Source organism: Pongo pygmaeus, chromosome 5 (assembly GCF_028885625.2).
Source record: "Pongo pygmaeus isolate AG05252 chromosome 5, NHGRI_mPonPyg2-v2.0_pri, whole genome shotgun sequence".
NCBI lineage: Eukaryota > Metazoa > Chordata > Mammalia > Primates > Hominidae > Pongo > Pongo pygmaeus.
Window position 1 is genome coordinate 149,870,475 of NC_072378.2, and position 126,609 is coordinate 149,997,083.

A 126,609-nucleotide genomic window follows, 5' to 3' on the forward strand; every position below is an offset into this window, starting at 1 on the left:
AGTGGTCTGTAGTTTTGTTTGTTTGTTATGTTCTTTCCTGGCTTTGTTATCAGGGTGATATTGGCTTCATAGAATGAGTTAGGGAGGGTTTCCTCCTTGATCTTTCGGAATTGTTTCTGTAGGATTGGTAGAAATTCTTCTTGGAATGTCTAGTAGGATTCGGCTGTGATTCCACTGGGTCCTGGGCTTTTTAATGTTGGGAGAATTTTTATTACTCATTCAATCTCACTGCTTGTTATTGGTCTGTTCAAGATTTCTATTTCTTCCTGATTCAAGCTGGGTGGGGGTGGGATCTGGGGTTAATTTTATCTTGTTTTGCTGAGGTCAGTGGGAAGAGGCAGCTCAGAAGCTGAAAAGCAGCCTGGAATCCCGGTCCACCAACCCCTTGCTTTTCCCCCATCTAGCCCAGCCTCAGTTCATTCTGCCAGCAAAAGAAAGAGACCAAAGCACTACCGGCAGACCTTCACAGGTTTGTGTGTGGGTCTGAGGCCTGCGCCAACTAAGCACATATTTTGAACATCCCCCTTTTCAACAATGAAAAATTATTTCTCATGTCGTTTCTGCTAATTAACAAGATTCTAGCATCTATTTCTGTAACAATTATTAGGCTCCTAAGGTCCCTCCTCTGGAGAGAGAAACCCCAATTAGGGGCCTTCAAATGCTAACCAACCAATCTTTCATGCAGATTAGAGATACTTTGTTTTTTTTTTTTTTTTTGAGACGGAGTTTTGCTCCTGTTGCCCAGGCTGGAGTGCAACGGCACAATCTTGGCTCACTGCAACCTCCACCTCCCAGATTCAAGAGATTATCCTGCCTCAGCCTCCCAAGTAGCTGGGATTACAGGCATGTGCCACCACACCTGGCTAATTTTGCATTTTTAGTAGAGACAGGGTTTCTCCATGTTGGTCAGGCTGGTCTCGAACTCCTGACCTTAGGTGATCTGTCCGCCTCTGCCTCCCAAAGTGTTGGGATTACCGACGTGAGCCACCACACCCGGCTCCTAGAGTTACTTATAAATGCATTCATACTACTCTTTACACCGAATTCTTTTTAGCCTAAGTAACCATAAAGATAATACAAAACCGACCTTTGGCAAGTTGCTTCCAGCACCTCAGTTTTCTCTTCTATGAGATGGAATTAATGGCGCGCATCCCAAAGGCTGTTGTGAGCATCCCGGGGTGATTCAGAAACAGGGTAGAAGAAATGTGCACAATGAACCCAAGCTTTGTTTTGAACCAGAAGATGAGCTCTGTGACAGCAGGATTTTCCCCAGGTCCTAGAACGGAGGGCACATAGCAGAGGCCTCAAATAGCGTGCTGGATAAATGAATGAATGAATGAGCCAGGATATTTTTTCAGAAATCCCTAAACTGACAGAAAGGCCCCGGGGCCACAAGCTCCCCCTGTGCCTTGAGAAAGTGACTCGGCCTCCGGGACAGGCGTCCCCTCAGGACCTCTGAGTTTCCTCCAGACTCTATCCCGCCATGAACAGACAAAGCCACACACAAAAGTACACAGCCCTCACCTACAAGCCCAAAGAACGAGGCCCAGGATTGCTCAGGGTCGCTAACCTGCCCCACGAGCCCTCCTTCCTTGCACACCAGCCCAGCTGCCCACGGGTGCTGCAGGCCCCAGCTGCACTCACAGACTCTGGAAGGAGGCTGACTCATCAGAATTAATAATAGTAATTCATCCGCTCTTCCTCAGCCCCTCAGCTGTGAAGGGCCAGGAGCCCAAAAGGAGGTGGGAAGAGGCCAGGCGGCGGGTGGCAGGGCAGAGTGAGACATGCAGCTCTGGGGACTCTCTCGGGGGATTCTCAACGAGGATTGTGGGCCAAGGAATATGAATGACACGGCCCAGGGCATCTAAAGGATAACTGCCATTCTGTGTGAAGTATGAGGCTGAGCCCCTCCCAGGGTTGAACCCTGATGGCAGGGTCCATGTGGTCAGGTCTTACAGCGGAAGAAATGGGAAACCTCTTGCCACTGAGGTGCCTAAATCACTCTGGGTAAATAAGCAAAGGAAAACCTCCCCACGACCCCAGGCAGAGCTGTGACAACAAATCAAAGGTCAGCAACGCCATAAATCTACTGTCTTTGCCACAAACAGATCATGAAGAGCTATTTTGAAAATGACTGGGCCAGAAAAATTCCCTGGAGCCGAATCAACTCAAAGAGTTCAAACAGAGAACAGGAAAATCTTCCTCCTTCTCTCCCAAGAGACCAGACCATGAGGCCCCCAGAGCTAAGCACCCACAGTGAGGGCTGCCTCCTTGCACTGGTGAGAGCACAGTCCCTAATGCCAGACCCAGGACAGTGTTCATGGCCTTGGGTGCTGCAGACTGACAGGTCTTCCCCCAACAGCCACTGCAGCCTGCAGGTGGGCAGCTTCTGAGAGGAGCCTCCCAAGATCCTTCACTCCCCGCCCCAGGAGCCAGGGCCCGCACAGGATTTTCTAGCAGCGCAATCAGGTGCGCTGCTCACCTGGACTGTGCACATGGGTTCAGGTCCGACAGCCCCGGGGCTAGCCAGGAACCTGGCCCACGAGGATTTTCTTTCCATGAAATATGCACACATGCATGTATGTGTGGAAAACGGCCTGAAAGAATCCACACTGGTATTATCAGATGTCACTGCAAGATCCCAGAATTTTACAATGGCTACATTCTGTACAATAATTTTTTACAAAGATGACTGAATTTTCTGAATAATGAATGTGTATGTTATACTTTTAAATACAGCATTGTTTGGCAAAATTTTTTTTCATGTTACCAAAGCTATTAAATACAGAGATTTAGAAAAATAGAAACCAAAATGGGGAGAGGATCACCTGCAGCCATAATCCCACTATCAAGATATATTCTGATGATCTTTTAGTGAATTCCCGTGGTATTTTCCTATAATAAGCATTTTTGATAATAAAGAAAAAAAGATTATATGGCACATTCTTTTCTTTTCTTTTCTTTTTGAAACGGAGTTTCCCTCTTGTTGTCCAGGCTGGAGTGCAGTGGCAGGATCTCAGCTCACTGCAACCTCTGCCTCCCAGGTTCAAGCGATTCTCCTGCCTCAGCCTTCTGAGTAGCTGGGATCACAGGCATGCGCCACCACACCAGCTAATGTTTGTATTTTTAGTAGAGACAGGGTTTCTCCATGTTGGTCAGGCTGGTCTCAAACTCCCAACCTCAGGTGATCTGCCCGCCTCAGCCTCCCAAAGTGCTGAGATTACAAGCATGAGCCACTGTGCCCGGCCAGGACATTCTTTTTTATAACCTACTTCTTTGCTTCACAATACATGCTCCACACTTTCTAGCTCATGAGCATCCTTCCGCCATATCATTTTAATGCCCTATGGTATTCCATTAAGTGGATGTATGATGCTTCATTTAACTCATTCTTTCCTTCAGGATTTTCAATCAGCAAGTATTTCTCTCTAGGCCTCCACAGGCAAGTTGTCATGAGTTCTATTCTCCAAATATGTCGACCATGTGCAGACAGTGGGATCATGCTTTCTTGTCCCTAGGTGTTGCCATGTGACTTGTTTGGGCCAACGAAACAGAAGCAGCAATGACATCTGGGCAGAAGCTTCAGGATCCAGTGCACATTTCTGAACATTCTCTTTTCTGGAGGTAACTAACTGCTTCCACCCAGGTCTCTGCATGCAAGCCCCAGCCAACCTACAGTGGGCATCCAGCACAAACCAATAACCAACTCAATGGTCTTACCCACCGGGATTCAGGCCTGCATTGTTTCTGAGCTTGTCCTGACTGACTGGCCTCAGGGCTGATGCAGGAACAAGGTTCAGACAGAATCCCAACCCTCCAAGTGTGTGTGGCCCCGTTGGGGAAGTCCAGCCTACATGTAAGGGAAGAGTTCAATAATGCACAACAAGTAACCGTTCCAAGCAAAACTGTTGCCAGGGTGCCGCGGAGCACAGTGGACCAGTTCTGCCCTGAAAGTACAGCTTTGAAGCAGTCTGAGAATAACAGGGGCTCCTGGCGCTGGAATGGCCTGGGCAGATGCCCTGGAGGAAGGTGGAAGGGGAGGGCTCTAAAGGATGGGCAGATGTGAGGGGCGTGGGAGTAACAGATGGAGAAGGGTGGGAGAGCAAAGGGTTCATGATGGAGCAAAACACAGAGCCCTGAGGACTGCAGGGGGGTGATTGCTGTGAAGTCGGAGCTCTGAAGAACTGAGAGCTGGAGACAGCCTCTGAGAGACAGCAAGGAGCCAGACAGGGAAATCACTCCAGTCAGGGGAGGAACCTCAACCCCCTCCTGTGCTTCCCAGGCTTCTTTTTGGAGGAAATGTTTCTGTAACTGCCTCATTCAGGAATGCCTTCTGTGAACCTAACTTTGGAGGCTTAATCTGGCTTGGTGTCATCACACATATGTTATATTCAGGAGTAAGACTGACTGCAGATAAAGTCAAAACCATTGTGATTTGCTAATTCTATTTGAGTAATCACGCTCAACAGCCAGCCACAGGTCCTGGCCACACTTCAGCCTCATCAGCTAGTGCCACTCAGCCAGCGTCAGTCAGCCAGTGTCAGCCAGTGTCAGCGAGTGTTAGCCAGTGTGTCAGTCAGCCAGTGTCAGCCAGTGTTAGCCAGTGTGTCAGCCAGTGTCAGTCACCCAGTGTCAGTCAGCCAGTGTGTCAGCCACTGTCAGCCAATGTCAGCCAGTGTGTCAGCCAGCCAGTGTCAGTCAGCCAGTGTGTCAGCCAGTGTCCATCAGCCAGTGTCAGTCAGCCAATGTGAGTTGGCCAATCATTGTGTCTGTCAGCTAGTTTGTCAATCAGTGTTCATCCATTAGTCTGTCAGTGTCAGTCTGTCAATCAGTGTCAGTCAGCCACTGTCAGTCAGTTGGTCAGTCAGACAGTGTCAACGAATCAGTGTCAGCCAGCCAGCCCATCACTGTCAGTCAGTCCATGTCAGCCAGCCAGTTAATAAGCACAGCGTTCAGGTGGCTTCTGAGCACTGGGCCTGTTTGCCCTTCTGTTTATTTACCCAGTACCTTTCCTGTTTCTAGGCATTGGGATAGGTGCATCATCTGTCCGTGAGGACAGAGAGCTGTCCCCAAGAACTCAGGACAAATTAATTACCCAGCTGGGTCAGGGCCCCAGCCCCCATTTTCAGCCCAGCCACCGGCTGCTAGGCTGAGCTGCTGTGATTCCAGGAGCTTCTTGAGCTTAGAGGGCATCTGTTCAGCAGTGAGTCAAAGGAACAAGGTCACCTTCTGACTCTGCAGAGCCTCTTCCTCCCCGACAGAGGTTTTTGGTGGTGTGCCACAGCAGGGCCTCTGGCCACAGTCCCAGCATTGGTGAGATTAACATGATGATACCTCTGGCTCTGTGGCAGCGGCCGTTCCACCTTCCTCCCACAGGAGAGACCGTGTTGTCTATGGATGGGCGGACACAAGGGTTTTCCTAACACTGCTGCTGATTTCTCAAATAGGACCAGGGTAGAGGATGGAGGAGGGCAGGGTCATCCCGAGCCTTGGTGCAGTGCCCAGGTTTGCACATTGCTGTGGGCATGTTTGTTGTCTGCTTAAACAGTGTCCCCCTTCTTTGAGGGCACTGCTCATCTCCCTCTCCCCAGCCCCCACCAACCATGTAGGTTCAGCTATGAGGTGACAAGCCAGAGGTGGGCCTGAGATCCAGGCTGGACCAACTGTAATACTTCCTTATCCCACAGTGATTGGTCCAGGGGTGGGCACGTGACCCGAGCCAGGCCAATCAGAATCCTTCCCCAGGATCTTTCTGAGGCTGTCTCCTTGAGTCCTTTAGTTGGAAAGATGCGTGCTTAAGCCGGCCACGAGAACGGCTCTCATTGTGCAGGAAAAACCTTGGAAGGAGAGAATAAACAGAAGGAAACAGGTGCGGAAGGAAACAGACAAGAGTCCTGACAGGGTTTTGAGGCCCTAATTCCAGTCAGCTCCGCAGCTGCCTTCTACCCCTGGCCTCCTGCCATTTGGTTTTGTGAATCACACTTGTAGCCAAGAACCTTGGCTAATACAAACTAGTATAATTCTAGAGCTACCTCGACTGATGTCTCTCGCTCATTTGGAAGTGGATAATCCAGAGTGTGATTTGCCCAAGTCCCTTGACTTCTCCCCTTTAGCTCCTTCCAGGGAAAGCCAAAGGAGCCCCCACTTAGTCCTCAGGTGGCTGCAGCGAGCAAACCCTCAGGTAGAGGCTGGGGACCAGCACCTGCTCCGATGCCATGGCCTTTTCTAGCTATGAAGCACATGCATCTTGGCCTCTGACTTCTTTCAGTCAATGTTTTGTTCTGAACATACTCTCAGCACTGAGAATGTTCTCTTGCTTGTGTTTTGGGTAACTCCATGCGGGGCTAGATTCCTGGGCATGTGACCTGTGCCATCGCACAGGGCCCTACGCTTCGAAGGAACCCATGTTTGGTTTCATGCTCTGCCGACATCTTGAAATTGTTACACATTTTGAACAGGGAACCTTGCAGTTTGATTTTGCATAGAGTCCCACAGACTATGCCACTGGTCCCGGCTCTGTGCAATCCCTCCTGGTAGGATCTGTGATTCCAAGGAATTGCTCCAGTTCCCAGAACCCCTCTCCCCATCACTCCTATCTTGTGTCTTCTTTACCTTAATGCCTCCTTCCCCCCATCCCTGACTTCTATGGTCTTCTCCCCACTCCACCCCATAGGTGGACCTTTTCCCAGAAGCCCACAGCCTCTGTGGCCTCATCTGAGCTCTGTCCCTGCCAGCCGCAGCTGGGGCATGGCTCCTCAGCTAAGCTCAATGTCAAACCAAAGCTGGATCCATTTTATTTGGAAGAATGCCAATTAGAGTGGCTTGCCTTGCTTCTACTCCTCAACCCCCCATATTCTGCAGTTCTGCCCCAAGCCCCCTTCCAGAGGCCTCTGGGAAGGCTGCCTCGGGGAAACTCAGGACGGCAACGGCCTCTGGTTTGATCAGTCGAGGAGAGCTCTGCTGCAGTTTTAAACAAGAAGAGCGGCTTCTATGAGACGGCTTCATAGTTCTGTAATGAGGATTTTAGAAATCTAGGAAATGCGCAAGCAGCCTGTGTCCTTGGGACCTGCTGCACATCCAGCAAAGGGAGGTCCTTGCCATGGCCTCACTGCTTCTCCTGGAAAAGGTGGATTTGAGCCCCTCACATCCCCCTGGGTGGAACAACACGGAACCACGGCTGCTGAGACTGGCCACAACCTCAGTCTTCTTCACACCTACCTTTTTTTTTTTTTTTTTTTTTTTTGAGATAGAGTATCGCTCTGTCACCCAGGCTGGAGTGCAGAGTGCAATGGCACAATCTCAGCTCACTAAACCTCTGCCTCCTGGGTTCAAGTGATTCTCCTGCCTCAGCCTCCCGAGCAACTGGGATTACAGGCGTGCCCCACCACGCCCAGCTAATTTTTGTATTTTTAGTAGAGACAGGGTCTCACCAGGTTGACCAGGCTGGTCTCGAACTCCTGAATTCATGAAGCCCGCCAAAGTGCTGGGATTACAGACACGAGCCATCGTGCCCAGTCTATACCCACAATTTTTAACAGAACAGACCAATCTGGGGGAAAGCCAGTAGGAGAAACTAATAGACAATTTGACAATAAAGAATCCAGGTGTGGTAAAAATGATTTATTTTTGAAGCATGGTAACAGCTATGCAACTAGGAGCATTTCATTTACCTGTCCCATCTATGTTTTTGTGTCACAAAGACATATACTAAGACTTTGGAAAAACTCCAAAGGGGATTACACTTGAAATGTGCTGTGTTTTCACTTTTTTTTTTTTTACTTGTCTTATTCACAGTGAATCAAATAAAATAGCTTTACAGCTTACTAAAACTCAAACTTGTTCTCAAAGGAAGCAGTTTAAACATTTTCAACTGAAAAATCAGCAACACAATGATTCTACATCAGGAAACCCAACCAGGAAGACAAAAAGCAACTCTAATAGAAAGCATGTCTTGTCAAAAGGTTAAAAATAAAAATAAAGGCCCGGGGCCGGGTGCGGTGGCTCATGCCTGTAATCCCAGCACTTTGGGAGGCCAAGGCGGGCGGATCACAAGGTCAGGAGATCGAGACCATCCTGGCTAACACGGTGAAACCCCGTCTCTACTAAAAATACAAAAAATTAGCCAGGCGTGGTGGTGGGCACCTGTAGTCCCAGCTACTTGGGAGGCTGAGGCAGGAGAATGGCGTGAACCCGGGAGGCGGCAGAGCATGTAGTGAGCCAAGATCGCGCCACTGCACTCTAGCCTGGGCAACAGAGCAAGACTCTGTTTCAAAAATAATAATAATAAAAATTAAAATTAAAAAAAATAAAGGCCCATTGAAGTGGCTCATGCCTGTAATTCCAACGCTTTGGGTCTCTACAAAAAAACAGAAAAAATTAGCTGGATGTGGTGGCGCAACTGTAGTCCCAGCTACTCAGAAGGCTAAGGCACAAGGATTGCTTGAGCCTGGGAAGTCAAAGCTACAGTGAGCCCTGATTGCACTACTGCACTGCAGCCTGGGTGACAGATGACAGAGCGGAACCCTGCCCCTTCCCCCCCCCCAAAAAAAACCCACACATATCATGAGGAAAATCCAACTTATTTACAAAGAGTGGGCCATCTTCAGACCTGAGATCCCAATATGTTACGGTAAAATTGTGAGTGCACCATCCTTTTTGGAAAAAGGGGGTGAGGGACAGATCTGGCTCAATCCATGCATGCTAAGAATCTGGTTTTAAAAGATCAAAGAAGTCTCAGAGAAAAACCTAACATCACTGTATGCCCCAGGGGTGTCATTTACCATGAGTGAAAGGGCTGGGAACGCACTCTCCCTGAGGTGCCCCCCAGGCCTGCCAACATCTCATGAAATCTGGTAATAAACTGGCAAGAGTTCCCTCTGCACCAGCAGGCTGCAGGAAGTTTGTGGGGCTGGGGGCTGGTCTTCTCTGGTCTTCCCCTGGGAAGTGCCTCCTGCTTTCCCCAAACTGCCAAGCTACCAAGCCCTCTAGTGAACAAATGAGCCATAGTCTGGAGGGCTGGCATGGTAACCAGAATGGGTGGATGCTGCCAGGAGAGGCCAGGGCCCCCTGAGGATTCGGGGGTCAGCACTCTGGCAGCACCATCTCACTTCGTAGCCATTGCGAATGAGTAGGCCCTTTCTCCTCAAACCCAGAGCAGTAGCTGGCTGGAAGAAATGGCACCAGGAAGATGGCAACAAACTCTGACTGAGCTCATGTCAGCTTTCTGCTGACCCACCTATAGATTTCAGAGCAAAAGTCCTGACTCACCCAGCCCCAGTTTAACTGTGAAGTGTGGCTGTCATGCTTACAGTCCCAATTACTCAGGAGGCTGAGGCAGGAGGATCACTCGAGTCCAGGAGTTTGAGGCTGCAGTGAGCTAAGATCACACTACTATACTCCAGACAGAGTGACACAGTGAGACTCTGTCTTTTTTATTTTTTTAAGACGGAGTCTTGCTCTGCCGCCCAGGCTGGAGTGCAGTGGCATGATCTCAACTCACTGCAACCTCCACCTCCTGGGTTCAAGCGATTCTCCTGCCTCAGCCTCCTAAGTAGCTGGGACTACAGGTGTGTGTCACCATGCCTGGCTAAATTTTTGTATTTTTAGTAGAGACAGGGTTTCACCATGTTGGCCAGGCTGGTCTCAAACTCCTGACCTCAAGTGATCTGCCCGCCTCAGCCTCCCAAAGTGCTGGAATTACAGGCATGAGCCACTGTGCCGGGCCGAGACTCTGTCTGTTTAAAAAAAGAAGAAGAAGAAGTAAAAGAAGGCAGCTCAGCTGGTACAGTAGAAAGCCTATTCTGGAAACTGCCATGATGGATGGCTAAAAAAAAATTGGAGATACTTAACCCTGAGCCAAACGGTATGTGTCTGTGTGGTGTGTGTGAGTATGTACATGTATGAGAGACTGCATGTGTGTGTGTGTGTACATTTGTGTGGTGGGGGTATGTGTGTGAAGGCAGGTGAAGGCCCCAGAAGGCAGCCCTGGGACAAAGTGCTCCTGCCACTTGTCCCCAGCATGGCACAGCCACACAATTCAGAGCACAGCACAGCCCACATCTGGAGGCTGGGCTCCCCTTGCGGGTGGGGTTAGCAATAGCTAACATGAAAATTTCCAGATAGCAAACTTCCCCTGGCCACCTGACTACATATTTCAAACATTACCTGATACAATGAAATTCAAGACCATTCAGTCTTTTTTAAACTTCTGACTACGACCCACATTGAGGTTAGTTACATGGCTGCCAAGGGGGGAGGGACACAGGATAGGTAACAAGAGTTCAGACTCAGCCTGATTGTACAGGGTGCACTCTGACCCGTCCCAGTCCGCTGTGTTTGTGGTGGTGACCCACTAAATTGATTTTGTGAACCACTTGTGGATTCTACTGCAGCTTGGACCTGCAGTCTCCGTGCACATGGAAAATCATTCCCTCCACGGAAGTGGGTGGACCTCCCCGCAGCAGGCCCCGGCCTCAGCGAGGATCACCAAGTGCCACCAGGCCCCCACAGCCCCGCTCAGGAGGAGGAAGCAGGCTTCCCTGATCATCTTTAAAGAAAAGGGGGCGCCACGATGGGCCCACTCAGGTCCAGGTCGGCAACCACAGGTCCAACCGTCCAAGACGCAAGGCGAGGCTGGGCCATTCCCTGTAAGGGCGTGGTGGTCCCTTAGGGCTTGCCCAGGGGCGCCCCCGCGCTCTGGGATCTCTGCACCAGGAGGATGAGCCTGGCGAGGTCGGAGAGCTCCGGGAACGCGGCCATCACGCGGTCCACCTGGTCGCGCGGGAAGACGCTGTAGAGAGCGATGCGAGCCCGGGCGCGCGCGTCCCCCTCGTCGTCCTCGGCCGCGTACCCTGAAAGTCCCCCAGAGGCGCCGTCGCCCCAGGCCGGCTCCGCCCAGGCTGAGCGCCCAGGGAAGCTGTCGGAGCGGGGTGGACGGGCCCACGGGTCGTCGGGCGGCCTGCGCGGGGAAAGCAAGTCGCCGAGCAGGTCCCTAGGGCGGTGTTCGCCCCGCGGCTGGAGCTGCAGACCGGGCGGAGGCGGGAGGTCGCCCGGGGAGAACTGGCTTTCCGGGCTAGGGAGGCTGAGCGGGCGTGGCACCCGGCCGCCCGCGGACACCCAGTCGGGCCTGCTCAGTCGGGGCGTGAGGCTGCAGGCGGGGCCCGGGAGAGGCGGCCCGAGGGGCCCCGTGTCGTCGCTGAAGGCCAGCCGAGAGAAGCTCCCTCGCAGGGCGGCCAGGTCCGGGGACCCCCGCGCCGGCGGGAGGCTGTGCGCAACTGGCTCCCGGGGGGCCGCCCGGGCTCCTGCGGAGCCGCCCGGGGCTCTCGGTGGCCGCTGCTCCTCGGCGCCCGCGCCAGGCCAGGCCCCTGTCTTGGCGCGGAGCTCGTCGGCCACCGCCAGCTGCGCGTGGTGCGGCCTCTCCGGGTGGTAGAACTTGCACTTGACGCCGTAGGTGCATTTCTTGCCTGAAAGGGGCGGGAGCAGAGAGGGCGCGGTGTGAGGCCGGTGGCGCGGAGGGTCGGTGGTACCTGGTGCATCCGGGGAGTGCCGGCCCGCGGCCTCTCGGTGGAGATTCCTCCAAGCAGGCTCCCAGGCCGCCGCGGACTCCGCAGACTCAGCTCCCTGGAAACGCCTCAGGATCTGGGCGCGGGGCCGAGGTGGGGAGAAGTGCCCGGGAGGCGCCGGCGGCCTGGGTGAGGGGGCGCTGGGCACACTCATCCCAGGGTATGCAGAGGAGTGTCGGTCCCAGGTCCCTTTGACCAGGGACTAAGACCAAATCTCTGGATTCAAAGACTTTCAGCCTCCAATTCCCCAGGGACCCTGTGGATAGGGCCAGGCTTAGGGAGAGGGCGGTAGGGAGTGGGTGCTCGGGGCATAGGACTGCGCCTGCAGTGCCGCCTCAGTTCCCACTGTTCTCCCTTTTCGCTGTGCTAACGCTTGCCCTCACCCTGCACGCTGTTCTAACAGAGTCGTGAACAAATGGTCAAGTGTTACCATCCAAACCCAGGGCTTCTGAGAGTGCAAGAGGGAAGGAGGAGTCAGCCTGAATGTATGTATGGCCACCTAATTCTAACAAGAAATGATTGACTGTCACCCAAGTCTTTACTGAACTTGGAAACATCAAATAACTTGGCGAAGCAAGTCAGTGAAAGAGCTGGCTAGAAGGCTGGCATCCCCCAGGGTGCTGGGATAAAATTCTTAACTCTTCATGGAGAGCAGTGACCAAAGTCCATAAGGTGGAGGGTTGGAGAAGAGGGTAGGGTGAGGACAGAAGCTGCCAGGGGCTAGGTGAAGGGACTGAGACCCACAGCTGGGTTTGTGTCCAGCCTCCCGGCTTCTCAGACACAGCCTTGCTGTGTGCGTGACCCGTGCATCCGACCCTGGCATGGGACCCTGGCTCCCATGAAATCACCGGCCAGGATGTCAGTTCTACAATAACCCTGTCAGGAAAGTTAACTCTCCAGGTGGCACAGCTGGAGGGCAGAATTTGGGCAGGAGCCCAGGCTGCTGAGCACCAGGCCAGTGCTTTTTGACTGTGATCCTGTACTGCCCCCACACAAGGCCCTGAATAGGGCCTGCGAAGCACTGGGCACTACCCACCATAGGGACAATGCTGCCAGGATGGCTCTGGGGGCTTCGGCTTCCTGCTCAGGAAGTTGCTCAGGGAGGGTCCATGGCGGCCCAGGGGGTCATCAGGAGGCATAAACCTGGAAAATAAGCACAGGGGCAACTGCAAGACCACCTGGGATTTGCCACCAGCACCTGTACAAAGGGAGCAGGCCCAAGTTCCCCGAGAGCACCAGGAAGCATTCGGCCCCAGGCCCACCATCACCCAGCGGGATGTCACAGCATCTTAAAGCAAAACCTTCCCTTCACACTGAACCCCATGCAGAGCACACAGCACAGCTCTGGCCCTCTTTGGGTGTGTCTCCTGCTGTGGTTCAAGCCAGCAGTGTCAGAATCACCTAGCAACTTAAAAGTGCAGTCATCTGAGTGCAGTGGTTCACATGGGTAACCCCAACACTTTGGGAAGCTGAGGCAGAAAGATCCCTTGAGCTCAGGAGTTCAAGACCAGCCTGGGCAACATAGTGAAACCTTGTCTCTACAGAAAGCAAAAAAAAAAAAAAAAGAAAATTAGCCAGATGTGGTGGTGAATGTCTTTAGTTCCAGCTACTCGGGTGGCTGAGGTGGGAGGATGGCTGAGCCTGGGAGATGGAGGCTGCAGTGAGTCATGATTGTGCCACTGCACTCCAGCCCCGGTGACAGAGTGAGATCGTTGCTCAAAAAAAAAAAAAAAAAAAAAAAAAAAAATTGCAGCCTCCGAGCTTCACAAGACCTGCTTCATCAGAATCTGAAGTTGTTCAGGAATCTGCATTTTAAGAACTTCCCCTTTGGGAGGCCGAGGTGGGCAGATTGCCTGAGCTCAGGTGTTCAAAACCAGCCTGGGCAACACGGTGAAACTTCATCTCTACTAAAAAATACACAAAAATTAGCTGGGCATGGTGGCGGGCACCTGTAGTCCCAGCTACTGGGGAGGCTGAGGCAGGAGAATTGCTTGAACCTGGGAGGCGGAGGTTGCAGTGAGCCGAGATCGCGCTACTGCACTCCAGCCTGGATGACAGAGCAAGACTCCTTCTCCAAAAAAAAAGAACTTCCCAGGTGATTTTTATCCAGGAAAATGAAAATATAATTGCTCTAAGGGCTCCTCTGGCTTCCCACTGTCCTCAACAAAAGGTTAGAAACCTCTACGAGGTTAACAGCTCCAGAAAAGCCAGAAGTGGTGTCATACGCCTGTAGTTCCAGCTACTAGAAAAGCTGAGGAGGGAGGATCCCTGGAGCCCAGGAGTCCAGCCTGGGCAACAGAGCTAGACTCTATCTCTAAATAAACAAACAAACAAACAAAAACAGTTCCAGAAGGTTTCAGAGTTGTATGAGCTCCTTGAGGCTTAGGTCCCATTTCTCCTGTGTTTCACCCCGTGCCAAACACAGCTCTGGGCTGTGAACCTCCAGGCAAAGAGGTTCAATAGGAACAGGGAGTTTGAATCAGTGAGGAAGTGGATCCCAGGTGCTGCCTGCACGTACAGAGCCACCTCGCAGACTTAACCTTCTCCTCTGCGCACCGTGGGGGCACAGGGTCTGGTCTCAGTTTCCATGGCTGCCCTGCCCCCGACTTGCCCTTCTCTCCTCCCTGGCATGGAGCCCTAATGAGGAAGGGAATGCATGCTCAGAGTTCAACAGGGAAAACCCAATTCCTCAGAAGGAAAATGCCCCTCGCTGAGTGAGGTCCACTTTTTTTTTTTTTTTTTTTTTTAATTTTAGAGGTCCACTTTTTATATAAATACTTTTGTTCCCAAGGCCACTTCCAGGTCATACAAAGGTTCTGTAGAGAGGTTGGGATTCTAAATCAAGGAGATGTTTTATGGGTTGCTGTCCCCCTAACAGTCCAGAGTCATGCTGAAGTCCCAATCTGCAGAGAGCTGGGTGATCCCCGGCACTGTGTGGCCCCCACAGCTCAGCTCCCAGCTGCACAGCCGGCTTCTCAGAGTTGGGCCTTGACCAAGAATCTGGGGAACCGCCCACTGTGGTTATTAAAAGTTCCCAAAGACTTCCTCTCCTGCTCTCTCAGGAGCAGGAGCTGTGCCAAGAGGGCCCTGTGGACATGCCCGGGGCACCAGGGCAGGCGCCCTCGCTCACAAGCGGGCGGCAGGCCCTGCCTCCTGGCAGGCCCTTAACGAAGGCCGGTGCATCGAAAGGACTTGGCTCCGGCCCCAGGCTGTCGTCAGACCAGAGATGGCCATGTCCCTGAGAGCTCAGTGAGGATTTCTGGAGCCCAGAGTTACCAGACTAGCCAGATTTCTCCAGGCCACAGATGGACAGTGAGAGCCGCTGGCCTTTTGTAGCTGGAAATGACAATGAGGGCTCCTGCAGGGCGCTGCTGCCATGCCTCTGGCCCTCCACCTCCACGGCTGCCGGAGCAGTTGGCCATGGGGACCACAGTACCCCCTGGTGCACCATGTCCTGGGAATAGCTGCTACCACTTCTGGGGCACAATTCTCTCTAGTCCTCACAATGATCTCAGAGGTAACATTATTAATCCCTTTTCAAGGTGAAGAACATTCAGCTCAGAGAGTCTGAGTGGTTCCCCCTTGACTCCCAGCCAGTAAGTGGCAGGGCCTCAGATGGAAACCTCACCTGCCCTCTCCAAAGCCCCAGCTCTTTCTCAAACACCACACTGTGTCCCTGGGTCCAGAGTCAGCAGCTGCTCAGCCGTGTGCAAGCAGCCTAAGCCCAGACCTCTCTCCCCATCGACCCTTCCCCAGCCACAGCCATTCACCCAGTCATTCCTTTACAACTAGTTACTGCACCCCTGTGGGCAAGGCATGCTGGAGACACCGCACGTAAGACAGATACAGTCCCGGCCCTCACAGAGCTGAGGAGTTTGTCTAAAACCACGTTCCAAAAAGTCAGTCAGAGAGCCCAGAATGAGGGCCAAGCTAACACTGCCTGGAACAGAAATGGACATGGGAGCAACAGCCCAGCTGGCTGTGCTCTGTCACACACTGCTCTGGTCTCCAGACCCTCATCCACCTTGCCAGTGTCTGCCCTCACCACTTGCTGAGCGGTTTGTGCCTGTAGCCCTGGTGTCCCTCTCTGCCCCTAGCCATAGCCGGTTGGTCTGGGATGAACTGACCCAAGGGGCCTATTTCAGGGCTACATGAACCAGCCAGGTTCTCTTGAACATTTCAACCCAGAGTCAGGGCCAAGCAGGGGGAGATCTTTATAGCCCAAAAGAAAAGATTCTGGGCTGGGCTCAGTGGCTCACACCTAAAATCTCAACACTTTGGGAGGCTGAGGCAGGAGGATCGCTTGAGCCCAGGTGTTCAAGGCTACAGTGAGCTGTGATCATGCCACTGCACTCCAACCTGGGCAATGGAGCAAGACCCTGTCTAAGAAAAAAAAAATCTATTGCCCACTCCCACATGTAATTCAAAACTTTTGTTTAAAAAAAAAAAAAGACAGCCAGGCACGGTGGCTCACGCCTGTAATCCCAGCACTTTGGGAGGCCGAGGTGGACAGATCACAAGGTCAGGAAATTGAGACCATCTGGCTAACATGGTGAAACCCCATCTCTACTAAAAATACAAAAAATTAGCCAGGCGTGGTGGTGCGTGCCTGTACTCCCAGCTACTCGGGAGGCTGAGGCAGGAGAATCGCTTGAACCCGAGAGGCAGAGTTTGCAGTGAGCCAAGATTGAGCCACTGCAGTCCAGCCTGAGTGACAGAGCAAGACTCCATCTCAAAAAATAAAATAAAATAAGACAAAAACCTGAAATAAGTGAAAGGCAATACAACAAAGTACAGATCTTTTCCATGATGACTATTTCAATATTCTGAAGTATGCAGTTCTGTTTTTTTAAGTTAGTGGTGCCCTAAACACATGCTTGCATGCTTGGGCCACTTCTTGGGCTTCTCTGTGGTGTGTCAGATGTGGCCCCGGGAACAGCAAGGTCAGAGCAAAGCAGCCCACCTATTGGGGACGTGCCCGCCGAGAATGCGGACCTGAGGGAGCTCTGTCTGAGGGGCTGGGTGACCGGGTGACCCCAAGCCCCGCCACCTGGAAGCAGGCGTGGCCACTGCTCCGCCCCCGCCCCCCTCCCCCCAACCCGCCGCCCCCCAGGGTGTCAGGACCCCAGCCGGACATACCGGTCGTTGACGAAGGAGAACATGAGCAGCCTCTGCTCGATGAACCACTTCCACTCGGGGTTCTCGCTCTGCAGGTCCCGGTAGTTGTCGTTGGAGACGATGACGCCGTCCTGCTCGTAGGCCACCTTCACGATGTAGCGGTCGTCGTAGCAGACCAGGCGCTTGCCGTGCACCTTGCGGGACGGCGTGTACACCAGCACCGCCTGCCGCTCCAGCTCCGCCAGCACGTGCTGCTCTGAGGGCGGGCGGCGGAGACGCGGGTGAGGGCCCAAGGGCACCGCCCCTGAGAACCACCCCCAACGCAAGGCCACCCGCCTCCCCACCCGCTTCCAGGGCAGGTCAGATGAGGTTTTGAGGGGAGCGGGGAAAAAACACCAGTTTTTCCCGCCATAGCGTTCGCTCCTTTCACTCAATTTCACTGAATTTGCCTGAAGCCCAAGGTCAAGCGGGCAGGCGCGTGGCTTCCGTCCTGCCCACATCATGACAGGAGTCCAGAAAGCGATACTCTACAAGGGAGAGTCACTTCAGAAGGAAGGGTTCAGCCACAGCCCTTGTCCTTTTGAGCGTTCCATGCCACAATGTCCCTACCGCAGCAGGCACAGGGGCCCCCTGGAGAAAGACATTCCTGTATTAACCCGGACTTTAGTGATGCCTTCAGCATGACGGGGAGCCTTGCATCCACCTGGAAAGCCCTGCATGGGCCCCTAGCTGGGAGCCAGAGGTCCATCTTCTCCCACCATCCAGGAACCTGCCTGGGATAACTTTTGGATGGAGCACCCCATCACTGACAGATACAGGGACTCAAGAACATCATAGAAAGCACCCAGGACTAAGAATCCAGCCTGGAGTCTGGGCTGGGCTCCAGTTCCTGGGTACTTCACGCGGGTTGAATGTTCATCCAGTTTTATATTTATAAAATGAAGATAGCAACGCCTCCTCTTCCTGTCTCAGAGTGTCTGTGAGTGGACTGAGCTCAAGTGAGTGCGAGTTCTTGCAAAAACTAGTCAAGAGGTAAACATGTACCAGATGGTACAAACATTACAAGGCCTTTCTTATCAGAGGCTAAAATCTGCATTCCAGGAGGGTCAGCTGTTTAATATGAATTTTGCCTTTGGAGACATGCAGGAAAAAAAAAATCCGTTTGACACGTAATAATTACTCAGGGCCCTCAAGTTTAAGTCCTTTCCCATACGACACTGTTGGCTGATTTTTAAAAGGTGCATAATGCAGCTATGGTACAAAGAACAAAAATAAAGACACCATATATCTAGCACCTCCTTTGAGAAATAGGGGGTGGCTCATGTTTGGAAGTCCCCTCTGTCCCCTCAGTCTGCAATCCTCTCCATTCCCCTTAAGGCCATAGGACAACCCTAGTTTTAGAACTCCGTGTTTATAATTTCCTTGCTGTTATTTTTAAAAATGCAGATTATGAGAATCATTTTCTTTCTTTCTTTCTTTTTTTTTTTTTTTTTTTTTGAGATAAGATCTCACCGTGTCACCCAGGCTGGAGTGCAGTAGCACAATCATGGCTCACTGCTGCGTCTGCCCTCCAGGCTCAGGTGATCCTCTTACCTCAGCCTTCCGTGTAGCTAGGACTACAGGCGTGCACCACCACGCTCAGCTAATTTTTTTATTTTTTGTAAAGATGGGAATCCACCATGTTGCCCAAGCTGGTCTCAAACTTCTAGACTCAAGCAGCCACCTGCCTCAACCTCCCAAAGTGCTGGGATTACAGGCGTGAGTCACCATGCCCCACTGAGGATCATTTTCAGTGTGGTTACACATTAGACTTGACACAAATGGAATCATACTATACATATACTTAAGCAGCTTGTCTTTTTCGTTCATCATTGTTTGTGAGGTTTGGTTGTGTCATATGTTCATCACTATTAGTCTTGCATCTAAGTCCCTGGCACAGAAGAGGCAAGGGTCTCTTCAGGGTATATCTCCAAGAGTTAATATGGCTGAGCTGTATGGAAGGCACTTTACAAGGTAATGCCAAATTGTTTTCCAGAGTGGTGATGCCAAGTTACATACCCAACACAGCACATAAGACAACCTTGCCGATACTTGGCATTTTCAGGCTTTTGGATGTTTGCCAATCTGGTGGGCACAAAATGGCCTCCTATTGTGGTTTTATTTTGCATTTCTCTGGTTGGTAATGAGATTGAGCATCTTTTCATATGTTTGTGTGTTTATATGGCCATATACGTTTTCTTTTCTATAAACAGCTTATTCATGCTTTAGCCCATCTTTCTATTGATTCATTGTCTTTGTCTCATTGATTTGGAGAAGTTCTCTCAAGATCTAGGCAATAATCCTTCATCAGTAATGTGTGATGTATAACCCACCCCCACACCCTCACCCCAGTTTGAGGCTTGTCTTTTCACTTTTTTGTTTTTGTGGTATCTGTTAATGAATAAAAGCTTTTGTTTTAGTATAGTCAAATGTATTCATCTTTCCTCATAAGTTTGCACTTGTTGTGGCTTATTTAAAATTTCCTTCCCTATCGCAAAGTAATTTCCCTACTTTTTCCCACATTATATTTAAGTATTACACTACTGTTGAAATTCACCATTCTTCCCATTCAGACCATAAAGAATAATTCAGGACAACCAGTTCATGACAGGGAACTGAACACAAGTATTTACATTCCCTCCTTCTCATAGTTCCAACGTAATGAAAGGTGGGGGAAGATCTATAATCATGTTAAAAGTAGGTTTGGGGACAGCAGCAAACCCAGGATTTTGACATACTTTAGGAAGACAGAAAGCAGAGAGGATCGTATTGATTGTGCAGCATGGAGGGAACCACAGCCCAGAATGTGCGCAGAAGGCTGGAGTGGAGGTGGGAGCCATTGCCCTGCAGTCTTGGAGCACTCCTGGTGGTGGAGATGGAGTGGAAGTCGGGCAAAAATGGGATGACTAACAGGTGAGCTGAGCTACTCCCTGGCAGCTGCTCCAGGAGCATGGACCTCCACTCATTTCCCATCCCTATCCCTATAAAGAAAGTGAAGCTACAACTAGGAAGGAGGAAGCCTCCCATTGTGGCTGTTGACCTCCTAGAATAAAACCATCATCATTCTGCCATTGGAATAAGTGGTGGGCAGAGGCACCAGGCTGCCTGCCTGCTCCATGCCAGGTATACTAAAGTGAAAACTGTCAGTCAACACAAATGGTCCGCACTGCCATTCAGGGAGAAGTTCTCATACTAGGAGAGAAAACCCATGGCAACTGCACAGATATACAGTCATGCACTGCATAACAATGTTTCAGACCACGTGTGTGACAGTGGTCCCATCAGACTATAACAGAGTTGAAAAATTCTTATCATCGTAGCCATCCTGACCTTGCAGTGTGACACGTGACTCACGTGTCTGAGGTGATGCTGGTGGAAACACTCTTCTGTGCTGCCAGTTGTGTAAAAGTCTAGCACATACAATTATGTACAGCACATAACACTTGATCATAATAATAAAGAGCTTTGCAGCTGATCTCTTCGCACAGGTGAGCATCCCTAATCCAAAAATCCGACCAACATGATGTGCAAAGCAAATACTCATTGGAGCATTTCGGATTTGGGATTTTGGGATTAGGAATGCTCAGCCAGTAAGCATAATGAAAATATTCAGAAATTCAAAACACTTCTGTCCCAAGTATTTCAGATAAGGGATACTCAACCTGTATAAGAAGCCAAACAACAAACAAGATGCTGTTTGTTTAAACCACAGTGTTCTGACCGTGCCTGGTGGCTTATGCCAGTAATCCTAGCACTTTGGGAGGCCGAGGCAGAGGGATGGCTTGGGTCCAGAAGTTAAAGACCAGCCTGAGTAACATGGCGAAACCCCGTCTCTACAAAAAACAAAAACTAGCTAGGGCAGGGTGCGGTGATTCACATATGTAATCCCAGCACTTTGGGAGGCAGAGGCGGGTGGATTACCTGAGGTCAGGAGTTCAAGACCAGCCAACGTGATGAAACCCCATCTCTAATAAAAATACAAAAATTAGCTGGGCGTGGTGGCATGTGCCTGTAGTCCCAGCTACTCAGGAGGCTGAAGCAGGAGAATCGCTTGAACCTGAGAGGCAGAGGTTGCAGTGAGCCGAGATTGTGCCATTGTGCTATGGCCTGGGCAACAAGAGTGAAACTCCGTGTCAAAAAAAAAGAAAGAAAGAAAGAAAGAAACTAGCTGGGTGTGGTGATGTGCACCTATAGTCCCAGCTACTGAAGAGGCTAAGGTAGGAGGATCTCCTGAGCCAGGGGAGAGCAAGTCTGCAATGAGGCATAGTGAGACTCCATCTCAAAACTAAATAAATAAATAATAAAACCGCAGTATTCTAATATTTGTAGCTTAAAATATTCCTAGCTGATTGAAGAATTAAAAATGAAGAGGCCAGGTGAAGTGGCTCTCGCCTGTAATCCCAGCACTTGGGGAGTTCGAGGTGGGTGGATCATGAAGTCAAGAGATTGGGACCATCCTGGCGAACATGCTGAAACTCCATCTCTACTAAAAATATAAAAATTAGTTGGGTGTGGTGGCACATGCGTGTAATCTCAGCTACTCGGGAGGCTGAGGCAGGAGAATCACTTGAACCCGGCAGGAGGAGGTTGCAGTGAGCCAAGATTGCGCCACTGCACTCCAGCTTGGAGACAGAGAAAGATTCGGTCTCAAAAAAAAAAAAAAAGAAGAAGAAGAAGAATTCCCTGGGTCTCAGTTTTCTTCTTCTTTTTAAATAAAGAGATTAGATGACGTATTTGGTAAATAAATATTACCTGACCAAATAAATGTCTGTTTCAAATCCTATAAACTATTAGAAGTGGAATACAGATCCAGTGTCTCTTCAGGTGTTAAAAGTTGTCAGGCACAATTATTTTGATAACTTAACACACCAAAAGAGTAGTTTGTTCATTCATCTACTCAACAACTGCTTATTGAACGCCTAATTTTGAACTACTTGTTGAATACCAGGTGTTATGCTAGGTGCTGGGTGCTAGGGCTATGGCATTGAACAGTCATAATCAGTGCCTTCATGGAGCTTATAGCACAGTGAGGAAGACAAACATCATTAAACAAACAATTAAGTAGATATTTGACTATCGATGTTAGAAGTGCACCAGGGAAACATGTCTAGTACCTCTTGAGCATACATCTGCTCCAGCATACCTCTGATAGGGGTGTCAGCTCTTGGTGGGTCCTTCCTCCAGGATGGAACAAAAACTTTGATGTAGGTGTGTCCTCTGTCCCTGAACCAGTCCACAGCCAGCTTGATTCCCCGGCAAGAGAAGATTTCTTTATTTCCATGGCTACAATGGGAAAACAAAGAAATCTGTAGAGACCCAGCAAGTATTCCTAAGAGTGATTCCCCTGTAAATATCCTGGATCACAGTCTCATAATCAAGAGGGAACCAAGAAAATCTACATTTTAGGCCAGGAGTGGTGGTTCACACCTGTAATCCCAACACTTTGGGAGGCCAGGGTGGGCAGATCACTTGAGATCAGGAGTTTGAGACCAGCCTGGCCAACATGGTGAAACCCCATCTCTACGAAAAATACAAAAATTACCCAGGTGTAGTGGTGCATACCTGCAATCTCAGCTACTCTGGAGGCTGGGGCAGGAAAATCACTTGAACCCGGAAGATGGAGGATTCAGTGAGCTGCAATCCCACCACTGCACTCCAGCCTGGGCAACAGAGGGAGACTGTCTCAACAACCACAACAAAAAAAAAACACACAAGAAAATATCTACACTTTAAAGATAGTTCATTCTTTCATTCACAAATAATAACCATTAACAAGAACCACATAGCTTGTGATAGGTATGTAGAGGGTCTTGGGCTCTGTTATAGCTAATATCGAGTGTCAACTTGATTGGATTGAAGAATGCAAAGTATTGTTCCTGGGTGTGTCTGTGAGGGTGTTGCCAAAAGAGATTAATATTTGAGTCAGTGAACTGGGAGAGGCAGACCCACCCTCAATCTGGGTGGGCACCATCTGATCAGCTGCCAGCACGGCTAGAACAAAGCAGGCAGAAGAAAGTAGAATGAGCGGACTTGCCGAGTCTTCTGGCCTTCATTTTTCGCCCGTGCTGGATGCTTCCTGCCCTCGAACATCAGACTCCAAGTTCTTCAGCTTTTGGACTGTTGGATTTACACCAGGAGTTTGCCAGGGGCTCTCAGGCCTTTGGCCACAGACTGAAGGCTGCACTGTCGGCTTCCCTACTTTTGAGGTTTTGGGCCTTGGACTGGCTTCCTTGCTCCTCAGTTTGCAGATGGCCTATTATGGGACTTCAGCTTGTGATCGTGTGAGTCACTACTCCTTAATAAACTCCCCTTCATATATACATCTAGCCTATTAGTTCTTCCTTCCAGAGAATCCTGACTAATATGGCTCCAAGGAGAATACATTCTGAGGACTAACAGACAAGACCCTCTCTTTAACTGAAGCTAAGAAAGATCAACATAAGACAGATAGGAGTAGCCATCTACAGAATCACTCTCACCCTGAGAGATGGTTGTAAATGTGTTATTGGGTTTCCCAAGTCCAAGCAAGGAGGCCAATGCCCCTCAAATTCCATAGAAGACTTCAATGGAGGCAATAAGGAGAGAGTGGTGTGAGATCAGGCAGGGCCTTGCAGACATTATGGAAGATTCCTTTCTTCCTCCTAAGAGGAATTAAAAAGCCATGGAAGGATTTCAAGATTGGAAGTAGATGATGTGATGTGATGTGATGATTCAAAAAGCTCAATCTGAGGCCGGGCGCGGTGGCTCACGCCTGTAATCCCAGCACTTTGTGAGGCCGAGGTGGGTGGATCATGAGGTCAGGAGATCAAGACCAGCCTGGTCAACATGGTGAAACCCTGTCTCTACTAAAAATACAAAAATTAGCCAGGCGTGGTGGCGCATGCTTATAACCCCAGCTACTCAGGGAGCTGAGGCAGGAGAATTGCTTGAACCCAGGAGGCAGAGGTTGTAGTGAGCCGAGATCATGCCACTGCACTCCAGCCTAGGCGACAGAGCAAAAATTGACGGTGACTTGGACTAAGCTGGTGGTGGTGGATGAAGGAGAAGAGTAGGTGAACTTGAGAGATATTTATTTAGAAGGTCAAATCTCCAGAACTCAATGACTGATTGGATATGGGAGTGATAGAGAAGAAGGCATCAAAGATGAATCAAGATCTCTGGCTTGTGTAACAGGATGGCGGGCTATTCACTGACACCAGGAATTCTGGAAGGGAACAGGGTTAGAGGGAAAGATCACGAGTTTTATTTTAGACACATATTGAGCTGTTAACATTTCCACTTAGAGGAAATGTTAAGTAAACAGCTAGGGTTCAGTGGAGATGTCTGAGTGATTGAAGTTGTAGGCCATCTCTGTGTAAGCAATAGCTGAGGCGACAGCATGGACAGAATTTCCTGCTCTCCTGGAGAGAAAGTGAGCGGCCTGGGCTGGACCTGGAGGAACTCTGCAACTTTGCAGCTGGTTATAGGTAGAGGGGGGCAATATCATATGGGACTCAGGAGGGACAGATCTGAGAAGGAGGCAGAAAACCAGAGGATGTGCATCAGGAAAGCCGAGGGAAAAGGGGTCGCCAAACGCTGCTCCAAGTGACTGGTGAAACCTGAAGACGTCCCTCAGACTCAGTCAGTGGGGTCAGTGGGGTTTCGCTGGAGGGAGACAAGTGGATAGATTTGAAATATTGAGAAGGCAAAATCAACTGGACTTAGCCATGGGTGAGACAGAGCCTGGCCTCAAATTAAATCACTCCACCTCCTCTTCCGCCTTCAGATCCCAGCTTCATCCTCACTTCCTCAGGAAAGCATCCCCTACTCCCTAGACTCCAGCAGATCCCTCTCACAAGCTCTCACGGCACCCTCCTGCTCCTTCCTGGCGCTGGGGAACGCTGGCACCCATCCAGGGGATTGCCTGGGTCTCCCTTCTTTAAACCATGGGCTCCTCTTGCTCACCACGGAACTCTCAGTGTCCAGCACTGTGCCTAATAATTGTAATGACTCACTTTAAAAGCTGTTGAATAAACGAATGGCTGAGAAGAAACTCAGCTGAGAAGCAGCTAGAGGAGAAGCCGAAGCAAAGGGAAGAGCTCACCAGAAAGATCCAAACACAGGCGTAACTGACATGGTCTAGGGACCAGAAAGACAGGAGTGGGGCTGGAGCATGAGGAATGAGCCCGGGCAACAGGTGTAAAGGGAGGGGCAAGGATAAGTTCTTAGAGAGCCAAGGGCCACCATACCACTCATGCCTTCTCCCAAGAAGCCTGGCAGCCAACCCATATGCAGACAAGGATGACATTTTGAATTTGCATTGCTGTGCTCTCTCTCGTATGTGAACTTTCCTGCTATTTTCTCAAGGGAGATTAGGATAGTCACAAGTTTATAAAAGAAAAAGGACACGGTGGCTCATGCCTGTAATCCCAGCACTTTGGGAGGCTGAGGCGGGCGGATCACCTGAGGTCAGGAGTTCAAGACCAGCCTGACCAAAATGGTGAAACCCCGTCTTTACTAAAAATACAAAAATTAGCTGGGTGTGGTGGCACGCACCTGTAATCCCAGCTACTGGAGAGGCTGAGGCTGGAGAATTGCATAAGCCTGGGAGGCAGAGGTTGCAGTGAGCTGAGATTGAGCCACTGCACTCCAGCCTGGGTGACAGTGCAAGACTCCGTCTCAAAAAAAAAAAAAAAAAATGAAGAAGATAAATATCCCTTTCACTATTGAGGCTGAACTCTGAGGCTTGTACAGTGAGGAGAAAATATCAACGGGGATATCTGTGGACAAAAGGAAGAGGAAGTCCGGGTGTGGTGGCTCACGCCTGTAATCCCAGCACTTTCGGAGGCCAAGGAGGCAGGATCACGAGGTCAGGAGATCGAGACCATCCTGGCTAACACGGTGAAACCCTGTCTCTACTAAAAATACAAAAAAATTAGCTGGGTGTGATGGCATGCACATGTAGTTCCAGCTACTCGGGAGGCAGAGACAGGAGAATCGCTTGAACCTGGAAGGCGGAGGTCGCAGTGAGCTGAGATCACACCACTGCACTCCAGCCTGGGCGACAGAGTGAGACTCCATCTCAAAAAAAAAAAAAAAGGGAAGAGGAAGCAGATCGCTGGTCCTTCCCAGTCCAGCAGAAGCTGAAAAAGAGAGGAGATGGAAGGAGGAGGAAGTCCTCACCCTGCCCCCCCATTCCGGCTCCACCCAGCCCAACCATAGGGGAGGGGGAGATGGAGAAAAATCGAGACTGTGTGAACAAGAGGCTGAACCAAAGGCTGAACCTTTGTTTTTCAGCACAACCTGGGCAGGTTGCAAGCCCCTCAGAGAAACTGGGTTTCTACAAGGCTGCCTTAGAGGAACATGACTTGGAGGAGAGGTGAGTCTGAAGCCACACCCCATCCCTCGTGTGACCCCAGGCCTGGTGGACTGTCTGGGGATGGACAAGCTGGCGCCAGTGAGCAGACAGCACTTTAAGCCAGCATGGCTCCCAGAAGGCCACTTCCATGTTTCCTGTTTAGAGGCCAGGCCAGCCCAGCCACTGTGCAGCAGAACCCAGTGAGGGCCCCAGACCCCTTTTCCAGCCAATACCAGGTCTCAAAGGCCCCAGAGGCCATCTGAGACGGGAGGGGGCAGAGAGGAACCACTGATCCTGAGTCGCCCAGGAGACAGAAGAAACGGAGGCTCCACCTGATGTACACTGGCAAACGTAAGGTATACCCTCCCCTACCTAAAAAAGAGGGTAAGAGATTGTGCCTGTCATAGAAAATGAGGTCCGTTTTCTGTGTCCCTGAAGCAGTAAAGTGAACAATTGATGACACCCTCCCTCATGTCACCCCCGAGACACATACATCTCTTCAATGTAGTCAAGTCCACCCTCAGTTAATTCTCAAGGGAAAATAGCACCACCACAATTATTTTAAAACTTGTTTCTTGGCCGGGTGCTGTGGCTCACGCCTGTAATCCCAGCACTTTGGGAGGCTGAGGCGGGCGTCACGAGGTCAGGATTCGAGACCAGCCTAACCAACATGGTGAAACCCCCTCTTTACTAAAAATACAAAAATTAGCCAGGCATGGTGGCGCATGCCTGTAATCCCAGTTACTCAGGAGGCTGAGGCAGGAAAATCACTTGAACCCGGGAGGCAGAAGTTTCAGTGAGCCGAGATCAAGCCACTGCATTCTAGCTTGGGTGACAGAGCAAAACTCCATCTCAAAAAAAAAAAAAAAAAAGCTGTTTCTTAATTGCTGCTCTCTTTTCAGGGTCTTCTTCCATATTTGCGTTTAACCATTCACAAGCCATCTGTGACACCTTTGGTGGGTGTAGGAGGCAGTGTTCAGTGGTGAGAGAGAGGAAGGGAACCTGGACTCTGGCAGAGCTCTCAGTCGCCCTGGGAGCCCACTCCCCAGCACACAGACAGGAATGCACACACCAAAGGCATCCACTCATCTGCACGTTCCTTCAGAGACTCAGCACAATTCCTGAATATCTACTACAAGGCTCTGCACTGCATGCTAAGAAAAGACATCACCCTTGCTTCTTGGAGCTCTTTTTTTTATTTAAGAAATGGAGTCTCATTCTGTTACCCAGGCCGGAGTGCAATGGTACAATCATGGCTCACTGTAGCCTCGACCTCTCAGGCTCAAGCAGTCCTCCCACCTCAGCCTCCCAAGTCGCTGGGACTACAGGTGTGCACTGCCACACCTGGCTAATTTTAAAAATTTGTGTAGAGATGAGATCTGGCTATGTTGTCCAGGCTGGTCTTGAACTCCTGGCCCCAGGTGATCCTCCCATGTTGGCCTCCCAAAGTGCTGAGATTACAGGCATGAGCCACTGCGCCTGGCCTTGGAGCTCATTTTTAAGATCTGCAGAAAGTTCTGTCTTCCAGGGCACTTTGCACATTTTGCCTCATTTAATCATTACAACAAGCCCTTGAGGAAGTGACCCTGTCCCCATTTTACCCTTGAGGAAACTGAAGCAAAACAACATGTCCAACTCTCTGATCTAGGGGCAGCCCTCAAAGCCTGACCCCTTTGGCTGCAAACTCTTCCTCCCTAGTCTCCCGAAGACCATTGATTCCCCCCAACTTCATCTATACCTCAGGATCCAGATGGCAGTTCTTTTGGAGCAATAGTAACCCACAGTTTAAATGCTCATGCTTAGAAAAGGCACCTCATGCCCTTATTAACCAACACTGTGAACCAGCTCATCAGGCAGCAAGCCGAGAGCCAGGCCCTGGGAAAAGGAGACAGGAGCTGGGAGTTTTGTTTTTTGTTTTTTGTTTGTTTTTGAGACGGAGTTTTGTTCTTGTTGCCCAGACTGGAGTGCAATGGCGCAATCTCGGCTCACCGCAACCTCCACCTCCCAGGTTCAAGCGATTCTCCTGCCTCAGCTTCCCGAGTAGCTGGGATTACAGGCATGCACCACCATACCCAGCTAATTTTGTATTTTTAGTAGAGACAGGGTCTCTTCATGTTGGTCAGGCTGGTCTCAAACTCCTGACCTCGGGTGATTCGCCTGCCTCGGCCTCCCAAAGTGCTGGGATTACAGGCGTGAGCCGCTGCACCCCACCAGAGCTGGGAGTTTTGAATAACCGAAGGTACAAAGAGGAAGTGGGTTGGCACCCAAGGCAAATTTTGCCTGCCTGACAACTGTGTCTGGGGTAGCTGCAATCAGAGTGCTAGCCAGTTTCAGTAACTAGACAATCCAATTGTATACCACTGCATCTTTGACTATTGCCAAGTAGTTCCTGCAGAGGCTAGGGGCTCCCAAAGCAGTCACATGTGGAGGAAGGTTGTGGCTGTGGGCAGGAGGAAAGAGAGGAGCAATGATTCCTCAGGGGTCTGAGATGTGAAGGGAAGCTGCTGTTGCCACTCTCAATTGCAAACACTCTGACCCTTCTCACCAGGAGATCTCTCCCCAGCTCAAGGCAGAGGAAAGAGACCATGAGCAGGGGCTGCTCTGGGAGCTTTCACCTTACAAGAAATGGACGCAGACAGGCAGGAACCCAAGGCTAACGTCGGACAGAACTGATTCAGGGTCTCAGAAGCAGGTCTGATCCCCAGCCCGGTCATAAACCCCCACCATTCTCTTTCTTGCCTGCTGGGAACCCAGTGAGAGGGGCATGATGAAAACTGAGAGGTATGATTTCAAGCCTGATCTCTCTCTTCCTTGGAGGTCCCTTACTCCGGCACAAACCAGAGCCTGCAGAGTGTCCTGAGAGTGTAAAAATGTAAACAACAGCCAAAGCAAAAAGCCCTGTGCACTCCAAAATGAGGACACATTTACATGAAACCCTACTCTGGGGCAGTAAGAGGATGTGAAATTATCAGGTGGTTTCCCCCCAAGGTTGTATTTTGAATCCCGCCTTTTCTAGATTTGCCTACAGAATGTAAAACAGGCTGGGCACTTGTGAGTCTGCCCACCCTAGGCAAGAAAATGCTGCAACTGTTGGCTCGTGAGAATTCATGCTCTTCCCACACACCATGATGCCATTTTGAACATGCTTTCAATGCAAGCTGCCTTCTTCCTAAAAAGTTGCTGGACATTATTCTTAAGGCCAGGTATCTACGGACTCAGGTATTCAGCTGAATGACCCTAGCTGATGTCCCTCTCTTTCTCACGGAAACACACACACAGCCCTACCTTGAAGGTATGGAGACTGCACTCAGAAATCAGTCTTTGGGCTGCTAATCCATGAGAGCTACTATTCAAGGCACATGTGGCACCCTGAGGGCATCCTGGGCACCAGCCCTGCAGAGGGTCCCTGTGAAGGGAGTGGGGCCTCACACCTCCTGCCTGCAGCTGACAAGTCGAGGGCCTGTCAACTGCAGCCAGAGCCCACCTCTGTTCTGCCAGGCTCTGGCTGCAGGACAAGAGCCTATGGGTCAGGGTCTCCTACCCTGTGGCCCTTTGCTAGGCCAGGGGGGATTGCAGAAGGAATGCTAATGTCTGGGGGGAACGCGAGGCATTGGAGAGAGCACTGAATCCAGAGCTGGCTCTTCTTGCTCTGTGACCTCAGGTGAGTTACTCTCTCTGAACCTCTAAAGAAGAGAAATTCCTTTATGAGAAGAATGTATTGACCAGGCACAGTGGCTCACACCTATAATCCCAGCACTTTGGAGGCTGAGGTGGATCACTTGACGTCAGGAGTTCGAGACCAGCCTGGCCAACATGGCGAAACCCCAGCTCTACTAAAAAAATACAAAAATGTGCCTGGGCGTGGTGGCTCACACCTGTAATCCCAGCACTTTGGGAGGCCGAGGCAGGCAGATCACAAGGTCAGGAGTTTGAGACCAGCCTGGCCAACATGGTGAAATTTTAGTCTCTACTAAAAATACAAAAAATTAGCCAGGCATGGTGGCACACACCTGTAGTCCCAGCTACTCGGGAGGCTGTCAGGAGAATTGCTTGAACCCAGGAGGTAGAGGGTGCAGCGAGCCAAGATCTCGCCACTTCACTCCAGCCTGGGCAACACAGCGAGACTGTCTCAAAACAAACAAACAAAAAACTACAAAAATTAGCCAGGTGTAGTGTCAGACACCTGTAATCCCAGCTACTCAGGAGGCTGAGGCAGGAGAATCGATTGAACCCAGGAAGTGGAGGTTGCAGAGAGCCAAGATTGGACCATTGCACTCCAGCCTGGCAAAAGAGCAAGACTCCGTCTGAAGAAAAATAAAAATAAAAATAAAATGTATTTATTTATTTCAAGCATATGTAAAATAACCACCTTGAATCCTCACCCATTAGAGATGAAAAGGCCTTTTAAGGTTTAGTCCAACATCCTAATTGTGTAAATAGGGCTCAAGCCAGGTGACCTACCTGAGGTCACACAGCTGGATGGCTGAAAAGGGACAGCTGTACAGTCCAATCTATAGCCACTTGCCACACCTGGCTATTCACATTTAAGTTAAAATTAATTTTAAAAATAAAATGTAGAAGCCAGTTCCTTGGTTGCACTGGCCACATTTCAAGTGCTCGAACGCCACACGTGGCAAGTGGCTCTGTGGGGACAGGGCAGGGGGGGGCCTTGCCCTCACTGTGGGGAGTTGTGTTGGGCAGCCCTGGCCTAGCGGTCCTGTACTTCTGACTTCCCTGGTTTCCTTTATGGGGTACAGCAAGAGGTCCAGCAAAACTGGGGGCAGCCATAGGTCTGTTTACCAGGTCCCCATCTTCCACTCTCCCCAGATCATCACTTGGAGTTCTCATTACATTGACCCACCTCTTACAAAATGATGAATGATGCCAGTAGTCCTGCTTAGGAGAGCCCATTTCTCTAAAAAGCACTGGGCCAGTGGCCCACTCTGTCAACCTCCAGAGAGCAGCAGCCAGGCCTTCTGGGTTCAGCCAAGCACGACCAATGGCGTTGGGCTAAACATTCTGAAGCACTGGGGAAAGAAAGTCATGGAAACTTCTACCTATTGTGTCATGGTTAGGAAGCACCGGTGGAGGTCAGGGTCTGATTCAAGCCAGTGTTGACCACAGTCAAGCCTGTCAAGTCCCTTCCTGTGTAACTGAGAGGGTCAGAACAAGAACTGATGGCCCACTCTAACATTCTCTGTGCTAACAGGGGACACATGGCCTAGTGCCTCCTGAAAGGCAGAGGAAAAATAAATCCCTTGCCACAAAGCATAGAATTATCTGTAATGTCTCATTCTATGTCAGTGGGTTATCATATTTTTAGGGATGACAGACCCTTTAAGTATCTATTGAAAGCTATGACTCTTTCCCCCAGAGAAACACATATATGCACACAGACATGCCACATTGTATATATCATTTCAGGCCATTGCTGGCTTTGAAGAGAGAAGGGGCCACGACCTGAGGAACGCAGTCTCTGGAAGCTGGAAAAAATAAAAGACTCTTCTCTAGAACTTCCAGAAGGACACTTCCAGGGGACAGAGCCACAGCCAGGAACAGGCACACTGAAGAACATTCCCGCCAATAAGAGCCACACTTCTCATCCGCTCAAGGTGGAAAGAACAGGTGTCCCACTCGGTCTTTAAGACCCTCCCCACCACTGCAAGGCCAGACAGTGCATGAAGCAGTGTTGCCTGCAAAAACAGAAAATGGCAATGTCTGCAATACTACAAAACCTCAGTGAAAGGGAATTTTCAGAAACCATGTTTCGGAGGTTAATTGAATTTTAAGGTCAACAGATAACAATGAGACACCACTTTGGGTTTCAATCACCCCATTGCCTGTGAAGGGTCAGCACCCGCTTGAACCTTTCATGACTAAGGATATGGCAGACCTGGAGGGACATGAGTCCTGTTGAAAGTCCCATTGGAGGACACAACAGATGTCACTGCAGAAGTGTCAGAGGATGGGGTGGAACCTTACACCCCACTCTCCCCAGAACTTGCCTTTAAAAGGAACAAATTAAGTCCTATGATCAGGTGGCGGTTGTGCCATTTGTCTCTTTTCCCTAACTACTGGGATCCAGGGGCAGAGAGAGGGGATATGTGTGTGTGTAGACACATTGTGTGTGTGTCCGTATATGATACACACAGAGCATAGGTACATGTGTTCTGGTTAACTCAAGTGTTTTGGAGGTAGCCAGTGTGTGAGAACATTTATGCTCTGACACATTCTTCGTAGTAAGTCTGAGTAAGGGTTTCGATGTGTAACCTGCACAGACTGAGCATGAGAAAATTAATCTGATTGCAATCGTGGGAGGTGGGGGGCAGAGGTGGGGGATCAATGGATGTACCCAGGACACATTATGGTCATGTGCAAACAGAGGATGTGGCTTAAGTTTGACTCCAAGCAGCAACAGAGACTCCCATAAAAACAAAACCCTCCACCACTATCCTATTATAACAACTTCTAAAATATGCCCGGTCCCCAAAGAGATTCTCTGGGGAGCGGGCATGTTTGTTGCCCCTGAAATAGTCTTTTTATCCTACAGCCACTCTGCTGTTTTGATTTGGAATCACAGAACTCATACAACCTTAGGGCTGGGAAGGTCTTTGATTTAAGCATTCAAAGCCTTCCTTCTATGGATGTCCAGGGAGAGAGGTTCCTTGCTCAGATCATATAGAGGCCAGGCCCCTCTCACAACCCCTTCTAGTCTTTCTAGCACCCTCAGAACCTACTGGATTCTTAAAAATCCTTTTAGCTTCCCAGAGATCTTAAATTGAGCAGAATTTCATAGGTTTACCTATCTGGTGCCTATACATGACATGGGTGACAATGTGACAGAGACCCCATGGGCCAGCCCCTAAGTCCCAGGAGAAAGAGAGGGCTCCATCGCCTTCTGATGTCATCAATGCCAGGGAGACTTAGCTGGTTAAAAGTTGAAAAAAAAAAAAAAAACTCTCAGTACACACCACAAAAAGTGCAGGGACAGCCCCTGAGGCTGGATCATCTGGGTTGAACCATTGCAAACCTAGGTCCCGCAACACCAAATCCAAGTGAGCCCAAATCCCCAGGGGAAACTCTCGGAGGCTCTGTTGACACATTCGGTGCCGCAAAGAATTGCTTTTCTGGATTCCCACCTATGGTGGGAGTAACTCAGCTTTTGAAAAGGGAAGCACATATATTTACAGCTGGGAGTGAACCGTTTCCTACGGCTCTGCCCTTTGCACAGCTGTAACAAAGCCAAGCGGTAGAATAATCCACTTGTTTGGGCAATGCCCCACTTCGTCCAGCAGGGTGTTGGGGGAGGCTGCAGAGATTCCGTCACAGAGGAGCTTAGCCAAGACAGACAGATAACAACTCAGGCATGAGGCTGGCATTCCCAAAACCCACAAAGATGCCAACACACAGATGTTCACACAGCCGCATCTGCAGCTCAGGGGGCCACAAACAAATCTCTCAAACTTAAGGGAGCCGCAACTCCGCCTCCCCAGCAACCCCAGCAGAGGGCTTCCAGCGCACTTCAAAGCACACCTTCCCCTCTGATGCTCATAACCTTGAGAGAGTAGAAGAGATATTTGTGGGCCTCTTTCACAGAAGAGGAAATGAGTTCTGCAGCTTTCCCAGAGTCTCGCAGCCGGTTAGGGACAGACTCCCAACAAGAAGCCACTTCTGCCAACACTTGACCCAGGGCGCCTCCCTCATTACCACACCTTCCCCAAAAGAAGGCTCTTCCTCTGGGTTATGATAATAACAGCTACACTTGTTGAACACTTACTCTGTGTCAGGCACTATCCTAGGCATTTTGTGCACAAAAACCCTCTACGGAGATTTGATCCCAACCGTACAGATGGAGAAAATGAGGCTCAGAGGGGTTAAGTGACTTGCTTAATGCCACACAGCTACTAAGAGATGGTACAGGGATTCAAAGCCTGATCCATTGGCCCCAAAGCTTTTTGGACCAAACCACAAAGAAGAGGGACAGTTCTCAGGGCTCCTGCGAACAGGGGCCTCCCCAGCCCCAGCTACAGGATGAAGGGAAGCTACCTCATCGCCACGTTGCTGCCATCAATCACTATGGGTCGCAGAGAACTGGCCAGGGCTCCGAAGTCCTCTTCCAGGGCTGTCCCCGGGCCACGCTGGGCAGAGTCCGGGACCCCACAGGAGCCCCGAGGCACTAGCCTGGGTGCAGCTGGGTGCTCCAAGGCCCCCGGGCGGCTGCCCGTGCGGATAAGCTCCTGCAGCACATCGTTGACCAGGGCGCCCTCGCCCAGCTTGCCCAGCACCCGGAGCACGTCCTCCCGGTCGTAGCCCAGCTTCTGGAAGAATTCCATCTTGCTGGGGTGCTCCATGCTGTGCCCAGCGGCCACTGGCGCAGGTCCTGCCCCAGGCTTCCTCCTCTCAGAGCCCTGCAGGCATGAGCTAAAGAGAAAAAAAAACGCATCCATCAGGTGTTTCCTGGGCAGACTGGGGCAAGGTCAAGGTGTGCCTGCGCCGGCTCCCTCCCGGCCTAGCTGTCAGGAAATCAGGTGGAGCACAGTCCCATTGGGGACTTTCAGTTGCTCAATGTGGCTGCGGAGCTGCAGAAGCAATCACGCTGCTTTCACAGTGAGCTCACTGAGGCCTTCACCCCACACCGCCGGGCAGGGCACACACCCGACCACAAACCAGGGCTGCCGGGGCTGAGCGTGCACCTAGCACTCAGGACACGCCAAACGCAGGTTTCTTGTTTCTCAGACTCTGTGGGGGGCTGAATAGTGACCTCCCAAATTCCCATGGTAAATTCCTCACCCCAGTACCTCAGAGTGTGACTATATTTAGAGCTATGACCTCTAAAAGGAGGTCGCTAATCCAATATGACTGGTGTCCTTATAAGAAGAGGAAATTTGAACACAGAACACACAGAGGGACCACCATGTGAAGACTTGGGAAGAAGGGAGAAAGCAACCCTGCAGGCATCTTGACCTTGAACTTCCAGCCTCCAGAACTGTGAGACGATGAATTTCCCTTAAGGCCCCAGTCTGTGGTGCTTTGCTCTGGGGCACCCAGCACTCGGGACAGGCCAAACATAGGTTTCAAGCAGACTAACACAGGCCCCTGGCTTACTTAGGGCCAAATGCCCCCAAGCGAATTCTACTCCAGAAAGGCAGTGCTCCCACCCAAATTCTGCTTGGTGCCCTGCAAAGCTTTCCCTAATGATTAACTCAGACCGCAATGAACCTCTGCAATAGAAGGGCCTGCCCCAGCTGGGCGCGGTGGCTGACGCCTGTAATCCCAGCACTCTGGCAGGCTGAGGCCGGCAGATCAAGAGGTCAGGAGATAGAGACCAGCCTGGCCAACATGGTGAAACCCCATCTCTACTAAAAATACAAAAATTAGCCAGGCATGGTGGTGGGCACCTGTAATCCCAGCTACTCGGGAGGCTGAGACAGGAGAATCACTTGAACTTGGGAGGCGGAGGTTGTGGTGAGCCGACATCGTGCCATTACACTCCAGCATGGGCAACAAGAGCAAAATTCCGACTCAAAAAAAAAAAGGGCCTGCCCCAAATTTCATCCATCCCAGCCAGGCACTATGGTCTGGCCTACACCAGGGGGTAGAGGGTGGCCTGGGAAGGGGGCTGCAACCTGATAGATGGTTTCTAAAGGAAGATGACTAAACCAACAGGAACACTCTAGACAGCCTGGGTCCCTCTCTCTCTTTTCTACCCACAAAGACCAATATATTTCAAAAAAAAATTTTTTTAATACAGAAATAATAATGAAAACATATTTATTGCAAGTGAAAACTCCAAGCAACGTAGAAGCATAAAGAATAAAAAGACATGATGTCTCTTCTGCACACCCCAAACCCACTCGCTTCCCCTACTGTTTTTCTGCACCCCTCTAGTTCTTTCTCTGTACGTTTTCTTGCATGTCTAATAGATAAACACAAATATTGTTTTAGAGTTGTTTTGGTTTAGTTTTACACAAATGGTGTCATATTATACTTATTGCTCAGCAACTTGCTTTTGTTATTAAAAATGCATTTTGGAGGCCGGGCGCAGTGGCTCATGCCCGTAATTCCAGCACTTTGGGAGGCCGAGGTGGGTGGATCACAAGGTCAGGAATTCGAGACTGGCCTGGCCAACATGGCGAAATCCTGTCTCTACTAAAAATACAAAAATTAGCCAGGCATGTGGCACGCACCTGTAATCTCAGCTACTTGGGAGGCTGAGGCAGGAGAATCGCTGGAACCTGGGAGGCAAAGGCTGCAGTGAGCCAAGATCGTGCTACTGCACTCCAGCCTGGGCAACAGAGTGAGACTCCATCTCTCAAAAAAAAAATGGATTTTTGGCTGGGCGTGGTGGCTCATGTCTGTAATCCCAATACCCTGGGGGGCCGAGGCAGGTGGATCGCTTTAGCTTAGGAATTTGAGACCAACCACAGCAACATGGCAAAACCCTGACTCTACAAAAAATACAAAAATTAGCTGGACATGGTGGCGCTGGCCTGTAGTCCTAGCTACTTAGGAGGCTGAGACGGGAAAATCACTTGAGCCCAGGAGTTTGAGGCTGCAGTGAGCCAAGATCATATCACTGCACTTCAGCCCAGATGACAGAGCAAGACCTTGTCTAAAAAAATAGAACAGAATAGAATAGAATAAAAATGCAGTTTGGAAATCTTTCCATGCTAGTTTACCTGTTCTACTGCTCACTGTATCCCCAGCACTTAGGACAGTGACTCACACAGTTGAATCTCAATGTACATGTGTTGATTGGTGAATGAATGAATGAGTGAGTATGTTCTTCAGTGTTTAACCATATGTCATAGGATGAAAGTTTGTTTTCCATTTTTCACTGTTACAAATCAGGCTCAGTGAACATTCTGGCACATCCACCTTTCTACCCCACCCTCATCTCAGTATCACAGGCTCCTGACCTTCAGTCCCTCTTCTCCTATTTGACTTCTTTGCGTCAATCACATCTCTCAGCCAGGTTCCCACTTTGGCCTGGCATTCTCTGCAGGCCTGTCCCCGGAGTTCAGGAGCCAGAGCAGATCTAACAATGGCAGGGTCTGGCAGGTGAAGGGCATTTCGCAGCCAGACCCCTGGACAGAGAGGCCTCTGCTGCAGTGGCCACCTGCTCACCTCCCACTCCACCTCAGCCCACTGATGGCAGGCACCATGTGAAACAATGAAACTGACCCCAGGGGCACCAGCCCCGTCTAACTGCCAAATCCAACAACATCTTCACAGTCCTTGCCTTATGCCACCTCTCTGCCACTTTTGAAACTGGGAACCACTCCTTGACTTGTTATTTTAAATTTAAAAATTGTGGACTGCCCTTTCTTGGAACTATCTGTTCCCTTAGGCTGTATAACTTGGCCTGATTCTTCTCCTCAATTGGTCCAGCTCTTTCCCCTCTCCTTCAGTGTTGGGGTGCCACCCAGACCCTCCACCAGCACCTATATTCTGATGGGCCCCACAGCTGCATGTCTTGCTCACACCTCCCACTGAGCACCAGGCACAGTTATAAGTCTGTGAGATAAACACTGTGCTTGCTATTTAAGTGCTATGGGAACTCAGAATGCAGTCACACAACAGACATGTGCTAAGTGACTACTTCAGTGGTTCCCAAGGTGTGGTCTAGGGAAGCTTGGGGGACTCCAAGATTTTTTCAGGGCATCTTCAAGGTAAAAACTATTTTTAGGCCAGGCACGGGGCTCATGCCTGTAATCCCAGCACTTTGAGAGGCCAAGGCAGGCAGATCACGAGGTCAGGAGTTCAAGACCAGCCTGGCCAATATAGTGAAACCCCCTCTCTACTAAAAATTCAAAAATTAGCTGGGCATGGTGGTGTGCACCTGTAATCTCAGCTACTCAGGAGGCTGAGGCAGGAGAATCGCTTGAACCCGGGAGGGAGTGGTTGTGGTAAGCCGAGATCACGCCACTGCACTCCAGCCTGACTCCATCTCAGAGCAAGACTCCATCTCAAAAAAAAAAAAAAAAAAAAAACTATTTTTATAATAATGCTAAGATGTAATTTCTGTACTTTACTCTTATCCTCTCCTGAGTGTACAACAGAATATTCTAGAGTCTACATGTTGTGTGATACCGCAACAGCTTGAATGCAGAAGCAGGTATGAGAATCCAGCTGTCTTCTATTAACCCAGACACTAAAGAGATTTGCAGAAATGTGAATTAATGCCAGTCTTCTTACTAATTTTTTTTTTTGTTTTGGAAAATAAAGCTATTTTTCATGAACATATGTCATTTATGTCGGTATAATTGGTTTATTATTATGTAGAAATAGATGAATTTTTTAAGTTCTTAGTTTTCATTTCTAATAAAGTACATATCCAGCGATAGATAGAACCCACATAAACAAAGGCTCTTTAAGAACCTCAATAATTTTTAAGAGTATAAAGGGGCTCTGAAACTAAAAAGTTTATTCTTAAATCTAGAGCTGTTCCAACAGGTATTTCCACATAGCTGACTCCATGTAGGTGACCTATAGACACGCCCTCCTTCTCCCAGGGCCCCAGCACAGAACATCCAGTGTCTTTACTCCCTCAATCTGGCCCTCTCAAATCTATCTCCTACTGTCCTCTGCCCCACCCACCCCTCAGTCCTGCCATCTTCACCCCATACCTGATGACTGTAACAGCTTCCATCTGGCTTGTAGCCAGCATTGTATTTCTAAAACGAGTCGGATCATGTTCGCCACCTGCTTCGAAATCTCCTCATTGGCTACAAGAAATACACCAAATTCCTAGACAGGCTGCCGAGCTTGTCACAAAGCAGCCCTGATACTGACCACCTCACTGCCCACCCCTGGCCCAGCTGACCCCTTCTCTAGAGCCATGCTGAACATTTCCCTGCTCCCTAGGCATTCCAGAATGTCACACCAAGCATAGTGGCTTGTGCCTGTAATCCCAGCACTTTGGGAAGCCGAGGTGGGAAGATTGCCTGAGGCCAGGAGTTCAAGAATAGCCTGGAAAACATAGTGAGATCCCATCTCTACAAAAAATGTTAAAAATTATCTGGGCATGGTGGCGTGTGCCTGAAATCCCAGCCACTCAGGAGGCTGAGACAGGAGGATTACCAGACCCCAGGAGGTTGAGGCTGCAGTGAGCTGTGATCACGCCACCGACCCAAGCCTGGGTGACGGAGCAAGAGCCTATCTCTTAAAAAATAAAACTAAACTTAAAAAACAAACAAAAAAACAGAATGTTCTCAGCACTGTGTTTCTGCGTATGTTTTCCTCTCTACCTGGAAGTCTCTCTTTGTCTTGGAAGACATCAAGATGACTGTTATTCAGAGCAGTCATCCCTGAGTCTACAGACAGAATGAGCAGTTTGGCCATCTCATCTACCACAGCACTTTGCTCACACCTGTCTTATAACACTGTGAATTATCATTCTTCTGTTTCTCAAGACACTGAATTACTCAGGTATCCTGACCTATTGCCTCAGAATCACCAGCACCAGATGATGCCTAGTATATCTGAGGAGTTTAATGGATTTGTTTTTTTAATTTTTAGAAATGGGGTCTCACTATGTTGCCCAAGCTGGACTTGAACTCCTGGGCTCAAGTGATCCTCCCACCTTAGCCTACTAAGTAGCCAGGACCACAGGTGTATGCCACCATGCCCTAATAGATTTTTAAAACTAAATGTCCAAAGCTAAAGTTATCTTCCCTTCTCAAATATCTTTTTCCTTGGGCCCCCAATCTTATTGAATGGCGTCCCCCAGAGGCCCAAAGAAGAAATCTCGAAGTCCCCTTTCACTCCTCTCTTTTCCTTACCTCTACAACCCGTTGGCCAATAATTCTACTTCCCGGACATTTTCCATAACCACCATCCCCTTCACACTCACACCACCACCACCCTAGCTCATTCACTCCTTTGTGTAATAAACATTTGCCGCTCACTGACTCAACACCAGCACTGTGCTGCATCCCAGCTCTATGAAAACAAAATAACACAATCCAATGTTAACTCATTCATAATCAATTCAAGAAAATAGACAAAAACATTAACAATGAGCTGTAAACCATGAAGATAAGCACGTACTTTCAATTAGAAAAATGTGCTTTCAAATATGGTACATATACATCACGGAATACTATGCAGACATAAAAAACAAAATCATGTCCTTTGCAGCAACACGGATGGAGCTGGAGGCCATTATCCTAAGTGAATTAATGCAGAAACAGAAAACCAAATAGCACATGTTCTCACTTATAAGTGGGAGTGAAACACGGAGTACATGTGGACACAAAGAAGAGAACAATAGATACCAGAACTGACTGGGCGCAGTGGCTCATGCCTGTAATCCCAGCAGTTTGGGAAGCCGAGGCAAACCAGCCTGACCAACATGGAGAAACCCCGTCTCTACTAAAAACACAAAATTAGCCAGGCGTGGTGGCGCATGCCTTTAATCCCAGCTACTCAGGAGACTGAGGCAGGAGAATCACTTGAAACCAGGAGGCGGAGGTTGCGGTGAGCCAAGATCGTGCCATTGCACTCCAGCCTGAGCAACAAGAGCGAAACTCTGTCTCAAAAAAAACAGGTGAGGAAGGTCTTACCTTCCTTTGAGGGGCAGGGAAGGCCAAGGAACTGTTGGAGAGAGCTGAAGTGCACAGTGAAGGGAGACTGGCTCTTCCAAGTGGGAAGAAGGGCCGTGTCACACTCCACGCCATCATCACAGTCGGGCCCAACACACCCTCCAGGCTCTTGGCCACCTGCCTCCAGCCCAGCCTCACCTCCTCCCTGACTGGTGACCAGTCCTTCTCTCTCAGGACGGTTGTCCCCTCAGCTGAGGTCCACCTTCAGCCCGGACTCCATAAAGGAAGAGGACATTCACCCAGCCTGACAGGCTAGCGTCACACCAGGGCCACTCACTGAGCCCAAAAGGCTTCCAGTCAGGCTCTTCCCTCACCCGGAACATTTGCCTCACAGGCAAACCCCACTGCCACACCCCTCAGAAGCCTTCCCACCCCTGACAGCCCCAGCCACCTCCATCCCTCCCCACGCAGGCACTGTGACATTTGTTTTAATCTGGAAGAAAAAGAAAGAATGGAAGAGGGAGGAGATGTGGGAGAAAGAAAAGAGGGTGAGAACTAAGAGAGAGAAAGGAACAGGAGACAGGAACAGAAAAGTTCACGTTCCTGTGGCTCAGTCTTTTTTTTTTTTTTTTCTTAAAGAGAGAGTCTTGCTCTGTCGCCCAGGCTGGAGTGAAATGGTGCGACCTCAGCTCACTGCAACCTCCACCTCCTGATTATCAACCGATTCTCCTGCCTCAGCCTCCTGAGTAGCTGGGACTACAGGCACGTGCCACCACGCCCAACTAATTTTTGTATTTTAGTAGAGATGGGGTTTCACTGTGTGGGTCAAGCTGGTCTCGAACTCCTGACCTCAAATGATCTGCCCGCCTCAGCCTCCCAAAGTGCTGGGATTACAGACGTGAGCCATGCTCCTGGCCATGGCTCAGCCTTTGTATCCAAGGCCTTCCCCTTACCCCTGGTGGGAAGATGGGGTAGATACAAGTGTTCCCTTCCCGCGGGTGAGGAAACTGAGGCTCGGAAAGTAAAGGCTGCATGGCTAGTAAAATGGCAGAGATGATCTGCAGTGACAAAAATGATTTGTCGTTTTGAGATGTGTTCAGGACACAGGCAGCATCTTGTTAGCTGGGTCAGGTGACTTCTCTTCGGTCACCAAGGAACGGCTCTGAGGAAAGTCCAAGTTTCTTTTGTAATTTGCGCTCCATGTGATAGAAACATGAGCGTTTCCAAAATGAAAACACTGGGGGCTTTCGGCTGGGGGGGGCGCAGGGACAGCCGCCCGGGGCCGAAGTAGGGGGCAGCTCCCCTAGGGGGCCTCGGGGCACAGCCCACAGCCCATTTTCTGAGGAGACTGAAAGGGGCAAGCGTGGCCAGGAGAGCTGTTTTCACACTAAACTGAAAGAATGCATCTACTTCAGAGGCTTTTTCTCCCTTGAGACTTTAAAATCAACTTGGTTCCTTTTTAAAACTTCTAAATACGGAAGAAGCGGGGACAGGAGTGGGGTGCTGCTCTTAGGAGCCCACTGGGTCCTGGGGCCGCAGCCTTCCCCCGGGACATGATGATCTCTGAGCTGCAGCTCTGCCAGCCGCGACTCGTTTCTTCCTTCCTATTTTGAAGACCTGAAAGTCTGAACGACTTCATTTAAGTTTCCTTCCTCCGTCCTGACTGGAAGTCACACTCTGTCCGGATGATTAGCGACAACACTTAGAAAATCCTCCAAGTGGCCCCGCAAGGCCCTGGGAGGTCACAGGAGCAGCTTCCTGTTGTCAGAGCAGGCCCCCGGGGGTGGGTTCGGGGCGGCCTGGAAGAGCAGGGAGGAAGGGAGGGGGCCCCATGGCTGGAACAGATCAGATCTGTCCATTCTAGAATCAGCCAATCCAGGGGAGGGGTCCCAGGTTCTAGTTTGCAGCCTCTGACTAGAAGGGCCCTGAGGAAAAGAGAAACAAAGAGGAGAGAAGGAGTAGGGGGAGAAGTGCCAGCTCCCACGGGCACTTCCTTGTATATTATCACATCTGTGGGAACCTCAGTGTCTGGGAGCCACTTCATTACTCCCAGTGCAGGGGAGGAAACTGAGGCAAAGAGCGGCTTTGGTGACATACCCAGGACCCTACTGTCAATAAGGGAGACCAGACTCCCAAAGGTGGCGATTCGCCGAGGCCAGAAGGCACTGCCCAGGGCTGCTCAGGTGCCACCCAAAGGCCAGCGGCCACCATGAGGTGCCATGGAGCAGACCACAGCCAGCCCAGCCCCAAGACCAGCACACTCAACACCTCGCCCCTGCCCCCCAAATCTGTTCCCGGGTCACCTCTGCCAACTCCACAGAAATCCACGAAATTACGGCCTCCAGAACTCGGCCACCAGGGTGAGGAGAAAGTTGTCTTGTCCTGAGCTTCTCCACAGAGGCCAAACAGAAAGTTTCTGGTTCAGCTCAGAGCTAGAGGCCCTCAGTGGAGCTGTCAGTTAGATTTTGAGGAAGTCACAGAGAGGCAAAGACGGTAGTTTATGGGACTAGTGTTTCTCGCCTGGCCTTTACTTTTTTTTTAAGGGAATTTGTAATTTTTTTAAATTTTCTTTAAATTGTGGTAAATTATATGTAACATAAAATGTACCATTGTAACTATCTTAAGGGTACAGGTCAGTAGCATGGAGCACATTCAGACTGCTGTGCAACCATCACCAGCGTCCAGCTCCAGATCTCTTTTCAGCCTGCAAAACTGAAACTCTCAGCTCATTAAACATAACTTCCCATTTCCCGTCCCCAGCCCCTGGCACCCACCATTGTACATTCTGTCTCAATAAATATGATGATTCTAGGCAGCTCTTAGGAGTGGAACTGTACAGTATTTGTCCTTTTGTCACCGACTTATTTTGCTCAGCATTATATCTTCAATACAAACTCCCGGGCTCAAGTAGTCCTCCTACCTCAGCCTCCTGAGCAGCTGGAACTACAGGCACACACTCCCATGGTTGGCAGGGTTTTTTTTTTTTATTTTTTGTAGAGATGGGGGTCTCACTAAGTTGCCCAGGCTGGTCTCAAACTCCTGGCCTCAAGGGATCCTCCCTCCCTGGCCCCATAAAGTGCTGGGATTACAGGTGTGAGCCACCACTCCCAGCCAATTTCTCTTGTTTTTAAGGCTAAATAACATTCCTTTGTATGTATACACCACATCATGTTTATCTATTCACCCTTCAGTGGACACGTGGGTTGCCTCTGCCTCTGGGCCTCTGGGCCTCTGTGAACGATGTTGCTGTGAACATAAGTATGCTGGCCTGGCCTTTCACTTTCTCAAACTTGTCCCCTGCTCTTCTGCGTTGTGATGGTTTCTGTAAGGTGGACACACAAGCATTTAAGCCCTGATCCACATCCCGGAGCAACTCTACTGTAGTCCACACCCCAGCCTGTTCATGGGTCAGGGATGGGCACCCCACAGTTGGCATCGCCTAGCCTTAGAGAAAAGCTCATAATCTTGGGGGCCACAGCGGAGGTTTCTTACAGCTGCAGGGAATTTGTCTTCACTGCAGTCAGATTAAGATTTAGTTCAGTTTCCTCATTAGCCTTTGTGAAGCCCACAGAGGCATCCTCTATAAGAGATGCTACCAAAAGTTCCTGACTGCATTCAGCCTGGAAACTAGGCTTCCGATAGATGATAACTAGTCTAGAAGATGCTCTCACGAGCAAGGTGACAGGGCTCAAATGTGCCTGGGAGTTCTACTCTTTCTGATTTCCTAACATGTAAATATCTTCACAGGCCACAGCAGGAGGTTTTACTGAAACTGAAGAGCTCCCTCTGTTTAATCTTTCCCCAAAAAAAGCCATCTGGAAATTAAGCACAGTTTTGCTAAAATGAGCAAGGATTTCACCTAAATGAAATTAAAGAGGGTTATCTTAATTTTTTATTTAGCACTTAAAATAATTTAGAGTGTGAGAAATCAGATTGTTCAGGGTCACACTCCCCCAAGGACTGCTCTCTAACAGCCCTTCTCCTGCCCCTGCCCCGGGGTTCCAGTCTCTCTCCTACACCCCTGGAAACAAGTCTGAGTGGTGTTGGCCACACTGACTGACGGCCAGGGGACATGCACTCACCAGCAGGGTGTGTCCCTCCGGTCTTCACAATGAATGCTGGCCCGGTCGCCAGGAGCCTTCACACCAATGTTCTCCCGTCAGTGAGGCCAGGCCCCCAGGTGCCACTGGAGTCAGAGGAGGGCAGCTGGCATGCGCCAAGCAGCCACTAGGAGCCACTTCATGCCAATGCTCCACTTCCTGCACGCCACAGTCACGTTCAGCTGCAAAAGTAGTTATGCTTTGGGTTTTTTTTTTTTTTTTTTTTTTTTTTTTTAAGAAAGAAAAAAGGAAAGGAAGAAAGCAATTAAAGGGGCGGGGGGGTACTTAAAGTTTGCACCTCAGCATGAGTCACCGAATCAAAGTTCAGCAACCACATGCAAAACAAACCCTCCGTGAGGGCAGCAAGTCTCTGGGAGGGCGGCTGGGGTTGGCTGCACAGCAAAGCCAAGAGAGGCTCCATGAGAAGAACAGCATTCAGAGTCCAAGGGGGAGAACCCCTGTTCCAAATGGGAACTTGGAACAGAGGTTCTCCTGCCTCCGGCTGAGAAGATGATCGGATTCTAGCTGCTCGTGGGGAAAGTCGGTACTCACAGCTGGACACAAACATAGCTTGCAGGAGGAAGAGTGTCAGGGCAAGAGAGAGAGCAGAGATGGCTACGGAGATATGGGTGCATATGGGGACATGGCACAGGTAGGACTCTGTCCCAGCCTTCACAAAGGGGAATTCCAAGCAAGTCACGAAGTCCTTCTGACTAGGGACCAAGGCACTAGCCTGTGTCAGAGATAACATGGCCCTGTGGCTCCCTACTGCCGCCCTGCGTGGCATGGGTGGTGACTTCTCGCCCACTGTGGCAGGGGAAGTCTGACCCCACCCGACCACAGCATTCTGCAGACTGCCTGGTCTCCAGCCTCACCAGGTACAGGCAACTGACCCAGAACTCTGAAATTATTTCCTAAATTTGGTGATGCCCATCAGGGGCCAGAAGAAGAGAAAAGAACACAATCAACCCACACAGTAGCCACCTCCCAACAAACCTCCATGTCTCAGGCAGCAACTTGCTCAAGGACACACAGTCAACCAGTTGGCCAAAGTGGGTTTAGAACCCAGGTGTTGGTGCTAGGGAGGTAAGAATGGCACAAGGTAACTGGAATGTGTAGCTCTTTTTATTCATTCACCACCTGTCTCCCAAAGAAAATGTGAAGCAGTGTAGATGATTAAAACACAGAGAATGGAATAATTAAAATAAAAAATAAGGCCAGGTGCAGTGTCTCACGCCTGTAATCCCAGCACTCTGGGAGGCCAAGGCAAGAGGATTGTTTGAGCCCAGGAGTTCAAGACCAGCCTGGGCAACATGGCCAAATCCCAGCTCTACAAAAAATATAAAAATTAGCCAGGCATAGTGGCACATACCTGTGATCCCAACCACTCTGGAGGCTGAGGTGGATTGCTTGAGCCCGGGAGGTTGAGGCTGCAGTGAGCTGTGACTGCATCACTGCACTCTAGCCTGGGTGACAGAGTGAGATCCTGTCTCAAAAACAAATAAATAAATTTTTTTGAAAGTTCAATCAGAAATCCTTACAAGAAAAAAAGAATATCATACTAGAAAGCTAGATTAGAGTAGTCACTGCATTAGAACACTAATTCTAGCTTTGAAATTTTCTGGTACAATGGATTTTCAAGTAACAGCTCCCATTTTTTTCTTTTGTTGTTCTTGTTTGTTTGAGATGGAGTCTCACTCTGTCGCCCAGGCTGGAGTGCAGTGGTGCGATCTCAGCTCACTGCAACCTCCGCCTCCTGGGTTCAAGCGATTTCTCTTGTCTCAGATTACAGGTGCGCACCACCACACACAGCTAATTTTTGTATTTTTAGTAGAGATGGGGTTTGAACATGTTGGCCAGGCTGGTCTCGAACTCCTGACCTCGTGATCTGCCCACCTCAGCTTCCCAAAATGCTGGGATTACAGGCGTGAGCCACCGCGCCCGGCCGACAACTCCTATTTGTTTAGCACCAATGATATATATGGTAGTTTACATCAAAGTGTCCTAATCCCCACAACAGCTCGATGGCATTGGAATAATTATTCCCATTTCCAGATGAGGTTATTGGGGTTGAGAAAGGGCAGCCAACCTGCCCACGTTCACTCATTAAGTGGTTGAGTGAAGATGGAAGCCCAGGGCCATCAGACTCAAAAACATGCTTTACACAACCACACATTGCCTCCAAGCTCCCAAAACCATAAAAAAAGATGCAGAGTTTCCAAGAGAAATAAATACATTCCTGATGTTAAATTTTAGGAGAGATTGGCCAGGTGCGGTGGCTCACGCCTGTAACCCCAGCACTTTGAGAGGCCAAAGCAGGCGAATCACCTGAAGTCAGGAGTTTGAGACCAGCCTAGCCAACATGGTCAACATGGAGAAACCCCGTCTGTACTAAAAATACAAAAATTAGCCGGGCATGGTTGTGGGTGCCTGTAATCCTAGCTACTTGGGAGGCTGAGGCAAGAGAATCATTTGAACCCAGGAGGTGGCAGTTGCAGTGAGCCAAGATCTAACTGTTGCACTCCAGCCTGGGCAACAACAGCAAAACTCCGTCTAAAAAAAAAAAAAAAAAAAAAAAAATTAGGAGAGATCTAAATCCCTACATTGAGTAAGAAATCAGTCAATATCTTCAGCTCAAGTCCTGTAGAAGATGCCATGTTGGTCTTCAAATGCCCATTCTTCACCACACGCCCCAGTAAAAGCTGAGGGTATAACCTCATACCTCAACTCAAGGGAAGGCGTTTCTATGGGGAAATGAGCTACCGCTGTCCAAGAGCCTTGTTCTCTAATCATCTAACCAAATAAAGCAACAGAACTCAGAGACACCAGTGCAATGGCTTCCTTGGATGATCTCTTTCAAACACTAGATGACTGAGCCACATTTTTTGCAGGTATGAGATAGCAACCAATCAAAAAAGAAACTCTCTGAGGATATTGCCAAGTGCAACCCGGCTGTGCATTTAAGAAAAGATGAGCCTGGGCAATGAGGTTTAGGAATCCCGATGTGTACTCAGCCCCAGGTAAGCAGCATGCCCGCACAGGATAGGGGCCACAGTGGGCGGCACCAACTGCTTCTCAAAAGAGATTCCGGAATCGGCTCAACGCAGACAAGCAAGCATTTGGTGGAGGTCCCCAAAATTCTGTCTTAAATTTTGGAGACATTATTTAGGCCAGAAAAATGATTATTTGATTTAAGAAAAGAGCCATGCTACAGTCTTCTTACAGTATCTGATTTAGAGAAACTTCATCTTGAATCCTCCACAGCTAAAATGATTTTGCTGCCATGACTCTGAGAAGCTGGAAGAATGAAATAGTTGTTGAGGCTATTTATTGCACACTTGAGCAAAAAGTAAGGCCTTCCAGGGGTAACAACAAGTTTAGGTACAGCATCAAAAACTAGGCTCTGCCTCTGAGAGATGTAAGAGATGTAAGAGAAGGTGATGGTGGCCAGGTGCGGTGGCTCACGCCTGTAATCCCAGCACTTTGGGAGACTGAGGCAGGTGGATCATGAGGTCAGGAGTTCAAGACCAGCCTGACCAACATAGTGAAACCCCATCTCTACTAAAAATACAACAATTAGCCAGGCATGGTGGTGTGTGCCTGTAGTCCCAGCTACTCAGGAGGCTGAAGCAGGAGAATCACTTGAACCCGAGAGGCAGAGGTTGTAGTGAGCCAAGATTGTGCCACTGCACTCCAGCCTGGGCAACAGAGTGAGACTCCATCTCAAAAAAAAAAAAAGAGAGAGAAGGCCACGGCTTTCCTCTTGCTGTGTCAGTGGGGCCAATGTCCACACATCTCTGGACACTATTAGAGCACTGAGAAGACAGTAGGGCAGTGAGCCTCACACACTTTCTCCTTCTGCCCTGTTTAAAATTGGCATTGGATCTGCCCCAAAGCTATTTCTGCCCATTCTGGCCCTTGCGGTGAGACTGAGGTCTGTGCTTTCAGGAAGCAGTCCAGAGATGCTGAGACAGTGGATGGCAGACGTGTGGGTACAGACCGTCACCGCAGAGGAAGACACAGATGCCCAGAGAGATAACATTTGTCCTGGAGACTGGAAGCCCATCCATGGGTCCAAGTGGGGACCCCCTGGCTTGCCTGCCCCCTTCTATCTACAGCATCAGTGAACACCATGAATATCATGGGTTGTGTAACTTGTTTTTCCAGTGAGCTAAAAGAGAGTATATATAGCTATTTGCAGTGGTGACATGGACACGCATGCATTGGGCCCCACTAGAAACTGCTCAGCTGCTCTCCAATGACTCGTTCACCAGCAGCATGGGAGGGGTCCCCATTTCTCCATATCCTGCCAACATCTGAGATTGAGACAATCTCAGTGCTTTCTGCTAATCTGACGTGTGAGAAATGGTATATCATGGTTATTTTAACTCTCATTTCCTTGGTTACTAGTGAACTTAAGGATCTTTTTATACGTTTCTTGGCATTGCAGTTTTCCTTTTTCACCCTTCCATTGCCCATTTTCCTATTCTATAGACTTTTTTCTTTTTATTTGTATTAATGTTTATATATTTATTTTGTTTGTTTGTCTTGAGATAGGGTCTTTGTTGCTCAGGTTGGAGTGTACTGGCATAATCATAGCTCACTGCAGCCTTGAACTCCTGGGCTCAAGCCATACTCCCAGCCAAGTAGCTGAGACTACAAGGGCGTACCACCACACTCAGCTAATGTTTTAAATTTTTGCAGAACCATCGTCTTGCCCAGGCTGGTGTCAAACTCCTGGGCTCAAGTGATCCCCCTGCCTCGGCCTCCCAAAGTGCTGGGATTACAGGCATGAGCCACAATGCCCACCCCAAGTTTTATTTTTTACATTCAGGTCTTTAATCATGACCTGGAATTTATTTTGATAAATGGTATGAGAAATAATCTAAGCTCTTTTTTATTGTTTCTTTTTTCTTTTCTTGCATATCTTGGTAGGGAAAGAATCTAAGCTTATAATGGAAGGGAGTTTGGTGTCATGAACTTGAAGCCAGAGTGCTCTGCTACTTATTAACTGTGTAACTTTGAGCAAATTATCTAACCTCTGTACTTGAGTTTCCTAATATGTAAAATGGGAATAAATAATCTTATCTACCTCATAAAGATACTGTGAGAATTACAGGAATTAGTGTCTATGAAGTACTTAGAAGAGTGCCTGGTATATAGAGACCCATTTTTCTGGAAGCTATAGTTCTCTTACAAAAAGCCCCCAGGGAACTATGAGATGGCCTGTACTAACATGCTACCCATTGCTAGGAAGAGAGACTGAATGAAAAGACACGAGCACTATGGGAAACAGGTAGAGGAACCTTGGGTTGAAGGCAAAGAATGAGTGACGATTGCATGTTAAAATGAAGTACCTACTCCTGGGCTAATGATGTGGGATTATAAGTGGTCACATTTGAATGCCTGCAACATTCTATGTTTAGAAATGTGGCCTCCAAGGCTCAGCTCAGTATCTGTTCAACATCTTTGCTAACCTCTAGCCAAAGTGCTGGGTAGCTTTTCTTGAGCTCTGCAAACACCTTACACCCTATAGTGGGTTAAATCGTGCCCCCAAAAAGATATGTTCAAGTCCTAACCTCTAATTTCTGTGAATGTGACTTTATTCGGAAATAGAGTCTTTACAGATACAATTAAGTTAAGAAGTGTTCATACTGGATGAGAGTGAGCCCTAAATCCAATGAACCAATGATGGGTGTCTTTTTTTTTTTTTTAAGATGAAGTCTTTGGGGCGGTCACAGCACCATATGTTGGCCATTAATTTGGGGCGTACACACATCCTGAGGAAAGCACTTGTCCCCCAGGCTGGAATGTGATGGTGCGATCTTGGCTCACTGCAACCTCCACCTCCCGGGTTCAAGCGATTCTCCTGCCTCAGCCTCCAGAGTAGCTGGGATTACAGGCACCTGCCACCAAGCCCAGCTAATTTTTTTGTATTTTTAGTAGAGAAGGGGTTTCTCCATGTTGGCCAGGCTGGTCTCGATCTCCTGACCTCAGGTGATCCACCTGCCTCGGCCTCCCAAAGTGCCGGGATTACAGGCATGAGCCACTGTGCCCAGCCGGGGTGTCTTTTTAAAAGAAAGGACTGAGAAATTTGGAGAGAGACACAGAGGAGATGCAGGGAAGAAGGCAATGTGAAGACAGAGGCAGAGATGAGGATGATGCAGCTATAAGCCAGCGAATGCCATGAGAAGCTAGGAAGAGGCAAGGAAGGATTCTCTTCTAGAGCCTTCAGAGCAAGCATGGCTCTGATGACAGCTTGATTCAGACTTCTAGCCTGCAGAACTGTGAGATAATAGATTTTGTTTTGTTTTGTTTAAAACAGAATCTCATTCTGCCACCCAGGCTGAAGTACAGTGGTACAATTAGCTCACTGTAACCTCAAACTCCTGAGCTCAAGCAATCCTCCTGCCTCAGCCTCCTGAGTAGCTAGGACTACACGCAGGCACCACCACACCTGGCTAATTTCTTAATTTTTGTAGACATGGGGTCTTCTTTTTTTTCTATTTTTAAAAAATTTTATTTCATATAAATCTCATATGGTACAAAAGTATTACATGCTTGGGCCTGTCTTGCAAATAGGAGGTTCTTTCAGTTCTTCAGGCCAACCTTCAAAGGCAAATATTTCCTTCAAAGGCAAATAAACAAGAAACATATGTAGAACATATTTAGAAATTTTTTTACCATAATAAAAATATGTGAACATCTTATATTTAGCATAGCTTAGCAATCCAGTTTATGTCAACAAATTTAGTTCATTGCTGGGAGGCACTTGTCACAGAAGAACCTAATAGGCAGCAGGTATTTTAACCTGTGGGAACAAAATGTTTAACTTAACTTTTTTCTTGTATTTTTTGAAGAAGGTACTCTATTTGTACCTTCAAGTTTGGTTGGCCCTTTTTAGTCTTTTTGTTCAATATTTTAAACACTTCCATTTTCTTCTTTTTGTACTGCCTTTGGGCTTCTCTCTCCTGTTTTCTCCTCTCAAATTCTTGTTTCTTAGCAGCACGTTTAGCTTGTACCTGTTCATATTCTTCTTGTGCTTTTTGATTTGATGTTTTCTTTTTATTTTTCTTTGGAATTGTAAAGGAGTTTACTGTTTTACTACATTGTTCTTCTGGCTGAGGCTGGTCAAAGCTACACTGATCTTCAAATAAAGCCTGGTCAATGCTACACTGTTCTTCAAGCAAAGGCTGGTGAACTTGTTCTGACAAAGGATGGTCAACTTTTTCTGGTTGCTTCCTAAGTCTTTCCTCTATCTGAAAATAGAGATGTTTCAGATTATCTGGGTATCGATCTGTGAATTGAGATTCCAGTGACGTTTGAGCCTTCTTTTCCTTCCATAGCAATTTCTTGTAACTTTGCTGTATTCTCAGTTTTCTTCGAAAAGCAAAGCCTTGTCCCTCATGAACGCTCCCCACGAAGGCTTGCGGGCGGGTGGTTAGGCCGCCATGTCTTCTGTTTCACATTCTTATTCCTGTACCCGAACGTGGAAACCCCTTCACCACGCACCTCAAAACCACCAGGCCGCCACTTCGCTGCCCGCCTCACCGGCGCCATTGCAGCCGACTAACTGCGTCATTGACATGGGGTTTTCTTTTTTTTTTTTTTTTTGAGACGGAGTCTCCCTGTCGCCCAGGCTGGAGTGCAGTGGCGCGATCTCGACTCACTGCAAGCTCCGCCTCCCGGGTTCACGCCATTCTCCTGCCTCAGCCTCCCGAGTAGCTGGGACTACAAGTGCCCTCCACCTCGCCCGGCTAATTTTTTGTATTTTTAGTAGTGACGGGGTTTCACTGTTAGCCAGGATGGTCTCGATCTCCTGACCTCGTGATCCGCCCGCCTCGGCCTCCCAAAGTGCTGGGATTACAGGCGTGAGCCACCACGCCCGGCCAACATGGGGTTTTCTTATGTTACTCAGGCTGGTCTTGAACTCCTGGCCTCAAGCAATCCTCCCACCTTGGTCTCCCAAAGTGCTGGGATTATAGGTGTGAGCCACGATGCCCAACCTTGTTTTAAGTCACCCTGCTTGTGGTAGTTTGTTGTGACGGTCCTAGGAAACTAATACACCCTTCAAGCCCACAAACACTTTTCCTCAGAGTTCTTAGTTGTGATAACCATTTACTCACAGCTAAGCACATTCTCGCTGTCCAATGAGAAGACAGTGAAAGAGCTATGGAGTGAAGCCTTGAGCCTGGAGGATGGGTTGGCAGGCCATGGGGCAGCTGTCTGCATGTGATGCAGTGTTGCCTGTGCCTGCCCGTACTGGGGTTGTGCAGTGAGAGGGACATCTAGGACAGACCTAAACCTAAAAATTAAGCATGTATCATGGTCATGCCTGTCGTGTTATTCCCTATAAGCGTATGCCAGGGGAAAAGACCATGAGTGTGTGTTTTTTGTGTGTTCTCAGAAAGTGAGTAGTAGAAAATGATCAATACAACAATGAAACATCACTTATCACGAAGTTAAAAGTGTGCACTGCCACCTGCTGAGATTGCAGTGTTTTCGAGGCTACTTTCTTGCTCTATGTGAGGCACTCTCTCCTGCATGCCAAACATGCCATGAATCCAACAAAGAGCCTGTGCCCAAGATGCTTCCAGGTCAGCCCTCAGCTACACATCCCACAAATGCAGCAGGGGCCACGGTCGACCATGTGGGCTCCATTCTGATCCTGCTTACACCCTATCAGGTTTACTAAAACCACATCCATCCCTGGTCATGCTGAAGACACTGGTATTATTTCTGTGATGCCCAATGAGTGATTATGTAACAAAGACTGTAGGACTTTAACGTTGTTGTTGTTGCGCCTATTCTACGTTCTAGTACTGCACCAACTTGGATATCAAATGCAGAAGAGATATCAAAGCCCTCAGCGTCTGCATCATCTCCTCTGGGAAGCCTGCTTGATGTACGTCTGCATTTGGGGTGATGTGTGGAATCGATATTGAATGAAATCGTATTCAATGCCATGTGAGGACTGTGGTGCCAACCCATGGTAAAGGTCCTACATACAACGCCCAGAGTAACTTTTCTCAACTATCCCAGTGCCACTTTCTTCCTTATTTTCTGGGGCCTGGCAAAGCAAATCCAAGCTTCTCAGTTTTGCATTTGGGACTCTCCCTTTCCCAATTTCCTCTTCCCTCCTGACACTCATTGCCTTCCCAGCCTCGGCTGTAGTCAGACACCACCCTGCTCTCCCTCTGCACCTGGCTTGTTACCACCTTCATATGCCTTTGTTCCTGACTCAGGTTTCCCCAGCTCTCTCCACCAAACCAAGCAAACAAAACTTTTCTCTTTTTCAGGAGCCAGAGGTCACTGGTCTTGTTCTAGATTCACAGCAACAAAGAAGCATTACCTAACTTCTCTTTTTACACAAACTCTCTTGCTAGAATGATACTGTATTTGCAACCTTTACGTGTGTCCAGCTTCCTAGTACTCTACTCATTTAAGTAAATAACAGCAATACAACTTTTTTTTTGAGACTGAGTCTCGCTCTGTTGCCCAGGCTGGAGTGCAATGACACGATCTCAGCTCACTGCAGCCTCCGCCTCCTGGGTTCAAGTGATTCTCCTGCCTTAGCCTCCCAAATAGCTGGGATTACAGGTGTGCACCACCACACCTGGCTAATTTTTGTAGTAGAGACGGGTTTTCACCATGTTGGCCAGGCTCATCTCAAACCCCTGACCTCAAGTGATCCACTTGAGGTGGATCAGTGCCTCAGCCTCCCAGAGTGCTGAGATTACAAGCATGAGCCACCGTGCCCAGCCAATACAACTTTTTAATTGCCCATAAAAACATCACTCAAAAACCCTGCTCATCTGCCCATTCAATGAACAAGGAATAGCAGAGGAGGCGAAAACATAAAATTGTTAACTCTTGACAGTGCCCCTAGCAAAATCAAGCCTAACTAGTAGTCGAGTGTGGGTAAAATAGGGTCAGAATATAGATTTTCCCATTAGCAGAAGAGTAATTAAAATGACTTGCTTTAAAAAGAGTTCTGGGCTGGGTGTGGTGGCTCATGCCTATAATCCCAGCACTTTGGGAGGCTGAGGCTCTTAGATCACTTGAGGTCAGGAGTTCAAGACCAGCCTGGCTAACATGGTGAAACCCCATCTCTACTAAAAATAACAAAAATTAGCAGGGCATGATGGCAGGTGCCTGTAATCCAAGCTACTTGGGAGGCTGAAGCAGGAGAATCACTTGAACCTGGGAGGTGGAGGTTGTGGTGAGCCAAGATCGTACCATTGCACTCCAGCCTGGGTGACAAGAGCAAGACTCCGTCTTGAAAAAAAAAAAAAAAAAAAGGAGTTTTGAAAATGAAGGGGATCTCCACGATCTGTCATTTAATAACAGGAAGCCCAGGGTTCTCTCAAATTTCCCATCAAAACATGGTTTCATAGCAACAGCCACTGAAAGGTAAGGTTCCTGTGATTTCGATTTTACTAGCTATTATGCATTCTTTGTGACTCAGTCGAGACGGGTAAGAAATGTCAAACTTAAGATTAAATGTTTTTATGATGAATGGAAAACCAAGATGAAATATATTTTTCAGTAACTAAAAAGCAACCAATTTATTAAAAGACACTTGTAAAAGTATGATTGCTGAGTGTATTTAAAGTTTCTTTTATTTAGCCTTTAATAGTTCTGATCAAAATCTTTGAAAATTCAACTGGTAAGAAAGATTAAGCTGAAAACTTACAGTGAAGTTATAATAACTGAGAAATTTTAGGTTCCAAATAGTTTTGGGTTTGTTTTGTTTTGTTTTGTTTTTTTGTTTTTGAGATGCAGTTCCACTCGTCACCCAGGCTGGAGTGCAATGGCACGATCTCGGCTCACTGCAACCTCCGCCTCCTGGGTTCAAGCAATTCTCCTGCCTCAGCCACCCGAGTAGCTGGGATTACAGGCCCCTGCCACCACACCCAGCTAATTTTTGTGTTTTTAGTAGGGACAGGGGTTCACCATGTTGGCCAGGTTGGTTTTGAATTCCTGACCTCAGGTGATCCGCCTGCCTCAGCCTCCGAAAATGCTGGGATCACAGATAAGCCACCACACCCAGCCCCAAACAGCTTTTTAACTTAAAAAAATCTGACTACCAACAGCTCACTCAATCTTTTTTCCAGGGTAGGGGTTGCGGGGACAGGTTAGCAAAAGCCAGTAGAATATGTAAATGGAGACTGGTTTTAAGAGTTCACCTAAAACCTAGAGAAGCAAAACAGAAGAAATAGGAAACATGGCCACTTTACCGTAGATTAGTAGTAGTATCATGAAGCCAAGACTGTGCTGTATCTAATCAAGGATACGTGATGAACACTATGTTTCTGTACACACATCTTTGTTAAAACCAGTTTCTCATACCTAATTGCAGCATTTGCAATTGAGAGTTTTGCCTTGCAATGATAGGTTCAAACATTTTTACTTCTTTGGTTTTTCCCACTGGATCTACTGAATCAAGCTTCAGGTGTGAGGAGGTTATTTCCTCTCACTGCTCCATCACCTGCAACCAACATTTCTCCCTTGCGCATTCATTCTTTCAGACTACATTTTAGAATCTTCTGTATGAACAGTATGTATTTTTCTATATTCAGAGTGATAGTTTCTTACGTATTTAAAATGTTTTCTATTGATGGCTAAGAATTATGTACAATAGCAGGGAGACAAACTGCCCTTAGCCATATGGTGAACTAGATATTCTGAATTGTAACTGCCCCCTCCCACCTCCTCCATACAACATCCACATGCCGGATAAATTACAGCAATCATACTTTATTTATTTATTTAGAGATGGAGTTTCACTCTTGTTGCCCAGGCTGAAGTGCAATGGTGTGATCTCGGCTCACTGCAACCTCCACCTCCCGGGTTCAAGGAATTCTTCTGCCTCAGCCTCCCGAGTAGCTGGGATTGCAGGCATGCACCACCATGCCCAGCTAATTTTTTGTATTTTTAGTAGAGACAGGGTTTCGCCATATTGGCCAGGCTGGTCTTGAACTCCTGATCTCAGGTGACCCGCCCGCCTCGGCCTCCCAAAGTGCTGGGATTACAGGCGTGAGCCACCACACCCGGCCAGCAATCATACTTTTACATGCATTGATGAGACTGCAAGACAGGGAAATTCCTCATGACTCACAAATATATTAACAAAATGGTAAACAGGCCACTAGCCAGGATGCCTCTGCCTACACAGCTGGGGACTAAGGACTTCAGCTCACAGTGATGAGGGATATTTATAAAGACAAGGCTTTGGACCCAAAAGAGAATTGGGAAGCTGAGCCTAAGATCTTCACATGAAGCCAGGAGACTATAATAGAAGAGGTCACTTAAAGCAAGTTTGTCAGAGAAAGACTGGGCTAGGAAAAAAACCACTAAGGCTGGGCACGGTGGCTCACACCTGTAATTCCAACACTTTGGGAGGCCAAGGCAGGCGGATCACAAGGTCAGGAGTTTGAGACCAGCCTGGCCAATATGGTGAAACCCCGTCTCTAATAAAAATACAAAAATTAGCCAGGCGTGGTGGCAGGCACCTGTAGTCCCAGCTACTCAGGAGGCTGAGGCAGGAGAATCGCTCGAACCTGGGAGGTGGAGGCAGAGGTTGCAATGAGTTGAGATCGCACCACTACACTCCAGCCTGGGTGACAGAGCGAGACTCCATCTCAAAAAAACAAAAAACAAGAAAACAACACCTGCGTTTTACCCAGTTCTGCAATGATGGGGGTATAGATGGGAGATCTTAATGCTAGATACGTTTTCCCTGATATTTTGTCAACTTTCATCAAGGTCTAGGGTTCAAAAATACATTATGCTTGCACGTGGAAATTCCAAGCCAGAAATGAAAGTGGCCCCAAGTGATTGCATCACCTGGAGACTGAAAGGTAAATATGCATCCTCTCTGGAGAAAAGCATCTTCATTTTAGGTACCTTAGGAGTCCCAAAGTATGTCCTCCCAATTTAAGGGGAAAAAAAAATCTGAAACACACAAGGAAATAAGCCAGTGTGCACAAGGGTCAGCAGGAAAATTTTTTAATTCTTAAGAAATTAAGATACTGGAATTATCACAAATACAATATAATTATGTAAATAAAACAGAGTGGAAATAAATGAGCAAAGAAAAACAGAAAATTAAAAATAACCAGGCAAATTCAAGAAAGAATCAAACAGAACTCCAAAAAAAAAATTACTGAAATTAAAAATTCAGTGGATGGGTTAAATAGGAGACTGGGCTTATGTGAAAAAGAATGGGTGACCTGGAATACAGACCTGAAACAATTATTCAGAATGCACTATCTGGAAAATACGAGTTAAGATACAAAGAACAAGATGAGAAAGCCTTACATAAAACTGACTAAGATTACAAAAGGAAATAATAGATAGAATGTGGAGAGAGACTATTTGAAGAGAAAATGGCAGAGAAGTTTCCAGAATAATAAAAAACATGAAGCCATCAGACACAGGATATAACAAGATAAAGGAAATCCCTATCTAGACACATTATAGTGGAATATTCTAGAATACCGAAGACAAAGGAAAACCTTAAAAGTAGCCAGAGACCTTTTTCAACAAATAGTCCCAGTACAAGTGGATGTTCATAAGCCAAAAAAAAAAAAAAAAAAAAAAATCTCAAAATGGATCACAGGCTTAAATGTAAAACTAGAGAATTTTTTTTAAAAAATTAAAAGTATGAGAAAAATTTCAGAAGCTAGTGCTTGGCAGAGTTCTTACTTTTGACACCAAAAGCACAATCCATAAAAGGAAAAACTGATAAACTGCAGAAAAATTAAAATCTTGTACTCTACAAAACTCTATTAAGAAGATTAAAAGACAGGCCATACATTGGAGGCTAGGCATAGTGGCTCATACCTATAATCCCAGCATTTTGGGAGGCCAAAGCGGGAGAACTCTAGAGACCAGGAGTTTGAGACCAGCCTGGGCAACATAGGGACCTCGTTTTCGCTAATAAAAAAAAAAAAAAAAATTAGCTGGGTGTGGTGGCAGGCACCTGTAGTCCCAGCTATTAAGAGGCTGAGGTGGGAGGATTGCTTGAGCCCTGGAGGTTGAGGCTGCAGTGAACTGTGATCTCACCACTGTACTCCAGCCTGAGTGACAGAGCGAGACTGTCTTAAAAAAGAAAAAAAAAAGAAAGACAAGCTATACACTGGGAGGAAACAGCTGCAAGCAACATATCTGACAAAGAACTAGTATGTAGAATACATAAAGAACTCTCAAAACTCAAAAATAAAAAAACACTAAAAATCCAATTAGATATAAAGTAACATTTCACCTATCAGGATATGCAGATGGCAAAATGAGCACATGAAAAGATACTCAACAACATTACCAATTAAAGAAATAAAAATTAAAACCAGAATAAGTTATATATCACTATATACCTACCAGAATGCCTAAAATAAAACACAGAGACACAACTAAATGTTGTTGAGACTGCGAATGAAGTGGATCGCCCATATGTTCTTGGTGGGAATGTAAAGCAGTCTGACTCACCCTGGAAAACAGTTCAGCAGTTTCTTTAAATATGCAATTATCATATGACCTAACAACTGCACTACTGGGCAGTTATCCAGAAGAAATGAAGACTGTGTTCACAAAGAAACTAACAGCAGCTTTACTCATTATGGTCCCAAACTGTAAGCAACCCAGATGTCCTTCAATGGGTGAATGGTTAAGCAAACTACAGTATATTCATACCATGAAATACTACTCAACAATAAAAGTGAACTATTGGCCAGGCACAGCGGCTCACACCTGTAATCCTAGCACTTTGGGAGGCTGAGGCGGGTGGATCACCTGAGGTCAGTTCGAGACCAGCCTGGCCGACATGGCGAAACCCCGTCTCTACTAAAAATACAAAAATTAGCTGGGCATAGTGGTGCGCACCTGTAATCCCAGCTACTAGGGAGGCTGAGGCAGAATTGCTTGAACCCAGGAGGCAGAAGTTGCAGTGAGCTGAGATGGCGCCACTGCACTCCAGCCTGGGCAACGAGACTCCATCCCAAATAAATAAATAAATAAAACAAAATAAAATAAAAGTGAACTATTGATACAGCAACAACCTGGAAGAATCTCTGAAGAATAAGGCTGACTGGGGTGAAACAAACCCAATCCCAAAAAGGGGTTTGGTTTATAATCCTGTAAGACACAATCTCGAACACCTTAATCCTGAATGGTGAAATCTCAAAAGATCAAAATGCCTAATCTAAAATTCATAATGTCTAAAATCCCAAAAATCACAATCAGAGGATACTGGCATCATGATAGGTAGAACTACAACTTTCTCATTGTCTTTATTTGGAAATTAAGTACGGTTTAAGGAGGTATGTATGGGTGCTGAGTTGATAAGAGGTGTTCTTTGGGACTTAATTTTAGGTGTCAAGTTGATTGGATTAAGGAACACCTAGAAACTTATTAGTGTTTTGAGTGTGTCTGTGCAAGTGTTTCCAGAGATTAGCATCTGAGTGAAGCCAGTGGAAGACACTGGTTTTTCTTAAAGTATTTCAAATGACTGCAGTTATAAAGCCGAGCATACACAATTACCAACCATACGGCTATGGGCTGATACATTTCCCTTTTTGACCTATTTCTTTATAAATACCACTCATCTGTTCATAACTGTCATACCCATGTGACTGTCATTAGTAGAGCTGAGAACTGCTTATGCTTGCAAAAATATGTATGTTATTGTTGCCTATTTTATTGTGTAAAGTGGCCCGTGTTTGTATTTCTCAAATCCTCTGTTAAAAATGTAAATAATCAGCCGGGTGCGGTGGCTCACGCCTGTAATCCCAGCACTTTGGGAGCCCCAGGCAGGCAGATCACGAGGTCAGGAGATCGAGATCATCCTGGCTAACACAGTGAAACCCCGTCTCTACTAAAAATACAAAAAAAATTAGCTGGGCATGGTGGGGGGTGCCTGTAGTCCCAGCTACTCGGGAGGCTGAGGCAGGAGAATGGCGTGAACCTGGGAGGCAGAGCTTGCAGTGAGCCAAGATCGTGCCACTGCACTCCAGCCTGGGTGACAGAGCAAGACTCCATCTCAAAAAAAAAAAAAAAAAAAAAGTTAATAACCTGAAGTCAGGGGTTTGAGACCAGCCTGGCCAACATGGTGAAACCCCATCTCTACTAAAAATACAAAAATTAGCCGGGTGTGGTGGCACACACCTGTAGTCCCAGCTACTTGGGAGGCTGAGGCAGGAGAATCACTCGAACCTGGGAGGTAGAGGTTGCAGTGAGCCGAGACCATGCCACTGCACTACAGCCTGGGCAACAGAGTAAGACTCCATCTCAAAACAAACAAACAAACAAAATGTAAATAAATATCTTTTAAAGGTTTTTAAAATTCTTCTTTCCAGAATTACATATTTGGGATTATGATTATCAGGGTTTCAACCTTCATGATCGTGGCATTTGGGATTATGTATTTCCAGATTATGAGTGGCTCCCCAAAAGGTTACATAATACAGAATTCCACTTATATAAAATCCTTGAAATGACATAATTATAGGAATGGAGAACATATCAGTGGTTGACAGAGGTGAAGGAGAAAACAGAAGTGGCAGGGAAGTAGATGTGGCTATTAAAAGGACAGCAAGAGGGGTCCTTGTAGTGATGGAAATTTTCTGTATCTCCACTGTGTCCATGTCAGCATCTAGGTTGCGATACTATACTAGAATCTTACAAGATGGTATCACTGGGAGAAACTAGGCAAAGGGTACACAGGTTCTCTCTGTATTATTTCTTATGATTGCATGCCAATCTACAACTGATTTCAAAATTGAAAGTTTAATTAACCACAGCAAAAAAGCAATCAGAAAGAAAAGTCACATTATATCCAAAAGAATGACATTTGGAATGACAAAAGATTTCTCCCCAGTAGTAACAAAAGTAAAAAGACAGTAGACTAATTCTTCAGAGTACTGGGGAAAAAAAAACACACCTCAACTTAGAATTATGTACATATAAAATCAACTTTATAGAATGAATTGAAAATATTTTTGATAAATGTAAACTAAGAGTTTGCCATCAACAGATGTCACTGGAGAAACATCAAAGGATGTGCTTCAGAAAGAAGGAAAATTATCCTAGGTGAAAGGTCTAACATGTGAGAATAATAATGAATAAACAAACACTTCTAACATATAAAGTAAATCTAAACCAACAATTATCTGTACAAAAACAGTAATAATCACAAGGTCTAATTTTTTTTCTAACAGATGGTGTCTCACTATGTTGCCCAGGCTGGAGTACAGAGGCTAGTTACAGGCACAATCGCAGTGCACTGCAGCCTCTAACTCCTGGCCTCAAGGGATCCTCCGGCCTCAGCCATTCAGCAGCCAGAACTACAGGTGTGCACCACTGAGTCCAGCTCAAGGTCTAATTTTAAGGTTAAAAATCACAAGCTATAACTAAAATACTGAATGATTGTAACATGAAAGTTGCAAGAGGGGTGACTTAGAGAGTTCCAAGACTCTCAATTAGAGAGGAAGATAAAAATATAACATTATACTTTTTAAGTACGGATGTAATATTCCAAGGTAATTCCCCCAAAACAGAGGGGGCAGAGGGGTGAGGGTGGAATTAAAAAACATTTTTGATTCCAAAAGAAAAAAAAAAAGAGTGGAAGAAAAAAACATAAAAAGCACAAAATAAGGTGGTAAGGAATAAATGCAAATACATCAGTACACATAAAAATGCACTAACCAGTTAAAGTTCAGATTAGATTTAAAAATAATTGGCCGGGTGCAGTGGCTCATGCCTGTAATCCCAGCACTTTGGGAGGCTGAGTTGGGCAGATCAGAAGGTCAGGAGTTCCAGACCAGCCTGGCCAATATGGTGAAAACCCTGTTACTAAAAAAAAAAAAAAAATTAGCCGGGCCTGGTGACAAGCACCTGTAGTCCCATCTACTCAGGAGGCTAAGGCAGTAGAATCGCTTGAACCCGGGAGGTGGAGGTTGCAGTAAGCTGAGATCGCGCCACTGCACTCCAGCCTGGGCGACAGAGTGAGACTCCGTCTCAAAATAATAATAATCATCATCATCATCATCTAGCTATGTGCTGTTTATGAGACACACTAAAACATAAGGACATTCATCAACAAAGCAAAAGGACAGTAAAAATCTACTAGCTAAACTATGCACAATGCTATCAAAAAATAAAAACTTCAATGAAAACAAATTCCCAGAAAAATGTAATTAAAATGACTAACATTAAAGAAATAGAAAGGCTAATAATTCTATAATTTTTGAAACCTAATCGTTAAGAAATTTTCTCACAAAAAAATGCAAAGTTCAGACAATTTTATAGGCAAGCTCTATCCAGCTTTTAAGGAACAGATTAATTTAAATCTTTTTCTTTTCTTCCAAGAGAACAGACAGAGGGAAGGAAAGAGAGACAGCACTCCTTAACTTATTCTTAGTATCCACAATCTATTAAGTATGAAAAGACAACAATCTACTATATAAATGGGCAAAGACATGAAACAAGCTTTTCACAGACAGCAATCAGGAATGAATAATAAACATGGGAAAAGATGCTCAGCCTCATTAACATTTAGGAAATACAAAGTTAACTTCCACTCTAGTCAAAATGGAGTAGCAGAGGCACGATTTACCTTCTCCACCTTAAACTAAAACCTATATAAAATGTATACAAGGAAGTTTTTCAGATGTTAGACAAAAGCCAGTGCAGGACAGTGACTCCTGAGAGATGGAAAACAAAGAAAGCCCTATAATTGCGCAAGCTTCTACATGGGGTTTCTAGGTTGTGGCACTAAGGCTAGGGAAGGGAACCTCCCTGGGTAGAGAATTTAGGGGAGCCAAGGTAAGATTTGCAGGGCAGAATATTGGGTTTCCCTTAAGTCTTCAGCTAAACATCAAGCAGTGTATGCATGTGAGGTAAGGAACAGGAGATACAACTGGAAGCTCAATAGGGCTCAGAATAGTTCATGTTCCCAACAGACAGAATGCAGAAACCATGTAACCAGGAAGATTATTCAGAACGGTATTACCTTCATAGTGGGTCAAATTAGCCCTAAACTAAAGGCTGTCCCAGTCCTGTCTTATTAAGCTTAAAAGCAAGCTATAAAATGATCGGATTGTTTCCAAGTAACTTTATTTCCCCAAACAGAGTTCAAGATACTTAAAAGAACTCCAGCACCCAATGTTAAAAACAGAAATTACCAGGCATGTAATGAAGGAAGTTACAATCCAATATGGGCAGGGTGGGAGTTGGGGTAGGGTGGGAATCAATCAATAGAAACAGACCAGAAATGATGCAGATGACAGAATGGGCAAGTACATTGAAACAGCTATTATCAATACACTCCAGATGTTAAAAAAAAAAAAAAAAAAAAAAAATAGAGGAAGGCATGAGCATGTGAAGGAGACACATGGGAGATAAAGACCCAGATAGAACTTCTAAAGACTAAAAATATGTCGGAGGTGAAAAATACCTGGATACGATTAAAAGGAAATTAGATACCTTAGACGGAAAGATTAATAAACAGTGAGGACACAGCACTGGAAACTACCCAACATGAAACACAGAGAGAAAAAGGCTTTTAAAAAAGCTGAACAGAATCAGCACACTGGGAGACAATTTTGAGGGGCCTAACGTACATCCAAGTCATCAGAGCCCCAGGAGAAGCATGAGAGGAGCAGAGAGACAAAAAATATAATAGAAGAAAAAATGCCCCCCAATTTCCAAATTCTACGAAAACCACAAACCCACAGGTAAAATAGCTGCAGCAGCAGAAACGTGAAAAAAAAAACTACAGCAAGCACATCATAATCAAACTTCTTACAACCAGTGATAGAAAACCTTAAAAGCAGCCAGGAAAAAAATGACATCTTACACATGGAAGAACAGAGATAACAGTAATCTTGCTGGAAATCACAGGTAGATACCACTTAACATCCACTAGGTTGGCAAATTTTTAAGTCTGAACTTAACAAGTGTTGGAGATGCTATGAAACAAAGGTAACTCACAGTGCCAAGAGAGGTATAAACTAGTACAGCCACTTCAGAACACAAATTTGGCATTATTTTATCAATATATCAAGCAATATAATTCCTAGATACAATGTTCACAGCAGCATTGTTTCAACAACAGCAAAAACAAAAATAAATAAACAAAACTCAAATGTCCATCAAGAGAAGAATGAATAAGTTGTGGTATATTTATATAATACTATATAGCAATAAAAATGAAAGTCACAGAAGTAAACATTTTGCCATTTATATAAAATTCAGAAACATACAAAATTAACATTTCACTTACAGATACATACGTATGTTGTAAAACTATAATAGGCAAATGACAAACACAAAATTCCAAATAATTATTTGAGAGGGAGGGCCTTAGGGAACTTCTAAAATGTCGACAACATTCTGTATCTTAAGCTGGCTGATGAGTACACAGATATTTACATTTATTATCCCTTTATATATACGTTTATGTATTTTTGTAGTATGAAATACTTCATTAAAAAAAGAGTGAAAATGTAAGACTTCAAAAATGAAGACTACCATTTATGTATAACAATAAAATTAGTGTAAAAAAGTATACAAAGAAAATGTTCAATCTTTATCTTTCCGTGCTCTATATAATCAGTATTAATCTAAAGACCATAATCCTAGTATGAAAAAAATAATAAGCTTTGAAACAAAATCTAAGCATCTGCTTTCCTGGCACTTTTAAGTTAGACAAGAGTAAATACGTTAGCCTCTCAATTCTGCCTCTTCATCTTTCATCTGTACTTAGACTTTTCTTTATCTTTGGATTTCTTTGGACTTCTGCTTTGGTCTCTCTTTTTACTCCTTTCTCTTTCATAAAGATCTGTTTGGTATTTTGATTTGTGACTATTACTATAATGGCCATCCCTCTCTCGAGATCGGCTACGACTTCGGTTCTGAGTTCGGTCTCTCTTTTCACTCTTTTGTTTCTCCCAACAGCTTTCTTCTTCTTCATAGTGACCAAACCCCATTTCTCTATAGATATCCTGTCAAAGGAAGGGAGAATTACAAGTGAATCAGTAAAATAATCATTTTGTGGGCATTTTCAATTAATAAAACTTAGAAAAGTCTACCATTAGAAGGCTGTTATAACAGCTTAAATGTGAACACTACCACTAATGTCAAGAATCTTGTAAATTACAAAGCAATAAAATAATTCAGAAAAAGGTTTAACAATGTCATTGATTCGTATCTACTATTTGGCTGAAATGAAGGATCAGATTCAAAAATATGGAACTGAAATAGCTCAACTGAAATCAGAACATGTCTTTACAGCAATCTGCAATATCAAAAATTCTGATTATGTACAGTCTTATTCCCAGCTCCCCACCCTTCACTCCCCCAAAACGTGGTCCCATTATTGATCTGCAATGAAACTACTAAAATTCCCACAAGAATCCTATAAGAAGATATCATTGAAATAACTTAGCAGGAAGAGATCTTAGATAAGTCAATAAGTCTTAAATAAGAAAATGGAGGCTGGGTGCAGTGGCTCACGTCTGTAATCCCAGCACTTTGGGAGGTTGAGGGGGATGGATCACCTGAGGTCAGGAGTTCAAAACCAGCCTGACCAACATGGAGAAACTCTACTAAAAATACAAAATTAGCCAGGTGTGGGGATGCATGCCTGTAATCCCAGCTACTTGGGAGGCTGAGGCAGGAGAATTGCTTGAACCTGGGAGGCAGAGGTTGTGGTGAGCCAAGATTGCCCCACTACACTCCAGCCTGGGCAACAAGAGTGAAACTCTATCTCAAAAAAAGAAAATGGATAATGTATACTTGGGTCTGAGCAATTAATTTTTAAAGTGTTTTATTTTATAACAGCTCCTCTCTAGATGTTCAAATACATCTTCCATGTTTAGAAACACAGAAGCTAGAGAGGAGAATTTTTTTTGAGACAAGGTCTTGCTGTCTCCCAGGCAGGAATGCAGTGGCGTGATCATGGCTCACTGTAGCTTCAACCTCCCAGGCTCAACCGATCCTTCCCACCTCAGCCTCCCAAGTAGCTGAGACCACAGGCATGTGCCATCACACCTGGCTAATTTTTGTATTTTTTTTGTAGAGACGGGGTTTCGCCATGTTGCCCAGGGTGGTCTCAAACTCCTGGGTTCAAGTGATCCCCTCCCACCTCGGCCTCCCAAAGTACTAGGATTACAGGCATGAGCCACCTCACTCAGCTGACCAGGCTTATGTTAAAATTATTATATTTCTTTAAAATTAGTTTTTAAACACTGGTAGAATCCTTTGCCCCAAAGATAATAAAATTGCTACATTTAATTCTACTCTTAGACCAGAGCCAATGCTCTTTCAAGGATACTTTGTAAAATTTAACTTTCTTAAGACTGCCCAAAGGAAAGGAAAATTCTGACGACTAAACTCCCAAGGGTCTCAACTCTATCACCAGATACTACTGTAGCAGACATAAATGTCAAGGCTTAAAATTCAGAGTGATGAATACCCATGGTTAAGGACTGGGTTTTAAGCAAATTATTAGTTATTCCATATACTGTCTAGATACTGTACACCTTGAGTTTGACAGTGTGTGAAAACAGATGTAACATGATTGTTATAGTAATAATCACAGTGTGGAATACAATATTATAAACTGATTTGTGATCTTCCACACAATTCCAATAGTTCTTGTCATATTATAAGAGTCCCTGAGGTAGAAAAAATGAGTAGGCATTTTGGTTTAGCCCTTCACCATCAATTTTCTAGTAAAATATGACATTCCGAGATAAAAGAATTTTTGTGATTCCTATAACATATACAAAATAGAAATATTCATATACGATTATATCTGTACATCTTGTACTTATTTCTGTATTGGTTGAGACAAACTTTCAAAATGCCGAGACTGCTGGCTGATGTATAAATTTATAAACTCCTCAGTACGTTATTATACAAATGAGCACTTAAGTGCTTTGAGTATTTAAAATAAAAGAGATAAAAGATTATGTAGCACTTCATTCTTTTAAAAATTTGAGGAAGCTGAATATTTGAATTGGACTGAAACTTTAAAATCACTCCTACTTGGGAGTAGTTTTCAAACCTACACAAGCTTTGAAGTCAGGTAGATCTGGGTTCAAATAGTCTTTGACATTTAGGAGATGTGTCGAACAAGTACTCTTAAGGTTAGAATAATTAGAGAAGGTTTCATGGAGAAGTTAGGATTTCAGATGAGCCTCAAAGGGTAAGTGAGCTTGGGTCTGAACTGGCTGCAAGAAGGCTAATAAAAGTAGTGTAAGTGAAAACTGAAAAGCAAGGAAAAATGAGCCCTGTATGTATGAAGGGGAAAAGTTAAAGTGGCTGAATGAAGCCATGTAAGAGCAGATCCTCTAAGTACATGCTAACACAGTGCTAAGAGCTTTAGGAGTGCAATATCCTCATTCTAGAAATAGGGAAACTGAGACTCAAGAGATCTGCACAGGTTGGAGATAATTTAACTTGACAACCAAAATGAAAAAGTGGGGAGTGGTATAGAATAATGGGGAAAAAATGCAACACCTGACTGAACCAAATAAATGTTAAAATTCTAGCTCTCCCACTATAAAGGCCTAAGGGCCTGTGGGATCAGTATCTTCATATCTAAAGTGAGATAAATGAATTAGATAAGCTCTAGGTCCTTTCCAGTATGAATTTTTAAAAGTTATATTATTTATACATTTAAAACATAAGACAAGATGATTAAACTACCATGTGGCAAAAAAAGAAAGGAAAAAACGAAGAACACAAAATGGCCAATTTAAAGCAATTAACCTAGCAAATGACTTGAAATAAGCAATCAAAAAAAGTCTAATCTAATTAAAAGCTATCCTTGCTCAGGTCTCTGGGACTAAATCAAAGATCTGGTTAAATCTTAGTCACCAAGATAACATTAAATCACTAAAATGACAGCAAAAGTACAGTCAAGAATACAAACATTATGAAAACCCTGGTGGAAAACGGACAACCAGCATGAATACTTCTCAGCAAGGCAACCCCCAGCTGAATACTCATTTCCTGTAACCCCAGTAAAACCCAAACCTCAACAACACAAAAACCATCTCTGGAATTAAGACATGAGGTGGAAAATTAAACACGTTTTCGAATTGATTAGTAAGGCTAGCTACTCAATAAAAAACAAAGAATTTGAAGAAATAAGTTAAAATACTCTTGAGAAACCAGACTCACCAAGCAAAACACTGACAAACAGGAAAATATGAACTATAGCTGAAATTTGTCTAGTACTGAAAATTCTCTTTAATGAATTTTTAAAAATAAAAAACAATCAAAATAATAAAAAATCGGGGGGCCATTAAAATCTTAAATACTGATGCTGAGTTTTATTAGAAAGCAGAGAAAATTAATGTACCTATATCATTAAATCAAAGTACAAAACTTTTTTAAAATTTAATATACTTTAAGGGGAGAAGTTAGGAGATCATTATTCAGAATTTAATAATTTTATAGTTAATATTGCCTTAAAATTTAAACTTAAAATTGCCTTAAAATCTTTTAAAAAATACTAATAGCATTCCCCCAAAATCTTGATGCTTTTACTCCATGCAAAATGAGAAGGATATTTGCTACTGTAAGGTTTCAGGTAATCAAACAGCAGAATCAGAAAGACTCACACAAAAAAACCACAACCAGTCTGAATTTTTTTAGACCTCTGATTATCTCAAACACACCAATGTTTATTTATCTCAGGCTTAAATTCATTGACGGTTCCATGTACAAGCGCAGAATGAAAAGCTGGAGCTAAAAGCAGCACATGGAGGGGGAAAGAATTCAGAGTTTTTAGTGGAAAACATGCTAAACATTCATAGGAATGTGATACAGCCACCAGTAAAGAAGACTGATGTGACCTTAGACTAAAGTAATAGAGTACAGACATTTAAGAAGGAGGAGATGTGTTCCTATTAGATCACACTGGAATATTATACTATGGGACAAATTTTATTAAAATAACATTAGAGTTTAGGAGATGAAACTGATGAGAATAAACCCCAGGTAAGAAGACGAGCAAGAGTAGTTAGGAGTCCAACTATGAAACTAAACTGTGGTTCCACTACTTACTAGCTGTGTAAAACTATGGGCAAGTAACAATTTTTTGTTCTCACTTTGTTGTGTGAAAAGGGGATAAAAGAACCCACCTTACATTGTAAGGACCAAAAAAATGGTTAACTACTACTACTTTTTTCTTTTATTTAAAATTTTTATAGAGACAGTGCCTCCTATGTTGCCCAGGCTGGTCTTGAATTCTGGAATCAAGCGATTCTCCTGCCTCAGCTTCCCAACATGCTGGGATTACAAGCATGAGCCACTGCACCTGGCCTACTACTACTTTTATTACCACCACTGATTCATGTGAGAAATATTTGCAGGAACCAACAAAAGTATGGCCTAAAAATGGGATGAGGCATGAATGATGGCAATCTTTAAACAGCTAAAGGGCTATAGAAAGAAGAAATTCTGTCTCTGTTGGATTATAGCAAAGAGCTAAGCACATATATCAAATATTTACTTGCTAAATTTTTTTAAATCAATAACCCATAAAACACATAAAATAGTTACCCACAGAGGGAAGAAGGAAAAGGGGAGGGAACAAGAACGGAAGCTAGGTTCTCTAAATGTACCATTTTGTAGATTTCACTTTGGAAACAGTTTTTAAAACTACAAAACAAAAAATTGTTAAAGCAACCCTTAAACATTAAAAAAAAAAAAAAAAGAAAAAAAGAAAAGAAACAGGGCTGGGCGTCGTGGCTCACGCCTATAATCCCAGCACTTTGGGAGGCTGAGGCGGGCAGATCACGAGGTCAGGAGTTTGAGACCAGCCTGGCCAACTTGGTGAAACTCCATCTCTACTAAAAATACAAAAATTAGCCAGGCATGGTGGCAGGTGCCTGTAATCCCAGCTAGTCGGGAGGCTGAGGCAGGAGAATCGCTTGAACCCAGGAGGCAGAGGTTGCAGTGAGCCGAGATTGCGCCACTGCACTCCAGCCTGGGCAACAAGAGCAAAACTCCGTCTCAAAAAAAAAAAAAAAGAAACACTTTAACTGAAATATGAATCTAGTTAATGTCATAACCACAGACAAAAACTATTCCAAGTAACTCTAAAACTAGTAATTTGCTTTAACAGTTTTAAAAAAAAAAAAGTAGTAACAATAATAGCCAGTGTAGAAAATGTTTGCACACGCATTTTTTTCACTGAATCTTAACAAAATGCCTGTGAAGTATTTCTCGCTTTTCACAGAGGATGAAACTGTGGCTCAGAAAGTTAAAGAACTTGTCAAGGTCACTTTGATGGCCAGCAGTATAGAAATGTAAACCTAGCTCTCCTGACAGCAAATCCTTGACTCTGCCTATCATACTACATTTCTCTATTTCTGCATCTTTGCTTGACATTCTCACCATCTTTTAAGTTCCCTCCCTTCTCACCTCAGCCCACTGAAATCCTTCTCATCCACCAGGGCCCAGAATAAATGTCTCTATGTGGTAAAACAAAAGCAAGGAGCTCTGATGTAAAAAAAAAAAAAAAAAAAAAAATTGTTTTTTGGAGATGTGGTCTGGCTCTGTCGTCCAGGCTGGAGCACAGTGGCACGATCTGGGCTCACTGCAACCTCAACCTCCTTTGCTCAAGCGATCCTCCCAAGTAGCTGAGACCATAGGGGCACACCACCATGCCTGGTCAATTTTGTGTGTGTGTGTGTGTGTGTGTATTTTTTGTCGAGATGGGGGTTTCACCACGTTGCCCAGGCTGGTCTCGAACTCTTAAGCTCAAGTGATCTACCTGCCTCGGCCTCCCAAAGTGCTAGGATTACAGGCATGAGCCACCGTACCCAGCCTGTAAATTGTTTTTTATTTAACTAAGAACCAAAGCATAGGTTGGAAATAATCACTTTTCTTCACAATAAATTTTCTTTGGGGAATTTTTTTTTTTTTTTTTACATGTGCTGTTCAGGAGAGCTTTTAGCATGCTAAAGTTAATTATCAGTGCTGTTTTTCTTATATACAATATGGCAGGATATAAATGTTTTATAGGACATAAAATCTCAAGAGCCCTTAAGTGCTACACATAACACTTGGTGATATATTAAGCAGATAAATGACAAAATCTTTTTCAGCACAACCACACTTGTTTCTGATGGGAATAAAGGAGTATCCACAGGTATGGAAATCACTCTTGCTTCACAGTGTGGAAGTATTTGATACATTAAGTTATGTCAAAAATGATCTTTTATCATTTGTGATAAATATTTTTGAAAATTAAAATCCAATACCCCAGTACAACCATTCTGCTTCTTAGGAACAAACCCATCTCTGCTTAGAACTATCACTTACCTCCTAAATTATATCAGTAAGACATCATTTACAGAGGGATAAAATATTTATTTCTCCACATCTAAGTCTGGACATTAGAGGTACCTGATTAGTATTTTTGATTGGCATGTAGTCCTCATCTTCTTTCTCTTCAGAGCAGTGACGGGTTTTCTTCTTGTGTTTTTTACTTGTGTGTGAGTGACTTGATTTTGAGTCTTCAGCCTGCTCATCTAATATAAGATCGTATTTTGTACTGCAGTAGTTAGTTAAGGATAAATGTGATAAATAATACTGATAAGACATCAAAACTTAAGATCTGGTAAAGAAAGGAGGTCATAAGGCTAAACGTAACTAAAGCAAAAAGCATCTCAAAAGAATAGAGTACATTTCTAAAACAAAACATTTTCTTTCATTATATAGTCAGGAGAAATGGAAAGAATCCTAATCCTAAACAATCTTAAAATAAAGACTAGTAGGCAAAAAAATTAGGAGGAAAAAATAAACATATTTGTCAATAATTAAAAAAATTTAAATTTAGAAAATGAGGGACATCTTTAACTAGAAAAAATTATTATAAATTCCAATGCCCAGAAAAGCTATATAAGATAACAGGTATATTTGTATGTCTCTTCTTTTAGTTCAATCCCACAAGAGGAAATTCAGCAATGCCTATCGAGTTATCATGTTTAAATTCTTTTTTTTATTATTATTATTTTTGAGACGGAGTCTTGCCCTGTTGCCCGAGCTGGAGTGCAATGGCGCAATCTCAGCTCACTGCAACCTCCGCTTCTCAGGTTCAAGCAATTCTCCTGCCTCAGCCTCCCGAGTAGCTGGGACTACAGGCACGCACCACCACGCCCGGCTAATTTTTTTTGCCTTTAGTAGAAACGGGGCTTCCCCATGTTGGCCAGGCTGGTCTCAAACACCTGACCTCGTGATCCGCCTGCCTTGGCCTCCCAAAGTGCTGGGATTACAGGCGTGAGCCACCACACCTGCCCATCATGTTTAAATTCTAATAAGAATTTATGAATACAGTTAAATGAACAAAAATATACATAAAAGCTAGGCGTGGTGGCTCACACCTGTAATCCCAGCACTTTGGGAAGCCAAGGCGGGTGACTCACTCGAGGCCAGGAGTTCGAGACCAGCCTGGCCAACATGGTGAAACCCCATCTCTACTAAAAATACAAAAATTAGCCGGGCATGGTGGCGCAACCTATAACCCCAGCTACTCGGGAGACTGAGGCAGGAAAATCATTTGAACCCAGAAGATAGAGACTTTCGTTAGCCAAGGTTGCACTACTACACTCCAGCCTGGGTGACAGAGTGGGACTCAGTCTCAAAAAAAAAATACATATATATACATGTATATATATATACACACACGTGTATATATATATGCATGATAGTATTACTTTTAGTAGCAAAGTGGGAACAACAAAATATCTAGTAATAAAGACATACTTAAATGCATTATAGTACTTCAGCAAGATATAATATTATAAACGAAGTTATCAACAATGATAAATACTACAGAAAAAACCCTAGAAAGGTGTTTACGAAAATTAACATGAAAAAAGCTTAAAGCAAAAACTACATATACTATACGATTATAACTTTACATAAGACAAGGCTTGAAAGAAACAAAGAGAAATAAAAAGTATCATGTGTCTAGGTGATGAAGCTATGAGTGAATCTTTTTAAATTTCATCTAAACGTGTTAAAAATGTTTTAATGTTTTAATTCAGAGATAAGTATTTTCTTAAATATACTATAATAGAATAAGATAAAATATAAAAGAGTTACAATTTCTGCTGAAAATAATCTCAACCTCAAAAGTGGATTTTGAGGAAGACTGACATGGGCTGGAATGGTGGTTTTCCAAAGAAAGCTTATGAGGAAGCCCAACAGGCAGAGCTATGCTAATTACATGTGGGACCACAGTAAACGCAGACACACTTCCCTCAGGACTAGAGGCTCGTGTCTGCTTCACAAAGCCACAACTCAACACTTTCCGCAGGAATGTCTCACTTCTACATAAGATCAAATGAAAGACACTGTCCCTCCTAGCTTCCCGTGAGATGGCTAAAGAGGGTTAGTCAGCTGGTACCATTCGGTTATGACTCCATTATCTCCAACTTCCCTCTTTTTACTATGCTATGCTGTTTCCGGGGCATCTTCTGGATCTTGCCTTTTCCAGATACACGTTCCATAGCTCCTGCCTATGATTTCATCCTAATGTGTGCTCTGCACATGCTGCTCCCTCTGTCCAAATTCTTCAGAGCAGTGTTTTTCTTTTTTTTTTTTTTTCCTGAGACTCAGTCTTGCTCTGTTGCCCAGGCTGGAGTGCAATGGCCCGATCTTGGCTCACTGCAACCTCCCCATCCAGGGTTCAAGCAATTCTCCTGCCTCAGCCTCCCAAGTAGCTGTGATTACAAGTGCACACCACCACACCCAGCTAATTTTTGTATTTTTAGTCGAGACAGGGTTTTGCCATATTGGCAGGCTGGTCTCAAACTCCTGACCTCAAGTGATCCACCCGCCTCGGTCTCCCAAAGTGCTGGGATTACAGGCATGAGCCACTGCACCTGGCTCAGAGCAGTGTTTTTCAAACTGATGACTATAATCCATCAATGGGGTACAAAATCTATTTAGTGGGCCACAACAGCATTTTAAAAAAAATACAGAAATACAGTAAATGCCACCTAAAAAAAATTTTATTTTGGTTCAAGTGTGTGTGTGTGTGTGTGTGTGTGTGTGTGTGTGTGTGAATGCTTGTACTGTGACTGTATTGGGTTAAGATAAAAACTGTATTTTTTTAATTTTTTTTTTTTTTGAGACGGAGTTTCACTCTTGTTGCCCAGGCTGGAGTACAATGGTGTGATCTTGGCTCACCACAACCTCTGCCTCCCGGGTTCAAGCAATTCTCCTGCCTCAGCCTCCCAAGTAGCTGGGATTACAGGCATCCGCCACCACGCCAGGCTAATTTTTTGTATTTTTAGTAGAGACGGAGTTTCTGCATGTTGGCCAGGCTGGTCTTGAACTCCCGAGCTCAGGTGATCTGCCCGCCTCAGCCTCCCAAAGTGCTGGGATTATAGGCGTGAGCCACTGCACCCAGCCAATTTTTTTTTTTTTAAAGAAAAAAAATATGGAGACCGGGTCTCGCTATATTGCCCCAGCTGGTCTCAAACTTCTGGGCTCAAGCAATCCTCCCACCTCAGCCTCCCACAGTGCTGGGATTACAGGCATGAGCCACTGCACCCAGCCTATTTCTTAAATGATGGATCATACGAAAGAAGACAGCACTCCACCTCAGCCCTCCTATCTTCCATATTAGTGTCACAGCTTTAATGTCACTTTTTTCAGTGTTGAGGGTATTCTCTAACCTCTCGCCCCCTATTATGAGTCCCATATCCCTTTGTAATATTTATTTGCAATAATTTAGACATATTTAGAATGGTAATTATTTAATGTCTGGTTTTTTTTCCCCACTCCAACAGTAAAATGTAAGCTCTATGTGGGCAGGAACTGAATATCTTTCATTACTAAACTGGGTATGTGACAGATGCTTACTAAGTATCTGTTGATTACTTGTCATACCCTCAAGACACTTGTTATATCTCCTGCTTCCTCACTTACCCACTATCTTGTACTTACCACTAAAATCAACACTTTTAGAAGACATCAAATCCCTCTCCCTTTGAATAAAACACAAATTTGTGAGCGCACTGCCCTCTTTTCTCCAATTTCTTCCCTGAGGTCTAGTTGGGCCAAGTTATTTCCTTCTCCTACTTCTATTTTTAATTCTTCTTATTAATAATCTATACTTTCAGTAATTTCTCTTTCTCTTAAGGCCCATAAAGTAGATGACACCATGCCTTCTTAACTGACTTAAGACAACTTACCTGCACATCAGACTATCCCCTAATGGCATTTCTCTCTTTTGCATCAACTTCAAAAGGCTAGAAGCTACACTATTCCATATAGGTATATGTGTGGTTGTTTCAATTAATTAAAATTAAAGAAAACTTAAAATTCCCCTTCTTCCAGTTATAGTTATTAGTAATAAGCCTAAATTTAATTTCAAAGATTTGGTAAATAAATATCAAATGTATTCCATTCATACCTTTTATGATTTTGAGCTTTCAATCATATGCCCTTGAATGTTGATCTTTTCTGACCAAATCTCAGCTTATTTGGTCTGTCTGCATGTGAAAGCCTCTCCTTATGCTGATTTTATCAGCTTTCTTCAGACTTTATCCAGTTCTAACACCTCACAATGCTTTATACATTGCAGACAATCAACACATCTTAAAACATGAATACAGACCAGGTCAACCTGATATTCATCTTTCTTGATGAGTACTTGGAAAAGAAATGTCTACATATGTGGAAAAAAAATCCCTGAAATACCAATAGAAACTAGGAAACAAAGACACCACTTACCAGAAAGAATCACAAAAGAAATAACTCTTGCAATGTGTGGAGTGATATATTTATAATGGGAAAAAATAGTGAACAAATTTAAATGTCATAATATAAACAGTATGTTTCATTACTTTTCACATGTCTCAACCTAAAACTTGGAAGAACCTGAAGTAAATGGTCAAGTCAATGGATTTCTTTTTAATCCTACAAAAGTGAATTCTTACACTCAGTAGAAGCCCAATAAATATTTGTTGTTGAAATTACAATATACTATACCGAAAGAAGTAACCTAACATTGTAACAGAGAACAATAGGATTTTGTTATCTAGATAAGGAAGTTAAACATAACAACAGTTAGCACAAAGGAATCAGCTTAGCAATAATAAATTTCTGATTATGAGGAATAGAAAACATTACAATTACATATAGAAAATACAAAGCTAGTGTTACAGATCTTTTAGAATTTGTCTAGTAGGCTTTCCGGTTTTTGCAGGAAAGCCCCCACAAAAAGAAAATACAAATCTTACCTGAAGATCTTCTGAGAATATGGTAAGTAGGAAAGTACTTAACCTAGAGTAGGAAAGTATTAATAAAAGAATTAGGCTACAGATTTCTTTCAACCTTAACTTTCTCCATACACTAGAGTGTAGTGAAAAAGCAAAGTATATGTAAGATCTTGAAAAGAGATAATGATAAACTAAGTTACTTCCTCACAAACAATCTGGATTCAGGAACTTTGTCTTCTATAGCTTTTGTGACTTTTCATAACACATCACACAGTACTCTACCACATAGCATATGGTCAATACATATTAACTAACTGATTCTTGGTAAGGATACTCCTGTTTGGGCTTTACTTTATCTTTCAGAACCAAATTAGATGGTTTATCCTGTTCTTTTTCATACTCCTTGAAATCACTCTTGGTGTATTTCCCACCTATTTATTAGGAAAAGAAAAAAAGAGCTTAGTAAAAAAACCACCTAATCAAGACCAATAATTATTTTATAAAAAGTAAAAGAGCTATTTTATAAATGGCATATATCGAGAGACAGAAAAAGGGAACAAAAGAATCATAGTAATTCCATCTCCATTACTAATTTAACTGAAATCAGACATCCATTTTTGCTAGGTAGCCACATGCTGCCACCTAACGATATATGTGAATATTACAACATCAAACTTTCAAATAAATTACACACAAATGCTGTGTTCAAGTAGAGCCATTGAGCCCATGAGAACATTAAGTCCAATGGAAAACCGAGGATTTGGGACCTGAGTTTAAGAGCTGAAAGACTTAAGTTTGAGAGAAGTAAGACTTTAAGAGACCTTTTAAAGATCTAACAAGATAGTGTGTGCCTGTAATCCCATCTACTCAGGAGGCTGAGGCAGGAGAATTGCGTGAACCTGGGAGGCAGAGGTTGCAGTGAGCCGAGATCGTGCCACTGCACTCCAGCCTGAGCAACAGTGCGAAACTCTGTTTCAAAAAAAAAAAAGATTTAACAAGAGATACTCTGCTGCCAAATGGCAACAGAGCATCAGGCAAATAGAAGAGGGCAGGATGTGCAGAAAATCACCAAACAGCTATGAGAGGAGAGGGTGGGTAATAGCACCAAAGACAAACTGTCTCTACTTTGAAATTCTAACTTAGGGGCAACTTTATTCCTCCCAAGTGCCAAAAATCCCTTCAGGAAAACAGGACCTACTGCTACATCCTAACTAGCTTGGTAGGGCTAGAAAGGAACAGCATTCAATGCAGCCTCTCTAATCTCAAGTCTAGTCTCCTATCAGATGAGAATTCAATTTTCAAGTCTCCTACTAGATGAGAATTCAATTCGTATCCATGTCCCAGACCTGTTGACTGCCCTGCCTTTCCTATCCCTCAACTACACCACTAGGAAATGCTGTTTGTAGAAAGGCTTCCTATAGAAGGGTCCTAGATTAAATGTAGAAGTAAAACAAACTGGAGGTATAGACAGAGGTTTTGACTGGGAATCCTATGTACACTTTGATCGTCAGGGTTTTAAAGGGGGACCTATAGGGTAAGCAAAAAAGACAAGATCAATCTATTTGGCAATTCCAAAGACTCCAGAAACAAAAATGGCCAGCAATGTTTCCCATAAATGTGAAACAGTCTACTGCAAGAGTTAAAATAACTGGTAACGGTAACAAACAGCCATCATTTATCATTGAAAAATTATTTGCCATCTGCCTGCCATTAAAAGTCTCACTATGGATGAAGCAGTTACCGTATAACAGAAAGGGCACCAGATTAATGTAAGAGGTTCTTGACTGTAGTGGGAGGTCCTAGGTAAGACACCATTTCTCTGCAATTCATTATCTTTATTTACATTATCTTCACTTATAAACTGAAAATAATACCAACATTTCACAGAGTTGCTGGAATCATCAGACTATAAAGGAAAGTACTTAGTGCTGTGAATGGCACATTATACACATTAAGTTTATAAATGTGAATCAATAACATAATTATCTCAAAATTAACTGAGAATAATAATAAACTGTATGTTTATGATGGCATATACAAAACCAAAGCTTCTCCCTCCTATGTGACATTTTATCTTAGGAAAAAACATGAAGAAATTTATTTAAAAGTCACAAGAAAGTAGTATTATTTATTCAGTGGGTGGATGGGTTGAGAAGACAGGATTGAGAGGGTAAAAAAAACAAACCAAATTTAGCGTCTGTCTAAATCATCTGTGTATGTGACTCTAGGTAAATCATGTCTCAAGATTATGCCTCAAATTCCATTTCTATAATGAGGAATTATAATACTTATTTCATACACTTCCCAAATGATACAATTAAACTAGCTCTTCGGAAGCAAAGCTCTACATAAGAGCCACTTGGCATTACTACTGGCCAGAACTACACTGCATCAGGCCAGCAGCTCACCAACACTTCTGAATACACTTACTGGAATCTTTTGTTCACAAAGTTGTAATTTTCATATGTGGAAAAAAATCTTAGTACTTCAATTTAGTTTTCACAAATCACTCAAACAGCACTGTCAAAAGCTAGCCATGTGTTCTAGGAGGAGGTAAGGTTTCACAGGAGAAACTAATAGTACATGGAACTCCAATCCAAGTCACCCTCTCCCTTATCACAGAGATCACAGCTTCCACTCAGCATTCCTTGCCTACTTTAGTCACATTAATAATTTCCTCCTTCTCTGAACTCCCATAAGGTAACAGAATCCACCAAACAATTCAGCAATTCATAACTAAATAGTGTTTTTCTTTATTGCTAAAAACAGACAAAAAAAAGTTCATTAAAATGATGGGAAATAAGTGTTAGAGAAAAAGAAAGTAACCCTGAAATTCCCAGTAAAATTTAGCATTACATGTGAGTAACTATCAAAGTGAAACCTTTTAAAAACACTGCATCAAAAACCAAAAATTCGTATTATTTCAACATATGAGAGACCCAACTTTTAAGACTGACATGCTACCAGGAATGTATTTGACATATATCTATGTGTATGTGGGAAATGTAATACATACAAAGGTGGAACATACTGCTATGGACATGGAAGAGTAAAAATTTAGAAAACCCATTAACAGGGCTGGTTCATTTTATATACTGATATGAACTGATCTCTTAGATACACTGTTAATTGAAAATTGCAAGGTACAAAAACAGTATGTATAGCCTGCATCCTTTGTTTTGTATTTTCCTTTTTAAAAGGACAAAATCATATATATACATATGTGCACATATGTATTCAAAAAATGTAGGGAAAACTTAGTACCAATCGGTAATAATGGTTACCCTGGATGAGAAATTAGACAGATGAGGAGCAGGAATGAATGAGACTTTTATCTACCTTTCCATGGACCTTTTCTATTTTGCATCATATGACAACTAAAACAAACTTAAAAAAAATTTAAGTTGTGCATCTAAAAGACTCAAAACACCATAAAGTCAAAATAATTACTTTGGAAACATATCATGTCTGCAGTGGGTAATTATTAGTAATTTATAATATAGTCAAACATAGAAAATATAATTTTTCATCAGTTTAAAATACACACACAGGTACACACATGCATGTGCGTGCACACACACACATACACACACACACACTCTACCTTGGATTCTAGATAGCAGGTTTGTAAAATTATAAATGGCAGGAGTTACATCAATTAATATTTCTCCTAATTAACAGCACTCAATAAAAGGCTCATACAAGCATGAAAAACAGAACAAAAACAAGGCCGGGTGCAGTGGCTCACACCTGTAATCCCAGCACTTTGGGAGGCCAAGGCGGTGGATTACCTGAGGTCAGGAGTTCAAGACCAGCCTGGCCAATGTGGTGAAACCCCACCCCTACTAAAAATACAAAAATTAGCTGGGCGTGGTGGCACATGCTTGTAATCCCAGCTACTTGGGAGGCTGAGGCATGAGAATGGCTTGAACCTGGGAGACACAGGTTGCAGTGAACCAAGATCGTGCCACTGCACTCCAGCCTGGGCAACAGAGCGAGACTCCATCTCAACAAAAAAAAAAAAAAAAAAAAAGGGCAGAACAAAAACAAAACATAAACCATCATACCTTTTCCTTTCCATTTAACCTTTGCAACAGACTGGCTAAAATCCACGTGTATTCTTCTGTCATCTATAAGCACATTGTCCATTTTGAAGAATGCTTTCTCACAATCTTCTTCCTGATAATAATTATAAAAATTCATAAATCTTTACGGAAAAGATTTCTGTAGCTAGAATACTGAAAATACAAAAAGTTTGTTGTTACAAAAATTAATGTTTGAATAGTTATTACACACCCGATGCTGTTAAATGCTTTCTATCTATTACCTCAAATACCTCTGGTAACAACCCCATGAGGTACTATCCATTTTCTTAATGAGAAAACAGAAGTTTAGAGAAGTATAGGAGTTGTTGGCAAGGGTCAGAGCCAGGATTTTAAAGAGACAGTCCAACTGCAGTGAACAGATAAATATACACTTACTGACTGTATTATACAAGTTCACAATCCTTTTTACTCAAAATTCAAAAACATCCTGAAAAGTGAAAGTTGTTTTCGTAACTTTGGTGTTAAAATTAATTTGGCAGTAACACCGGACCTAATGGTAGGTTATGACCTTTTTTTATCCACTTAGTATGAATATTCATTTGTTTCACTGCAGAAATACTTTTGTGACAGATTATGGAATGCTGACCCCGAATGGTATTACATAATCACAGATGTAATGTGTATGTGTGTGTATGCATATATACAGTATTACCTTTCTGAATTCTGAAAAATTCTGAATTAGCAAGCCTAGTTATTCTCAAGGGTTTTAGATAATGAACTGTGAGCCTGCAATACCAAGGTCTGTGCTACACAAGAATCCTTCCTGTCAGTAACTTCACAATTCTAAATCCCTGTTTCTGACACTGACAGTGACATATTTCAACTCAGTGCTGATCAATTTTCTTTTACATTCCTGGAAACTTATTCTTACTAGAGATAATCCAAAGAGAAGCAGATAAAATAGTTATAATCATATTTATTACATGTGTCAATAATTAAATGAATTATAAAATCCACGAAGATATAGACAAAGCTTGATTCGTCTTTGTAACTACATCATTTAGAACATCATATGGCATGGTATCTAAAACATAGGCAATCAGTGTACGTTTCATGAATCTGACTGATTATTTTCAGGCAGGTGTAATTCTATCACCATGCTATATCCCCAAAGAGAAAGCTCTGAGATCACTTTTTCAGGAGGATAGTATTTGCAAATACTCAATTTACTTACACCTAAATAATAGTTAAGAAATCTCTTCAAAATTGAGAAACTGATTCAAAAATATATATAACTATTCAAAAGTCAAAAACAGCCATGACAATCTTCAAAAACAACAAAAGTTGGAAGACTCACAGTTATCAAGACATTATAAACCTATAGTGATTAATACAATGTAACAGTGGTATATGAATAGACAAATAGATCAGTGCAACAGTATAGCATCTAGAAATAGACTCTATACATATATGGATACCTGATTTATAACAAAAGTGGTACTACAGAGCTGTGGGGCAGGACAACTTTTTTTATTATTTTTTTCATCAGTAGAGACCTCAGAGAAAAAGGACAACCTTTTATTTATTTATTATTTTTTTGAGACGGAGTCTTGCTCTGTTGCCAGGTTGGAGTGCAGTGGTGTGATCTTGGCTCACTGCAACCTCTGCCTCCCGAGTTCAAGCAATTCTCCTGCCTCAGTCTCCCGAGTAGCTGGGACTACAGGCGCGCAACACCACGCCCAGCTACTTTTCATATTTTTAGTAGAGATGGGGTTTCACCATGTTGGCCAGGATGATCTCGATCTCTTGACCTCGTGATCCACCCACCTCGGCCTCCCAAAGTGCTGGGATTACAGGCCTGAGCCACCACGCCCGGCCAGGACAACCTTTTAAATAAATGGTGCTGAGTGTCACTTGGCAATCCAATGTATGAAAAACGCAACAATGTAATACACATACACCAAAAGCAAATTACAGAACTGAATGGGAAACAGTTTCACAACAAAGTTTCTAAAAATAATACAGGAGAATATCCTCATGTCTTCGAAGTAGGCAAATATTTTTTAAATAGGACACTAAAAAGGAAGAAAAATACTGACAAACTGAACCATTAAAATTAGAAATTTGTTTATAAAAAGACACCATTAAGAAAGGAAAAAGGCATGCCTGTGGTCCCAGTTACACAGGAGCTAAAATTGGAGAATCACTTGAGCCCATGAGCTCAAGTCCAGCCTGGGCAACACAGAGTGATCCTGTCCCTTAAAAAACAAAAAAAAGTAAAAGGAAATCCACATAGAAGATATCTGTATCACACATAATCAAAAAAGATCTTACATCCAGAAAATATAAAGAATCCTTAGAGATCAATAAAAAAGCAAAACAGCAGGTGCAGTGGCTCAAACCTATAATTCCAGCACTTTGGGAGGCCAAGGCAGGTGGATCACTTGAGGTCTAGAGTTCAAGACCAGCCTGGCCAACATCATAAAACCCTGTATCTACTAAAAATACAAAAATGAGCCAGGTGTGGTGGCAAGCACCTGTAATCCCAGCTACTTGGGATGCTGAGGCATGAGAATCGCTTGAAACTGGGAGGCGGAGGTTGCAGTGAGCTGAGATCATGTGACTATACTCCAGCCTGGGTGACAAAGCAAAACTCTGTTTCAAAAAAATAAAAATAAAAATAAAAAAAGAAAATGGCATAGCTGCAAAAACCTCAAAACATGGGTAGTCATTAGTCTATGAGCTACAAATGAAATTTTATTTGTGAGAAAATAAATAATAGATTCTATAGTGTCAATGATAGAATGCTAGTGCAGGTCTACAAGTTTTCACAGCAAACCAAAGGTAAAGGTCTTTCTGCTGGCACCAGTGTACCTTGTAAGTATCATTTCTGGTACATCTGACACAGTGCCCACATATAACTTTATGTGTCTATATTCATCAACCCTCCATGATTCATCTTGTATCCCTAGGCCTTATTGCTGTGTCTGAAAACATAAAAGGTATTCCATAAATGCTCTGTAATAATTAGAACTCAGAATGAGCTACTACTGGATACATATGAGTCCAAAGTTGCATTAAAAAAGAGCATACCATAGCATAGTGTAAACTCAATGGGAACAGAGTCAGACATATCTGAATTCAAATCCCAGCTATGACATTCATTCACTAGGTGTGTGATTTTGAACAAGTCACATTAGCATTATATGTCTCAGTTAACTTATTTGGAAAAGGGGATGGTCCCTATCTTACAGAACTGAGGATTAAATGCAGCAAAAGTAACATAATGCCTAGCTTAAAGTAAATATTTAAGCAACATAAGCTATCATTATTACACCTCTAGAAGGGACCATCTAACCTAATACCCAAGTTTTATTTATAAGGTAAGACCTAGAAAGAACGGTTAACTAAACTGCCAAGTATCATACAATAGCTGGTTAGTAACAAAAGATGTATTAATATCTAAATCTTAACACCCAGTTCAGTTCTCTATTACTCAATTTTATCTCCACTTAAGTAACAGGGAAAAATTATTAAGAGTCTCTGAAGGGCTTTACTTAGAACTTAAAAAGTTCTAAGACTGGCTGGGTGTGGTGGCTTATGCCTGTAATCCCAGCACTTTGGGAGGCCGAGGCAGGTGGATTGCTTGAGGTCAGGAGTTCAAGACCAGCCTGGCCAATATGGTGAAACCCCGTCTCTACTAAAAATATAAAAAAATTAGCAGGGTGTGGTGGTGGGCACCTGTAATCCCAGCTACTCAGGAGGCTTAGGCAAGAGAATCGCTTGAACCAGGAGGCGGAGGCTGCAGTGAGCCGAGATTGCACCATTGCACTCCAGCCTGGGCAACAGAGTGAGACCCTGTCTCAAAAAAAAAAAAAAAGTTCTAAAGATACTTTCATGCAGATTGCACCTGAACCTAAAGTAAAAGTACATATGTTAACATCAACAGATGTTGAACTTATTCCCTATATAGATACAATAAACTTAATTTTGGGGAGTGCCAAAAGAAAGGGCAATTCTAGAAACTAGAAAAAGTTCTATAATTTTTCACATTTTAATACCATATAAAAGCAAATAAATACCAAACTTACGTCTGTATTATGACATACCTTTTCAAATTCAATAAAAGCATAACAGAGGGACTCTCCTGTCTTCCAGTCTCGGATAACTTCACAACTGAAAGAAAGTATTTAAAAGTGACTTAAAAAAAAAAAGGAAGAAAGCATTCACTCTCACTCTTCAAAACTGAAGAAGAAATAAGTCAGTTATTACAAGGCAAAGTTAAATTCATAGATTATTTTTCCAAATTCATTTAATAACAATTCTTTTTTAAAAATAGTTCACCAGAGCAGTAACTAAATTATCTAAATTCTACTCTAAGCGCCTTATGTAGGCCTACAGTCCTAAATTCCCTTAAGCACTGAAGAAAGAATAAAAATATTTAATTTTCCTTTGGCAAAAGTAAACTACTGCTAGACTTTTAAAATCACAACACTTTTCTAGTCCAAATATAGACGAATTATAGAATATCTAACATTACTGTAGAATAATGTATGCATACTTATACATATATAAATGTTTAGTAAGTTTAAGCTTTGAAATTTTTGAATTTTAATATAAATCAAGCTCAAATTTAACACTGTGAGCACAATGTTAATTACAAAACTAATATACCATAATAACCAAGTGAAAAGGCCAATAAGCTGAAGTTGAAAGCACCTGGCTTGTCCCTTTCCCCAAGTGTCATAAGTCTCATTTTAAAAACCTGAAATGAGGCCGGGCGCAGTGGCTCACACCTATAACCCCAGCCTTTTGGGAGGCCAAGATGGATGGATCACAAGGTCAGGAGTTCGAGACCAGCTTGGCCAATATGGCGAAACCCAGTCTCTACTAAAAATACAAAAATTAGCTGGGCGTGTTGGCGCATGCCTGTAGTCCCAGCTACTCGGGAGGCTGAGGCAGAAGAATCACTTGAACCTGGGAGGCAGAGGTTGCAGTGAGCCGAGATCACGTCACTGCACTCCAGCCTGGGCAACAGAGCGAGACTCCGTCTCAAAACAATAAATAAATAAATAAAAATAAATAAAATAAAATAAAATCCCTGAAACAAAAGGAAACTCTAAATATAATACTTTTTAATCAATTACAAAATAGTCCCCTTCCTCAGAGGCAGAAGAATCACTTGAACCTGGGAGGCAGAGGTTGCAGTGAGCCGAGATCACGTCACTGCACTCCAGCCTGGGCAACAGAGCGAGACTCCGTCTCAAAACAATGAATAAATAAATAAAAATAAATAAAATAAAATAAAATAAAATCCCTGAAACAAAAGGAAACCCTAAATATAATACTTTTTAATCAATTACAAAATAGTCCCCTATGAAGAAATACCAGCTTCATAGACTTTTTCATTAATGCAGGGAAAACTAACCAAAAGAAACATTTTAGAAAATTTAGTTTTAAATTAATTTTGACATAAATTGCTGGTAATTCCATGAGTTGAGTGAGATAAATATTTTAAATATTAAAGAAGGCTGTTGAGAGTATTACAGAACTAGATTTAAATTGTTCCATTCATTTCCTGTTTTAGAGTGAAAACGTGTTGAGTGGGAGATTCAATTATTTATCTCTGTGTGTGTGTGTGTGTGTGTGTGTATGTATACACACACATATACTTTTCTTCCCTACTGTCCAAAGACTCACCTGTAAAAATTCACCAGTACAAAATTCGCCTAGAATTCACAGAATCATCAAAATATGTCATTAGAAAACCACCAACTGATACCTAGTTTTTCTAAATATCTCTTTCACTAATTCTAAGGATTACCTTCTTATTGGCCCAAATCTAGAGAATATTATTTCCAGATCCTCATCTGTGGTCACTGGGTTCAATTTACACACAAACAGTACATTTTCTGGGGGTTTAATATCTGCATCAGGTAGGTCTCCCACCTAAATTACAAACAAACAAAAACATAAATCAATTCCTATTTAGTTTCCATTCTAAATCCTATCCAATCCCACAATGCTGATTTCCTTAAAACATCTAAATTTATATTACAAACTGCAAGCTCTGGAAAAGAAATCCAAATAAGATTTCAAAATTTGAACTACACTGTTCCTATTCTCAACAGTATTAATAGCTAATATTTAAATAACTCATACTTTGTGTGAACAGTGCTTGGGGCTTCAGATCTATTACGCTAATTCTTGAAACAATCATGCAATTTCCATTTTAAAGACAAGTAAAGTGGCCGGGCATGGTAGCTCACGCCTGTAATCCCAGCACTTTGGGAGGCCAAGGGGGGTCAGATACTTGAGGTCAGGAGTTCAAGACCAGCCTGGCCAACATGGTGAAACCCCATCTCTACTAAAAACACAAAAATTAAACGGGCGTGGTGGTGTGCAACTGTAGTCCTAACTACTTGGGACACTGAGGCAGTAGAATCACTTGAACCCAGGAGGCAGAGGTTGCAGTGAACTAATGCCACTTCACCCCAGCCTGGGCAACAGAGCAAGACTCCATCTCATAAATAAACAAATAAAATGAAGACAAGTAAAGTGAAATTTAAAAGGTTAAACAAGTAACTTGCCCAAGGCCACACAGTGGTAAACAACAGAGCTGGGATTCGAACCTACGTTTATCTGGCTTCAAAGCCCAATTTTACCCCTACTTCGTCTTTTTTCAAGTATTTGATATATTTTTAAAGGATAAGAATTTATGTAAAGTACATGTAAGTCATAAAGCATAAAAATAAAAATCACTATGATGCTACCACCTAGCTTAAGAACTAAAATGTCACCTATCCCATTCTCCCTCTGCCTCCTCATCAGAGACAACAAATACCCTGCTTTTTGGTTTTCCTTTTTAGTCATTTCCTTGCATATCATCAGAGTTTTACCATATATGTATGCAACTCTATCACATTTAGATGGGACAACAACATCCCTTTATACATATATTCAAACACTCTCTCAGAGATTATTTCTGATACGATCACCTGTAAAGTGTCTCCTCTTGGATAAACACGCCCTTCCCCCCAAAATCTTGAAAATAAAAAACAGTAAGAAGCAACACAGCCAGTAAGATCTCCTTAATGTTTCTGAAGTCTATCAAAAGACAACATTATGTCCAATAAGAAGCATCACAGCCAGGCATGATAGCTCACACCTGTAATCCCAACACTTTGGGAGGCTGAGGAAGGAGGATCTCTTGAAGCCAGGAGTTTGAGACCAGCCCACGCAACATAGTAAGACCTTGTCTCTACAGTAAATTTAAAAATTAGCCAGGCATGGCAGTGTGAGTAGTCCTAGCTATTCAGAAGGCTGGATGGACTGCTTGGGTTCCAGAGTTTTTGAGGCAGCAGTGAGCTGTGATCACACCACTGCACTCCAGCCTAGAAAACAGAGTAAGACCCTGCCTCTAAAAAAGAAAAAAGAGTATCAAAACACAGAATGAGAAGAGCAAATTAGTAAAAATCCTCCAAAGCACCTATAATGGCAGAAAGGAAGCACAAATGAGAAAAAAAGTTAATGAGTCAAAAAAGAACTTGCTATAGTACTTTGTCAAAGCTAATTTTAAAATACTATTAGGAAATTTAAAATATTCATAAAAGCTATGAGGTTCAAAACTAATTTTACAAAACACTAGCTGAATTATCACTATATTACAAACAAATGCAAATAAAGTAAGAGAAACAGATATTCTTAGAAAACAGAAGATGAAACATGTTAATAAAATCAAAAGGACACAGGATCACCTTTTAGAGTGACTAAAATCCAAAACAATACCATCAGCAAATGCTGGCAAGGATGTGAGGCAAAAGAAACCCTCATTCATTGCTAGTAGGAATGCAAAATGTAAAGCCACTTTAGAAGACAGTTTGGCAGTTTCTTACAAAGCTAAACCATTCAATCCAGCATCTGAACTCCTAGGTATTTACCCAAATGCATAGAAACTTTATGCCTACACAAAAATCTGCATGCAAATATTTACAGCAACTTTAATCACAACTGCCAAAACTTGGAAGCAACCAAGGTATCTTTCAACAGGTAAAAAATAAACAAGCTGTGATACATCCATACAATGAAACATTACTTAGCAATTAAAAGAAATGAGCTATCAGCCATGCATGGTGGCTCATGCCTGTAATCCCAACACTTTGGGAGGCCAAGGCAGGAGGATCATTTGAACCTAGGAGTTTGGGATCAGCTTGAGCAACATGGGTAAGACTCCATCTCTACAAAAAAATTTAAAAATTACTGAGGTGTGGTGGCGTGTGCCTATAGTCCCAGCTACTCAAGAGGCTGAGGCAGGAAGACTGCTCAATCTCAGAAGTTCAAGGTTATAGTGAACTATGACAGCACCACTGCACTCCAGCCTGGGTGACAGAGTGCGACTTTCTCTCAAAAAAAAAAAAAAAAAAGAAATGAAATCCCAGGCTGGGCAACATAGTGAGACTCTGTCTCTACAAAAAATAAAATTAGCCAGGCATGGTGGCACACGCCTGTGGTCCCAGCTACTTGTGAGGCTGAGGTAGGAGGATTACTTGAGCCCTAGAGGTCAGGGTGCAGTGAGCCGTTATTGTGCCACTGTCCATGCAACAGAGCGAGAACCTGTCTCAAATTTAAAAAATTAAAAAAAAAAAAAAAAAAGGCCGGGCATGGTGACTCATACCTGTAATCCCAGCACTTCAGGAGGCCGAGGCGGGCAGATCACGAGGTCAAGAGATCAAGACCATCCTGGCTAACATGGCGAAACCTCGTCTCTACTAAAAATACAAAATAATTAGCCAGGTGTGGTGGCACATGCCTGTAGTCCCAGCTACTCAGGAGGCTGAGGCAGAAGAATCTCTTGAACCCGGGAGGCGGACATTGCAGTGAGCCGAGATCGCGCCACTGCACTCCAGCCTGGCGACAAGAGCAAGACTCTGTCTCAAAAAAAAAAAAAAAAAAGGAGGGAAAGAAAAGAAAGGAAAAGAAAAAGGGAAAGGAGAAAGGGAAAGGGAAGAAAGAAAAAAGGCACAGTGGAACCTTAAATGCATATTGCTAAGTGAAAGAAGACAGTCTGAAAAGGCTACATATGCTATAATTCCAACTATATGACATTTTGAAAATGCCAAAACTATATAGACAGTAAAAACATCAGTAGTTGCCAAGAACTGGGTGTTGGGGGTGGGTATGAACAGGTGGAGCCCAGGGGATTTTTTAGACAGTGAAACTACCTTGAATGATCCTGTAAGGGTAGATATATGCTATCGTACATTTGTCAGTTCCACCGAATGTACAACACAAAGCTTGAATTCTAATGTAAATCATGGATTTTAGTTAATAATGTATCAATACTGGCTCATCAATTGTTAACAAATGTGTCACAATAATGCAAGACTGGGGGAAAGAGGGTGGGAGTACTTAGAAACTCTCTGTACTTTCTGTTCAGTTTTTCTATAATCCTAAAATTGCTCTACAAATTGTCTATTTATTAAAAACAAAGCCAAAAAAGAATCCATGAGACACTGATAACGAACGGATAGATAAGCAGTTAAGAAGGGAGGGCTCGGGCGGGCACAGTGGCTCACACCTGTAATCCCAGCACTTTGGGAGGCCGAGGCAGGCGGATCACCAGGTCAGGAGTTTGAGACAAGCCTGACCAACGTGGTGAAACCCCGTCTCTACTAAAAATACAAAAATTAGGCTGGGCATGGTGGCGGGCACCTACAATCCCTGCTACCCAGGAGGCTGAGGCAGGAGAATCGCTTAAACCCAGGAGGCAGAGGTTGCAGTGAGCCAAGATTGAGCCATTGCTCTCCAGCCTGGGTGACAGAGCGAGACTCCGTCTTGAAAAAAAAAAAAAAAAAAAAAAAGAAGGGAGGGATCTTCCTTACAGTAGAATGCAGGTGGGTAACTGTGGAAAAAGTGGTGGAGTTGGGAAATTACCACTTTGCACTTAGCAGAGTCAAAACTGGTGCAGTCAGGAATCATGAATGGCTGAGGAATTTATGGGGGAAACTTGACAAGGAACAAGACATTTGAAAGATCTCCAAGTGTCTAGCCACAGATTGTCTATTGGAGACACCAGGCAGTGGACTACCATGACCAAGTGACGAAAACTGCTCATCTTCCAATGAATATCATACACCTCCAGATGTGACCTCTGAGGACACAACATCACTCACGTACTATTTCGGCTGTGCGTACATAACCCGAATCTAATCATGAGGAAAGAGTAGACAAACCTAAATTGAAAAATATTCTATTGGCCGGGCGCGGTGGCTCATGCCTGTAATCCCAGCACTTTGGGAGGCCAAGGCGGAAGGATCGCCCAAGGTTGGGAGTTCGAGACCAGCCTGGCCAGCATGGTGAAACCCTGTCTCTACTACTAATACAAAAATTAGCCGGGCATTGACTGGGCGTGGTGGCTCATGCCTGTAATCCCAGCACTTTGCGAGGCCAAGGCAGGCAGATTGCCTGAGCTCAGGAGTTCGAAACCAGCCTGGGCAACATAGTGAAACCCTGTTTCTACTAAAATTACAAAAAATTAGCTGGATGCGATGGCGGGTGCCTGTAATCCCAGCTACTTGGGAGCCTGAGGCAGGAGAATCGCTTGAACCCAGGAGGCGGAGGTTGCAGTGAGCCGAGATCGTGCCACTGCACTCCAGCCTGGATAACAGAGCGAGATTCTCTCTCAAAAAAAAAAAAAAAAAAAATTAGCCAGGCATGGGTGGCAGGCACCTATAATCCCAGCTACTTGGGAAGCTGAGGCAGGCGAATCGCTTGAACCCGGGAGGTGGAGGTTGCAGTGAGCCCGAGATCATGCCATTGCACTCCAGCCTGGGCAACAGAAACTCCATCTCAAAAAAAAAAAAAAGGGAAAATATTCTACAAAATAAATGCAACAGATGATAAGTCATGAGCTGGATTCTAGTCTGGAGGAGGAAACAATTATAAAAGATATTATTAAAACAACTGGCAAAATTGGAATATAAACTGTAATTTCTTTTTTCTTTTTTTTGAGATGGAGTCTCGCCCTGTTGCCCAGGCTGGAGTGCAATGGCGCGATCTCGGCTCACAGCAATCTTCGCCTCCTGGGGTCAAGCGATTCTCGGCTCATAGCAACCTTCACCTCCTGGGTTCAAGCAATTCTCGGCTCACAGCAACCTTCGCCTCCTGGGTTCAAGCGATTCTCCTGCCTCAGCCTCCCGAGTATCTGGGATTACAGCCACGCGCCTCCACACCCAGCTGATTTTTGTATTTTTAGTAGAGACGGAGTTTCATCATGTTGGCCAGGCTGGTCTCGAACTCCTGACCTCGTGATCCACCCGCCTCGGCCTCCCAAAGTGCTGCGATTACAGGCGTGAGCCACTGTGCCCGGCCCTATAAACAGTAATTTCTGTCACTTCTAAATTTTCTGATTTTGATAACTACACTGTGAACACATACATATTGTTATACACATTGAATACTGTTGCTCTTAGGAAATACACACTGATTAAGAGGTAAAGGGAAATAACAGGCAACTTACTATCAAATAGTCCAGAAAAAAAATGTGTTTATGTGCTTGTATAATCAGAGAGAGAGAAAAAGAGAGAATCATAAAACAGATGTAGCAAAATGTTAAAAATTGGTGAATGTGGGTAAAAGGTATATAGAAGTTCTATGTACTTTTTTCCATAAATTTGCAATTATCTGAAAACAAAAAGTTTTAAAAAGTATGTTAATCTATTTTCTTCTGGCATAAACTTCCAAAGTGTTGCTGTTGAAAAGTCTGATAACAATCTAAATTAATTCCCTTATAAGTAACTTATTCTTTCTGCCCAGTTGTTCAACATATCTTTCAAGTGTAGTAATTCTCTTAGAATTTGTCTTGATGTTGGGTGTTCAGGGTCAATACTCTGAGATACACAGTGTGCTCATTAAAATGTGTATTTTCAATTAATTTTTTTAATTTCAGTAAAGCTTTCTTGAACTATACAGCCTTTACTATTTGTTCATTCAGACAGTTTATGGTAATATAAACTTAAGCCTGGCCAACATAGGGAGATCCTGTCTCTACAAAAAAATTTTAAAATTAGCAGGGCATTGTGGTGTGTGACTGTGGTCTCAGCAACTCAGGAGGCTGAGGCAGGGGCATTGCTTGAGCTGAGGAGTTGGAAGCTGCAGCAAGCTATGATCATACACCACTGTACTCCAGCCTGAGCAACAGAGTGAGACCCTGTCTCTATAAAATAATAAATAAATAAACTTTAAAACAGACTACAAATCTGAAAGTTCTATTATATAAAATAGTAACTTTGTTATCCATTCATTCCAATATTTATTTATTTATTTATTTATCTATTCTTTTTTTTAATTTTTAATTTTTTATTATTATTATTATTATTATACTTTAGGTTTTATGGTACATGTGCGCAATGTGCAGGTAAGTTACATATGTATACATGTGCCATGCTGGTGCGCTGCACCCACCAACTCGTCATCTAGCATTAGGTATATCTCCCAATGCTATCCCTCCCCTCTCCCCCCACCCCGCAACAGTCCCCGAAGTGTGATGTTCCCCTTCCTGTGTCCATGTGTTCTCATTGTTCAATTCCCACCTATGAGTGAGAATATGCAGTGTTCGGTTTTTTGTTCTTGCGATAGTTTACTGAGAATGATGATTTCCAATTTCATCCATGTCCCTACAAAGGACATGAACTCATCATTTTTTATGGCTGCATAGTATTCCATGGTGTATATGTGCCACATTTTCTTAATCCAGTCTATCATTGTTGGACATTTGGGTTGGTTCCAAGTCTTTGCTATTGTGTCATTCCAATATTTATTATCTATGATATGACAAGTATGCCTATTCTACAAAAATAAGGAATGGAAAATAATACCAAGTAGGTCAATTAATCATCTACTGAATTATTATTCCCCAAATGACTTCAGGTTGTTAATAATACTGAGAAGCAGTATATTTTAGAGTGCTCAGTTTCTACCCATTATTTTACCCTACAACTACCATTCTGTTTAATCTTAATACTTGAGTGGTTCAATGAAGAACTATTCTTTAATATACACAAAATTCAGCCTGCTAAACACTCTTTAAAAATGAGATGAATATTAAACAACTGAAATTCAATTAATAAGTTAGAGATCCACTTCCCACTGTTTAAAAAGGCACTTAGCACTATATTGACAGTAAAGCCAAATTTATTTTCACAGTAGAGCCAATTTATTATTATGCCATACCAAATTTAAACCAGAAAAAAATCATAACTCAATTTTTAATATTTTAAGACTACCGAAGAGCCAGAAATAAACACTCAATAAGTATTATTAGCTATATTACAGAACAATTTGAACAAAGATAATTATCTTACCATCTCCAAAAGTATAGCCTGAGTTTTAGCCTCTTTTTCTGCCTTTATTTCTTCTACTTCCTCAGCTGATCTTCCTTTGAAATCATCAATTTCTTCATCTGCTCCTATTCGACCACTCTGCAAGACAGAAGTTACTGATGTATATATTTAAAGAATAAAAAAATCTGAGAAACATAGAAGACATACTTTATTCTTAGTTATATCAAACATGCTATAAAACAGTAACTGATCAAGGTTGCAGTGAGCTACAATCACACCACTGCACTCCAGCTGGGTGATACGGTGAGATCTTGTCTCTAAAAAAAAAATTTTAATAATTAATTGGACAGCAACTGAGACAAACTTATAAACCTCCAAGAATTGGATTTATATTAATTCTAAAATATTAGCCAAAGTAGGCTTCTGTTAAAATCACAATAGGCCAGGCGTGGTGGCTCATGCCTGTAATCCCAGCACTTTGGGAGGCCAGGCGGGTGGATCACTTGAGGTCAGGAGTTCGAGACCAGCCTGGCCAACACAGTGAAACCCCGTCTCTACTAAAAATACAAAAATTAGCTGGGCATGGTGGCATGCGCCTACAATCCCAGCAACTCAAGAGGCTGAGGCATGAAAATTGCTTAAACGAGGAAGGCAGAGGCCACAATGAGCCGAGATCCCACCATGCACTCCAGCCTGGGCAACAAAGTGAGACTCCGTCTCAAAAAAATAAATAAATAAAAATAAATATTTATATGGACACTATTTATTATCCAATTCTAACTGCTGAATGAAGAGAAATGATCTGACAATTAAGCACCAATCCCAACCATAAAGACAAATTCAGCTTTGAGGAAGCCACATAAACCTTAAAATATGTGGGGGAACAGTCTGCGCTGTTTCACAGAAATTTCTGGGTTCTAGCCTGGCTCCACAGTGTCCCCAGTTGAAAAGTTACCTCAAAAGACAATAGTTTAATTTGATGATAAGAAAAACACTTTCCCAAGGTGTTCATGTAAGCTTCTAGAGCTAAGGTTGTCTCAGTAGAAAAGAAACTGAAGAAAGGAAATTAGAGAAATGAGAAGACAGCTAAAAAATGAGTATCTCTGTGGAAAAGAAAAAGAACTTTAAACTTGTTCTAATATAATTAAGCAAGATAATAATTCGGAAAAAATTAACTTTAATAGATGAAAAAGATAAATCCATACAAATCATTAATATGAATGTACATTTAATCATAAGAGGGCTTCACTTACATCTAATTGTTCCCTTGTAGGTTCTGGTGATCGATCAGGGATTAATAAATCAGGAGGGTCATCAAATGGATCATCTAAAATCACTGTATGATTTATCCTTACAAAATAAATCCAAATTAAATGTTATACATTTAAGTTATTTCAGAATCCTATTTTATTTTAATAGATTACAAAAAATTACTTGATTATCTCTAAGGACAAAAAAAACCCATATTGCACGTGGATATCACTAACCTAGATATACTTTCACAATAAGTGTTACTGTTTTGCATTGAGTGATACCATATTTATTACCCTGCATTACTTTAAGATGTAAACTAATATAACTGTTTAAATCTTAGTACTTTTGCCCTATTTCTCAATTAAAAAACTAAATTAAAGCATTAACAATTCATCCAGCTGGGCGCGGTGGCTCACACCTGTAATCCCAGCACTTCGGGAGGCCGAGGTGGGTGGATCACGAGGTCAGGAGATCGAGACCATCCTGGCTAACATGGTGAAACCCCGTTTCTACTAAAAATACAAAAAATTAGCCAGGCGTGGTGGCGGGCACCTGTAGTCCTAGCTACTCGGGAGGCTAAGGCAGGAGATGGTGTGAACCCGGGAGACAGAGCTTGCAGTGAGCCAAGATCGTGCCACTGCACTCCAGCCTGGGCGACAGCATGAGACTCCGTCTCAAAAAATAAATAAATAAATAAATAATTCCTCCAAACGTAATTATAAATAATTAGTACAAGTATAAAAATACAAAAGGTCCTTTTTATTATAAAGATTCTTACAGTCTTATATTAATTTACCTTTTGGGATTAGAATTATCCAGAAACCAGTCCTATGCATACCATTCCTATCCATACCACTACGTGTTAAACATCTCAATACTAAAACATTCTAGCATATTCAGATAGTAAATTGTAATCACACCTGATATCCTGATATGGTACAAAGTCCTTGTCAACAAAGGTCTCATTAATTTTCTTAATTATGTCCATGCCTTCTGTCACCTCACCAAACACTGTATGGACACCATCAAGGTAATCTAGATTTTCTCCTGTAGTGATAAGAAACTATACAGAAGGACACATAATAAATACCATAAAAAAATACATAACTCAAACTGAAATCAGTTACAGACTGACAAAAAAATACACGAAAGTTAAGAGTCCACATTTACTGTACCAATTCTTAGACACTTGTTACCAAAACTAAGTAAAAAGTACAAAGCTTATACTGGCATACCTCATTTTATTGCACTTTGCAGATACTGCATTTTTTACAATTAAGGATTTCTGGCAACCGTGTATTGAATAAGTCTATTGGTGCCATTTTCCCAACAGCATATGCTCACTTCATGTTTCTGGCTCACATTTTGGTAATTCTCACAAGATTTCAAACTTTTTCATTACTATTGTATCTGTTATTACCATCTATAATCTCTGATCATACTACCGCAATTGTTTTGGGATACCACAAACTATGCCCATATAAGATGGTGAACTTAATCCATAAATGTTGTATGTGTTCTTACTACTCCACCAACCAGCCATTCCCATCTTTCTCCCTCTCAGTGCTCCCTATTCCCCGAGACACAACAATACTGAAATGAGGCCAATTAACCCTACAAGAGACTCTTAAGTGTTCAAGTAAAAAGAAGAATGGCACATCTCTTACTTTAAATCAAAAGCTAAAAATGATTAAGCATAGTGAGAAAGGCACGTTGAAAGCCAAGATAAGCCGAAAGCTAGGCCTCTTGTACCAAACAATAGCTGAGTTGTAAATGCAAAGGAAAAGTTCTTGAAGAAAATTAGAAGTGCTATTCCAGTGAACACATGAATGATAAGAAAATGAAACAGGCTTACTGCTGATATGAAGAAGGTTTTAGTAATCTACATAGATCAAACCAGCCACAACGATCCCTTAAGCCAAAGCCGAATTCCAAACAAGCCCTAACTTTCTTCAATTCTATAAAGGCTGAGAGAGGGGAGGTAGCTGCAAAAGAAAGTCTGAAGCTAGCAGAGGTTAATTCATGAAGTTTAAGGAAAGAGGCCAGGCGCAGTGGATTACTCCATCTCAAAAAAAAAGAGAAAAGTTTAAGGAAAGAAGCTGTCTCCATAATTTAAAAGTGCAAGGTGAAGCAGCAAGTGCTGACACAGAAGCTACAGCAAGTGGCCAGGTGCAGTGGCTCACGCCTATGTAATCCCAGCACTTTGGGAGGCTGAGGCAGGCAGATCACAAGGTCAGGAGTTCAAGACCAGCCTGACCAACATGGTGAAACCCTGTCTCCACTAAAAATACAAGTTAGCCAGGCACGGTGGTATGTGCCTATAATCCCAGCTACTCAGGAGGCTGAGGCAGGAGAATTGCTTGAACCGGGAGGTGAAGGTTGCAGTGAGCCGAGATCACACCACTGCACTCCAGCCTGGGCAACAGAGTGAGACTCTGTCTCAAAAAAAAAAAAAAGAAGCTGCAGCATGCATCAAGTTATCTGGAAGATCTAGCTAAGATCACTGATGAAGATGACTACATGAAATAACAAATTTTCCATGTAGATGAAACAGTCTTATATTGGAAGATGCCACTTAGGACTTTCATAGCTAGAGAGGAAAAGTCAATGCCTAGCTTCAAAGCTTCAAAGACAAGCTGACTCTTCTGTTACAGGCTAATCCAGCTGGTGACTTTAAGTTAAAACCAATGCTCACTGACTATACCAAAAATCCCAGGGCCCTTAAGAATGATGCTAAATCTATTCTGCCTGTGCTCTAGAAATGGAACAACAAAGCTTGGATGACAGCACATCTGTTTACAGCAGGGTTTATCAAATATTTTAAGATCACTGTTGAGACCTGCTGCTCAGAACAAAGATCCTTTTAAATATTACTGCTCTTTTAATAAGAAATCCTTTTAAAATGTTACTGCTCATTGACAATACTCCAGGTCACCCAGGAGCTCTGATGGATATGATGTACAAGGAAATTAATATTGTTTTCAGCTGTGCACAGTGGCTCACACCTGTAAACCCAGCACTTTGGGAGGCTGAGGCAGGTGGATCACTTGAGGCCAGTTCAAGACCAGCCTGGCCAACATAGTCAACATGGTGAAACCCCATCTCTACTATAAATACAAAAAATCAGCTGGGTGTAGTGGTGCACGCCTGTAATCCCAGCTACTCAGAAGGCTGAGGCAAGAGAATTGTTTGAACCCAGCAGGCACAGGTTGCAGTGAGGTGAGACTGCACCACTGTACTCCAGCCTGGGTGACAGAGTGAGACTCTGTCTCAAAAAAAAAAAAAAAATACCATTTTCATGCCTGCTAACATAACAGCCATTCTGCAGCCATGGATCAAAGAGTAATTTCAACTTTCAAGTATTATTATTTAAGAAATGCAGCCTGACATGTGGCATGCACCTGCAGTCCCAGCTACTCAGGAGGCTGAGGTAGAAGGATCACTTGAGCAATGTAGTGAGGCCCCATCTCTAAAAATAAAAATTAAAAAAAAAATACATTTTGTGAGGCTATAGCTGCCATAGATGGTGATTCCTCTGATGGATATGGGCAAGTACATTGAAAACCTTCTGAAAAAGATTCACCATTCTAGATGTCATTAAGAACATTCGTGATTTGTGGGAGGAGGTCAAAATATCAATATTAACAGAAGTTAGGAAGAAGTAGATTCCAACCCTCATGGATGACTTTGAGTGGCTCAAGACTTCAGTGAAGGAAGTAACTGCAAATGTGGTGGAAATTGCAAGAGAATGAGAATTAGAAGTAGAGCCTGAAGATGGGACTGAATGCTGCAATCTCATGATTAAACCTGACCAGATATGGAGCTGCTTCTTAAGGATGAGCAAACAAAGTGGTTTTCTTCCTTTTTTTTTTTTTTGTTTGAGACAGTCTTGCTGCATCGCCCAGGCTGGAGTGCAGTGGTGTGGTGCAATGTCGGCTCACTGCAACCTCCGCCTCCCAGGTTCAAGCAATTCTCCTGTCTCAGCCTCCCAAGTAGCTGGGACTACTGGTGCCCGCCACCACGCCGAGCTAATTTTTATATTTTTAGTAGAGACGGGGTTTCACCATATTGGTCAGGCTGGTCACAAACTCCTGACCTCACGTGATTCGCCCACCTCAGCCTCCCAAAGTGGTGGGATTACAGGCATGAGCCACTGCACCCAGCCAAGTGATTTACTGAGATGGAATCTACTCCTAGTGAAGATGCTATGATAATTGTTGAAATGACAACAAAAGATTTAGGATATTACATAAATTTGGCTGATACAGTAGTAGCAGGGTTTGAGAGGATTGATTTCAATCTTAAAAGAATTCTACTAAATGCTATCCAACAGCATCGTATGACACACAGAAATCTTTCATGAAAGGAAGAGTCCATCAACATGGCAAACTTCTGTTGTCTTATTTATTTATTTATTTATTTGCAAGACAAGGTCTCACTGTCACCCAAGCTGGAGTGCAGTGGTGCAATCACAGATCACTGCACCCTTGACCTCCAGGGCTCAAGTGATCCTCCCACCTCAGCTTCCCAAGAAGCAGGAACTACAGCCCTGTACCACCATGCTCAGCTAATTTTTGTATTTTTTTGTGGAGATGGGGTTTTCACCATGTTTCCTAGGCTGGTCTCGAAATCCTGAGCTCAACCGATCTGCCTGCCTTGCCCCCGCAAAGTACTGGGATTACAGATGTATGCCACCGCGCTAGTCAGTTGTCTTATTTTAAGAAGCTGCCACAGTCACCTCAACCTTCAGCAACCACCACCCTGATTAGTCAACGGCCATTAACATCAAGACAAGACCCTTCACCAGCAAAAAGATTATGATTTACTGAAGGCTCAGATGATCAGAAGCATTTTTTAGTAATAAAGTATTTTTTGGTCAGCCACAGTGGCTCACACCTGTAATCCCAGCACTTTGGGAGGCCAACGCAGGTGGATCACCTGGGGTCAAGAGTTTGAGACCAGCCTGGCCAACATGGCAAAACCTCATCTCTACTAAAAATACAAAAGTAGCCGGGCGTGGTGGCGGGCATCTGTAATCCTGCTACTCGGGAGGCTGAGGCAGGAGAATCGCTTGAACCTGAGAGGCGGAGGTTGCAGTGAGCCGAGATCACACCACTGCATTCCAGCCTGGCCGACAGAGCAAGACTCTGTCTCTAAATAAATAAAATTAAATAAAATAAAACAAAATACTTGGACAAGCCATGACTCAACTTCATGTGTATATAATAAAAAATAGAAGTACCTAGTCTAACAGGTAGGTCATTGGGAGAATTAACAGGGTCATTGGGAGAATTAAACAAGACAATGAATAGAAGGTACTCTGCATAATGTTTTTAAAAAAGTAAGAAACAGTGAAAAACGGCCAGGCGCGGTGGCTCACGCCTGTAATCCCAGTACTTTGGGAGGCCAAGGCAGGCAGATCATGAGGTCAAGTGATTGAGACCATCGTGGCCAACATGGTGAAACCCCGTCTCTACTAAAAATATAAAAATTAGCCAGGTGTTGTGGCGGGCGCATGTAATCCCAGCTATTGGGGAGGCCGAGGCAGGAGAATTGCTTGAACCCGGGAGGCAGAGGTTGCAGTGAGCCGAGATTGTGCCATTGCACTCCAGTCTGGGTGACAGAGCGAGACTACATCTCATAAAAATAAATTAATTAATTAAATAAAAAGAAATACTGAAAAATCAGCCACAAATGTGAACAGTGATAATCATGGATGGTGGAGTTGTAGGTAATGTTTTTCTTTGTACTTTTCTGTATTTTCTCAATTCTTCACAATGGGAATGCTTTACATTTAAAAGAATAAAATAATTTTTTTTAATATAGAAAAAGTGCATTTTTTCCCCTAACACATATTTCTGATTGAAACTCTCTAAGCCTTACTGGATAGTTTAAAAATAACTCTGTGGGATCCTTCCAGTCCTTCACTTCTAAGCAAATCTCATATTCTTACTCATTTCCTAACCTGAGATCCATGTTGATCACTGCCATTATTCACCATGGACACTGTGCCTTTCTTCTTGTGCTTAATTCTTGGGACTTTTTCTGCCTCAAAAAAGCTTGCTTGATCACCATACAGTTGGCTGAAAAAACATATAAGGTTATAAATATAAGTACTCTCAAAATGAAATACAGAAGTACTAGTAACTTACAGGGTTATCAATTATTTCTTTACAGAAATGCCAACAGAATTCCAAATATTACTTTTTTTTTCTAGATATTTAGGGAACTTGGGGGAAAAAATCTAAATTTAAACCATATTTTAAAATGCAGATTGAAGCATGAGCAATTATATTTTTCCTCATTTAAGAATAAAAGAATTTGTTCTGCCCTTCCAGAGGTTAAAAATAAATAAATAAATAAAACAACTTACCCAAAAATAGACTCTCCTCCACGGCCAGTCCCTGTAGGATCGCCAGTTTGTATGATAAAATCCCTCTGTAATATGTAGGATTCTTTGTTAATTCACAGTTTGTTAGATAGCTCCATAACAAAGGAAATGACTAATATCTACCAACTCACCTGTACATTGTGAATAAGGCAATAATTGTAATATTTTATTTTGCACAATTTCAAGAAATTCAAGCAGGCTGAAAGAAAGTAAATACCAAATTTATCACAGTAATCCACAAACACATTTTTAAATAAGTAAAGCCACAGTAAAATGTAATTTCTAAATTACTATTAAAGGAAAAAAAAAGCCAAATGTCCAAAGCTATAAAAAAGGGCAATAAGCTGGGCGCTGTGGCTCACACCTGTAATCCCAGCGCTTTGGGAGGCCGAGGTGGGCGGATCACTTGAGGTCAGGAGTTTGAGACCAGCCTGGCCAATATGGTGAAACCCTGTCTCAACTAAAAATACCAAAAAAATTAGCCAGGCATGGTGGCGGGCACCTGTAATCCCAGCTACTAGGGAGGCTGAGGCAGGAGAATCACTTGAACCCAGGAGGCGGAGGTTGCAGTGAACCAAGATCGCACCACTGCACTCCAGTCTGGGCAACAGAGCGAGACTCCATCTCAAAATAAAATAAAATAAAACAAAAGGGCAATAAGTCTAGAAAAAAAAAATTTTTAATTACCTTTTTTTTTCTTTCATAGGACTTTTGGGGCATCTGGGCTAATACAGAAAACTGACACTTATAAGCAATCATTTACTGATGGATTGATTTTATTACGAGAAAAAAGAACACTTAAAAGAGCATATTGTAATAGAAAAGGATCTAGCAGAATATATAAAAATGGATACAGATTACATCAATTAGGAAAAAGTCAAACATCCAGGGTCATTTTTTTAATAATAGTTAAACAGCCCTTTATAAAAATCCATACACTTATGAACAACCTTTCTCATATAAATTAATCTGCTTATCCAATAAACATTTACTAAGTACCTTCTAGATGCCTGACACTGCCATCACAAATGCCATTAAACTGTGGTCCCTGCTCTCAAAAAGTTCACAGTCTAGTCGTGGAAAGACACATTAACAAGTTCTTAAGGCACTAAGTTAGAAACCAGACAGACAGTAAGACATATGAGGCACTCCCTGCCCTCAAAAAGCTTACATTAAATTAGGGTCCTTACATCTGAATACAAGTAGTTACATACTGGGCATATCTAATTAATAACGTGTGCCACTTATTTAAAATGGTAAAAAAGTAGTTTTAAAAATTCCACAAGAGTTCAAAAGATTGTTTCTGGCTAGGGAAATTAGAAAACCTCAGGGAAGTTTAAGGCAAGCATTAAAAGAACTGGACTAGCAGAGAGTGAAGGGTGAGCATTTTAGGTCTGGAAGACTATGAAAAGGCATGGAATTGGAAATTTAAATGTTTTAGGGGAGGTCCAAAACACCAAAGTTCCATAATAGTCTGGTATTACATAGTAATAGAGGATGAAAAGACTGGAGAGATAAGATGGGGCTGAGCTATTGAAGAGTGCTCAATATCAGTCTTGAAGTTGTTTTTCTTGAATATATTTCTGGGCTTCATGTTTAACAGATAGGAGTGGTCCTTTTACTAGAAAACAAAAATAATGAATTTAGGCAATGATCATCAATGGCTGCCAAAATCTTTGGGTTTTTCATCAAAATCCGATGGGAAGAATTTATAAGCGCAACAAGGACTTAACCCACTGACCAATTTTAACATCACAGAAAGAGCCAACCAGACATCAAGTGCCTCCTGAATGTGATGCAGCTGAAAGTACACACTATCTTATATGAAATATTCTTGCCAAAAACATTAAACTGGAACCTAATCAAGGCTCTGAAGCTAAAGAACAATTTATAGGAAACAGGGGACACAAGAATATGTTAACGCACCCAGTAAATAATCAGTCAAATCCAAAACAAGAGAAATTCTAAAAGACAAAGCACCCAGGTTCTTTCTCAAATTTTTTTCAAGAAAAAAGGGGGAGAACCAATAGATTAAAACATATATGAGACATTTTAACCAGTATATGGACTTTGGGTCCTAATTTAAATCACCATATTTTTTAAAAGTTTGTGAGATAATAAGAAAGTTTAAATGATACTAAAAAATTATTGCTAATTTTTTCAAAGTGTGATAAGATTTGTGGTTCTGTTTTTTATTCTTTTTTACAACTTTTTCTCTTTTCTTTAGTATTTTTCCCTTTTCCCTGACAAGTTTTTTTCTTTTTTTAACCTGTCACTTATGTGGTACTTAAGCTCATAGTTCCATTTTTTTTGTTTTTTTAAAGAGACCTTATATTTTAGAAATACATACTGAAGCAATTACAGATTAAATAGATGCACTGGAGGTGGGGGTATTACAAATGAAGCAAGATTGGCTATGTGTTCACAGCTGTTAAACAAAGCTGGTCATGTGGACATGAGAGTTCATTTACATGAGTCTCTCTACATCTATGTTTTAAATTTTCTATAATTAAAAGTTAAAAAAGAAAAGGAAGAAAGAATGGAAGGTAGGTAAGTCTGGATATGTTGATCATAGATTGATAAGTGGGTATAAACATAGCAGGTACACATGTGAGCACATCTCCAGTCATATGCTTACAAATATGCACAGGGGGTGGATTTATGTTTTGGTATTATGGGCTTATCTTTGCAGAACCACTGCTTGTTAATTGGGTGGGGTAGCTCTACCCCCCCTTTATTTCCTCATAACTCTGGGGAAAGAGGCCCATTTATTTTGCCAGGTGCTACTCTACATGGGCAGAGCGTCAAAGGAACTCAAAGAAAAGCAAAATCAAGAGATAAAAAACAAAATTCCCTATAATATTCTTTGAAACACTGGATCCAGCCACCCTTAAAACCAAGCTTACCCCAGTATTATGAGGCAACCAATTATTTTCTTTGTTTATGCCAGTTTGAGTTGGGTTTCTATCACTTGCACAAAGGGTCCTAACTAATACAACACATTTATATCCATTAGTCATTATAATGAACCTCTAGTGTGTGCCCTAAAAGTAGCAGACATTGGACTAGGTACTCAGGATATAGAGATGATAATTATGGTATAGTTCCTGCTCTCATTGGAGTTTACATTCTTGAGCGAGGACACGACTTGTAAACAACACCAGGATAATAGGTAAATGTTAAAATAAAATGTGTCATGTGGTTTATAAAAGACCTAAGACAGAGCAGAGGAAACCTCAGGTAACTCTGCTTAGAAAGGAGGCAGAGCTTCAAAGAAGAGATGATGCTTGATCTGAGATTTAGATAATAAGTAGTAAGTTCGCCAGAAGGACAACAGTGGAGAGGAATATTGGTTAGAAGAAACAGCAAAAGAATGGTAAAAATGGTACAGGAGAGTTTGTAGTGTTTTCGCCAGGTGGAGAGGAGGGAATAGCTGCGTGCGGGGGAAAGTGGAGCACGGCAGGAGGTAGTTATTGTACAATATTGCAACTTATTTCACCTTCTTTGATAGGCTCTGCATTCCATGTGGGTAGGACCCTGTTTGTAACTAATCTCTCCTGGTCTCAGTTTCTTCCTGACTCGGATACATTCTCCACACCGCTGCCTATTATCTTCTCAAAACAAGTATGCCATGCCTCAATCCTGCTTTTAAAGTCTTCAAGGACTCTGATCATCAGCAGGGCACACAAGACTATTCACGACTGACTTAGGCGTATCTGACCAGACTCGAGTCTACCATTCCACGACTCACACCAGTCCTTCCAGCCACACCAAACTACTTGCCGTTTCCAGAAAATTCCAAACAAAGTCCAAGCTAAGAAAACCCTCATTCCTATTCATCTTTGAAAGAACTAGTTCAAGTGTTCTATATAGTCTTTGCTAGCTTTGCTTCTTCCCAGCCCCACCAAAGAAGCCGCCCTCCTCTGGTTTCCATGGCAACTTACACATTCTTCTACCATAACACAGAAAACTAAAATGGGTTCCTGTGTCTACTTCCCCCAGTGGAAAATCAGACCCTCAGGGGCAAGAAGCCAAGCCCAGGACTTAGCCCAGTGCCTCGAAGGCTCAGTCCACACTCCAGACAACCTCTTCCTCCTCCACTTAAGCGGTATGCCCACACTCGCTGCGCCAAGCACACCCTAACTGCCTTCATCAAGATTTAACCGATTACACACCAAGCAATAGTTCCTGTGTTCCTCTCATGAGTAAACACAATAAAGGCACAAAAGCTATGGGTATTGTATGTGCAGCTCGAATCACACACACACACGCCCCACACACACACTCCCAAAGGCAATTAATGACCGCAAGCACCCTCCACCGGACTGGCCAACACAAAATACGGGAGAAGGGATGCCAAGGCTCAAACGAATTCCCGTCACAAAAAACTTTTCTAGCCAAGGCCGGTTAATCAAATAGCCCAGTCGCGGGCACCAGCAGCCCAGAAGCTCGAGCTCTAGCCAATCTCTGCCCTGGACTGCGCAGAGAAGGAAAAGCAGGGAGACAAGCTCGGGGGCCCCGGCGACAGGTGAATGGGGCTCAAGCCTCACCACGCGGCCGCTCCTCGGTGTACAAGTCGATGACGACGTCGCCTAAAGTGGTCTCCAGTAGAACCGCCATGGCGCCCGCTCCTCCTCCGCTACAAACCCCGGGGTGGGAGGTGACAGGCGCAGGCCGTCGGCGTCTTCTACGCCACGCGTCACCCTTGGCGCGACCCCTCTTGCATCATCACGCCGGCGCCGTCCCCGGTTCTGGGCAGTTCCTTCCGGCCGGCGTGCGGGCGCCGGGCTACCCAGCTGGCGTACAGTTCGGGTTGGTCCCGTCCCCGGCGCGACCGTTTTGAAAATCCTGGTCCGCCCTTGGCGATTTTGGCGGAAGCCTGTCCCTCAGAACGGTCTCAGTATAGTGTTTTGTGCCCCGTTTGTGTCCGTCTCAAGAGCAGAGCGGCCCTCCGAGCGGCCCTTTTATCCACCAGGGGGCGCCCGCAGCGGGATCTTCTCTCCACCTATTTGGGCGGACTCCTCCGGGTATCCTCACCAGTCTCCTTTTCGCAAAACAACTTTGGGCCTCTGCTAGGGGTTTCCGATTCTAAAAACTAACATTTTGTTTTATTTCCTGTTTTGAGGCAGGGTCTCGCTCTGTCCGCCAGGCTGGAGTGCGGTGGCACGATCTCGGCTCACTGCAACCTCCACCTCCCGGGCTCCAGCGATTTTCCTGTCTCAGCCTCCCAAGTGACCACAGGCGCGCGCCACCACGCCCGGCTAATTTTGTTCTTTTATTTTTTGCAGAGATGGCGGTCGGGGGAGGTGGTCTCACTGTGTGGCTCAGGCTGGTCTCGAACTCCGGAGCTCAAGGAGTTCGAACTCTTCCCGCCTTGGCCTCCCGAAGTGCTGGGATTACTGGCGTGAGCCACTGCGCCTGGCCAAAACTAACATTTTGCCATGCAAGTTTATTCCCCAGACAATTTTCTGGGCAAGCCTGTCACTCTATCTTATGACATTTTACACATAATCTCCCATAACTTCACATCTGACGAAAAGCCAAAGCTTTTTTTTTTGAGACGGAGTCTCGCTCTGTCGCCCAGGCTGGAGTGCAGTGGCGCGATCTCGGCCCACTGCAAGCTCCGCCTCCCGGGTTCACCCCATTCTCCTGCCTCCGCCTCCCAAGTAGCTGGGGCTACAGGTATCCGCCATCACGCCTGGCTAATTTTTTGTATTTTTAGTAGAGACGGGGTTTCACCGTGTTAGCCAGGATGGTCTCGACCTCCTGACCTCGTGGATCCGCCCGCCTCTGCCTCCCAAAGTGCTGGGATTACAGGCGTGAGCCACCGCACCCGGCCGAAAAGCCAAAGCTTTTATAATGGCTTAGAAGATCCTCTCCTACCCCATCTTCCTACGCCATCTTCTTATTCCTCTGAAGCCACACTAGACAGTTTGCTATTCCCTGAACACTGCTGACATACTCCTGCCCTAGGGCCTTTTCACTTGCCTTGGTTGAGGGACCTCTTCCTCCAGTTATTTGTATGGCTCCCCTTCATCTCTTTCAGGCGCTTTGGCGTCCGTCACCCTGTCAGTGAGGCCTTCCATGGCTGCCATAATTAAAATTAACCCCACATACACTTTTCTTTTTCTCCATATAGCTTTTTCTCCAGAGTACATTTTACAATCTAACATGGTATTTACGAATTTGTTTGTTTGTTTATTGTTACTAGAATGTGTGTTCCAGGATATTCCATCTTGTCTGTTTTGTTTAAAGCTATATCCCTAATGCCTATGACAGCCTGGTACACAATGTGCAAATAAATGTTTGTTGAATGAATAAATATTGTTTTCCAGTTTGGGTTTTTTTTTTTTTTTTTTTGAGACGGAGTCTCGCTCTGTCGCCCAGGCTTGAGTGCAGTGGTGCGATTTCAGGTCACTACAACCTCCGCCTCCTGGGTTCAAGCGATTCTCCTGCCTCAGCCTCCCCAGTAGCTGGGTCTACAGGTGCCCGCCACCACGCCTGCCACCGCAATATTCATGGCTGGGCGTGGTGGCTCATGCCTGTAATCCCAGCACTTTGGGAGGCCGAGGTGGGCGGATCACCTGAGGTCAGGAGTTTGAGACCAGCCGGGCCCATCATGGTGAAACCCCGTCTCTAATAAAAAATTAAAAAAAAAAAAAAAACTAGCTGAGTGTGGTAGCGTATGCTTGTAATCCCAGCTACTCAGGAGGCTGAGGCAGGAGAACTGCTTGAACACGGAAGGTGGAGGTTGCAGTGAGCCGGGATCGCGCCACTGCACTCCAGCCTGGGTGACAGAGCAAGACTCTGTCTCAAGGAAAAAAAAAAAAAAGAAAGAAAGTGCTCACATACCATGTTCCATTTATGCCTGATATGTCTTTAAGGGTTAAAAGTAAAGCCAACAAAGGGAATCCTAAGACTGTGAGTTCTGGGTCATTGTAACGTTCCTCAGTGCTGTTGAACTGAGCAAACCGTTTAGGACAGACCCAACAATTAGTCTTGTTGTAGAAATGGGCCATGGTGGATACTGTAGGAGCTAAAGGGTGTGACGTATTACTAAGTCCCATAAAAAATTCTAACAGACCTAGTGATAGTAAAACGCTCATGTTTACTGTCGGTTAATAACTATTATTCCTGCTGTGAGGATAGTAATTAAGCAAAATGCTACAGTAATTGAGATTCTGTTCGATATTACACCCTGAGGGTGCTATAGTATATAGTAATACTTGGCTTAAAAGGAGAGGTAAAAACGGCAGAAAGTATTTGGTGAGGTAGAGGCGAGACTAAGGTGAGTAGTTCTTACTCCACTACTTATCTTTTGTGATTTTCAGCTTACGGTCTCCTACTTCTTCGCATTGATATTCAGGTCATTTCTCTGGGCTGTCAGGGGTTGCTCCCTCAGCTTTCCAGGCTTTGACTTGAGTGTGATGTATCCAAAAGTCGATTCCTGTAACTTTTATTGCTGAGGAAGTTGAAAGAACGGTGTCAAGGCCCTTCCCAGCTTGGGCTTAGGAAGAGAGAGAAGGGAGAGCCTTCACCAGTACCAAATCTCCTGGGTTAAATAGAGGTGGTCCAATTTCCTGGGGTTGGGCATTTGCTAAATGTGCTAATTCCTGTTGCAAGTGAGCCAGAGAAGTTACATGCTTGACTAGCTCAGAGGTTTCTTGATCTAATAGAAAATCATTGGTAAAGAAAGGTCGTCCATACAGCATCTCAAAAGGGCTAAGACCAAGTTTTGAAGGGGTATTTTTTATTCGTAATAAGGCCGTAAGAAGAAGAGTGACCCGGCTGGGTGCGGTGGCTCACGCCTGTAATCCCAGCACTTTGGGAGGCCGAGGTGGGTGGATCATGAGGTCAGGAGTTCAAGACCAGCCTGGCCAAAATGGTGAAACCCCATCTCTACTAAAAATACAAAAAATTAGCCGGGCGCGGTGGCAGGCGCCTGTAGTCCCAGCTACTCAGGAAGCTGAGGAAGGAGAATCATTTGAACCCGGAGGGTGGAGGTTGCAGTGAGCCGAGATCGTGCCACTGCACTCCAGCCTCGGTGACAGAGTGAAACTCCGTCTCCAAAAAAAAAAAGAAGAGTGACCCAAGGAAGGTGAGTTTCTTGGGATAATTTTCTGATGTGTCTGTTGATCATATCATTAGTTTTCTCTACCTTTCCTAAGGATGGGGGTCTCCAAGCACAGTGGAGATGGTATTCTATGCCTAGTGCTTTTGAGACCCCTTGTGTGACAGCTGCCTTAAATGAGGGTCCATTGTCACTTTGAAGATACCTAGGTAGACCAAAGCGGGGAGTTATTTCATTAACTAACACTTTTATTACCTCAGAGGCTTTTTCTGTATGGCATGGGAAAGCCTCTACCCAGTTAGTGAAGGTGTCTGCCCATACCAGCAGGTATTGGATGCCCTTTGTCTTCGGCATGTGGGTGAAGTCTATTTGGCAGTCTTCTCCTGGATAACCTCCTATTCTTTGGGGTTGAGGAGGAAGGAGTTGCCTGTTAAGGATTATTTTTAAGACAGACTTCACAAGCATTAACAACCTCCTTAACTGTTTTTAGTAAGTTATCCCCTGAAAACAATCTCTGGGCACATTGATATGTCTTATCCTTTCCCAGGTGAAAAGCTTGGTGAAGGACTTCAAGGACTTTCCATTGGCTAGAGGCTGGCAAGTGGAGCTTGCCATTCTCCAACTGTCACCATCCTGAGGGCCGAAATGTATACCCTCAAGAAGTGGCCCATTCTGCTTCTGTAGGAGAGTACTGAGGTTTAATTCCTCTGATGGAGCCTTCCCAAACTAGAGGGGTTTGAAGTATTGATGTCTTGAGGCTTTCTTGCCGCTGACTTAGCTGCCTGATCAGCTAATCTGCTTCCTTCAGCTACCTCATCTGTTCCCTTTTGAGGTCCCCTACAATGCATTACTGCGATTTCTCATGGAAGGAAAACTGAGGATAGTAATGTATTAATTTCCTGGTGATATTTTATAGGAGATCCATTGGTGGTAAGAAAATGCCTTTCCAGGCCAGGCATGGTGGCTCACGCCTATAATTCCAGCACTTTGGGAGGCCGAGATGGGCAGATCACGAGGTCAGGAGTTCGAGACCAGCCTGGCCCACATGGTGAAATTCCGTCTCTACTAAAAATACAAAAATTAGCTGGGCATGATGGCGGATGCCTGTAATCCCAGCTACTTGGGAGGCTGAAGCAGGAGAATCGCTTGAACCTGGGAGGCAGAGGTTGCAGTGAGCTGAGATCGTGCCACTGCACTCCAGCCTGGGCAACAAGAGCAAAAGTCCATCTCAAAAAATAAAGAAAATGCCTTTCCTTCCAAATGGTTGCATGAGCATGGAAACCTAGGAAAGCATACTTGGAGTCAGTGTAAATATTAGCTACCTTACCTTTGCTTAATTCAGTTGCTCTTGTAAGAGCTATTAGTTCAGCTAATTGAGTGCTCCTGCCTGGAGGAAGAGACGCACTTTCAATAGAATCAAATTCAATGGAATCAAATAGTGGCTGGATAGAGGCTAGAACAAGTCTTTAATTGGATGTGGGAACCCTCTAACAACAGGGCCTGATATTTAAGCCAATGGAGTTATGTTCCCAGGGAGATTATGGCTGCCTCCTTCCTTGGAGCAAGTAGTCAATGACTACTGCGCATCCTGTCTTGCGGATCCCTTGTTCTATAAAAGAGCTCTCATCTGTGAAGAGGGTCCAGTCTGGATTCTCTAGGGGAGTTTCCCTGAGTTCCTCCCTGGCTGCATAGGTTTGTACTACGACTTGTTCACAGTTATGTTCAGGTTCCCCAGTTTCCTCAGGGAGGAAGGTGGCTGGATTTAGGTTAGAACAAGTCTTTAATTGGATGTGGGAACCCTCTAACAGCAGGGCCTGATATTTAAGGAGTCAGCTCTCTGTTAGCCAAAGCTTTACTCTAGAGTACAGTAGTCCTGCCACATTATGTGCGGTGTAAACAGTTAAATCATTCCCCAGGGTTAGTTTGGAGGCTTCTGGGACCAGCAGAGCCACCAGTCCCTTCTAGCTTGTAGAGATTCTGCTGGCTTGGTAGTGGCAAATTCTCTCAGCATTTGTTTGTCTGAAACAGACTGTATCTTTGTTTGTGAAGCTTAGTTTCACTGGATACAAAATTCTTGGCTGATAATTGTTTTGTTTAAGGAGGCTAAAGATAAGACCCCAATCCCATCTAGCTTATAGGGTCTCTGCTGAGAAACTGTTGTTAATCTGATAGGTTTTCCTTTATAGGTTACCTGATGCTTTTGCCTCACAGCTCTTAAGATTCTTTCCTTCATCTCGACTTTAGATAACCTCATGACTATGTGCCTAGGTTGTGATCTTTTTGTGATGCATTTCCCGGGTGTTCTTTGAGCTTCTTGTATTTAGATGTCTAGGTTTCTAGCAAGGCCAGCCCCAGAGCTGTTTGTACTGGCACCAGTGTTAAGTGGGTCAAATTCTTGGGCCTCCAGGTGGCTTGCTGAAATGCTGGTAGTGCTAGTGATAATCCAGGTGTTTGGGTAGGTTTTGGGCGCCTGGGTAGCTGCTGGGAAGTGACTGATGGCAGTAGCAGTGGTGGAGCAACCCACTGGGGCCCAAGCAGTCTGTGCTGGTATTGGCGAGGGCTGTGACAGGTTGAGTTGCACTGGTAACACTGCCAGCTGTGATAGTATCAGCAGGATGGGTCAACCCAACCTTAGATCCCAGCAGGAGTGGCCATTCAGGTGTCAATGGTGATAGATTGGGATGGGTGATTTTCAGGTCCCTGGATAGCATGCTTGGGTACTGGAGGAATGGTACTGGGCTGGCCAACTTGTCCTCTGGCCCTCTGGTAGTGCATTTACGTGCTTTTTGTGATAGGTAGAGGCAGAGTGGTCCACAGGCCACAGGCAGAATGCTCAGGTGTGGGCAGTGGCAGCTGTGCTGTGGGCCTGCCCTCAGGGAGGGTGAGACCTGTCTCAGCTGGAGTAGTGCAGGCAAGCAGTGCAGTTTGCCCGGGCCTTGGTCCCACAGCAGCCTGCAGCTGCAGTGGTGAGATTTGTCCTAGGGTTGCATGGGAGTGCCCGGCCTCCCCTCTCACTTCTCAGCCCAGTGGCAGCAATGTCAGCATCAGCCTGGCCTCAGGGCAAGATACAAATCCTCAGAGGCTAGGCTCTGAAAATGTCACCAAACTGAAGCTACTCTGGCCTTGGATGCCTCCGGGACTTTGTATGAGTTCCCTCTTTGAAGCTGTGTCTCTGTGCAATCTCTAAGCACCTTCCTGTTAGGCTTGAGGCCTGCATGGGTTGAGTGGTTCTGCAGCTACATTATAAAAGATGATGGCAGAAATATGAAGCTCTAAGTGTTTCTCTCTTACCCTTTCCCTGTATTGGGAAGCTTCTCCCACTTCTCATCCAATCCTGACTGAGCAAGCTGCCTCTTTCCCTGCTTTCAGTGCTTCCTGTCACTTTTCTGTTGAATCCCAGTGTTCTTTCTTAGACAATCTCTTTGAAGTGTGAATATCTACTTGCTATATTTGTCCCTCTCCATAGAGGAGGTGCATACTAGCTGCATCTAGTCAGGCATCTTGAACCCTCTCCTTGATGTTAATGTTTGGAAAGCAACAAAAATGTACTAATCTTTCCTCCAGACTTAATCTACTTTATTATTTACATTTGGTAGAATTGCAAATAATATAGCTCTTTCTTTTCACCTATGTAACTGCTATACAAACCACTTCAACATATTTAAATATTTGTAGCATTAAAGACAATAAGATAATGACAAGCATAAACTATATAATGAAATGTTACTTTCCTTGTGATGGTAGAATATTTTATATTCAGGGATATAATTAAGTGCAGCATAATTTAAAGATGGTATAAATTACACACTGAATAATAATAAGAAGGTATTCTATCTAGAGTTTAAGATGTCCATACCTTAATTATCACAGTTGGAAGATGATTGAAAAATTAAAAATTAAAAAAAAATGCCCATACCAGAGTCTGATTCTTCAGAACAATCTGGCAATACCCTATATAGTCATTAGTGAATAACTCCATATGTGAAATCATTTCTCATATTTATTATGTCACTTTCTAATTCTCTTTGAATAGTCCAAATTATTCTTTAAAAATTACTTGATTAGTGGCTCACGCCTATAATCCCAACACTTTGGGAGGCCAAGGCAGGCAGATTACTTGAGCTCGGGAGTTTGAGACCAGCCTGGCCAACATGGTAGAACCCCCCGTTTCTACTAAAAATACAAAAATTAGCTGGGTGTGGTGGCACATGCCTGTAATTCCAGCTACTTGGAAGGCTGAGGCACAAGAATTGCTTGAACCCGGGAGGTGGAGGTTGCAGTGAGCCGAGATCATGCCACTGTACTCTAGCCTGGGTAATGGAGTGAGACTCTGTCTTTAAAAAAAAAAAAAAAAAAATTGCTTGATTTTTCCAAACCCTCTCTTTTTTTCCTTGGATTTGTAATATTTCTCTTAAGGATACACAGAATGTTATCAAACACTACTCTTTAATACTATCTCTAGTCTTGTAATTTAGGATTCTACTAGGGAAAGATTATATGAGTTATATACACAGTATCAGGCAATTAGGTTGAACTAATGTTTCAGTTTTCTTTTTCTTTCTTTAAAAAAAATTTTTTGAGACAGGGTCTCACTTCTATTCAGGCTGGAGTGCAGTGGGATGATCAGGGCTCACTGCTGCTTCAACCTCGGTGAGTATTGAAGTCCCCCACTCTACTAAAAATACAAAAATTTGCCAGATGTGGTGGCAGATGCCTGTAATCTCAGCTACTAGGGAGGCTGAGGCAGGAGAATTGCTTGAACCCAGGAGGCAGAGGTTGCAGTGAACCCACATCGTGCCACTGTGCTCCAGTCTGGGCAGCAGAGTGAGACTCCATCTCAAAAAAACAAAACAAAACAAATCTATGATAAACTCTCTAAAAAAAAACCAACCATCTATGATAAACCCATAGCCAACATTATACTGAACAGGAAAAAGTTTAAAGCATTCCCCCTAAGAACTGGAATAAGACAAGGATGACCACTTTCACCACTTCTATTCAACGTAGTATTAGAAGTCCTAGCCAGAGCAATCAGACAAGAGGAATAAAGGGAATCCAAATCGGTAAGGAAGAAGTCAAATTGTTGCTGTTTGCTGATGATGTGATCCTATACCTAGAAAACCCTAAAGACTCATCCAAAAAGTTACTACATCTCATACATGAATTTAGTAAAGTTTCAGGATACAAAATCAATGTACACAAATCAGTAACACTGTTATACACCAACAGCAATCAGGCTGAGAATCAAACCAAGAACTCAATCACTTCTACAATAGCTTGCAAAAAAATAATAAAATACTTAGGAATATACCTAACCAAGGAGGTGAAAGACCTCTACAAGGAAAACTACTAAACACTGCTGAAAGAAATCACAGATGACACGAACAAATGGAAACACATCCCATGCTCATGAATGGGTGGAATCAGTATTGTGAAAATGACTATATGGCCAAAAGCAATCTACAAATTCAATGCAATTCTCATCCAAATACCATCATCGTCTTCACAGAACTAGAAAAAACAATCCTAAAATTCATATAGAATCAAAAAAGAGCCCATGTAGCCAAAGCAAGACTAAGCAAAAAGAATAATTTTTTTTCTTTTTTTTTTTTAGATGGAGTTACTCTTGTTGCCCAGGCTGGAGTGCAATGGCGCGATCTCGGCTCACCGCAATCTCCGCCTCCCGGGTTCAAGCAATTCTGCCTCAGCTTCCCAAGTAGCTGAGATTATAGGCATGCGCCACTAGGCCCGGCTAATTTTTTGGACTTTTAGTAGAGATGCAATTTCTCCATGTTGGTCAGGCTGGTCTTGAACTCCCGACCTATGGTGATCCGCCTGCCTCGGCTTTCCAAAGTGCTGGGATTACAGGTGTGAGGCTGTACCCAGCCTTTTTTGTTCTTTACCTGACTTCAAACTCTACTATAAGGCTATAGTCACCAAAACAGCATGGTACTGGTATAAAAATAGGCAAATAGATCAATGGAACAGAATAGATGACCCAGAAATAAAGCTAACAGCCAACTGATCTTAAACAAAGCAAACAAAAACATAAAGTGGGGAAAGAATACCGTACAAATGGTGCTGGGATAATTGGCAAGCCACATGTAGAAGAGTGAAACTGAATCCTCATGTCTTACCTTATCTAAAAATCAACTGAAGATGGATCAAAGACTTCAATCTAAGACCTGAAACCATCAAAATTTTAAAAGATAACATTGGAAAAACTCTTCTAGACATTGGCTTAGGCAAAGACTTCATGATCAAGAACCCAAAAGCAAATGCAACAACAAAAAAAGATAAATATATGGGACTTAATTAAACTAAAAAGTTTCTGCACAGCAAAAGAAATAGCAGAGTAAACAGACAACCCACAGAGTGGACAAAAATTTTCACAAACTGCATCCAACAAAGGACTAATATCCAGAATCTTGCAAGGAACAAGAAAAAAAAATAGTCTCATAGAAAATTAGGCTAAGAACATGAAGAGACAATTCTCAAAAGAAGATATACGAATGGTCAAAAAACATGAAAAAATGCTCAACATCACTAATTATCAGGGAAATGCAAATCAAAACCACAATGTGATACCACTTTACCCCTGTAAGAATGGCCATAGTAAAAAAAAATAGATATTGGCATGGATATGGTGAAAAGGGAACACTTCCACACTGCTGGTGGGAATGTAAACTCGCACAACCACTATGGAAAACTTTATGGAGATTCCTTAAAGAACTAAAAGTAGATCTACCATTTTGATGCAGCAGTCCCACTTTTGGGTTTCCACCCAGATGAAAAGAAGTCATTACATGAAAAAGACACTTGCACACACATGTTTATAGCAGCACAATTCACAATTGTAAAAATATGGAACCAGCCCAAATGTCCATCAATCAACGAGTGGATAAAGAAAATGTGGCAGTGGCCGGGCGCAGTGGTTCACGCCTGTAATCCCAGCACTTTGGGAGGCTGAGGCAGGCAGATCATCTGAGGTCAGGAGTTGGAGACCAGCCTGATCAACATGGCAAAACTCCATCTCTATTAAAAATACAAAAATTAGGCTGGGCGCGGTGGCTCATGCTTGTAATCCCAGCACTTTGGGAGGCCAAGGCGGGTGGATCACGAGGTCAGGAGATTGAGACCATCCTGGCTAACATGGTGAAACCCTGTCTCTACTGAAAATACAAAAAATTAGCCTGGCGTGGTGGTGGGCACCTGTAGTCCCAGCTACTCGGGAGGCTGAGGCAGGAGAATGGCGTGAACCCGGGAGACGCAGGTTGCGGTGAGCTGAGATCGCATCACTGCACTCCAGCCTGGGCAACAGTGAGACTCCATCTCAAAAAAAAAAAAAAAAAAAAAATTAGCTGGGCGTTGTGGCACACACCTGTAATCCCAGCTACTTGGGAGGCTGAGGCAGGAGAATTGCTCGAACCTGAGAGGCAGATGTTGCAGTGAGCCAAGATCATGCCACTGCACTCCAGCCTGGGTGACAGAGAGAGACTCCAACTCAAAAAAAAAAGGAAAGAAAGAAAAGAAAAGGAAGTGTGATGTATATATACACCATGGAATACTACTCAGCCATAAAAAGAAACAAAATAATAGCATTTGCAGCAATCTGGAAGGAGTTGCAGACCATCATTCTAAGTGAAGTAACTCAGGAATGGAAAACTAAACATTGTATGTTCTCACTTATAAGTGGGAGCCTTTAAGCTATGAGGACGCAAAGGCAGAAGAATGATCCAATGGACTTTGGGGACTCGGGGAAGGTTGAAAGGAGGTAAGGAATAAAAGACTATAATTAGGTACAGTGTACACTGCTCAGATTATAGGTGTAGCAAAAGTTCAGAAATCACCATTAAAGAACTTATCCATGTAACCAAATACCACTTGTTCCCCACAAACTATTAAAATTTAAAATTTAAAAATTTAAAAAATGTTAAAGCAATTGACAATAAAAAACACAAAAAAGTAGAATGATTTCAAATAAACAACCTAATAATGCACTTAAAGGAACTAGAAAAGCAAGAACAAATCACACCCCCAAATTATGAGAAGAAAAAATAAAGATCAGAGCAGAACTAAATCTATTTGAGACTAAAAAATTACAAAGGACCAATGAAACAAAAAGTTGGTTCTTCAAAAGAATAAACAAAATTGATAAACTGTTATCTAGACCAACCAAGAAAAGAATACTCAAAGAAACAAAATCAAAGATGAGAAAGGAGATATTACCATTGATGCCACAGAAATACAAAAAAATTATCAGAGACTTTTATGACTATATGCTGACAAACTGGAAAACCTAGAGGAAATGTATAAATTCTTGGACACATACAATCTACCAAGACTGAATCAGAAAGAAACAGAAAACCTGAACAGACTAATAATGAGTAACAAGATTGAATCAGTAATAAAAAATCTCTCAACAATATAAAGCCTAGGATCAGATGGATTCACATCCAAATTTGCCCAAATGTACAAAGTAGAACGAATGTCAATCCTCCTGAAATGATTCCAAAAAAATTGAAAAGGAGGGAATTTTCCCTAATTCTTTTTTTTTTTTTTTTTTTTTTGAGACAGAGTCTCGCTCTGTCACCCAGGCTGGAGTGCAGTGGTGTGGTCTCGGCTCACTGCAACCTCCACATACCGGGTTCAAGCAATTCTCCTGCCTCAGCCTCCCGAGTAGCTGGGACTACAGGTGTGCACCACCATGCTCGGCTAATTTTTGTATTTTTTAGTAGAGATGGGGTTTCACCATGTTGGCCAGGCTGGACTCGAACTCTTGACCTCGTGATCCACCCACCTCAGTCTACCAAAGTGCTGGGATTACAGGCGTGAGCTACCATGCCCGGCACTCCCTAACTTTGTGAGGCCAGTGTCACCTTCATATCAAAACCAAACAAGGACAAGAAAAGAGGAAACTACAGGCCAATATCCCTGATGAAAATAGATGCAAAATCCATAGAGGAAAACACTAGCAAATCAAATCAGCAGCATATCAAAAACTAATACACTATGATCAGGTGTGATTTATACCTGGGATGCAAAGATGGTACAACATATAAAAATCAATAAATGTGTTACATCACATCAAGAGAATGAAGGACTAAAACCATGTGATCATTTCAATAGATGCAGAAAAAGCATTTAATAAAATTCAACATCCATTCTTGAGAAAAACTCCCAACAAACTATGCATAGAAGGAACATACCTCAAAGTAATAAAGGCCACATATAACAAATCCACAGCTAGCATTATACTGAATTCAAAAAAGTTAAAAGCCTTTCCTCTAAGAACTGGATCAAGACAAGGATGCCCACACTTACCACTCCTATTCAACATAGTACTACTAAAAGTCATACCCAAAGGAATCAGGCAAGAGAAAGAAATAAAAGGCATTCAAATTGGAAAAGAAGAAGTCAAACTACCTCTTTTTGTTGATGATATGATCTTATATGTAGAGAAACCTAAAAGACTCCACCAAAAAACTCTTAGATTTAATAAATTCAGTAAAGTTGCAGTTTACAAAATCAACACACATAAATCAGTAGTGTTCCTGTATACCAATAATCATCTAGCCAAGAAAGAAATTAAGAAGGCAATTCCATGTACGATAAATACAAAAAAACTCAAAATACTTAGAAATAAATTTAACCAGGGAAGTGAAATATCTCTACAAAGAAAACTATAAAACACTAAAGAAATTGAAGATGACACAAATGAATGGAAAATATCCCACGCTCATGAACTGGAAAAATTAATATAATTAAAATGACCATATTGCCCAAAGTAATCTACAGATTCAACACAATCCCTATTAAAATACCAATTCATTTTTTATAGAATTATTAAAAGCAATCCTAAAATTCACATGCAACCAAAACAGAGCCCAAATAACCAATGTAATCCTGAGCAAGAAGAATGAAGCTGGAGGCATCATATTACCTGAATTCAAAACATATTACCAAAACAATATAGTAACCAAAACAGCATGGTATTTGTGTAAAAATTGACACACAGACAAATGAAACAGAATAGAGAACCCAGAAACAAAGCCATACATTTACAGCCAACTGATCTTTGACAAAGCTGAAAAGAGCTTATGTTGGGAAAAGGATATCTCCTTCAATCAATGGTGCTGGGAAAATTGGATAGTCACATGCAAAAGAATAAAACTGGACACCTATCTCTCACCATATACAAAAATCAAGTCAAGCTGCATTAAAAAATTAAACATAAGATCTGAAACTACAAAAATACTGGACAAAAACCTAGGGAAACCTCTCCTGGACATTGGCCTAGGCAAATAATTTATGACTAAGACCTCAAAAGCACATACAACAAAAACAGAAATAGACAAATGGGAATTAATTAAACTAAAAAGCTTCTACATAGCAAAAGAATCAGCAGAATGAAGAGACAACCTGTTGAATGGGAGAAAACATTTGCAAACTATTCATTCAACAGGGACTAATATCCAGAATATATAAGGAATGCGACTCAACAGGAAAAAACAAACAATCTCTTTAAAAAGTGGCCAAAGTCGGCTGGGCATGGTGGCTCACACCTTTAATCCTAGCACTTTGGGAGGCCAAGGTGGGAGGATCCTTTGAGCCCAGGAGTGCAAAACCAGTCTGGGCAACATAGCAACATAGCAAGACCCTGGGCAACACAGCAAGACCCTGTCCCTTTTTTTTTTTTTTAAAGTGGGCAAAGAACATAAATAGACATTTCTCAGAAGAAGACATACAAATGTCCAACAGATATATGAAAAAATGCTCAACATCTCTAACTGTCACAGAAATGCAAAGCAAAACCACAATGAGATATCTTACCATTTGGAATGGCTATGATTAAAAAGACAAAAAATAACAGATGTTGGCAATGATGCAGAGAAAAAAACCTTTTATACACTGGGAGAATGTAAATTAGTATAGCCACTGTGGAAAATAGTATGGATATTTCTCGAAAAACTAAAATAGAATTACCATTCAATCCAGCAATCCCACTGCTGGCTATCTACCTGAGGAAAAAGAAATCAATATATAAAAGGAATACCTGCACTCACATGTTTATTTCAGCACTATTCACAATAGAAATATAGAGGATCAACCTCAGTGTCCATCAACAGATGAACAGATTAAAAAAAAGAGATATATATACACAACTGAATACTATTTGGCTATTAAAAAGAATGAAATAATGTCATTTATAGCAACATGGATGGAACTGGAGGTCATTATCTTAAGTAAAATACGCCAGGCACAGAAAGAAAAAATATTGCATGTTCTCATTTACATGTGGGAGCTAAACAATTGGACCACATGGAGGTAGAGAATGGAAAGGTAGATGACAAAAACTGGGTAAGGTGAGTGAGGGGGAAAGGGAAGGATGAAGTCAAGTGGGTTAAAGGGTATAAACATACAGTTAGATAGAAGAAATAAATTCAATGTTTGATAGAAGAGTTGGGTGATGTTAGTCAAACAAAAATGCACTGTACTCAGGTGATACATACCCTACATACCCTGACTTGATCACTATACACTACATACATATAACAAAGTTTCACATATACCCCATAAGTCTGTACAAACATAAATAAATAAAAACACAAATAGATTGGTTGGGTTGTATATGAGAGGTGCACTCACAGAGGTGCCCCAGGGCATGAGCTCTGGATTGGCTGTGTTGTATATGAGATGTGAACTCCCAGAGGTGCCCAGGGAAGTAGTTTGCGATTTCTAGGAATTAGCTAACGCTCGGAGGGGCAGTGTCTCCAGGGCCAGCAAGGCCCCAGATGCCATAACATCAAGAATACAGAAAATAGGCAAATACAGTTAATACATATGGCTATGAAGTTGCCTGTCATTTTAGCACCAACTGAGGTAAAGAATGATAAAGTGAGGCTTTTATATTCTAGTGAATTAAATAAAGTGAATCCTGACTCAAAAGAAGAAAATCCACTCCCAAGACGGAAATCCACTGAAGGCAGAGGAAAGACACCCTACACTCCGCTTCTGCTTCCAAGTGGAGGCTTCTTTCATTTCTAAAGGTGTTTTAAAAAGTCAAATAAGGCTGGGCACGGTGGCTCACACCTGTAAACCCAGCACTTTGGGAGGCTGAGGCAGGTGGATCATGAGGTCAGGAGTTCAAGACCAGCCTGGCCAACATGGTGAAACCCCATCTGTACTAAAAATACAAAAATTAGCCAGGTGTGGTGGCAGCCATCTGTAATCCCAGCTACTAGGGAGGCTGAGGCAGGAGAATTGCTTGAACCCAGGAGGCGGAGGTTGCAGTGTGCTGATATCGTGCCACTGCACTCCAGCCTGGGTGACAGAGCGAGACTCCGTCTCGGGGAAAAAAAAAAAGTCAAATAAGACAAATGAAAATGGCATCTTACCACAAATATAACCTATTTATCTGGGTTACTGAATATGAAATGATCTCTAAACAAACTCTTCTTGCAATATCTGTTACAGATGTTCTATTTTTTAAAACCTGAAACCTGATAAGATCTCTTATGCCTTAGGATGCTTATTTTAATCTTTTTTTTTTTTTTTTTTGAGGCGGAGTGTCGCTCTGTCACCCAGGCTGGAGTACAGTGGCTAGATCTCGGCTCACTGCAAGCTCTGCCTCCTGAGTTCACACCATTCTCCTGCCTCAGCCTCCCGAGTAGCTGGGACTACAGGCGCCTGCCACCACACCCGGCTAATTTTTTGTATTTTTAGTAAAGACGGGGTTTCACCATGTTAGCCAGGATGGTCTCGATCTCCTGACCTTGTGATCCGCCTGCCTCAGCCTCCCAAAGTTCTGGGATTACAGGGGTGAGCCACCGTGCTCGGCCCTTTAATCTTTTATCTTCAGGATTTTTATTAGGGTACCAAATATCAAATTATAGTATGATTTTTAGCATCCTTGAGTACAAATGTCTCTGCAGATTTTCAGGTTGTTGAAACTAGTTAGCTGGGGGAGCAGAGAGCAGAGGCTGCATCTTGGCCCTGGAGCCCCTCTGGCTCCTGTGATGGTGGAGAAGGCATAGCTCTCTTACACTTTACTGTTTCTCCATTTCTCCCAACTCAGCTCATATATATGTTGGTTTTTTTTTTTTTTTTTTTTTTTTTTTTTTTTTAAGACAGAGTTTCACTCTTGTTGCCCAGGCTGGAGTGCAACAGCACAGTCTCCGCTCACCGCAACCTCTGCCTCCCGGGTTCAAGCGATTCTCCAGCCCCAGCCTCCCGAGTACCTGGGATTACAGGCATGCGCCACCATGCCCAGCTAATTTTTGTGTTGTTAATAGAGACGGGGTTTCTTGAACTCCCGGCAGGCCTCGAACTCCCGACCTCAGGTGATCCACATGCCTCTGCCTCCCAAAGTGCAACCCAGCTCATATTTTTAGAAAGCTAATGAGTGGAATAATTTGTAATCATCTCTATAAATGTATATAAATTAACTAAATGCCTTTTGTTTCATTATACTGTGTTGGCTTAGAATGCCAGAGTTTAAAACCACAGCTTCATCATTTACTGTTCTGTAACTCAGAGAAAAACACTTAATTTCTATAAATTTCTGTTTTGTATATAAAAATGGGATAATAAACTGTAATCATGTCATTAGGCTGTTATGAGGTTTAAATAATACACATAAAGCACTTAACACAATTAGCATAATAAATGCTGGCTGCTCCAATGATAATATTTCTATGAGTTGTTCTTCATATGAGAGGCATCACCCATCATTATGAGCTAATGAAATTCATTCATAAATATATGGACAAGAAAGTTACAGCAAAAGCAGTTTTAAAATATTTTAGGCCAGGCACAGTGGCTCATGACTGTAATCCCAGCACTTTGGGAGGCCGAGGCAGGTGGATCACCTGAGGTCAGGAGTTTGAGATCAGCCTGGCCAACATGGTGAAAACTCATCTCTATTAAAAATACAAAAATTAGTTGGGCATGGTGGTGGGTGCCTGTTATCCCAGCTACTCGGGAAGCTGAGGCAGGAGAATCGTTTGAACCTGGGAGGAGGAGGTTGCGGTGAGCCAAGATTGCGCCATTGCACCCCAGCCTGGGTGACAAGAGTGAAACTCTTGTCTCAAAAAAAAAAAAAAAAAAAAAAATTTAGGCCAGGCACAGTGGCTCATGCCTGTAATCCCAACATTTTGGAAGGCTGAGGCAGGAGGATTGCTTCAGCTCAGGAATTCAAGACCAACCTGGGCAACCTAGCAAGCCCTCGTCTCCACTTAAAAAAAAAAAAATTAGCAGGGCATGGGGGCACGTGCCTACAGTCCCAGCTACTCAGGAGTCTGAGGTAGGAAGATGGCTTCAGCCCAGGAGGTCAAGGCTGCAGTGAGCCATGACCTCTCTTGCCATGGCACTCCAGCCTGGGTGTCAAAGCAAGACCCTGTCTCAAAAAAATAAAATACAATATCTTTGTTTCTTGCTCTCCCTCTTGTCATCTTCTAGGGGTCTTTCAAAAAGTTCAAAAATATGTAGATGACTAACTCTGGAAAATACTGGAGTAGACTGTGTCGTAATGGAAGTGCAGTGACTCACTTACTCCCAGAAACTGGAAACAGATACAAATCATGTCCCAGATTTCCTTTTGGCATCAAGCCTGCTTTAAATTGCAGAAAAAGATGGACTCAAATTTTGATTGTCGGAATGATGAAAATGACAATGAAATCGGCTACTGAAAAAGGAAATATATCAAGGTTTGGAGTCAAAAGGTATTATCTGGTGAAAGAATAAAGACATTTTAATATATATTTTGTTTTCTGTAGTATTAGAAATATTTTAGAATATCTTCTCCTATATGAAAGATTACCTTCAAAGAAGAGAAAGCATCTAATGTGCACAGAACTGCAGTGTGTTGCTGTCAGGCAAGTTGAACTCTTTTTATGATAGAAGATATCAAGTTGACATGAGCTGACTCAAAGGAACATCAAAGTACTCACCATATTAACATTGACAGATTTATTTGTTGTGTAAGCAACTGCCAAGTTAATTCTGTCTTTTATTTCTCAGATTAATGTAAAGGCTCAGTAAACCAAGCTGAGTTTTCCAATGGACAAGTGGAACTCAGCCACAAAACTTGTTTAAAGTTTTGTTGTAACTCATTAGAGTTGTGATATGGTGCTTTTTTCCCCAAATGATGGGGTTTTTTAACATGAAATTCCATAGCGCTCATGTGTGCATGTAGCCAAACAATGGCCTAAAGAGAACCATTTCATACAAAACAGTAAAATTGTTGATTATTAAATAATACTGTCAACCACTTAGACATTATTTGTCCAACAAACCCCCACTGAAGGCTTACTCTAACAAGCTGTTTGCTTTAAGGTTTGGCCACCCCCTTCCTGGAGCTCATATCTATCTGACGAGACAGATAAGCAATAAAGAATAATGGACAGTTAGACCATGGGAAAGGCTTTGTAAGAAAACAGATAACCTCAACTTTCCCTATTATCTTTTCATATAGACGTACTTTGTAACCTTATATTACTAATTCAAATTATACAGATCCACATGTCATGTTTTCTGACTTCCAGATTCTTTTTTTTTTTTTTGAGACGGTGTCTCGCTCCACCGCGCAGGCTGGAGTGCAATGGCGCGATCTTGGCTCACTGCAACCTTCGCCTCCCGGGTTCAAGCGATTCTCCTGCCTCAGCCTCCCTAGTAGCTGGAATTACAGGTGCGTGCCACTATGCCTGGCTAATTTTTGTATTTTTAGTAGAGACGGGGTTTCACCATGTTGGCCAGGCTATTCTCGAACTCCTTACCTCAAGTGATCCACCCGCCTCGGCCTCCCAGTGTTGGGATTACAAGCGTGAGCCACTGCACCCGGCTTCTAGATTCCTTTTTTTTTAAATAGACTCAGGCGATCCTCCTGCCTGCGTTTGCTACATAGCTGGGACTACAGGCACAAATCACCACGCCCATCTCCAAATTCATTTCTAATTCCAGCAGTAGGAAAAAAGTGAAAAGGCCAAGTTTGCAGATGGAACCCAGAAGTGGGTGGGGCTTCGCTGTGAAATCACTTGTAGTTTAACAATGGCGTGGGGAATCTCAGAGTAAGCCCGGAGTTTGTTGAAAAGAGTCTTTAGCCAAAACTTTTATAATTTATTCTGGGGGGGGGGTGGGGGTCAGCAGGCCTGTGGGAGGAGGGTGTTCAAAGGAGTAAAGGGGGCTCAAAGAGAGAAATAGATTCTTGTTCCCCTTTTCATGTCAAAAGTTTTATTTCAAAGGAAGACTAAATATTACTCTTATTCTGCCTGAATGGCCGAGTTTCCAAGTTTTTCTCAATCAACATACAATCCTGTTAATCTAAAATGCTTGAATTTCTTGCTACTCTCTGCTTTACAGGGTTCCGTAACTTTTTTTTTTTAATCTGAAAGGTGGAAGAAAAGTCTAACACTTTCACTTTAGAGTTACCATACTGACCAAAAAGGCGCTGAGAGCCCAGGTGTGCTGGCTTCCAGCTGAGCGCTGTCCCCGCGCCGCCTCCAGGGGTCGACAGAATGCTGAACAATAAGCATGGCGCATCCTCAACCTTCG

General features: G+C 43.8%; 2 protein-coding genes, 1 non-coding gene and 1 pseudogene across 7 annotated transcripts; 1 reads left to right on the top strand and 3 right to left on the bottom strand.

The window, feature by feature from the left end:
• Window positions 1-6,771: 6,771 nt before the first annotated feature.
• ZC3H12D (zinc finger CCCH-type containing 12D) lies at window positions 6,772-44,900 on the bottom strand. 5 transcript variants are annotated; one of them, XM_054491972.2, is made up of 7 exons: window positions 44,684-44,900; window positions 43,786-43,923; window positions 34,102-34,476; window positions 21,862-22,001; window positions 16,701-16,935; window positions 12,598-12,704; window positions 9,652-11,462 (listed from the first exon to the last, which is right to left on the bottom strand). In XM_054491972.2, the coding sequence occupies exons 3-7, from the start codon at window positions 34,404-34,406 to the stop codon at window positions 10,666-10,668; spliced, it is 1,584 nt and encodes a 527-aa protein (XP_054347947.1). In that variant the 5' UTR covers window positions 34,407-34,476; window positions 43,786-43,923; window positions 44,684-44,900; the 3' UTR covers window positions 9,652-10,665. The 5 variants fall into 5 exon arrangements, with proteins under 5 accessions (XP_054347949.1, XP_054347947.1, XP_054347951.1 ...); XM_054491974.2 differs by lacking the exon at window positions 43,786-43,923 and having other exon boundaries at window positions 6,772-11,462; XM_054491976.2 differs by lacking the exons at window positions 43,786-43,923; window positions 44,684-44,900 and adding an exon at window positions 42,905-43,095.
• Window positions 44,901-51,534: 6,634 nt separating this feature from the next.
• Window positions 51,535-52,261, bottom strand: LOC129039137 (thyroid transcription factor 1-associated protein 26-like; annotated as a pseudogene).
• A 5,435-nt stretch (window positions 52,262-57,696) lies between these two features.
• PPIL4 (peptidylprolyl isomerase like 4) lies at window positions 57,697-107,590 on the bottom strand. Its single transcript, XM_054491978.2, has 13 exons — window positions 106,538-107,590; window positions 102,119-102,186; window positions 101,970-102,034; window positions 101,562-101,679; window positions 96,517-96,659; window positions 95,596-95,692; window positions 94,364-94,480; window positions 86,827-86,951; window positions 85,112-85,178; window positions 81,024-81,135; window positions 77,291-77,387; window positions 72,128-72,275; window positions 57,697-65,703 (listed from the first exon to the last, which is right to left on the bottom strand). The coding sequence occupies exons 1-13, from the start codon at window positions 106,605-106,607 to the stop codon at window positions 65,452-65,454; spliced, it is 1,479 nt and encodes a 492-aa protein (XP_054347953.1). The 5' UTR covers window positions 106,608-107,590; the 3' UTR covers window positions 57,697-65,451.
• On the top strand, window positions 76,892-76,953 carry LOC129039741 (U7 small nuclear RNA). The gene has a single exon (XR_008503445.1). It is a non-coding gene; the product is annotated as a U7 small nuclear RNA (small nuclear RNA).
• Window positions 107,591-126,609: the final 19,019 nt, after the last annotated feature.

Bases quoted from the DNA above. Each gene is read 5' to 3' on its own strand.
- ZC3H12D (XM_054491974.2), bottom strand. From the start codon at position 34,406: ATGGAGCACCCCAGCAAGATGGAATTCTTCCAGAAGCTGGGCTACGAC. The intron at 22,002-34,101 runs GTAGCTTCCCTT...TTCCCATTGTAG, and splicing joins GGCAGCAACGTGGCGATGAG to CCATGGAAATAAAGAAATCT. The intron at 12,705-16,700 runs GTATGTCCGGCT...CTTATTTTCCAG, and splicing joins TTCTCCTTCGTCAACGACCG to GTTTATGCCTCCTGATGACC.
- PPIL4 (XM_054491978.2), bottom strand. From the start codon at position 106,607: ATGGCGGTTCTACTGGAGACCACTTTAGGCGACGTCGTCATCGACTTG. The intron at 102,035-102,118 runs GTGAGTTGGTAG...TACATATTACAG, and splicing joins GCCTTATTCACAATGTACAG to AGGGATTTTATCATACAAAC. The intron at 85,179-86,826 runs GTAATCCTTAGA...ACTTTCTTTCAG, and splicing joins AGATTTGGGCCAATAAGAAG to TTGTGAAGTTATCCGAGACT.